Source organism: Mirounga leonina, unplaced genomic scaffold (assembly GCF_011800145.1).
Source record: "Mirounga leonina isolate KUSES-001 unplaced genomic scaffold, KU_Mleo_1.0 Mir_151, whole genome shotgun sequence".
Lineage (NCBI taxonomy): Eukaryota > Metazoa > Chordata > Mammalia > Carnivora > Phocidae > Mirounga > Mirounga leonina.
Window position 1 is genome coordinate 14,601,511 of NW_023270377.1, and position 128,050 is coordinate 14,729,560.

The 128,050-nt window shown below is 41.5% G+C and overlaps 2 protein-coding genes across 7 annotated transcripts; one reads left to right on the forward strand and one right to left on the reverse strand.

The window, feature by feature from the left end:
- Nucleotides 1–36,657: 36,657 nt before the first annotated feature.
- On the reverse strand, nucleotides 36,658–109,820 carry ACSL3 (acyl-CoA synthetase long chain family member 3). Of its 6 annotated transcripts, none has more exons than XM_035007010.1 (16): nucleotides 109,584–109,820; nucleotides 86,952–87,009; nucleotides 65,761–66,175; nucleotides 58,598–58,775; nucleotides 57,306–57,415; nucleotides 56,293–56,431; nucleotides 53,977–54,127; nucleotides 52,654–52,777; nucleotides 52,340–52,411; nucleotides 50,899–51,038; nucleotides 49,533–49,705; nucleotides 47,593–47,667; nucleotides 46,347–46,538; nucleotides 44,883–44,997; nucleotides 43,067–43,224; nucleotides 36,658–39,782 (listed from the first exon to the last, which is right to left on the reverse strand). In XM_035007010.1, exons 3-16 carry the CDS (start codon nucleotides 66,136–66,138, stop codon nucleotides 39,625–39,627), a joined length of 2,163 nt encoding a protein of 720 aa, XP_034862901.1. In that variant the 5' UTR covers nucleotides 66,139–66,175; nucleotides 86,952–87,009; nucleotides 109,584–109,820; the 3' UTR covers nucleotides 36,658–39,624. The 6 variants fall into 6 exon arrangements, with proteins under 6 accessions (XP_034862901.1, XP_034862902.1, XP_034862903.1 ...); XM_035007011.1 differs by lacking the exon at nucleotides 109,584–109,820 and adding an exon at nucleotides 94,179–94,385; XM_035007012.1 differs by lacking the exon at nucleotides 109,584–109,820 and adding an exon at nucleotides 91,062–91,078.
- Nucleotides 109,821–127,383: 17,563 nt separating this feature from the next.
- On the forward strand, nucleotides 127,384–127,991 carry LOC118011736 (60S ribosomal protein L39-like). The gene is made up of 2 exons (XM_035006583.1): nucleotides 127,384–127,525; nucleotides 127,734–127,991. The coding sequence occupies exons 1-2, from the start codon at nucleotides 127,419–127,421 to the stop codon at nucleotides 127,915–127,917; spliced, it is 291 nt and encodes a 96-aa protein (XP_034862474.1). The 5' UTR covers nucleotides 127,384–127,418; the 3' UTR covers nucleotides 127,918–127,991.
- The last annotated feature ends 59 nt before the right edge of the window (nucleotides 127,992–128,050 follow it).

Consider the following 128,050-nt stretch of genomic DNA (forward strand, 5'->3'; position numbering starts at 1 on the left):
CCGTTTACTTTGTGGTATGTGAATTATACATCAAAAAGAGCTTAAAGTCCAATGAGGAAGATAACACCTCCAAAAATTAGTTTAATGCTCATGAGAAAGCCAGTCCCACAAGAGGCAGAGCTAGAACCTGCATAGACGAGTAGTTATGACCATTTTCTCTTGGGTTGCGCACAGCTGTCCGGATTTAAATCTTGTTCGGTGTGACTACAGGCAAGTTATTTTAGTGCTCCAATTTTCTCATCTGCAAAGTGGTCACAATAATAGTAACAATCTAGAGGTTGTTGTGAGAGTCAGATGCATTACCCACTGAAAGCATTTAGGACATTTGGTACATGGGGGGTACACAATAAATGTTTGCTATAGATGCGATATTATTGGACTTCACAGGAGGAGGTTGTGTCCCGCTGAGAGAGCACTGAGAAGCGGCATTTGGGCCGAATTTGAAGAACTGGTTATAAAATGTGGCCATGGGGAGAAAGGAGGACATTTTATGTGTGTGTGCTCATTTGGCCACTCCAATCCAAGAATCCCCTGCAGTGTCACTTCCCCAAGAGAAGAAGTGATCATCATCCCTTTGGCAATGTTACCACCCTCTCTACATACGTTCTTATGCAGCACTTACTATGCTTGCATTTATTTTTTTTAATATTTTATATATTTATTTGAGAGAGACAGGAAGCAAGAGAGGGGCAGGGCAGAGGGAGAACAGACTCCCCGCTAAGCAGGGAGCCTGATGCGGGACTCGATCCCAGGACCCTGGGATCATGACCAAAGCTGAAGGCAGACGCCCAACTGACTGAGCCACCCATGTGCCCTGACACTTGCATTTAATCAAAAAAATCAATTAATATTTAAGGATTTATTTCATATTTATCAGTCTTCTTCAGGAGACTAGAAGCTGCAGGTGGCCAAGATGCTACTTTTATATCCCCAGGTACAGGCACAGAAACTTGCAGGAATTATTAGTAGTAAATGAATGAATAATAAATACATCATTTATTTTATATAAATCAAGTAACAATTTTACTCTATCCAAGTCAATTCAAAGTACGTTTATGGGAGGATCAGGTGAATCCTGGGCAAGTGAGTGAAGTTCCCTATACGCCAGTCTCCTCACATGTGGACTAGGGTAGTAAGAGTTCATCTACGTCGATTTGCTGTTGTTACAAACAAGGGAACGTTTGTAAAGCGTTTTTCACTGTGCTGATCCCATGGTAGATGCTCAAAAAATGGTACTGTCATTATCATTCCCTTTACCCAACCTGGAGAGCTACGTCACTCCACCCAAGATGCCGTTATGCCAAAAACATCAAAATGTATTAAAACACTCCAGACTATATACACATCTTCTATCCTTCTTCTCAAATTCCTCCCCCAAACCCCAACTGGCAGAATGTGGAATAAGGCTGGTATGCTTTGTCTTCATTGTATGTAGCTGGCCCAAGAATATATTGCAAAGATATTTATTCCAATATCAACCATTTGGCTCCTTTTTCTTTTTCCAACCCCAAGATCATATTTTCTTTTTTTTTTCTTTCAAAATTTATTGTTTTATTTTAGAGAGAGAGGAAGTGTGAGTGGGGGGAAGGGCAGAGGGAGAGAATCTTCATGCAGACTTCCCGCTGAGTGCAGAGCCAGACATGGGGCTTGATCTCACAACCCATGAGATCATGACCTGAGCCAAAACCAAGAGTCAGAGGCTTAACCAACTGAGCCACCCAGGGGCCCCAAAATTATATTTTCTACTGCTTTCCAATAGTGAGTTTGTGAGTTTTACTGAAGTATTTAGAATGTATAGAAATCTCACACCTGCTGTATCTCATTCCACACTTCCATCAACCTTATTATAACATCTTTCAAAATGAAGTTAGAAAATGAGAAATTGATGACATAATCTGTCCCTAGCCATACCTAGAACAAAGGTTAGGGCCAGGTTTCCAAATCCAAGTTTTCTGGCTCTGAACCTGACTTTCTTTAGCTTCTGGTCTAGAAGTAAGTTTCTGGAAATTTCTATAGTAGGAGAATAATGACCTTTCTGAGTGTCTTTGGATCTGGGTATGATGAGGCTCGATGCCTGACTTTGTCTGACCCCCAGGTCTAAGCTCTGGGGAAATCAGATTGTACGTGATAAGCACAGCCTGAGGCTTTGAGATTTTAATTAGCCACTGGCCTAGTATGAATTTCCTGGAGTAACAGTTCAGCTGAATAAAGTCCAATCACCAGGCAACAAACATCATTGGAAAAACTTCTGCCTTGAAGAGGTGGTAAAATAGTCCATCGCATTAGTAGAGAAAAATAAAAATCCTAGATGTGACAGCTCCCAGGGTGGACTAGCTCAGATGATCCAACCATCTGCTGGGCTCTGCTTCCATTGTTTGGTTTGGTTTTTGTTTTGTTTTTTTCCTGCATCAAATTATATTCAGCTTTAATGCGATGATGTCATTTCTTTTTTATCCTTTATTAATTATCTGCTTGGGTCACAAAATATAATAGCATGTTTTACATATACACATATTCAAGTGTAATTGTAAGCAGGTTTTTTTTAAGAGATTTTATTTATTTATTTGACAGAGAGAGAGAGAGAGCACAAGCAAGGGGTACAGCAGAGGGAGAGGGAGAAGCAGGCTCTCTGCTGAGCAGGGAGCCTGATGCAGGACTCGATCCCAGGACCCTGGGATCATGACCTGAGCCAAAGGCAGACGCTTAACAACTGAGCCCCCCACGCACCCCATAAGCATTCTTTTTTCCTTAATAAAGATACTAAATTCTTCAGTGAGGAAATCAATGTGAAAGCTAGTACTTTTCAAGCCATGTCTGGGCACCCAATAAATGCTTACTAACCCAGAATCTGCTGAAATTTCTTTCCAGGTGCCTTTCAGGGCTTCACAACATGGCACCAAGGCAAGCTTTCCTCCTAACCCCACCATGGTACTAAATATACCCACAATGCCCGGCTCTTTCGAAGCCCTAGTCCCTTGCCTACCCGATTCTGATGCATCAGAATACCATTAAGTAGAGTTTCAAAGTCAAAATAATCAGACTACTTTTCACCACAAACCCTGGAGAAATAAAACTGCAAACAACTCATTAGAAAGGTTGAGAAAAAGCCATCCTGAGGGCTGTCCAAAATACTATATCACTATTTAACATTTTCTCTGGGATGCTTTCTCTCTAAATATTGCAGGGAAAAAAACTCTTGGTTCTCTAAACATGGATATGCATAGGGCCATAGGCTTGAATTTCACACACGGAAGCACTGACAGGTCCCTCTCGGAAAAGAAGGCCCACCAGGCTGATGCTTCCTCGTTTGCATTTTCTCTCCCCAGCTGCCTGAGTAAATGCCATGATTTTAAAATGAAGTCTGTTTTTTTGCCCAAATCCAAAATGTCTTGATTTGCACTCTGGAAATGCTGAGTGCAATTGCCTTACAAATCCGGGGTGGGGGGGGGGCATCCCAGTTAATTGTAGTTGACAAGATGGTAGCATCTCTAATAATGGTAGGCACAGAGCTTGTTGGCACGGTGTCCATTGCCATAGTTACTTGTAAGGTAAGACAACTGCAACTCTAGAAATTAAAGTGTTACGGAACAGAGAGTGACTGCGTATCACTCAGCTAAATGATCCCACGTGGCACCTTAGTGATTATTCGAGAGGGATGCTATCTTCCTCCAGGTGAAGCTAATAATTGAGCTCAATGGCCTCTGTGAGACCAGTTTTCTCAGGGCTTTTTCTTCTAGATCCCAAAAGACTGGTGAAAAGGATCCCTTGATAATTCTTCAGAGCAATTTTTCAGGCTTTGCTTTTCGAACAGTTTAGAAATGGAATGTCACAATAACTGACCACTTGAATCACTTTAGACTAATACCGGCTGCGACCACCGCCAAAGAGGGAAGAGCCGAGTTCGTAGTGACTCGTCCCACCTGTCCCATAGCAAGCAACCACATCCATGTTTTCCCTTAAATGGCTGGATTCCAAACCAGTTGTGTGGGGAATCAAAGTGTATATGTTCTTACCTAAGTATATATTTTACCAACTTAAACAAATGAGACAAATTGATGAGTTTGTTTAAACCATTTATAAACTGGGGCGCCTGGGTGGCTCAGTCAGTTAGGCGTCTGCCTTCGGCTCAGGTCATGATCCCAGGGTCCTGGGATGGAGCCCCGCATTGGGCTCCCTGCTCGGTGGGGAGCCTGCTTCTCCCTCTCCCTCTGCTGCTCCCCCTGCTTGTGCTCTCTTTCTCTCTCTGACAAATAAATAAAATCTTTAAAAGTAGGTTGAACGAGCTGATGGATATGAGCCACCAGTCCAAGAATCTGTTTAAAATTCAGACATTTAATGGTGACAAATAAAAAATCTTATTTGTGATGTTTAAATAAATAAATAAATAAACAAACAAATAAATAAATAAACCATTTATACATGTACATGTGTCCACAATTTAAGGATTCTTGGTAGTGTTTATGGAGCGTTGATGCTCCCTTCCATCAGAGGAGAAAACGGAGTCAGAAATAATCCATTTAAGGTTGGCCCAGCTAGTTTCAGATGGCTCACAGAGCTGTTCTCAGCTCCTTGAAGGCTTTTGTAAGGCAAATAGGCATAAGAATCCAATCTCTTTAGAGAAGTAATGTTAACTTTATTATAGAGCAAGGAGAGAAGGAGTTAAAGTCTTAATGATAGAAATAATGCTCTCCCTATGTAAGCTGTGTTGTGAAAAAGAAACACACTTTCTGTGGTGGAATATACTAGAAGGCAACGAAACAGACTACAAAGTTGGAGTACAGTATTCAACCAACATGTGCAATGCTACCCTAATCCCACTACATTTCCCAAGAGAAAGGGTCTCTGCAAAAACTAGAATATAAGAATATAGGGCGCCTGGGTGGCTCATTTGGTTAAGCGACTGCCTTCGGCTCAGGTCATGATCCTGGAGTCCCTGGATCGAGTCCCGCATCAGGCTTCCTGCTCGGCGGGGAGTCTGCTTCTCCCTCTCCCACTCCCCGTTTGTGTTCCCTCTCTCGTTGTGTCTTTCTCTGTCAAATAAATAAATAAAATCTTAAAAAAAAAAAAAAGAATATAAAAAAGATGGAAAGCCTAGATTCCCCACAAAATCCTGCCCCCAAAAGGTATGGCGTTTTTGCTTTTTATCCAGAAAAACAAATCTAATGCAAAGGAACTATTATTCTTTCCTATCTGTCTGGTACAAACTTTTGGGGAGAAAAATGCACATCCGCAAGCGTACACACAAATCTACATATGCATGATGTATTCATGAACATTAGCATATCGCTGCGGTTTGGGTCCCAGGATTCAGCAAGTCTAATATTTTTGTTTCTGTCAATATTTCCCAGTCGCCTGGGATAACCTGAAAGTTGCTTGCCTCTTTTCCCTAGTGGTTCCGTGTCAGAGAAGATAAAGGAAAAGGAAATCAAAAGCCCTAATTGCATCAGCTGACGCTGGAAGGGACAGCAGAGGGATCACAGGCGAAGGCTGCCAACCAGCCCCTTTTCTCAGAGGAAAATTCCCAGGGCTCGCTGCAGAGTGGACTAAGAGCAGCCAGCACCTGGTGCTCTCCTCTCACCTGAGAGCAGACGAAGCTCTGTAAACAAGACGCCAGAGGGAAGCCCGGGTTCCACCCGCAGGCCAAGCACACCACCTCCGAGCAGGTGGTCCCCCCCTGGACAGTGGACGGACGGACAGAGGGCATGAAACACTAACGGGCAAAAGCCCCGCAGGTGTTTCCTAAAACAGCTGCAACACTGGAAGTCAGCAGAAAAGCCCTCGTGGCGTGGGTGGGCACCGGCTTGTTCCTAATATGGTTGTGGAAATGGAAGCCCCCAGGAAGCCCCGTGGCTTCTCCAGGCGCCTGGAAGACTTGAGACAGGGTAGAGCCGTGGTCATCCCCGACGCAGCTGTTAGACCCACAGGACTGCCATGACTGAGGATAGAGGAAAAACAAAAGCCAACTGAGATGTTGTGCTGTAGAGATATTAGAGATTTCAATGTTTTCCAATAGCACATTCGTTAGGAGCCTCATGAAGGTAAAGACCCTCTGACTTATCTCCTGCTATATTCCAGCTCTTAGTAGAGAAACTGGCTCATAAGGGTGCTCAAACATTTTATATGAATAAATGAATGAACGAATGAATGAGACATTGCCTACTTTTCCACCATAAAGAAGTTGAATGCAAGGAGCCCCTGGGTGGCTCAGTAGGTTAAGCGTCTGCCTTCCGCTCAGGTCGTGATCTCAGGGTCCTGGTATCAAGTCCCTCAGTCTGCTTCTCCCTCCCCCTCTACCACCCCCCCTGCTTGTGAGGCCTTCTCTCTCTCAAATAAATAAATAAAAATTTAAATTTTTTTTTAAAAAAGCTAAATGCACACACATGTGGGATGCATGGGGGAGGGGGAGAGTTACATCCTGGAGGAAAATATGATCTTTGTCTATATTTCACCAGTTAGACCATGAACATAGAATACAGTCTGGTGAAAATGTTCTACTAACAAAATTTTTTAGTCTATGGCCATACCACCCTGAATGCACCCAATCTCGTCTACTAACTAGAAATTTTTGAGTCTATCAGCTCCGTGGATAGACTACACATTTAAATATTTTACTATTTAATTCTTATCTTCCCTTTGTGGGTAGGAACCTGAGCCACCCCTAGGAAAAGGCAAAAAGGGACAAATGGCACCAAGATTAACACTCGAGGGGATGGAGTCTTAAGGCACAGTGGAATGAGGGAAGCAGGCAACAACCAGTTTGCCCATATTCCAATTTCAGGAATGTCAGGCTCTTCGGATCTAAGGCCCTAAAAGGAGAGAAATTTGTGTGGTTGTTCTGGAACAGAGAAGAGGAAACACTGTACACCTTTACCCCTTCCCAAGCAGAAGCTACTGTGAGTGAGGTAGCTTCTACTTCCAGAGCGAAACCTAGTGGCACAGCTTCTTGGAAAGACCTTTTCCAATGCCTGGGCAGCCAGTTCCATGAGCTTTTGCCTCCACCGCAACCTTCTCTTCTTTACAACAAATCATGTTCCAAGAATACTTTTCCAGACTCTATTCACACATAAAGGGCAAGAAAAGAGACAGCTGGGTGGCTCAGTCTGTTAGGCATCTGCCTTCGGCTCGGGTTATGATCCTGGGGTCCTGGGATCAAGTCCTGCATCGGGCTCCTTCCCCAGCAGGGAGCCTGCTTCTCCCTCTCCCTCTGCCTGCCGCTTCCCCTGCTTGTATTCTCTCTCTCTCTTTGACAAATAAATAAGTAAAATCTTTTTTTAAAAAGGGGGAGGACAAGAAGACACAGCGCTAAAATGTCGCCACCTAACCTCATCCCCCAGTTTAGGCAGATCGACGTGCTAATCCCCCACATGGGTGCTAATTCACCCACGTGCATGGCCACCCAGTCCTTCCACTAGAAAAGCTAGCATATTTCCATATGGCTAATGAGCTCAGCCAAGACACTGGACACTTAGTTCTCAGGCAAAATGAGTCATCCGTGGAAGACAATTAAATTCTAGCTCTAGGATTGGGAGTAATGGAAGGCTGATTGGGCCCCAAAGGCCCTTTGCATTGCCAAGGTTGTGTTTTCCAGCAGTCTTCGGCTAAACAGTCTAAAAGGGAAGGTTCCTAAGTGCTGGGAGGGAGCATGAAAAGGAAAATAAACAGAATGGAGAGACAGCTGGAGTGTGGATGCCCGAGTTCCTTCTGAACTTTGTACAGGGAGACCTCACGTGTTCTCTCTTCCCATGGAAGCAGGGACAGACGGACATTGCCCTGCCACATGGCCAGACTGGGAACTCCACTCGCTCTTTAGAAATCCATGGGAATTTTTCTCTCTGGTCCTGAACCCAATACACGAATATAAAGAGGGATACCCTGTTTTCCCTTCCTTTCAGTTCCCATTATCAGTTTCGACACTTGAATTTCTTCTATTTTCTCCCCCTCTCTGTTGTTCATAGCTCTGCTTAGCTGCTTAGCCCTCTACCCTGTTCGCACCAAAGATGGGAAAAGAATTCTCAGGAGGGAAAAAGTATAACTTTCTCATCACAAAAATAAACTTTTGGAGTTTGTCCTTAGGGCTTATCTTAAATAACATAACACGTTTTTACAAATTTGATAAGTATTAAATATCAACTTCATACCCAGCCCTCTGCAGAGGATATCAAGGTGGACAAAGTACAGATCCTGCTGTCCTTGGAATCCCAGTGTTATAATAATTTGTTTATGTGCCTTAACGTTTTCATACAGATAGGAGCAAGGCATTGTGGGACTACAGTGGAATAAACCCTTAGTTGTCCTTAGAGATATCGAGGAAATCTTCTTGGAAGGGGTGACATTTGAGCTGGCTCTTAAGGGATGAATAGTAATTCTCTATGCAGTCAAAAAAAAGGAAAGAGCTTAGGAGGCTAAAGTAAGATCATCTTAGAGCAAGAGAAGATGAAAAATCACTTTTGTCTTCAGAAGACTGCATTCAACAGCAATCTAAGAGATGAGACTATGAAAGCATGTAGAAGCCAGGGCAAGGAGGGTCTTATGCTCTCTATTTAGAGCCTTGGACCATGTCTCTAGGAAATTAGGGAAATGGAAGGGTTTCAAGTCACCAAGCAACCTGATCAAATTTGCATATTAAAAAGATTTCTCTAGCTGTGGTGATGGGGACAACTTGGTCAGGGCAAGACCAGAGGCAGGGGAACTGGTGAGGAGGTACTGAGAAGTCCAGCCAGAGATGGGGAGCGTCTGTAGGGCAGTGGCGTGAGTTTGGAGAAGAGACCTTCATCTTATTTGTGGTTCAGTTCCCAAGGTAACTTTTTCCCCTAACATTGGGATGTGGAATCAGACAAGAGGATATCTACATCCTAGGGCAAGGATTGTGTGTTTTCTTGGCTTATCTTTATTAAAAATTATCTTGTCCTGAGCCTGAACTAGGCTCTTCCACGCCAAGTGAGTGGTGGTGGTGATGGTTTGTCATTGTTGATGATGATGGTGATGACAGTGATGGTGAAAACCCATGCAGAATATGAGAATAAACTTCAAACTATCCTGAATTGAGATTGCACACCAGTTAGTCTCTCAAAAGGTTTGAGGTTATATCTTCAGAGATAAAGTTACCGTTATTGGTTGAGGCTATTCTTGCCTTCAACTGGAATGTCCCCCAGGTGGAGGAAAGAAGGACAGAGCTATGGGCCTGACATGTACTTGGTAGGGCAAGAATGAGATTTGACAGTGATAACTCTATACCCCTCTCAGATGGCCTGGGAGTTTGCAGACTTGACAGATTTTTATAAATGGAATTCAATCTCCCTCTACTTCCATTCTGACTGCCAGCTAACCTTTCTTGACCATTTACAATGTGTCACAAACTATTTTAAGCTCTTCATATGCACTATCTCCTATAATCTTTTTAATGATCTAGGAGTAGGTTTTATTACTATCCCCATTTTGCAGAGGTGGAAGCTGAGACACAGAAGCATTGACTAACTTGCTCAAGGTCACACAGCTAGTCATCCATGATTCCCTGCAGGCCTGTTGACCCCAGACATTTGGCTCTTTTCCTCAACACCAATACCACTGCTCCTCTGTGGGACAGAGGTAGGAGCAGAATCTTTGTACAATCCACATTCAGATGACGAAGCTGTAGGATGGCCAGCCAAATAAACAACGGTGAAAGTTCAAGGTTGCAGAAAGTCAGCGGCACACATTAGCATCAAAGAGAAGGTCATTGCTCTGTGAAGAGGGGTCTTCCCCTGGCCACACAGAAATGGCTCACACTCTGGCAACTGGAATTCTGTGAAAAGTCTGCTATTTTAAAGCACTTTGCTGAGAGAGGGAAAAGCAAAAAACTCCTCGAATGAGGCATTCAGAGCTACTGGAAATTCCCAAAGAATCATGAGTGAGATGAGTATTTCTCCACCCCTGCTCTTCCCCCTTATGAGGACATGAGGCAAAGTCAAGTTATTAATGGAGCAGGTAGAGGGAGAGGCAAGCGGTGGGGACAGTGACTAATATGAAAGCAGCTGAAAAGATCAGCTGGGAAGACTAGAAGGAGCAGGAGACAGGGGGCAGGCATCCAGAGGAAGTGGTTTTGTTAAGGCTCGCTAAGAGCAACAAAGGTTCTGGGAAAACTAAGGACGCCGTGGGAAGGTGAGTGACCCAGAACTTACAATATGTGCTTCTTGAGATCAGAAGATGTCTACTGGCTGTAACATTTTTCAGATTGGAGCCCTAGCAGATAAACAAGGCTTCAAAATCTCAAAATCTTCACGTTAGTCAAAATAGAGCCTGATTCCCTTGAAGGTGATCTGTCATGGCTTCGAGACTCCTTCACTCGTCTGGACTTCAAAGCACAGATGTCAGGTTTCCAAACAGGCCAGTCTACCTTCGAAGACTAGAAGAAAAAGCAAGAGCAGAAGAGGTGGAAACCACAATTGGTGTCTTGCAAACGGGAATTTTTTGTGTAAGGCATGGGGCTGTTCTCAGTTCTCTGGGTTGCATGTGAAAATCAAAATGATTACACCAAGAGCAAGAGGCTGACTTGTCCTCCACCGGCCAAACAGGTGGCCTCTGGCTTCCCCACTGCCCTCAGCCTCACTGCAGAAACGGAACTTGAAAAGACGAGAGTTTTCTGAAGTCGTTCCATCTTAGCCCCTGGGGTTGAAGTTGTAGCCAGTGGGAGAAAACTAGCTGGCAGTGTCGCTTTCTTTAATCTGAGTTTTTTTACTTTACATTATATGGGAAATTCTCTTTAATCTTACAACATAGAGGTTTATTTTTAATCTTTTGAAAATCCCTTAAATTAATATTTGAGCCATAGGACCAGAAATAGAAACATCCTATGTTCAAGAAATGATGGTAGATTTGTCCTGTATTAGCTTGTCTTGTTTTCTTTTGTTTGTCTGGGTTTTTTGTCCCCCTTCCTTCTGAATCTCTTTCCTTGCAACTTTTATTTGCAATCTGTTTCGTAAAAGATGAAAACAGCCCACTTTTGCAGATGAAGCTGAAAGCAGACTCTTTTCCCCTGGTGCGAGTATGTCCTCACTCCATGAACACTGGCTCAGCAGACCTGAATAGCAAACGGAGGGGGTAACTGATGTCATAATTTACACCTTTTTATATTGTCTATCCATTAGCAAATTTTGAAGTTAGAGACATTCTTAATTCTTTTGCCTTTTAACTTTCACACTAAAATTAAGAGTGATTAACATACAAGCATTACACTAGTACAATATTCTGCATCTGCCTTTATATTTACCTTTATAAAGTGAGTTTTAGGGGCGCCTGGGTGGCTCAGTCGGCTAAGCGTCTACCTTTGGCTCAAGTCATGATCACAGGGTCCTGGGATCAAGCCCCGAAATGGGCTCCCTGCTCAGGGGGATCCTGCTTCTCCCTCTCCCTCTGCCGCTCCCCCTGCTTGTGCTTGTGCTCTCTTTCTCTCTCTGTCATATAAATACATAAAACCTTTAAAAATAAATTAATTAAATAAATAAAGTGAGTTTTACACTTTTGTATGCATATGTCCAAACTCATCACATTGTCTACATGGAATCTGTGCAATTTTTTGTTTATCAATAAAGCTATTAGAAATAATAGTTATCAAAAAAAATAAAAATAAAAAAATAAAAATAAATAAAAAATAAAAAATAAAAATAAAGAAATAATAGTTATGAAAAAAAAAGAGTAGAAAGAGGAGTCTCAGGCCACCTCCTACACCCTTAAGCATATGGAGAGGAAGGGGACAGAAGGTATTAGCACAGGAGAGAGCATGAGCTCACTACCATGGGTGGAGCCCAGCATGCTCTTCAGGGCTGAGTTAGGCAGAGGGGTGAAAACTGGGTTGGAGGTAGTCCCAGAGCCTTGGAACATTTGCAGAAGCCATGTGTGTGGTCACAACATCTCACAAGGACAAGCTTCACAGGTCAGGGAGCAGCAGTGACTTCCAGCAAGGGATACAGCATCCGCAGTGGCTGGAGAACAGTTGTGTTGGGTCAGGCTGCCCCACAGAGGGGGCCGGTGGGCTGCCCCTTTCAAGGCATGAACTGGATGGACTCAAGGCTGCTTGGCAATTACAGGATTGAACTGCCTGGGTACAAATAACACTCCAAATGTCTCAACTCAAATGACTAAAAAGCAGTCACACTATTCTATTTAAAACATAGCATTTACTCCTAAATTCTAACTTCTGCACTATGACAAAATGGTGTCATCTTGTTTTCAATCTGAAGTCTTAAATCATCAGTGGCTTACTGGAGAATGTGGTGTCCAAGTGAAAAAGCCTAATGACAAAGACCCAGACATATAATGGGCTAGGGGTTGGTCCCCAGGAACCACTCTCCACACAGAACTTTAGGGTAAAATCTAGACCTTCCTGGGGGTCATGAGACCTGATGTCCCGGGCAGTTTTTCCACCAGCTGCAACCAGACGTTAATCCAGTCACTGCCTCTCCTGGGAGCACCATCTCCTCATCCAAAGGCACATCTGGAGCCCTAACCATTCTCTAGGTTCAACAAGCTAGGATGTCTTCCAAACTTTTTGGGTAGAAAAGACCATATCTTAATACCAGAAAATGTTCAAAGCCCTTCATTTTTTTTAAAACTATCTAAATGGCAGAAAGCAGTGACTCCATGGTCCTCTTAAGACGTATATTTGCAAATTAGAAGATCATCTACACAGATCAGAAAAGTAGCAGTCAATGCATCTTCCAGATGCAGGATTCATGAGTCTAGTTTCTGGTGCACAGACTGATCCACTGGTCCCTCACAGGGACTGGAAATTCTCGGGGCCATAATGTCCAATCTCTGCTCAAAACCTGCTGTTCTGGTCTAGGCGTCCAACAGCTCAACCACATTACACCAAAGCACCGGGGCGCTGGACACTGTGATGGGGACATTGTCACTCCCCCAGGAAACACTCTCCCCCAAATTTTAAGGTACCGCTAGACTCAAAGGGCCAGCTGGCTGGAAACAGTCCTGGACTATATTTTAACTCCCAAAGACTCATCACTACCTGAAATAGTCTTAAAGTCCTTAAAATACCTTGGAATTCCCATAAGTAAATATGGCGTTATGTATATTTCTAAGTGCCACTGACCATTCTGTGATTTCCCTCTTCCCGTTTGCTGCAGACTTTATGCTTGTGAAACACTGCCTCTTTCCTTGCAACTTTTATTTGCAATCTGTTTTGTAAAAGATTGCTCAAGGTCACACACAGCATGGGTACTATCTGAAGGGGCTTCTGCAATTTTCTATCCACCTATAATGGTTCCTCTCCTCTCTCTCTCTCCTGGCCCTCCTTTCCCCCTGCCCTCCCAGTCTTACTCCAACCACAATACGTTCTTACTCTTCTCACTCCCCCCACTTTGCCATTCTCCAGGCCCTAGATCTTCTAGTAATACCATAGCCACTGCATACTGGAGCTCACATTCGGGATCAAAGAGGCTTCTGAACCATACAAAATTCTAGAGATTTTTCTCCCTGCACAGTTTCCAGCAACAATGCAGGTTTCTTGGTAATAGAGATAAATAACCCAAACTGTGGAAGCAGACAGAGCTGAGCTCAAATATTGCTTTGTTCATGTTATCATGCTTGCATGTTTTCAGAAGTATTTGTTGAGCAATTTCTATATGTCAAGCCCTGTTTTCGGTCAGGAGGACTCATCAGGGAGCAAAACAGATTCTGTCCTAATGCTCTGGAAGTTTCTGGTGGAACTGAGAAGGCAGATTCACCAAAGAATCTTACAAATAATTGCTGAAACTTGCAATAAATAGTATGAAGATGATGTGCAGGTGGGATAAGAACATTTAACAGAAAGATGTCACTTAGTCTCTCTAGAGGGAAGTAAAGTACAAGCTGACACCTCGAGAGTGAGTACAGTTGGCTGGGTAACAAGAGAAGGAAAAACTGGTTGTTTGGGAAAAGAACCTAAATGTCCATCAGTAGTAGAATGAAGCAGAGAGAACAGTGGTGGTAAAGGCCCTGAGGCAGGGAGGAATGTGAAGGAGAGACAGAGGGGTCAGAGAGCAAAGAGAGGGTGAATGGTACAACACCTGGTTGAAGTCACGGGCAGTGCCTGAGAGGCTGATGATTTTGGATTTCATTTAAAAAGCAATAGGACACTCACATCCAAAATACATATTTAAAAAAAAAAAACACAACTCAAAAAGAAATGAACAATTACAAGGCAGGTAAAAGGCATTAACTGACATGCCACAAAGGATGTCAGAATGGCCAACAATTACATGAAAGAGTGCTCAGCATCATTAGTCATGGAAAAATGCAGAGTAAAGCACAATGAAACACTACTACATATCCACCAGAATGGGTACAGTCGAAAATGCGACAGTACTTAGTGTTGGTCAAAATAAGGCAACTGGAATTCTCTTACACTCCAGGTGGGTGTGTAAATTTGCACAATCACTTTGGGAAAATGTGTGGCGATCCTACAAAAGTGACAGGCGTGTGTACCCTATGAGTTACAGCTGGGCACACACCCCAGAAGGCTCGTGTCCACCACAAAGGAACGTTCACAGCCGCTCTGGGTAGAATGGGTCCAAACTGTTAACAGCCTTAAATGGCCATCCACTCTAGAATGAATAGATAAATTGTGAAATATTAGTATAATAGAACACTACACTTAGTGAAAAGAACAAGCTAATGATACACACAACGTCGTTAAAGCTCACAGATGTAATGTTGAGTGAAATCAATTAAACGGGGGGGAGGGGTGCTCAGTCTGGGGGGCTCAGTCGGTTGAGCGTCTGCCTTGGGATCAAGTCATGACCTCAGGATCCTGGGATTGAGTCCCATGCCCGGCTCCCTGCTCACAGGAAGCCTGCTTCTCCCTCTCCTTCTGCCTGCCATTCTCTCTCAAATAAATAAATAAAATCTTTAAAAAAAATTTTTTTTAAACAGAGAGGGGGAAGCAAGCAATACAAGGAGGGATGTGCAGGCCAGCTGAGAGTAAAGACTTTAGATAAAGAAGCATGACGACCGCGTAAGGGGGAAGCGTCTCTGGCCCCACAAGTGGGCATGACCTACACAGAATAGTCATGTTGTCGTCTGGGGTTTAGAAGTTAGGCGGCCGATCTAAAACCAGCTGGAGAAGCACCAAGTGTCCATTCAAGTTGAGCGTGAGTCCCACACAGGCAGCACGCTCAGCATCCGGGGCAAGCTGGGGGCTCATTCTTCCAGGCCCTTCAGAAATAGCCCCCCAAGGGCCTGTTTCCGCCTGGCCATGTTGCCCCCTGATCCAGACAACGGGGTGACCTTCAGGGGCACCCGGGCAAATGCAGAGAAGAGAGGAGCTGAATGGAGGAAAAGGGATACTGACAAATGCCTGAGGTTAAGTGAAATGACTGGATTTTCAACAAACCATCACTCACAGCAGAGAATTCCAATCAGGTCTTCAGGGCCAATGGCGTACTTAGCGCTGGGCTGAGTGGCAGGTTTCGGGAATGCATCTGAGGGACATGGCTTCTGTGGGTATACATTCTCCTCCTCTTGATTTCTGTAGCACTTTAGCGAAAAGCTTCCTGAGATATCCATTCATTCTTCCTTGTTTGGTGTTTACTGGTACACTTTTGCTCCCCGTTGGCGTGCAAGCTTCCCGAGGGCAGACCCCAGGCCGGTTCATGTTGTTTCTGCTCTCACGGCCGGTGGCTGTGCCCACCCAGACCCCCCGAGCCGCGGAGGGGTTAAGAAGCTTAATTGAGGCTGGTGAGGGGCAAAGTGAGACGAGTGGCTGCGGGACAGGGGAGTCCACCTTGCAGACACCCAGTCACACTGAGTCCCATCATCTGGAGCCTGGGGCATCACTGTTTCTCTGAGACAGGTAAAAATAAAGTGTTTAAAATTCAAGAAGACATCTCAGCGAAGCAGGGACTCCGTGAAGACAGCCCTTGTGGCCGTATCAACAGCAGAGAGCAAAGGATGGAGACGGAGCACCAGAGAAGAGAGGCAAGGTCGCCTTGCCCTTGGGTCTCATTAGTGGAAATAAAACTTGCAGGAAAGTCACATCGTTTAAAGTTGTTTGGAAGTTTCCTGGGTGATCATGAAAGTGCTGGTGGCAGCGTGAGGTTTTCAGAATATACAGAGCCTGCCCTGAGAGCAACTGGATTGGCAATTAGGACAATGTGAGGTCAGGAGCTCTCTTCACTTCTTTAGCTGCTAATTAAGAAATCAGCTACATGTCAGGGGCTTGATGCTACCTAATGGGCTAAAGCCGTCCATGGTGATGACTAATAACATTGGATTGTTCTGGAGTTAATCTTGAACTGGATTTCCTGTGGGGATGAGATTAGATCATGTTATTCCTTGACAGAGCCTCTCTATGGGTATACGGAGGACACAGCTGAACAAGAGGAATAAAGGTTTTACCCTCTTGCATTCTCCCTCCGTTCCCCCCCTCCCCATCAGCCCAACAGCCACCATGTACCATCAGCCGTCTTCACCTGCACATGGGTGTTCTTGGTACAATGTGTAGGAATCACAGGGCCGGGCTGCCTGTGGACCCACGACCTTCACTGTCATGATCATGTCAAAAGCTCAGAAAGGGCAGCGTCGCAAAGATGTTTTGCGAATACAAATTGAGAAGTCCAGCAGATGTGGTTTGACGTCTCACTTTGCCCCTCACCAGCCTCAATTAAGCTTCTTAACCCCTCCAAGCCTCAGTTGTATTCATCTGTAAAATGGGAGTAATGGTAGTGCCTAGCTCATGAGTGTTTGGAGAATTAAATGAGATAAAGCATGTATCAGGTTTAGTGTAGTATCTAGTTCCGATAAGTGCAAATGGAACTATTTTTATTATTCCCTGAAAATGTCTCTTTATTTAACCTTCTTTCTTTTACAGAGTATAAACCATTTTGCAGTCATTCCACCACCCAGGGAGAGAAGGGATCTCGGCTTATGGAGGAAACCACAAATAAGATGGTCATATGTACAGATTTCTACCTTCAAGCTTAGAAGACAGCACTTTGATGGAGGCTAGTTAGGATCTCACAGGAGACTCTGAGGCCCTATATAGGACACACTCCTTTAAATATCACATACCATTGGGGTGCCTGGGTGGCTCAGCCGGTGAAGCATCTGCCTTGGACTCAGGTCATGATCCCAAGGTCCTGGGATCAAGCCCCAGGTCAGTCTCCCTGCTCAGCCCTCGTGCTCTCTCTCTTGTTATCTCTTTTTCTCTCAAATAAATAAATAAAATCTTTAAAAAATATATCACACACCATTATGTGTTTACAGTTCCAAAGTAAACCAAGATCTTTGAAGAGTGCTTTTCCATCAGTCTTGTTCTTTCTACTGCTAATGGAGAAGGATCTCTCAGATTGGTGCCAGCATGTTGCCTTAAAAACAGACAAGGCAGATACAAAGCAGTCAAGGAATATCCTCCAAGCTGAGTGGGGTTTTACAAAGTTTGCATAATCGTTAATGAAAAAGGGATGGAGTGGCAGTGACCATAACTCTTGGCTTTATCCATCCCTGATGAATGGAGTTATCCATCCTTACCAAGGATCCAAGGATGCTCTGAATGGTATGATATGAGAGATGGGCATTTCTTTGGGGCTGATCAACCTCAAAAGAGAGAAGACATGAAGTCACCTCACTGTAGGTAAAGGACGGATGCACATCAATATGTATAAGCCTCTTTGGTTAGCAGAGTCCCAGTGACTGGTTCTGACCTAGGCCCCAGGGTCATTTGACACAAAGTCATGGACCAAAGCACAAATAGTGCTGGATGCCTGTGTTCACGGCCAAGACAAAGTGGAAGAATAAAAAAGAGGAAAGCAGAAGTTTGCCACATGCTCAACAGAAGTCATCTTAAAACAAAGAACCAAAAAATCATTGTTCTCAGCTGTACATCTGCTCTCATCTTGTCATCTTCATTTAGATATCAATTTGATTTTAAAAAATGGAAAGTCATGGTCACCAAGTTCCAGAACCTCATCTTTGTCTAAGACCTAGAACTCCTTCATTTCTATGAAAATTGGGCAAATAACTCCCAAAAGCCAATATGGAGTCCAGGGCTGGTCAGAATTACCTGGGGAATATTTACAAATTACAGATGCTATGAGGTTACCTCATATGGACTGACCTAGAAGTATAAGGGTAGGCCCATTGATTTAAGCACCCCTGGTGATTGTGATGGGGGACCAACTTTGAGAACCCCTGGAATGGGCCATTTCCATGCCTAGCTTTACAGAATTTGCACCTGAATGCCATCTCCTCATTAATGGTCCTCCTTATAATTCACCACTGGGAAGCTTGCCCAGCAAGTTCCAAGAAGATAACGTGACACCAATAGCCAGTTTCTTCTACTACTTATCCAGGGGTTTTCCTGCCCCTCTGCTGCAAAAAGTCCATTCCAACGATCGACAAAACTAAAAAGCAATTTACAGAATGGGAGAAGATATTTCCAAATGACATATCTGATAAAGGGTTAATATGCAAAATCTATAAAGAACTTACAAAACTCAACACCCAAAAAACAAATAATCTAATTAAAAATGGGCAAAAGACATGAATAGACATTTTCCCAAAGAAAACAAACAGATGGTCAACAGACACGTGAAAAAATGCTCAACATCCCTCATCATCAGGGAAATGCAAATCAAAATTACAATGAGATATCACCTCATACCTGTCAGAATGGCTAAAATCAACAACACAAGAAACAATAGGTGTTGGCAAGGATGTGGAGAAAAAGGAACCCTCGTGCACTGTTGGCGGGAATGCAAACTGGTGCAGCCACTCTGGAAAACAATATGAAGGGTCCTCACAAAATTAAAAATAGAATAAACCTACCACCCAACAATTCCACTACTAGGTATTTACCCAAAAAATACAGAAATACTAATTCAAAAGGATACATGCATCCCAATGTTTAAAGCAGCATTATCTACAATAATCAAATTATGGAAACAGCCCAAGTGTCCATCGACTGATGAATGAATTAGGAAGATGTGGGGTGTGTGTGTGTGTGTGTGTATATATATATATATATATATATATATATATACACATATATATAATGGCATATTACTCAGCCATAAAAAAAAAAGAATGAAATCTTGCCATTTGCAAAAACATGGATGGAACTACAGAGTATTATTATGCTAAGTGAAATAAGTCAGTCAGAGAAAGACAAATACCATATAATTTCACTCATATGTGGAATTTAAGAAGACAGACAAGCAAAGGGGGAAAAAAGAGAGAGGCAAACCAAGAAACAGACTCTTACTATAGAGAACAAACAGATGGTTACCAGAGGGGAAGTGGGTTGGGGGATGGGGAAAATAGGTGATGGGGATTAAGGAGTGCACTTGTCAGGAGGAGTACTGGGTGATGTAGGGAAGTGTTGAGTCACTGTGTTGTACACTTGAAACTAATATTATACTCTATTTAACTAACCAGAATTTCAATAAAAACTTTTTTAAAAGTCCCTTCCAAAGTCCTAACACCTTCCACTTAAACTGGCCTTTACCTTCATCTGTATCTGGACTCCCCCCTTTCAGAATGGAATCCAATGACCTATTCTCTTTTTTTTTTCTTTTTTTAAGATTTTATTTATTTTTTAGAGAGCGAGCGAGAGAGAAACAGCATGAGAGGGGAGAGGGTCAGAGGGAGAGGCAGGCTCCCCGCCAAGCCAGGAGCCTGATGTGGGACTCGATCCAGGGACTCCAGGATCATGACCTGAGCCGAAGGCAGACGCCCAACCATCTGAGCCACCCAGGTGCCCCCAATGACCTATTCTCATGCTGAACACTTTTCCTGTTGAGAATCTTGTAAATGCAACGTGAGTTTGTCCCTGAACGTAGTGGTTAAATGTCCAGAAAAGAATCACTCCCATAGGTGCTCAGAGAAATTCCTAATGAGCCTGTGGAGTACTACTTAAAAAAGAGAGAGAGAGAGAACTATATTTCAACTCTGAGTGTGTGTGTGTGTGTGTGTGTGTATTGTAGGAGAGGAGAGATTTTGAGTCAGATTTAAGCAAAGCAATAAGTTAATCTTTTATTCCAACAGGGGAAAATAAACGATCTGACCTTGTATCTGGAAGCTGGGGAAAAGACAAGCTTCTCTTTTATCATTTTGGAAAGACTCTGGGGTGGGGAGGGGGAGAGGTGAGGAGGGCGGAGGAGTAGTTTTTCTTTTTTAATCACAGTTTTTAAAATGGTATACCATGTCTTGTCAGGCCTAAACCACCCTAAACCGTCTTTCAGAGGAAAAACTCCTGTAATCTCCCGTCTTCCTCTGTGGGGAAGAAAGATGTCATGGAAACCATGCCTCTGCCTAAAACAAGAGATGGTGACAGTGATAACGTAACTGTTTCCATGACTCCAAAAGGAGATGCTTGTCTCTACATGGAGGCGTTTTATCAAGCATCAGGCACTTTCCCCAGGCTGAGACGCCTGTGCCCACCCTGCCCCAGTTACTCTCTGTCAGTAGTCTATCCAAGCTTTAAAGTCAAATTCTCCAGAAGCTTTTTCTTCTCCCCTTGGTTGGAAGAGATCCTGCTTGCCCTGAATGTGAGCTCTTCAGACCTTGAGCAGTGGTTCTCATCAGAAGGGTAGGACTGTCTGGAGACATTTTGGTTGGCGCAACTGGGAAGGAAGCATCTAGTGGTGGAGGCCAGGGGCGCTGCTAAGCATCCTACAATGCACAGGAGGACCCCCACAAAAAAAGGATTGTCGACCCCAAACCTCTGCAGCACTGAGGTTGAGAAACCATGTTGGGCAGTGATCTGTGTGCTGGCCCAGCAGCAGGACCTGACACAGCCCATGTCCCTCCCCCTTGGTTTCTAGGACACTACACTCTCCAGGTTTCCTCCAATCTCACGGATCTGTCCTCCAATCACTTCCCATCTCCCCGACTTCTAAACGGAGGGGCGTGCCTGTGCTCCATCCTTGGATTCATTCTCACTCCAGTCCATGCTCTTAAATATCCACAGACCCACCGGCCGCCTCCCCTGAACTGCACTTGGACATCTCCACTTGGCCGTCACCAGTGCATCCCTAACTCGGCATATCAAAAACATGAGTTCTTGTTTCTCCTCAAAACACCTGCTCCCCCAAGGCATCTCTGCTAATGGTCATTCGCTCTGCCTAGTTGCTCAGGGGAATAACCTTGCAATTGTCCTTGATGCCTCTCTTCCTCTCAAACACTCAGCCAATCTACCATCAAATCCTGTTGACTCACAATCTATCCAAACACGCCCACCGCTGGCACCACTGATGCCTCAGCTACCGCCTTCTCTCGCCTAGACCATCACACTGGTCTCCTTGCGGGTCTCCCTGCTTGCATCTCTAGCCCCTTCTCGGTACAGGAGCCAGAGTGATCCTTTCGAAATGTAAGCCAGGTCATGTCACTTCTCTATTTGGAATCCCCCAAAGGCTCCTTCCTATCAATCCCAGGGCGGAAGCCAAAGTTCTTACAGTGTCTTGACAAGGTTTTATATAATCCATCTGCTTCAAAATCCCCTAATCTACCCCAACAGTGCATCTGCGACTCATAGCCTACCACTCTCCCCCTCTCTCTGCATCCACACTGGCCTCCTTACTCTTCCTTGAATCTGCCAGACACAATCGCACCTCAGGACCCTTGTCTTTGCTGTGCCCTCTGCCTAGAATGAGCTTCCCCTCAAATTCCCATAACTGCCCCATTGATCCTTCAGGTCTTACTGAAATGTCACCTTCTCAGAGAGGCCTCTCGTGGCCACACAATTTACAATTGTAGCCACGCCCCCATCCCCACTTACTGGTTTTAATATTTTTTCCATAGTGTGTATCACCATCTGGCATGCCACGTATTTTACTTAGCTAATTTGTTATCTGATCCTCCCAACAGGATGCAAGCTGTCTAAGGGCTGGGATTTATTTTTCATTGCTGTTCCCACAGCACACAGGTAAGTGCTGTCCACAGTAAATGCCCAAAGTGATGAATGAGCAAATCCCCGGTTCAGCATCGAGATTGTCTAGGAACAGGGGGTGCCTTGTTGCATCCCCTGCACGGGGTCGTGCGCACCCCTCCTTTTGCTTCTCTCTGACACTGATCCCTTGCCTAGACCAGGCACTGGACGCGGAGCTTTTGTACAAATTAAATGAAATGGCTAATTTCATTTAATTTATTAGGAACTCAATCTAGTTTTAATCACATTTGCAGTCTGAATGCGTAAAATGTCAAAAAGCATCTTTGCCTCAGTGAAGGCTTCCTCCTGCCTTCCTAACCGGTTTATCAATCCACCAGGACTCTGGCAGAGGCTGCAAATCACGCCTGAGGACAGGCTGTGAGCAGACTTTCTGCACCATCTTGTGGTCAGTCTGCAAACGACACCTCCTGGCAGCGATCTGGGTCCCCGCATGCGTGAGAGGCGTCTGTTGACTGGTCTCCTCCCAGCCCCAGAGCCAGTCTGTTTCTCTTCTCCTTCCCATTCCTCCACTTCCCAGACTGTCCTTACCTGGGAGTGCTTTAGCTTGGTGAGTCTCACTCTTTATCGGGAAAAAATGAATTTCCTCCTGGCCCCACAAGGAGAGCACTGAAGGTTACTTGCACTCTTAACTACTCCCACATTGCTCCTGAATCAGCAGCTTCACCCGATTCAAGTCCCCGTGTCCTGAAACACCGTGGGTAACGGTCTCTAATAGCCATGTCCTGAGATGCAGGAGTTCAGTGGCATTGCGAGAAGCTGTCCCACCTTCATCTCCCAAAACTCAACCGTTGGGAGTTTCTTTTTTTTTTTTTTTGGTAAGATTTTATTTATTTATTTGACAGAGAGAGACAGCAAGAGAGGGAACACAGCAGGGGAGTGGGAGAGGGAGAAGCAGGCTTCCCGCTGAGCAGGGAGCCCGATGCGGGGCTAGATCCCAGGACCCGGGGAACATGACCTGAGCCGAAGGCAGACACTTAACCACTGAGGCACCCAGGCGCCCCTCTGTTGGGAGTTTCTGATATGTGCTCTTTATTCAACACTCCCAGAACTCAGGCTGTAGGTATAAATACTCCTGGGAGAGGTAACAGCTTCATTTCCAATCATACCAACCTACAGACAGGTGTTGAAGGGTAAGGGCAGAGGAGAAAGGCCTAGGAGAAAGGTCTAAAGGTGGACACCCTAGGGGCAAGGCCTGTGACAAAGAAAGGCAACAGGGCCTCTAAATTCGACTTTACACATCTTCACTTTGCCTCCTGTTCAGCCCACCTGTGTCCAGCAGGATCTCACTACTTCTGTTCCGTGTATTTGGGATTAGGGAGGGGAGAGGGGGCAGATCAGTCTTCACTGGTGAAAATTCTACATGATCTATAAAGCAGCTCTATTACTCTCAAGAACCCCCAAACAATATTAACTACAGCCACCAAAGTCTGCTTGGGAAAAGATTATAGACCAAGAACAATGACTTGAAATGAGCACATGAATTGTTAGAAAGGAGCTTGCACTTCCGAGGTATGAGAAGTTTCCTGAATCACTTTGGCCAAGAGATTGTTTTTGTGATATCGATAAAGAAATGAAAGAAAGAGTGTGGAATTTTAAGTAAATTTAGACTTTAGGCGCCAGTACCCGAATTACCATCAGGAGGAGAAGGGAAGAGACTAACATTATTAAGAGCCTATTTACGGGAAGCACTATTGAGGAACATTACATAACTTTTCATCTAAATTAACAACTCTCTTCTGAGGCCAGCTCTGTGACCTTGGGCTAGTAACTTAACCTCTCTGAGCCTAAGACTTCTCCTCCATAAAAGGAAGCTGATGCTGTGAAAAACGGTTTGATGGTTCCTCAAAAAGTGAAATATGGAATTATCATATGATCCAGCAAGTCCACTGCTGGGAATGCACCCAAAAGAATTAAAAGCCGGAACTCAAACAGATATTTGTTTTTTGTTTTGTTTTGTTTTGTTTTAAAGATTTTATTTATTTATTTGAGAGAGAGAGAATGAGAGAGAGCACATGAGAGTGGGGAGGGTCAGAGGGAGAAGCAGGCTCCTCGCTGAGCAGGGATCCCGATGCGGGACTCGATCCAGGGACTCCAGGATCATGACCTGAGCCGAAGGCAGTCGCTTAACCAACTGAGCCACCCAGGCGCCCCTCAAACAGATATTTGTACACCAATGTGCAAAGCAGCATTATTCGCCAACAAAAAGGGAGAAACAACCGAAATACTCATCAAGAGATGACTCCATGAACAAAATGTGCTATAAACATACAAAAGATCATTGTTCATCCTTAAAAGGGAATGGAATTTTTTTTAAGATTTTATTTATTTATTTGTCAGAGAGCACAAGCAGGGGGAGCGGCAGGCAGAGGTTGAAGCAGGCTCCCCACTGAGCAGGGAGACTGATGCAGGACTCGATCCCAGGACCCTGAGATCAGGACATGAGCCAAAGGCAGACGCTTAACTGACTGAGCCACCCAGCCGTTATAGAATAGAATAGAATTCTGATGCAAGCTACAACATGGGTGAACCTTGAAGACATGATGCTACGTGAAATAAGACAGACACAAAAGGATAAATACGTACCATCCCACTTACATGAGGTACTGAGAACGGGCAAATTCAACTCAAAGAGAGAAAAAGTAGAATAGACGTTAGTTACTAGGAGCTGAGGGAGGGAAAATGGGGAGTTAGTGTTCAGTAGGGACAGAGTTTAGTTGGGGAAAATGCAAAAGTTCTATATATGGATAGTGGTGGCAGTGGCTCGTTGTGAATGTGCTTAATGCCACTGAATGGTACACTTAAAAATGGTTAAAATGGGGCGCCTGGGTGGCTCAGATGGTTAAGCGTCTGCCTTCGGCTCGGGTCATGATCTCAGGGTCCTGGGATCGAGTCCCGCATCGGGCTCCCTGCTCCTTGGGAGCCTGCTTCTCCCTCTGCCTCTGTCTGTCTCTAATGAATAAATAAATAAAATCTTAAAAAAAAAAAAAAGGTTAAAATGGTAAGTTTGATGTTATACGTATTTTACCACAATAATAGATAGAAAAGGGTGCTGAGTGGGGGGGGAGGATGTGTTAGCCTGGTGGTGGGTATTGAGGAGGGCACATTCTGCATGGAGCACTGGGTGTTATGCACAAACAACGAATCATGGAACACTTCATCTAAAACTAATGATGTAATGTAGGGGATTAACATAAGAATAAAAAAAAAAAAAGAAAAGGGTGCTGAGTTACCATTCAAAACCCAGTCTTTCTTAGACCACCAAATCAATGTCCTTTCTACAGGATCCTCTCGTGCCAAATGTGTTGAATTGTGGTCTTGTTAAGTATTACTTGGCAAAAAGTGTGAGTAGATGTTGTAAATTAATTGGGTAGTTTTATTGGCCCCTGAAGCACAAAAAGGAAAAAATATTGCAATGAATTTTTCCAAATATGAAATATTACTTCCGGCTTTCCTCCTGAGCTGATTCCATTCTGGACCAGTTGTCTCCCTTGGGGGTGGAGAGGGGGGAGGGGAGGGCAGGCAATTTCTCTTCTTCTATAGTCTTGATGAGAAAAGTCTCCACAATGTACTTTTTTTTTTCTATTAACAATGTAAAAGGATGACTTTTTTCCTCCAATTTTAATTGAGATGGAACATTCCAAGACCAAGAAAATGTCATGCATTGGATGATGAGTAAGCTGGACATCATGGGAATGATAGTTGCAGGACACAGCTATTTGCCAAAAATGTGACCTATGGGATTTAAGGACCATGTCACGCTGCTCTGCTTGGATGGTTCTTATTTGGATGAGATTAAACCACCAATTTAGCTTTCTTTTGAGAGGAAAAATGTCCAGAGCAAACCAGGGTATGGAGAGGGGGGATGTACACAGCCATGCGGAAGGAGGGAAAGGTGTCCCCTAACTCAGAGAACTCTGGGACTTACAGAGGAAATAACCTAGTCTCCCTAGTGAACACAAAAAGAAGAGATAAAGGGATAGTTCGACACCCACGTTATGCTTTGACCTGGAAGGAAAGTAAGCCAAGAAGACTATAACTTTGAAGATAAGTTACAGAATATGAATCTCTCCACATGGGGCACTCACTCTATTTTCTTATGACTTTCAAATCCTGCCAAAGAGCACAGTCAAGACTAAAAATATAAAAAGCCATAAAAGGGAGGCCCAAATGGCTCTCCAGATGTGTGTGTGCGTCCATTCTATGAGAAATCACACTAGCAAAGACAGATAAAAATGTGATGGGCTTCCATGCTAAAGCTGACTCGACTGATAAACATATATTGAGCACCTACCACATAAAAGGTTATTGGGCCAGGCTCCATGAAATACAGAATCAAACCTGATCCCATCCCCATGCTAGATTATAATCTAGCTTTACATTTTTAGGAATTTAGTCCCATCAACAGAAAACTATCCTGATAGTTAATTAAATAACTAGTAGAGAAAGTAGGAATTCTGGTCTCGATGGAGAGTTGAATATGTGCGTTTAACGCCTCCTCCTCCTGGGTCCTTGTTAAAATGGTAGCAAGAAAATGTCGAAGGACATAAGCCCCACCACAGTAAAGAAAATAAAAGAAGGGCTATTGTTGAGGGGAAGTCAACAAAGTTCTGGAAGACAGAGGCTGGATGGAGGGATGTTAAAATGAAGATCAAAGGAAATCATGACCTAGAGTCTGCGTGGAAGGGAATACATTCCAGAAAAGAGCCAAACCCCCTGAGGAGGTTCAGGACTCAGACACAGCAGGAATGTCGAGGTAGTGAAATGAAGGCGTGTACACGAAGGTGAGCTGCTCTGCCCACCGCACTCACTTGAAACATCTCCCCCATGCCCCCTGCCATGCTCCAGTCTAATCATTAGAGAGTGCTCCTCCACACAAATCATATGGTACCACTGGAAACATCGCTGCCTTCTGGCATTTAGGATGCCCTCCATCTTGCAGAGGCAAACCCCTCCAATGGACAGGTCCTGCCCACAGGATCTACATACAGGCTCTTTTTATTGCCTCACACTCCAATCTGAATGGACACAAGGATGACGTTTCAGGATAAAGATTGTTTTTAATAGTCATTTTTTTAATGACTCCCGCCAATATAAAGAAAAACTGGGTTATAGACAGGAACTCAAAAAAACAAAAACTCTCATTAGCAATTGTACCCATAAAACGAAAATAGGATGCTATATAAAGAAAATCATAGACCAAAACAAGAGCGATTGAAAAAAATTTTAAATTATTGCAAACAGAAAATTCATTACAAGGGCTGGGAAAATAAAATCTACATGACTTCCCCCCAAAATCAGGTCCCAAACTCAAGAGATAAAAAAGATGATAGAAAAAATAAGAGACCTATAAGCCTAATCCATGGATCCAGTATTAGCTAATAGGAAATTAGCTAAATTGTCAAAGAAATAATACAAGACCGTGAGAAGTCAGAGGTGGGAATGAGGGTTCAGGGAGTGAGGAAAAATGTCACAATGAAGTAGAGTTTTTAGCTCAGCCTTGAAAAATGTATGGGATTCTGACCAATGGGGAGAAGCAAGGATCTCAGTACAGAGCCTAGCAAGCAGAGTCCAGACCGGAAGAGAGCATGGTTTGGCCCATGAAACTGCATAGATTCAGGTCCAAATACCATTTCCCCAGTCTGGGCATCTCCAGACACTGATCCATGTGGTATCTGATGGAATCCTCATAGACAGGCCGGGGGTAGGGGGGGCGGTAATCCCTCTGGGACTACAGTGGGGGTCCGTGTTGCCATAGGAGTCTCCATATTGGAGGCTGTGGTGAAGTTGTCAGGGAGAAGCTGCAGGTGTCTGAGGTTCCCCACGGAGGCGCCAGCATCAGAAGCCACCCTGCTTAAGAGAACCTGCGTTAGCCTGGGTGGCTCAGTCGTTAAGCGTCTGCCTTCGGCTCGGGTCATGATCTCGAAGTCCTGGGATCAAGCCCCGCATCAGGCTCCCTGCTCGGCAGGGAGCCTGCTTCTCCCTCTTCCACTCCCCCTGCTTGTGTTCCCTCTCTCGTTGTGTCTCTCTCTGTCAAATAAATAAATCTTAAAAAAAAAAAAAAGAGAGAGAACCTGTGTTAGATACCCCAGCTGGAGCTAACAGAGGAGGAAGGCCTGGGGAGTCCACAGTGCAAGTTCTGCCCCCCTCCCCAGGAGAAATGGTGTAAAAGCCAGAACAGGGGGCAGAAGGGGGCAAAAGAAACCCCAGAGTGACTAAATAGGCATGAGGCACCTTTTGGGGGTCAGGGAAATGTTCTAGAACCAGATTGTGGTGATGGTGGCCCAACTCTATAAATTCACTACAAATCACTGAATAACACACTTAAAATAAGTGAATGTTATGGTATATCAACTATACCTCCATAAAGCTGTTTTTTTAAAAAAAAAAGAGAAAGGAGGGCACCTGGGTGGCTCAGATGGTTAAGCGTCTGCCTTCAGCTCAGGTCATGATCCCAGGGTCCTGGGATGGAGGCCCACATCGGGCTCCTGGCTCAGTGGGGACCCTGCTTCTCCCTCTCCCTCTGCCTCTCTCCCTGCTCATGCTCTCTCTCTCTCTCTCTGTATCTCTGTGTCTCAAATGAATAAAATTTTTTTAAAAAATAAGTAAAAATAAAAGAGAAAGGAAACCGTTGCATGGAAAGACATGGTCATAATGTTCATGGGTAAACAGAAATTAGTGGAATGACTTAGGCGTCAGGAGCAGGATAACTAGGTGGCCTACTCTGCGCCAAAGTTAGCAAAACTCCCTTCGTGGCATATTGCAATCTTCCTGCTTGCACATATCCCATGTGTTCATTTCTACACGGTCACGTATAAAGCACCGGGCACAGTGCCAGGCACACAGCAAGCCCAGGGCAGGTGGGCAGTGCCATGCTTGGCCTCCAGGGCAAGCCCACAGCGGAAAGGTGCTGGAGCAGGTGGGCAGAAGACTGTGAGCATCAGGGGTCAGCAAGGCAGGGATGGGGCAGGGACGAGAGGCTGGGGTTATTACTGCCAGTCAGGACCAGCGGGACGGCTCCGAACCAAGAGAGTCTGGAGTGGAGGAGGTCGGAATCCCCCCAACTCGTTTGCAATGTGCTTCAGACTGCCTGGGTTGGGTTCCTCTGGCACCTAACTCATTGAACGGGTGCAAGCTTCAGCTTCCTCCTCGGTAAAGCAGGGTGAATAAGGACACCCATTTCTACAGCACTATCACAGGGATTAACGGAGGTAACACGCATGACATCCTTGGCAAATTCTCAGTGTTAACTATTATAATTATTATTCCGAAACTCCCAAGCATGAGAATTTTTAGTGTCTCACAGTGCCTGGTTTCTCAAGAGGTTTTTCTAATAAAACTGCCATCATTTTTCTGTATCTTCAAAGCAAAAGAAAGAACAGGAAGGATTTGGGAAGAAGAAGGGGAGACCCAGCATAAAATTCAAAAAGCAATTCTTGTTCCTCATACTGCAATCCAAAAACCATCTTTTTCTTCCCCTATCCATAGTCCGTTTTGACATCAAGGGCGTGTTGGTGACCAGGGATCGTGGGTGTCTTGCTGTGGTGAGTCTGCGTCTGTCACCTCCCCTACCTGGGAAAATAGCCTGTCCTACTTCACCAGGTTCCCATGATTCTGCAGGAGAAAGGCTCTGGGTCTGTACCACTTTGCGAAGACAGGAAGCTGCGGAGCTGACGAACGTCAGCATGCACGGTGGACAGCATCACAGGGCTGGTGATTCACAGGAGGGGAATGGGTGGCAGTCGCTGAAACATCCATTGTCCCCACACGGCCCCTGCTGCTTCCTCTAAATGCTGCAGAGGAGGGAGGCAAGATCCACAAAGGCAAGGCTGACTTCGGGGTCCCCACCGAACGCCCACGTGTCTCTGTTTGATTAATGGCACTGAATACATTTTTATTTCCCTCAGTTATCAGTGTATTCCTGGGAAGGGGTAGGACAAACAAATGTCACAAGAGACTCAAAGGCATATGAAATTATTCTCTCTCATCAGGGAGGAACGGGAGGGAGGGAGGGAAGGAATATGTGACAAAAAACCTAACAGGTCACATTGCACACCAGCTTTCTCCTTGTTGCCTGCCTTTTAGCCTGGGTAAAAGCTAACTGGTGAAAATAATACTATAGCAAACACTCAGAATCTCTTAGAAGAAAGACATATTACGCTAGACTTGAGGAATAAAATGAATAGCTAAAGCCCCCGTGTCTTCGGGAATTTAAATGTGTCCCGGGAGTCAGGATATATACATTCAAAACAAAATAACAATTGGATAGCTTGCAAAACTTCTAAGGTTTGATCTAGCCGGTCCACTATTCGGGAACTGTCCTATACATGAGTTTCCACTTATGCCCAAAATGATAGTAAGGGCTCTTTGCTGTCACACTGATTCTAGTGGTGAACTTTAGAATAACACAAATGCCCAGTAATGAAAGAATGATTAAATACGTTATAATACGGGACACCTGGGTGGCTCAGTCGATGAAGCATCTGCCTTCAGCTCAGGTCATGATCCCAGGGTCCTGAAAGCAAGTCCCACATCAGGCTCCCTGCTCAGTGGGGAGTCTGCTTCTCCCTCTACTCCCCCCCCCATCCCCGCTCGTGATCTCTCTCTCTCTCAAGCTCTCTCTCACAAATAATCTTTTTTAAAAAAATAAAATAAATATGCATAAAAATTTTTAAAAGCTGTATGGGGGCAAAAGTTCCACATAAACAGGAAAATTCCAATTGAGTGTTGAGGCAGTCAACAAGAGAACTGATAACATGAAAATAAAGATACACAGAAAAGGGAAGGAAACACAAGAGAAAAAAAATGTTTAATGCAAGAAGACAGGAATAGATACTCAAATATCACATTATAAAGATAGAATAAACAGAACAAAATTGATAAGCAAAGAGTATAATTGGAAGAACGCTTTAAAAAAAAATGGGTTATGCGTTGAAGGGCATCCCCCAAGAGAGATATATTGAAGTCCTAACTCCTAGTACCTCAGAATGGGACCTTACTTGGAGGTAAGGTTATTGCTGATGACCAGGTTAATAGGAGGTCACTAGGGTGGGCCCTAATCTGACTGTGTCCTTACGAAAAGGGGAAATTTGGACACACAGATGCACACAGAGGGAAGATGATTATGAAGACACAGGGAAAAGCCATGTGACGGATTGGAGAGATGAATCTACAGGTCAAAGACTGCCACAGATCATGGCAAGCCACCAGCAGCTGGAAGGAAGCAAGAAAGAATTCTCTGGTAGGTTTCAGAAGGAACATGGCCAAGCCAACACACCTTGATTTCAGACTTCTAGCCTCCAGAACAGTGAGAGAACTGATTTCTCTTGTTTTAAGTCACCCGGTTTGTGGTATTCTGTGACAGGAGCCCTAGGAAACTAACACACTAATATAAATACAATGAGATTAGAAAATAACAAGTTTCTGGTTTTTACCAAAACATGAGGCAATTTCAAGGTATTTTTTTCTTAAAAATTATTAATTTGGGGGCACCTGGGTGGCTCAGTCGTTAAGCGTCTGCCTTCGGCTCAGGTCGTGATCCCAGGGTCCTGGGATCGAGCCCCGCATCGGGCTCCCTGCTCCGCGGGAAGCCTGCTTCTCCCTCTCCCACTCCCCCTGCTTGTGTTCCTGCTCTCACTGTCTCTCTCTCTGTCAAATAAATAAAAATCTTTAAAAAATATATTAATTTTGCCAGGATAAGAAAAATAAAGTCTATTCTCCTAAATTTGATTTGGATTTTTAGGATAGCAGTAATGCCATTGTAAAATAATAATAATAATAATAAAGAAAAGCATGAAGAGAAAAATAAGTTAACCACAATTTCACAACCACCACCATGTTGGCACATTTCCTTCCAGGCTTTTCTCTATGCAATATATGTGCACCCCCTACACACACACACTTTGACCTGAAGTGCCTCTAAATTTTGATTCCAACTTTCTTCCCCCAAATAATTCATAATATGAAATAATCCTCATGATATAAGAAGTTGTGTAAATGCTTCTGTTGCCTGTATGATCAATCGAATGGGTGTTATATGACATTTAGCTCTTTAGGTATTAGGGTGCATAGGGTGTTTCTAATCTATGGTTACTATAAAAAACTTCACAGTGAAGGTCTTTGTTCAACCCGGCCTGAGCGCCCCCCTCCTGACCCCCACCCGGCCTCCCATTAAAACCATCCTGATCCCATTCTGACCTTCAGTCTTCCTCCCATTTCAGACACGGAGTCCTTCTGAGGCTGGACAGTGTCTAGTACAGGGCCATGAGGGTAGACAAAGTGTAAGGGCATTGGAACTATAGGCTTTACAAATAGAATTTGGAAAGCTGGGGTGTCACATTGTTTGGGCAACAGAGTGGTGGGTTTTTCATTCCTATTTTGATGAAGACTGTGGAACTCTGCAGTATCACAGAGCAAAAATTTCACAACTGTGATGTTTTTCCCCCAGTGGGAAGCTGGGACTCAGGGATGGGAGAAGGTACATACATACACCCCTCCCTATGGACCCCTACTCATGCCTCTCATTTAAAAATGTTTATCTTAACATGACTATGGTGATTAAGGAAAACCAAAGCAAATGATTTTAAAACTGTATACATTTCCTGGTAAAGCACAAACACTTGTGAAAAAACTCTATGATTTAAAAATATTGAGATGTAAGCCACATAAATCAAAGCTTTCTAGGGTCCTCTAATTTTGTCAGTAATTTGTTTCAGATTGTAAAGAAGTCTTGAGTTCAGAAAGTTAGAGAACTGCCTTAACATGTGGAAAATCATACAGGTATGAAATCCTCTGGTTGTAAAAAACTGATGAAGTCTTTAGGGACTGCCCCTCCCTTATCCAACATGTGAGAGTTCATGCAGGTTAAAGAACAAAATGAATGTGAAGAAAGTGGGGAAATCTTTAGCTATAATGTATCTTGTAGTCAACGTCAAGGACTTCATAAAACTCCGCAAATGTGGTCATTATAGGAAAATCTTCACTTATAGCTTGCCTTTGATTAAACAAGAAAGCTCGCACTGAGATTTCTATGAAGAAACCCTGTAAATGCAGACAGTGGGGGAAAGCTGCAGGTCATCCCTCTCTTACCATGAGAGGGCATTTTCTTCTTTTTTTTTTTTTTTAAAGATTTTATTTATTTGACAGAGAGAGATACAGCGAGAGAGGGAACACAAGCAGCGGGAGTGGGAGAGGGAGAAGCAAGCTCCCCGTTGAGCAGGGAGCCCAACGCGGGGCTCGATCCCAGCACCCTGGGATCATGACCCGAGCCGAAGGCAGACGCTTAACGACTGAGCCACCCAGGTGCCCCGAGAGAGCATTTTCTAAAGAGAAAATCTACCACCAGCATTTCTCACAGAGCTGGAGCAATTCTAAAATTTGTAAGGAACCAGAAAATACCTTGAAGAACCAAAGGAATGCTGAAAAGAAAACCAAAGCTGGAGGCTTCACAATTCCGGACTTCAAGCTCTGTTACAAAGCTGTCATCATCAAGACAGTATGGTACTGGCACAGAAACAGACACATAGATCGGTGCAAACAGAAGAGAGAGCCCAGAAATGGACCCTCAACTCTATGGTCAACTAATCTTCGACAAAGCAGGACAGAATGTCCAATGGAAAAAAGACAGTCTCTTCAACAAATGGTGTTGGGAAAATTGGACAGCCACATGCAGAAGAATGAAACTGGACCACTTTCTTACACCATACACAAAAATAAATTCAAAGTGGATGAAAGATCTAAATGTTGAGACAGAAATCCATCAAAATCCTAGAGGAGAACACAGGCAGCACCCTCTCTGACCTCAGCCACAGCTACTTACTAGACTCGTCTCCAAAGGCAAGGGAAACAAAAGCAAAAATGAACTATTGGTACTTCATCAGGATAAAAAGCTTTTGCACAGCAAAGGAAACAATCAACAGAAGTAAAAGGCAACCTACAGAATGGGAGAAGATACTCACAAATGACCGATCAGATAGAGGGCTTGTATCCAAAATCTATAAAGAATTTATCAAACTCAACACCCAAAAAACAAAAAGTCCAGTCAAGAAATGGGCAGAAGACATGAACAGACACTTCTCCAAAGACGACATACAAATGGCCAACACATGAAAAAATGTTCAACATCACTTGGCATCAGATCAAAACCACAATGAGATACCACCTCTCACCAGTTAGAATGGCTAAAATTAACAAGTCAGGAAATGACAGATGTTGGTGAGGATGTGGAGAAAGGGGAACCCTCCTACATTGTTGGTGGGAATGCAGGCTGGTGCAGCCACTCTGGAAAACAGTATGGAGGTTCCTCAAAAGGTTACAAATAGAACTACCCTAGGCCCAGCAATTGCACTACTAGGTATTTATCCAGAGAACACAAAAATGCTAATTCAAAGGGGCACATGCATTCCAATGTTTATGGCAACATTAACAATAGCCTACATATATATATAGGCTAACAATGTGTATATATATCGTGTGTGTACACACACACACACACACACACACACACACAGAGGAATATTACTCAGCCATCAAAAAGAATGAAATCTTGCCGTTTGCAAAGACGTAGATAGAACTAGAGGGTATTATAAGCGAAATAAGTCAGAGAAAGACAAATACCAGGGAAATGATTTCACTCATGTGGAATTTAAGAAACAAAACAGATGAATATAGGGGAAGGGAAAGAAAAATGAAATAAAAACAGGGAGGCAAACCCTAAGAGACTCTAAACTCTAGGAAACAAATTGATGGTTGCTGAAGGGGAGGTGGGTGGGGGATGGGGTAACTGGGTGATGGGTATTAAGGAGGGCACGTAATGTGATGAGCACTGGGTGTTATATGCAAGTGATGAATACATTATATGTTAACTAAATTGAATTTAAATTTTAAAAAAATCGAGAAAATCTGTAAATGCAGAAAAACTTTCAGCATCAAAAAACTCATACTGGAGCCTGGTGATGGGTATTAAAAGAGGGCACTTTCTGCATGGAGCACTGGGTGTTATACGCAAACAACAAATCATGGAACACTACATCAAAAACTAATGATGTAATGTATGGTGATTAACATAATAATTATTTAAAAAAACCATACTGGAAGGGCGCCTGGGTGGCTCAGTTGTTAAGCATCTGCTTTCGGCTCAGGTCATGATCCCTGGGTCCTGGGATCGAGCCCCACATCGGACTCCCTGCTCTGCGGGAAGCCTGCTCCGCCCTCTCCCACTCCCCCTGCTTGTGTTCCCTGTCTGTCTGTCAAAAAAATAAAAATCTTAAAAAAAAAAAAAACTCATACTGGAGAGAAACCCTATTTTTTTTTTAAGATTTTATTTATTTGCGAGAGAGAGAATGAGAGACAGAGAACATGAGAGGGAGGAGGGTCAGAGGGAGAAGCAGACTCCCCGCTGAGCAGGGAGCCCGACATGGGACTCGATCCCAGGACTCCAGGATCATGACCTGAGCCGAAGGCAGTCGCTTAACCAACTGAGCCACCCAGGTGCCCAACCCTATTTCTACAAAGTAATCCATGCAGAAAAAACTTCAGAGACTCCATCTTATTGCATAACATATAACTCACACAAAAGAATTTCTCTTCATAAGAACTGGGATTAACTTAACAAGGAATCACCAAATGGAGAAGTTGCTTCTGAATGAATCCCACGAAGTCACCACTATTCAAAAGTATCAGTAAATAAGGATGCTAATGGGGAAAGATTTGAAAAAGCCTGAGCTAGAAAAATGCATGTAATATTAGACACACATATGCCGCCTTGTGGTTGTAATTTTGTTAACATTTTAATCAGAAAAGTTACTGAATGCCCACTCAGAGGACCATGGACCATTACTAAGGCACTGGGGCTAGAGGGGATTTCCAAACAGATGTGCCCCTGGAGTCTACATACTTGCAAGAAGACAGATTAGAATCAGAGATAAGTTTGGTTTTGTTTTTTGGGGAGAGGGTCAGATTGATGACAACACATTACTTAAATCAGGCTATATATAACATATAAAACATAGCATGTTTTTCTATCTTTCCATGACAATACAGACCTGCCTCATCCTAAAATTACAGGTGTTACTGTGGTAGAAATATTAAGCTACCAAAGTTTAAAATAATCTGAGCAAGGTTAGTGAGAGAGAAATGAGGCACAATTATATCTAAGTTGATGCACAACACAAGAAGCTGCTAGATGCCTTTTGTTACAGTTGCCAGGATTCCATACAGTGACCTGCTTTTATAAAAGTGTTCTTAGTACAAAAGTACATATACCTGGTTTTGTCATAAACAAACATCAAGTGGTCTTGAAAGCAGGGATAGGTTGTTTCTGAGATATCATGGCAGGATACAATTCTTCCACAATTAAAGGATTAAATGTAGGCATAAAACCTAGATTTATGGCTGCCACATTGCTTTGAATTACTCCCACGAATTTTATGTTCTCTAATTCATGCTATGTGACCATTTTAAGCGTAGAAAACCATCTTAATCAGCACTGATTTTTAAATGCTGACAGCAGAGAATCTGTGTAGTCAAAATCAAAATAGAAAGGAGGCATCAGGAAGGGTTAGAGAAAGGGAGAACAGAATGCTGTCGGAAATAAAGTAGATTAAGAACAGAATTTTTAAAGTAAAAAATTCCCCTTCAAGTGGATTGGCTAGGCCAAGAAAATTCCCCGAACTCCTTTTTCAAAACAAGTATTTCAGGAATGTCAATTCAAGTTTGACTTTATTTATAGAGATTTTTTTAAAAAACAAAATAGTAGAGTTTTAATATCAGAAACTTTTTACATCTTTATTCTTCAAATTCGATGTCAAGTTACAAATAAATAGTCCATACCATGTGGCTATGTTGCTTCTTTATGATGTACACTTCAGGCAGAAAACAGCAATAACCAAGAATACATCAAAAATGAACTCGCAGTGAATAACCAATTGTTAAGTGTAGAGAAAAGACGCATTACATTTCAGTGTGGTCCAGTATGTACACTGTTTTAAGTGGATCCCCTTTAAAACATCACAGATGCATGTAATTCTCTTACAAAATAAAGAACTCACACATCAGGATTTCAAGTTTTAAAGTATCACAGGGAATAATTGCTTTAAAAACTGTAAATAATCTTGTGTATTTTAGCAGCAAAAAAAAATATTCCAGGGTAATCTTTAAATATTGCTGAAAAAATTGCAAGCTTTAGAGAAATTGCAAGCTTTAGAGAACACCATGGGTATCAGATTCATTACTTAAAAAACAAAGTAGTACTTATAAAGAAGAGACCACTTTAGGTTTTGTTCTGCTGTTAGTAAAATAAAGTTGAAGCTAAAAAATCCCAGCCCAGGGTGGGGGGAAGCCTGCCAGAGAGAAGAGCGGAGGTAGCCGCCAGTCAGGCTCTAGACTTACTGTCACGGGAAAAGGCCGAGAAGTCTTATGTAACTTATTTCCACAGAACAAGTTCTTAGGAATTCTTTTGAGGATCTATAGTCTATTTTCAGATGTATTAGATTTAGCAACTGACCGACATTCTTCTAAGTTTTCCTCCCCAAGCGTCTTCTGGCTAAACCAGTATTTTAATAAAATCATCGTTGTTGGGTGGTGTTTTGGTTTTGGTTGTTAAACCAACTGTTTCTTCTGAAAGATTAATAGGAAAAGATACCATTTTTCAAGTCACTAAAGATGGCCTGGGTCAGAGAGTAATTTGTTTGAAAGGGGATGATACTTTATGTAATAGTTTCATACTCTGCATGACATCTGACACGTGACATCTAAGATTTTAAGACTGAAAGGAATTCTAAAAAATGAGAAAAATGGAATTAGACGCAAATTACATCAGCCTTATTGGATGCTTCTGAAAAGAAACAACTTGTATCCACAATCAGTGGTAAACTGTCACTGTTTCAAGTCACCATTATATTGTTCTCTCTCCTTTGAACACTAAACCTTCTTTTTCTAAATATAACTTCTCAAAAATCATTTGAAAGCAAACGATTATTCTAAAGAGAAAGCATCAGAAACAAATTCTCCACCCACCCTGACTTAATCTTTACATCACAACATCCTGACAGAGAAGCGGTTTACTTTCTTTGTTTTACTTCTTGGCAGTTTTCCCAAACTTTATGAAAATTTAAACTATGACAAGGAGAAACACATTAAAAACATAATGCAAATATACAGAAATACAAGAAATACTCAAAACCGAACACCATATTGTGGTATCTCCAAATATGGTCTGTGCACAAATGACCAAAAGCTACAGGGCCCTGGGTCTCAGCACTCCCACTATCCTGCACAGATCTACATTCTTAACTTTGTTTTTGCCTTTTGATGCCTAAACCAACTAAGAATCAAGAAAATAACGGACAGGACATTAAGAAAACATGGTATCTACGATTTTTTTAAAGTCTTGATTTGAACACATCTTCATTGGAGTGCAATATTACTCTTGATAATGCTCAAATAACAAGACAAGCAACACGTATGAAAAGACTTACTATGTACCATACAAGCAGTGTGTTTAGAATCATAAATAACTTCCACAGTAACATAAAAACCTACAAATTAAATCTTAACTACTTCAGTATAAAGTTAAATTCTCATTATCTTAGTAAGAATGCCAGTATCAGAAGCATTCTCCATGTTTCTGTATTCTAGCGTAGAAAGGTTCTGTTTAGAAAGGATAAGGTGCTTTTTTAAATAAGTTGCCAACACACACACACACACACACACAACCAGTGCAAACTATCAAGAGAAAAAATCCTCATTTTGAAATGCGATAGATTACACATCTAGACTAAAAGCATCGGAGTGGATAGAATATCTTTCCATGACTGAGGTGCTGTAAATATAAACATTAATAAAGAACAGCTTTCTATCCTTTGCTTCTTAAATCCCACCCTAACTTTTAGAACTGCTTCCAACTTTAAAAAAAAGTTTGGACATTTTCATAGTTCAAAGCTAACGAGAAGACCCTGAATACCCTGAGGGTAAGCTACTGGAGACTACCCACTGGTGCTACATTTGCTGTGTTTTCTTGTTTACTATTGAACATAACCCTCTAGTGCTATCTTGTTTCATGCAGCACCAACCAAACTTCCATTTTTTCCCTAATAAAAAATAAATATATATAGAAGACGCTGTCAGGCATATATTCACAAGGTCTCAATTTCTTAAAACATAAGTACGGGTATATTTATTTCTCTCAAATGCATACAAGACAATAATTACACAGCAACAAATCTTTTGTTCAACAATGATTTGATTCATAAGCGTTTGAATTTACATAATTTCACATCCATACCCTTGCATTTTTAAATACTGTAAGTACAAAAGCCCCCCAAATAACCAATTCTTATATTTCCTATTTATCCCTCTATACATCCGAACTTTAAAAAGTTACAAACTGAACATTATACAGAACATATAAATCATGTTTAAAAACTTGAGGTTTTAAAATCACTGTTCCCCAAAATGATTCAGAAAGTCCTCATGCTGACAAGTGCAGTCCTAGGTGGTAAGGTAAGTTGGAAAGGGGGAGAGAAAGAAGAGACAGACACCAGTTTGCTGTCTTAATGTTTTACTAATCCTGTCAGTAAAAACGGCGACGTCATGAGAAGTAACAGTTTAGGTTTACTATGAGGAACGGGGTTTGCCTCACAGTTGGAGACATGCACTTCAAGTATTTTCCTATTTGATCTGAGCTCCCTGTAGCAAACGATGCTGAAAGAGAAGAACTATTTTCTTCCATACATTCGCTCAATGTCCGCCTGGTAATGTGTTTTAAGCTCTTTACGTTTCAGCTTGAAGGCATCTGTCACCAAACCAGTTTCAGGGGTCCACGGTTCTGGGCTCAAACGAATTTTTACTGGAATTTCGAATTTTTCTAGACTCGCTGAGACAGGGGAAGGAAAAAAAATGTAAATGCAGAGGCATGAAAAATGTACAATTAAAATTCTTAGCAAATAGTAAACTTTTCTAGTCTTAGAGCACCCATCAAAATGCACAAACATCCCATGAATCTCACTTCTAAATAATCCATCCCTCAAAAATGCTACAAGTAAAAATATATAGAGATATGTATGAGAATTGTAATAGCAAAAAAACGGTTTTAAAAAATCTACATGGCCATCAATAGAATGGGTTAGATTCAGTTATGATGTAGGCATAAAATGGAATATAATTCAGTCATTAAAAATAAGATCTATGGGGCGCCTGGGTGGCTCAGACGGTTAAGTGTCTGCCTTCGGCTCAGGTCACGGTCCCGGGGTCCTGGGATCGAGTCCCACTTCAGGCTCCCTGCTTATCTCCCTCCGCCTGCTGCTTCCCCTGCTTGTGCTCTGTCAAAAATAAATAAAATCTTTGGGGGAAAAAAAAAAAAATAAGATCTACATGGTACGGTGTGTGAAGATATTTGCAATATATATTATTAGGCTTTTAAAAAAAAAAAAGGGTTTTTTTAAATACCAGATAAATTATACGCATCTAGATGTGTAGGACAAGTATACACCAAACTATAAGCTGTTTACCTCTAGGAGCTAAGATCCACGATTAAGGAAAAGCAAATGCCACACACCTATTTGTTTTCAGTTTATTTTAAGGAGATTACTTTAGAAACTAAAAAATAATAAAGTTTAAAAAGAATCTTGTCATTGAACCAGAATATTCAGCATAAGCTTTGAGGACAGAATGTCGGCTCACTATCGTGTTCCTATACACTGCTGGGTACCAGCAGATTCTCAATAGCAGAGGGTTGGAGACGGGGAGAGGGATGGAGACAGGGAGAAAAGGGAGAGGTTTTTCCAGCATTCATTCAACAAATATTTATTGAAAAAAATTAGTGTGTGATGTGCTGTACTAAACATTCTTAAACACTCTTTAAAAAACACAAGAATAGTTTCTGTTCTCAAGTGGAATAAAATCTAACAATGACAAACAGGTAACCATGTAGCCATGATCACACACACACGCACACGCACACGCACACTTGCTCACTCAACTGAAGGTGTCAGTACCTTGGGAGCAAAAGGGGTATATTAACTCTAACTTATAAACATAGCCACAACAAGGTTTTCTCTCCAAAGACTGAAGCTATTTCAGGAGTGCTCCCCTAGAGGGAAAACCACTGTGAGCAAAAGCAGCAAGGCCTGGACCTCAGGACTTATGGAATAGTTCCTTTTTGTTCTGTTGTGTTTATATGTTAGAGCAAGTATTTTTTTCTTCCCTTTTATTCTCTTATCTATAATAATAGGTATTAATAAGCTAACTGCATACAGAATAAGAGCCAAAATCGCTCAAGAGCTCTGCATCCTCTTCTGCAAAAAAGGTCACTGCATTTTCAGCTGTGTGCTAGGCAGCTTTACTGCATTAGGCAGGAGCCTTTGTTACTGTCCTTACTTAAAAATCAACTATGTTCTCAGGAGATGTACATGGGTGCCAAGCGGACAAGCGATGATGGACTGGGAAGTCAGTTTTGTGTATCAGCTGGGCTAGGCTGGAGTTCCCAGGTACTCAAACACTAATGCAGGTGTTGCTCTGAGGATATTTTGTAGACAGAGGATTATGTCTATAACCAGTTTACTTTATGTGAGGAAAACTGGCCTAGATCATCTTAGTGGGCCTGGTTTGGCCAACTGAAAGGCTGTAGGAGCAGAGCTGAGGTGCCCCCAAACAAAAAGCAATTCTGCCTGTGGTCGGCTGCTGCCAGCAGGCTGCCCTCCCGATTTCCAGCTTTGCCTAAGGCAGCCCCCAAAATCACATAAACCAATTCTTCACACTGAGTCTCTCTATATACTACTAATTCTGTTTCTCAGGTGTAAACCTAATACAGATTTTGCCTAAGAATGAAGTTGGATCCCTTCTTCACATCATATGAAAATGAACTCAAATGGACCAAGGAGCTTTTAAATATAACAGCTGAAACTGTAAAATTCTTAGAATAAAAAATAGGGTGTATCTTTGTGATAGATTAGGAATGGTTTCTCAGATAGGATACCAAAAGCACAAGCAACAAAAGAAAAAAAAAAACCTACCTTTTGTAATTCAAAGGATACCATCAAAAAAGTAAAAACACAGCCCACAGAATGGGAGAAAATATTTACAAATTGCCTATCTGGTAAGAGCCTTGTGTCTAGAATATATAAAGAACTTGCACAATTCATTAATAAAAAGGCAACCCCATTTAAAAAATGGGCAAAGGGGCACCTGGGTGGCTCAGTCATTAAGCATCTGCCTTCGGCTCAGGTCATGGGATCGAGCCCCACATCGGGCTCTCTGCTCGGCGGGAAGCCTGCTTCTCCCTCTCCCACTCCCCCTGCTTGTGTTCCCTCTCTCGCTCTGTCTCTGTCAAATAAATCTTTTAAAAAATAAATAAATAAAAATTAAAAAATGGGCAAAGGATCTGAATAGACATTTCTCTAGAGAAGACATACAATGGCTAATAAATACAAGAAAGGATGCCAAGCATCATTAGCCACCAGAAAAATGTAAATCAAAACGAGATACTCTACTTCATACCCATTAGGATGAGTAGAATCCAAAGGATGAACAGTAACAAGTATTTCGAGGACGTGGGGAAACTGGAAACCAACACTGGTGGGGATGATAAAATGATGCTACCATTTTAGAAAATAGTTTGGAAAATTTGGGGAAAAATATTCTGGAAAATAATCTGGTACTTTTGTCTCAAAAGATTTAACATAAAGTTGACACAGGCCTAGCAGTTCCACTCTGAAGTACCTACCCGGGAGAAATGAGTACGTCCACACAAACCCTTGCACGTGAGTGCAACCAAAAGCAGAGCAACCCACTGCAGCCCCCCCAACACACACGCAAAAAGGTGGATAGGACATATCCGGTGTAGAAAATGCAGAGAAGAGTCTTGGACAGTTCCGGGTGGGCCGGGGTGGCCAGGACCCAGCTGAGTAAAGAGAGAAAGGGCGACCCGGAAGACAGAAGCTGCAGGGACAAGGACATTCTGACCGGTGCCCGCCGCCACGGGAGCCCGTGACGGGCGAGTCCTGGGGAGGAGCCTGGATGCGGGCCTGAGAAGCGTGTTCTTCTATCCAACGGCAGGAGACACAGTTGGTTTCCGAGCAGGAAATGATGTCCCCTAAGCCTTGTGACAGCAGAGCAAGTAAACGTGAGCCTCGGTCCTCAGTCTGCTTCACAGCCACTCACCTGAAATAGCAGCTTCAGAGAGCACTTTGAGGACCTCGTTTTCCATTTCACAGCTGTTACACAGCTCCTCCCAAGTCCCATGAAGTCCTTTCTTTCGAGCGAGTTCTGTTAGTTCCTTTTGATTTGGCACAACAAACCCAATGACGTAAGAATGATAACTGAAATACATAAAGGACAAGCGGGCTAAGGGTCTAAATGGCACAGCGTGGGAGTGGGTGTCGGCGATACGCTGACGCCGTCAATTCATGACCACTTGAAAGAACATCCGTGACGCGCATCTGGTACAGAGCACTTACCTCACGGAACAGCCACTTCTACCGTATGATTCATAGTATGTTCAACGCTCAACAGAGTCCACTGCTAAATAAACCTTCATCTGATATTTAATGGCAAATTTCAACTAGGTGTTAACTGTTACAAATACTTCCATGTATACATTTTTTAAAAGAAAATTACAAGTATCAGAAAATTCAACTTCGGAAAAAAATCAGTAATTCACATTAACAGGTTAAGACAAAAATAAAAATTCATGTAAATAGAAATTGTATCTGGGTGGCTCAGTCGGTGAAGCATCTGACTCTTGATTTCCGCTCAGGTGATGATCTCAGCGTTGTGAGATCGAACCCCGTGTCAGGCTCCACACTCAGTGCTGAGTCTCCCTGGGATTCTCGCTCTCCCTCTGCTCCCCCTGCCCTTGCTCATGCACTCTGTTGCTCTCGAATGAATAAATAAAACCTTTTAAAAATATATTTGAAAATTTAAAAAAAAAGAAATTGTATCTAAAGAAAATTGGCAGCAAATCAAAGTAATGTGGTTGCATTTATTTTCTTCTTTTGTTATCACGAGAACTGCGAATGAAAGAGCTTTAGGTACGCCTGCCAATGGCAGTAAGAAATAGCCAACAGCATCAGGAAGAGAAGGGCAGTCTGGTTAATATCACACAAGTAAAAGCCAGAATTGTAGCAGCACTAAAGAAAATATCTCATAGCTAATTAAAGGGCTGAATGAGTTATGGTTCAATGTAGTAAATCTTTAAAGTCTGTTTCTAAATTGGTTCTTCTGATACCAGATTTTAAATTTCACAATAACTATTTTATGTCAACTGCTGCAGTAAGGTTCCTAGGCTGGCCACCAAGTATCTGATCGTTAACACTGGAGAATAATTAATACATATAAAACTCTTAGGGGAAAATGTCATCAGAGTGCCGATCTAAATTTCCAACACATTTCCCAGGACTACATTTCTGGGATTTTTAACTTTAAACTCTCCTTCCCTCCTTTCCCAGCTGCCTCTATATCATTATGGACTAGAGATACTAGGAGTTCAGCCACAGCTTAACATAGCTTAAGGCAGAGCTCCCAGCCCTGGCCAGGGTCTGAAGTAGGTTCGAGTCTAGAGCGGGGTAGCTAAGTGCTGAGCAGGGTTCAGCTTGATGACTCCCATCCTCAACTTCCTTCTTTACTCCCCTTTGCTCTGGACTGGTTCTGGGATGCTTCCCTGTGCAGCGGGGTGGGTCACTGGGGGTACCGAGGCAGCAGGAGGGAGGACTTGACTTTCTTCCCCTCCCTACCACACAGGACACCGCAGTGAGATGTAAAGCAGAAAACAGGGACACAGAGGAGGACGAGGAGGGGAGGCATCACAAGGACAGAATCAGTTACTGGTTTTTCCTGAGAAGAGGACTCTCCCAGAGACAACGGATAAGAAGGAAGAAGAGTTCTTAGTATAGTTTTACAAAGAAGATTCATCTAGGAAGGAAATGCCAAAACCACACAAAATGTTTGAAGTAAAAGTAACAGAATTCTACTTTCTTACCTGTTTGCATATGCGCAAATGTTATCTATAAGGGAGAGGTTCTTCAGAGCTGCCTCTACTTTCCCAAGAGAAACATATTCTCCCGCCTGCAGTTTCACAAGGTCCTTCTTACGATCTGTGCAGAACAAAGGCCGGGAGGGGCCACATGGGAGCATAGAAATACCTTGAATACACATGAATATTGCCCATTCCCTAAGTAATTTGCTATCAGTTAAGTCTATTATTAATAGTTACACCAAAACTAAAAGTACACAGTATATTAGGCCCTAATTTTTGTACCATTAAATAAATTCTTTCAAAAAAAGAAAATCAGCTTCTGGTCAAGAGCCCCCACCATCAGGGCTTCGGTCATGTTCCGCTGAACAAGTGTGTTCCTGCAACCCATTAACACCAGGAAGCTGAGGAGTTCTCAGGGACACGTGAAAGCTCACATTCTATCTGGAGAGAAGCACATCCCCTCCATACAGAACAGTAAGGGTAAAGGTCAAGCCTGCCCAACCTGCTGATCTGGAAAGAATTCCTGTAAGTGAGGCCTGGGCTGAGTCTTGAGGGAAGACGGGCGCTGACCAAGTGCAGCAGCCGTGGAAAACGACAGACCGGTCCGCCTGAATCACCGCAGCATGGTGCGGGAGGGAACGGCCGGAGGCGGAGAGGTGGGGCTGGGCTACAGGACAGAGGCGCAAGGAACCAAGCCCTTAGCTGCCACTGGAGTTTTCTAGCAGCAAAGGGGCCCAGTGAGATCAGTGCTGAGGACTCACATGGCCTTTGAGTGTGTGTGTTTAAGGGGGGACAAGTATATCCCAGGGAGGAATTTCTTGCAATAGGGTGACGGAAGGTGCAGGCCTGACCTATGGTCATGGTGGGGCAGAGAGAAAGAAGAGAGTATCTTGAGGCATGTTTCACATGATAAATCAGTAGAAAATGGGTAAGACATGGGGAGTGCACTAAACAATCTCATCTCCCCCAGGTTTCTAGGTAGCATGACTAGGACAGAAATTCTATTAACCGAGAAAAAAAATGTAAGAAGGAAGGCAGGGAGCTATTTTTTGCCCCCCTGGGTCCTAGTACTCCAACTGCCAGGCTTCCTTATTCTCACAGGCAAGGCCAGGACATGGTTCCAACAGGAGAGAGCCTGTCCAATAACCTCTAGATAGCAAAGAGCACACAAAAATAAATATTCCCTACTGAGAACTGGATTCTTTCAGGGTTATCTAATAATTAAAAATACCACTCCTGTTGAACAGATTTTGAGATCTCCTAAAATGTCAGGCCTTAAAACTTCTTCACAGTTTATTATAAAATTTTATATTCCAGGGATGATACAACAGACCCTATCAACACTGCAGAGAGATACATTCTTATATTATTAAACAGTTTCCCTAAATATACAGTTATCTCTTTTGTAAAACTATTTCAGAAACATCCACTGTCAGAAAACATATGTATATGTATTAGTTGGCTCACCGATAATCTTTAAACAACCATCGGGGTCAAACTCCCCAATATCTCCAGTACAGAGCCACCTCTGTCCATTTTCATCTTCAAAGAAATCAGCTGTCGTTTTTGCTTCATTTTTGTAGTATCCTATTGTCACATTTTGGCCACCAATAAGAACTTCACCCCTCGGGTGTGGTTTATCGGTATTAAAGTATCCACCTAATAAACACAAAATAATTAACAGTTAATTCAAAATTTTTATCCCTATATACAGTTGTGTGAAAATGTGAAACTATTAGTTTCTAAATAGGGACATCTGAATTTAATCCAATTAGTTTCCCAAAGGAAATGAGGCAGACAGTATGAATGAACAAAAACTCATTAATGTAAAACTAGGTGCAAAATATCAGTTGCTTACCCATAAGCACTGATGCTTTTAAACTACTACTCCAAGCAAAAATTACACTTAAAAATCCAACATCTGTGGTATAAAATAATCATGTGTACTACATAGGTAAACTCCTTTAAGGAATCTGTAGAGATTCCTATATATCTGATAAAAGTATTAAATCACGTAATTCAATAAAACATATCTCCAAAATCAAATTACACAATGTTTACAAGATTTATGACTGGCAGATAAGTTCAGAATGACTCCAAGTTTAAATTTGTGAAACATTTTCACTAATTATGCTAAAAGGTAAATGAAAAATGGCAGCGAACCCTCAGAATCTTTACTCTGTATAAAAGAAGAATTTAGCCAACCAATCACTGATAATGTATACGCAGAAAGAATCAAATAAAATTTTTAGAAAGTGATTAGTATTTAAATGGCACAACAGATTTGTATGAAATTATAGTAAAAATTTCCTTCTGATGATTCTAGATTGAAGCCATCAGGGAAAAGAAAGAAAAAAAGAAAAATCCTCAGTTTCATATATTATGTTTTATGATTTTGCTGCTACAAAATAAACTTATGATCATTCCTAATTTACTGACATCATTCATTTAGATTTCTCAAGTTTTTGCCGTAATTCTTACTTGCATTCATGTAATAAAATAAGCAAAATAAAAACAATTTTAATTCTTCAGAATCATTCTTGAAATAAGCAAAATAAATGCATTCGTATAGCTCTAGATAAAATAGTTCTATTAGACAAAAAAAGCACTTGTGGGTGATTTTATATTCTAAAGTAAGAAAATGAAGCACAATTCTAATTTTAAGGTTTAATATTATACAAATTAATGGTCTGTGGTTAAAATAGGTTATTACCTTCCTCCCAGTTCTTTAATTTGATTTCACAGCAAACTAATGGTGCTCCCACTCTGCCAGTATTGTAGTCCCATACTAAGATGCAAATGAAAAAAAGTATTTGATTACAGTGGTGAATAAACAGCTTGATTTTTCTAAATTACCAAAAATGATGATTTATCCCAAAGCTTTGACATCCCCAGAGAATCTTTAAAAGCTGGAGTCACAAACTGGTGAACCACAAGCTGTGTGGCCCACACAGAGTTCTGGTTTTTGATTCTGAATTGGTTATTGACACTTAAAAATCAAGACAATTTCCCCAGAAGTGTGGCATCTCCAGGACCAACAGGGCTGGCATTTCCAGCACAGCAACAAGTGTAGGCCCCATTAGATGGGGCGTGCCTGCTCCAGCTCCCCCCGATTCCTGCCTTACACCCACCGCGGATCTTCGTACCTCAAGGCTCACTTCACTCACTGAAGTAGCTGCCTGGCTCATGTGTCTGGAGCCCCTATCCTTTTTATTTTATTTTATTTTTTTTTTTTTAAAGATTTTATTTATTTATTTGAGACAGAGAGAATGAGAGAGAGAGAGCACACGAGAGGGAGGAGGGTCAGAGGGAGAAGCAGACTCCCCGCCGAGCAGGGAGCCCGATGCGGGACTCGATCCAGGGACTCCAGGATCATGACCTGAGCCGAAGGCAGTCGCCCAACCAACTGAGCCACCCAGGCGCCCCTGGAGCCCCTATCTTAAAGGATGATGGATCACAATGGCTTCCCCCCATTCCGCTTTCTTATTAGACCGGACGGCTCTGCAGTACAAAGAGCCTCTCCAATCTTCTCCCATCTATCACTATTACAAAGTGAGACCTCTAAAGCCTCCCCGACATCAGCTGGTGCTATCACCCTATTTAAACTCATACACAGGAGTTCAGAAGACCAGGCTGGAGATTAACTTTCGAGGATCTGGGAAAAACACACACCACTATTGTGAATTACTACTGCATTATGTTTCCTCTTCAAAGATCATTCAAGTATCAGAAAAGGCTGATATTTAAAATTCACAGAATGTTTTGTTTACAACATGAGCTGTAACTGATGAATCACATTCAATGCAAATCTTAAAAACAGAAGCTATAAGGATCATCAGAAGAAAGGAAACATAGATGCACATATTGAAGATTGCTTTTTTATTTCCTGCAAAACAAGACTTAGAAGTAGCTTCCAAAATACAGAAAACTGGAAACAGGAAAATACAGAAGAAATGTAAGTTAAACCTGACATAAGAATGGTACACAGCAACACTGAAGGTAAAGAGGGGAAAATGATCAGTTAAGAGGTTTAGTACCTGTCAGTATCTAGAAAATACAAAGTAGCTTCTCCTAGTACTGAGAAGCAAAATAACTTTCCTCCATAAAAGGGACACATGAGGCACTTTGGGATTCATCCAGGAACCACTTGGGTAGTGGATCACCTCCTCAATCATGTCACCATGATAAACACTAGAAGTTACATTCTATAAAACTGAATCTGGTTTCTCTCTCATTACACAGACCACCCCCATAAACCACTTCCGAGTTTGAGCTTTAATACACATACCTAAACAACTGTACAAAACACGTTAATGTTTTTCACAAAAAGACATTTAATAACTGATAAAAGAAAATAAATGTATGTAATACAGCCAATGCTTGTTACTAAAACTTCTTTTCCAGACGCTAAGTAGCTTTTAATATGATGTATCATAATCTAACATGAAAGACTCCTTTAATTGGCTATTAGATGTACCCAATACTTAAAAACTTTATCAATAATCATAGTACTTAGAATTTACCATTATTCTGCTACACAAATACCTTAACCACTTTTATCCTTCGTACTGCAGAAAACAACCCATGACCAAAGAATACAGGGAGTCACACCCCAGGCTCTGTTGGACACACCACCCTGTGGAGAGCACCAACCTTCTGTAATTGTTCCTGCACCACAAGATTCAGTCAGTCCGTATCCCTGACCGACGGGGCAGCAGAAGCAGATGTTCATGAATCGCTGTGTGGTTGCAGAAAGCGGAGCGCCTCCACACAACAGAAGCCGGATACTTCCACCGAGCAAGCCTCGAACTTTTCGGAAAATAAACCTAAAAAAGAGAGAGAGAGAGAGAATCAGAGGATTTGAAGCTGAATGGGATTTTCCAGATCATTCAGACTAATCTCCCAATTCTGATATGTGAGATTTTGAGAGTCACGCTCGCCCAAAGCCACACAACCAGGTCAAGAGATTCTCTCACTTACTATTTAAATCTTAATTTTTTATAGTTCGACCAAGTCAAGAACGTATGATTTTCTCTTAAGAACTTTTCAAGTTAATATCTGAAATCAAAACGGTCAGGTTTAAAATTTTGTACAGTAATGGCAAACCCATGTTTATGGCCACAGAGCAATTAGTTTTATATTATGTAATACACATATTAATACTGAATAATCCCATTGTATCTTTATAAAATTTAGCATTAAAAGCAAATTTTTTTTTTTTTTTTGCTTTTGTTTACTTCATTAGAAATATGCACATACTTGGGGCACCTGGGTGGCTCAGTCAGTTAAGCGTCTGAATCTTGGTTTTGGCTCAGGTCATGATCTCAGAGTCATGGGGTCGTGGAATCGGCCCTGCGTCGGGGTCCATGCTCAATGTGGAGTCTGCTTAAGATTCTCATTCTCCCTCCCACTCTACCCCTACCCCTGCATGCACACACACACTCTCTCTCTCTCAAAGTGTTTTTTAAAAAAAGAAATGTGTACATATTTGTACAATCTCTTTTTAAAATAAGGCAGAAAAAATATAGTTTCAAATAATGTGGAGCATCTGGAAACTCTATTAATATTCCCATAAAACAAATTAAATGCCATACATTGTTTTCTAATTTCTAAATTATAATTAAATCTACTTACCCAGCACTACAAAAACAAAAGTATCAGGTCTGTGGTTAAAACCTATCATTTAACACTTTAAACACTCATATTTAGTTGCCATTTTATATTCATATTGAAATAAATTTAAAAGCAAAGAAAAATTATTTCTAAAAATAACTAAAATCACATACGTGTCCACAGAAAATGAAAGCAAACTATTAAATACAGTAAAACTGTAAGTGAAATGTTTTTTCAAATAACACTGCAATCTTTTTTAATTGCTCATACTCTTATGCAAGGTGGATTTTTAGAGTCCCTTTGACTTTTTAAAACCAATTCATTTCTTGTAACTATCTCAATTACCTGGGCTAGTGATATGAACAAAATGACTAAGTCACCAAAGAAGAGGGGGGAGTCATCTGACCTGTCACACAGTGGAGTGCCACGGCCTTTGGAAAGCTGTTCCATTTTGTAATTATAGGCCAGAATAAACAGATTGCGTTGGAAACTACTCATTTCGTTCACTTTATTCATAACGTTTTTGTAGATTCGATCCATGATTTCCTAGATATATAAAAATGAGTTAATACCGTCAATAATGCTATCAGCTGCCTTCCATATTATACCTGAACACCAGATAAATATTTCTATCAGTGTTGAGGCATTTTAGAAGATATAGTCTATCAGGAATAAACTTTTAAAATAGAGCCACAGCTAGTTTAAAAATGAGGTTTCTGTAAAAATAATTTTTCGTAACACAAATATACCTAGATGCTCATGAGTGGGGGGAGAAAGAAAGAAAAAAATAAAAGCCTTAGGGCAGTAACAGAATCAGTATTGATTCTTTACATGGCTTGCTTGTCTTATTTATTTTGGAAAAACTAAGCTCACTACATAAATAACAACTGTATGAAATGGTTTTTAAAATTCTCATAACCTTATCTTATAAAAATACAGAGAGTCACATTCTTTGCTCACAAAAGGACTGAAGGGTTATTTTGGTTGGTTGGTTGTCTTTTAATGCTGCACTCAGGAAATTTTCCTTCTCTGCACTACATTTAGCTTGCTAGGACCATTACTATGAAGTATATATACTTCAATGACTTGAAATGGTTTTCCCTTTACAAGTTTAAATTGTATTTCATTTTACATGAACTGAAGATTACATGAACTAAAAAGTAAAATATTACACTACAGAAACTATGCACCTACAGAAACTACAAAGTAACTATGTAACTTTGCTTGGATGGGGTTACTCAGGGATCTGGTAATGATTCCCAACACTTTCAAACAACATCAGAAGCCACATAAAACTCACACTAAGGAGACAGAAAATCGTTACTCTGCCATTTCCACTCAATTCCCAGGCCCCTGCCCATGCCTGGTACATTAAGATACAGAGTGTTTCTCAGGTAATTCAAAGGTGCACCACTTTTCTGTCACTTTTTTTGGCGACTAGGCCAGACTGTTCCTGGGGACTCAGGAGGTAATTAATTATGCAATTTGCTCAGAGGAGAAGGAAGTGCTATCAAACCTTCCCCCCATCTCCTGCTGGGCTTCAGGTTTCTACTAATAGCAAACATACCATGAAAAGGATCTGAATAAGAAGCGACTTTAGGGAAAGGATGTGATACTATCACAGGGAAACTGAAACTGAGTATTTAGTAAATTTAAAAAATGAATAAATAAAAAAGTTAAAAAAAGGAAGACTGAATCAGTCCCGCAGAGCATAAGGCAATATAACCAGTAAGGAACAAATCGTACATAAACTACCCTGCCAACAGTTAACTCTTCCACTAGCGTTCAGGCTCTGTGGCCGGTGACCCTTCTCTAGTACGCAACATTAACTAACGGTCGATTCTTACCGGAACAGCTGCCATCAATGTTGGTTTCAACATGGTTGTATCCCCTTTGCTTCCTTTTTTTATTTTTGAAGACTAGAGAGAGAAAAGGTGATCTGTATAAACTGATCCTTATTTTAGAAATCCGGTGAAATTCTTAGACCAAAAAGTGTATTATAAATTCATCATTTTAATTTACTTATTGTAAAAACTTAAAAACTTAAAAGTAATTATTTTTAAATGATTAACTGCCACCTTACATTGTCATGCTGATACAGAAAAATGTGTTAAAAAATTACAATTTTTTAGTATCTGAAGTCACAAGACATCTAACTTACCTGATCTGCTAAAGTCTGTGGTGAAGAGTAGCCAATGCGGCATCCGTGAGAAAGACAAACAAGCTCAGCACTTAATTCTAAAACATGGGCCAGAGGCAGATAGCCAATGTAAACATCTTCCTCTCTAAAAGAAAAGGATATAAAAGCATCTGTCAGGTGTCATCTCTGCTGGAAGAGACTGCAAAGCGAGCCCGCCCACATGGGGAGAAAGGGAGACAGACACAGAGAGAGTGCACACGCATGCCTGTGTGCACGCATGGGGGGGGGGGGGTAGTAAGAAGGCTACAGCTCAACCTAAAGCCCAGAGGCTGTCTCCAGTGCTACATGAAGGCACTCACAGATTAAGAGTGCTACAGGAACAATGTGCTAAGAAGAAACGGGGGCTGAGGGGCCAAAACAAGAAGGGGTCTTCTGTAGGACAGCAGAAATCATCCAAAGAGGAATGGTCTTTAAAGCTCGTGGGCTCCCAAACAGAAAGTTCCAACTGAATCCACAACTGCTGGCCAGGAATTTTACAAAAAAGATTCCTGTTTTGAAAGTTACTTAGAAATAATAAATTATACTGTACGTAAGAAAATGTGTACGTATGTGTGTGTATGTACTTCAAGAACTGCCCCCACCCCAAAAAAATATGAAGGGCAAAGACTAACCCAGGAAACTACTGCTCTTAATTTTTTCTGAAAAGTTATCCATTCATTCATAAGAGAAATCTCTCTCTCCATCCCTAAATTCAGTTCCATAGTAACCTGTGTGTGAGTGTAATTTCTGTGCATAAGGGCATCAAAAATACCCAAGCACTACCACGGCCCCTCATCAGTCATCAAGTACTGACTCCTCTACCACCCTCCTGGTCCCATCTGGCTTCCCCCGCCGGTCAGTCTCTTCCCCGCAGTATGCCCACCCTGGCCCTGTGGCTGCTGGAATTGGTCTTAAAAAGAAAAATCAGAGACTGAATAAAGCTCAATAAATATTGGAACAGATGAAGCTATTTGTTCACCTGAATTTTAACATGTTTAGGTATAAAAAGGACTATAGCAGCAATACTATCAACTGATTAAATTAAGGGATTTAAGTCAGATAAAATTTACACTTTTCAAGTAAAAGGTAAATATTAACAATGATATATATGAAACTGTATTTTAAACCTTACAACTAAAACTATTTAATTTTAAAGTTCCTCTTATTTTTTTGAAAGAACTGCCTACTGTAAACAGACTCTGAAAGACTAATTTAGCCACATACCACTAAATGGCACAAACAACGTTAACGTAACAACCAGCATCAACAAGGGACTACTTCATATGCATTGACCATGTGACATACCCCAGTCCTGGAATCCGTTCCGCCATCCCAGTTATACCAGCAATAATGTTACTGTGGGAGATCATGACTCCCTTCGGAAGTCCTGTGGATCCACTTGTATACATGATTACTGCAATATCTAAGGGCCCTGGTTTGCTAAGAGGTTTGTTTTCTGCATTGGAGAAAAAAAAAAAACACACACACACACACCATTTCTGAGAAATGTAGTCATATCACCCTTTTTTTTCATCATCATGTTTGATAACTCAATTCAACGACGGTGAATTGTATTCACTCAGAGGTCAACAAAACAGATCACGTCCCCGCACATACAGGACACATGTTCTACTGAGATCAACAAGCCATGAATCTATAATGTAATACGAGCTATGAAGAAAAATAAAGACAAGGTGAGGGCGCCTGGGTGGCTCAGATGGTTAAGCGTCTGCCTTCGGCTCAGGTCATGATCTCAGGGTCCTGGGATCGAGTCCCGCATCGGGCTTCCTGCTCCTTGGGAGCCTGCTTCTCCCTCTGCCTCTCTCTCTCTCTGTCTCTCATGAATAAATAAATAAAATCTTAAAAAAAAGAAAAAAAAGAAAAAGAAAGACAAGGTGAGATGATAGTAGAAGGTATTTAGATGGAAAAGTCAAGAAATGCTTTTCTGGCACGTTGGTATTTTAGTAAAGACCTGGATATACAGTGCAGAAGGGAGCCACTGAAACCCTGGCACTGGGAGAAGATTGTCTCAAGTAAAAAATAAGCGGGAGCAAAGGCCCTGACGCAGCAGCCAGGACCGTATCATGCAAGGCCTTGGAGGCCATGCTAAGGACTTTGGATTGCACCTGGAGCAGAAATTTGAACAGGGGCTTGTTAATCACCAGTGAAGAGGGTCACTTTGGCTGCTACGTGGCTGCCTAACTTAGGGAAGCAAGGCAGTAGGGAGACAAAAGGCTATTCCAGAAATTCCACTGTGAAATAGGGTGGTTGGGCTAGGGTACCTAGACACTTGCTAAAAACTGTTCTCTGCCTCACAGTGGTGAAGTGACCTGGCTACAGTCCGAACCCTGGATTCAAAGACAGTGTCCTCCAGTTGCACAAACCTAAGGGCCACAGCCCACATCCTGGAGGGGACACGGCAGGAAAGCAAAGAGAAGTGGGTCACGGATGGCACCCCCTGAATTAATCCTGGCCCTCCCCTAAGTGTGGACTTCTTAAATGTGGGGGAAACAATTTTAAACATGTTGCTGAGTGAACCCTTCCTTTCCTACATGAGGAGATAAATTCCATGACAACGGTCTTCATTCCAGTCCTTACTTCCTAGCCTTTCGTTCACTCCTCCATCCCAGGGCACCATTCTCCACCACCTCCTAGAAACTGCTCTGAGGTGGGCCTCCTGCAATGCCTGTGGCACCGACTCCTGCAGGGCACCTGCTCTTGCTGCCGACCCCTGCCTCCGGGAGAGGCCCCTTTCACGCGGCCTCCGTGAAGCACACACTGCGTGCCTTCCTCCTGCCTCTGACCCACCCTCAGTTGCTTCTTTAGAAGCACCGCTTTCCATGGGTGACCTCACCTCCTTCCACAGCTATACATAACATCAAACTTCTAGCTTCTAACTCCAAACTTAACTCCAGAGTATACGCCACTCCCCACTAAATATCCACATCTGAATGTCGCACTAGCACTTAAAATTCCGTATGCCCAACATTAATGTCAGCAGAACCCCATTCCCATTCCTGAGCTGAGTGCTTACATCTAGTTAATCACTGAGTTTCCAACTACAAAGGAAATACAGTCCCAGCACCCTAGCAGCTTTCGGGATATTCATCAACACCCGTATACTTTCGAACATTTCCTGACACTTATTTGAGAGCAGGAGTTTTTGGCATCACCATGCCGAAGTGTTCAGGTGGGGGATAAAAAGATGTTCCCTCAGGAAAAAACAGAGTTGGGGCAGGGAGTGAAAGAGGGGATCTAGCTTTAGCCACTCCAGCTATCTGTTTGTACTTATAGATAATCCACACAGGACTAGTTTAATGGCATTATTTAGAAAACTAACTTTGAGCCACTGAGAACTACCACAAAACAGAAACAGGAAGCCTGTATAATGTAAAAGGTATTTGAATAACTACTCCTGTTATTTAGAACAATAAATTAATGTGTGTATTCTCCCTTAAACCCTACTTTAAAAGAGTAGAGGAAAAGTATAGAGTGACCTTACTTCCCAAAGTGATGGTCTAGAACATGATTTGTCCCTGATCTGACTTCAGGGTCTGGAACCACTGCGGAGAACACGGTCACTGCAGAACGACCCTAAGGAACTGGGAAGGTGCGCCGTACCTCTGCTGGCCTTGGCTCCCAGAGCCTGCACTGCAGCCATCGTGTGCACGATGACGCCCTTGGGGAACTCGGACCACGTTGGTGGCTTACCGTCCACAGTGATGATGTGCCGCAGGCGCGGGACTAACGAAACTATATCCTGGAAAAACACAAGCATTCATTACGTTCTTCGTCGCTGTTTCAAAACAGCTTAGCAAACAGTCCCGGACACAAGAAAAGCAGTTTACCATAATCCATGAATTATTAATTTCTTGCCTCCAAAAAAACGGTGAGGGGGTGGGCACTGGTATGAATACTACTCCTTTCAGATGGAGAAATACGGCCTGAAATTTAAATTGCTATTTTATAGCACTAGATTTACTGTGTGTGCCCATTCTTTGGTAAAATCCTAATCAGCGATGTCACTTCCTCACAAAATAGGCATATAAACACAGGCTGCCTGAACTACAGAATAGCCACAAGTCCTGTATGTTTTTAAGAGGCTCATAAAGATACGGGGGGAGGGAGAGGGAACTCACTTATAAATTTGGGTATAAAAAAACCCAGCAGACATTACTGGTTTCACTGGGAGTCGTCTAGGGACTTTCAAAACCTTTCTCCAACAGTTTATCATAAAGTCTCTTTTTTCCCTTTAAAAAATTCTAGAAACTCATAATGACTCAATGCTTCAGAAATAATATAAAGGAATTACTATTTCAGAAACCCTTATAATTTATAAATTTACTGAAAATAGACTAGAAAACAAATGAACACAATAAAGAAAAAAGGTAATCCCTTTACCTTAGACACGGGCATACCATGTTAATGATCTGTAACCCTCTGCACTACTCATTACACAAATATGTATGAAATCTACTTTTTCTTTTCTAAAGGAAAGGAAGAACGTATGATATTCCTAAAAGTTTACAAAGATATTCAGGATTTTAAAGATCGTAAAAGTATCAATATTAGAGCTCATGACACTGATAGTTCTGGAAGTTCTGGACAGTTATAAAAATAACCACAGTCCTCACCTTCAACTTTGTTTGCAAGAGTTCTTTACTAGTAATGATGTTGGTCACCTCTGTTTCATTCAATCCATGAACAATAGCTGGACCTCCTAGAGTAGCATACAACGTAACAACTACAGAGAAAAGAAGGGCAAGTCAAATATTCCACATTTCATGGAAGTACTAAATGTAACTGAAGTCTCTGAAAGTGGTCATGAATCCTAATGGTATAAAGAACCCTAAATCGTCAGATCCATAGTTTATTATGTAACTGTTCTATGATTATCTAAATTATTTTAATATACTAATAAACATTATGCCCACTCACTCACCCGCTCCTAATTTCCCCAAAGATTTCTAATATTTTAAAACGAAATTTTTAAGTTTTATTTCACCTTCAGATATTACTCTGGGATGCCACAATGGAAGGAATTATTTCTGACTCCTAAAATATCAGACCCTTAGTTGTTAAATACTTGGTACTAAAATATGAAAAAGAGTATGTACCAGTAAGATAATGCACTGAGTATCAGGTTGAAGGTGTCATATATGTTAAGGAAACAACATGAATAGGTGGCAGTACTGCTTTTTCTAGTAGAAGACTCAAGAAAAACATTCTTAGCCATGTTGAAATTTAACAATCATCATCTTGTGGACTTTTATTTGCTTGCTGCCTAACTCACAGAAGTCAGACTTAAAGTGACTTTAAGAGATAATTATCTCGAAGCTTCCCAAAAGAAGCAAACTATAAGCCCACACCCATGAAAACAAAAAGATACGACAGTTCTAAAAACCAGTGGAGCATTTACAGCAAGATATCTGGTAAAAGTATCTCTTCTGCTCCATCTGAAAGGTAAGAGAATGTCCATACTTAACATCCCATTTTGGCACCAAGATCTATGAACTAAGCTTCCAGAACTACCTCACAGTCTGGGGCATCCAGATTGCCACTTAAATAACAGTATAAATATTCCCTGTCCTTTCACCTGGCTCGTGGCTCCGAGTAGTGCAGTTTTAGATGTCAACTGCTGCTACCAACAGAAGTGGGGACGAAGTGACACTAACTTCACAAGAAGATTCCTGAGAGAACCAGCAGCAGAGTCCGCGAGGCCCCAAGGCCCCTATTAACAGGTTCCAGTCCCCTTACTACACTGACTACACAATTTGTTCCAAAGCAGACCTCTAACTCGAAGTTGTAACAGAGCGGTCCCCTGATTAGATTCAAGGTAGCAATTAACTTCAGAATTTTAAAGAGTGAAATATTTATAATAAACAGCATCCTATCTCCCACACAGAAGATCAGAAGGCCCACATACGCTGAAAATTATACATAAAGCACGCCTGCGCAGCAATCATCCATTCGGCTCTGGTTTCACAGAAGATGGCGATATTGGTCTTTGGTTTCTGACCCAACATCTGTAAACCATTTCCAAAATTAAAAGCTCTAACGAAGACATCTTCATAGGAGAGCCAATTATAGTTTCCAAGAATAACCTGATAAAATAAAAAACATACAAATACCTTTTAATATAACCAAAATATTATTTTCCAGAAAGAAGCCAAGATTCCAAATTTTATGACAAACCAGTTATGTTTGCACATATGTAAGTATTTTTTCCTAACAAAAAGCCAGAAAGTGAATTTCAAGTGAAAAAAATCTATTTTGAAAATTAGCTATTTTGCGATAACTTCTATGACAAATCTTATGCTACATCTTCAATTGTAATGGGGAGTTTTTTAAAAATCTTCAGGGTTTGACAGGATCTTAAAGGTCAGCTTTTTTGTCAAAAGCTCATATACTGGTAATTCATTTATACATCATTTACTTAAACAATTTAGATGTTAGCTTAAAATTTAGCCTAGTATCAAGTACTAATGATACCAAAAATTAACTTTCCCTCTACTTATGAATTCCCAGATTTCACTATCAAATGGTAATATGATTTACAAACAGAAACTGGCTAGATCCAAGGTAAAAGACATACTTATGGCTGTTTAATTTGAATTGCCCCCTCCCATACTGAACTCTAAACAAGTCTATTTACGCAACCAGGACTAGTTTTATTATTCATCAAAGCCTTTCCGTTGAAGCCTTAAATAACCACTGGCACCACTGGGCTTTCAACATTTCATTTGTGCTTACCATAAGTACAGGTTACATTAAGTCTTCATTGGTAATAATCATGTTTTTAAACTGGCTAACTTATTTTTCTTTAGGAACTTTCTCCAACTTAGATTAGACCATAAATCCCCAATTACATACAGACTGGATAAAAAGCTCCTCGCACTCCAAATACATACATATTTTCCAACCGTGGCTGTTTCACTCACGTCTCATACACCTTAAAACTAACCACATTCATTTCCAAAAATGCATCCAACATTTCCGGGAGCTCTTGAAATAAGAGACTGGGTGAAGATAGAAATGGGGAGGGGGGGAAAAAAAAAAAGAATAAATACTGCCCTCTAGTGTCCTATTCCATAATGGACTTAGGGAATAAAGTCTTACTTTGATGGTTAAGGCAACTGGATTTAAAATATTTATTTAACTTCACTGGTCCCAAACTCTCACCTTGCTCTGCACCCCCATGAAATGCTCAGCACGGGGAGCTCCAATGACTTCAAAAGGAGCTCTGTGGGGGTGAGAAGACAGATGAGAACTTGGCCAAAACGTGCACGAACTGGATTACAATTAAGAATTTTACACTCCAAAGATTAGCATGAGCTACCTCTTAGATTCTAGAATCTAAATGATGAGTTTTGTTAAGTTTCAGAGAATGTATATATTCCGAAAGGTATTATTATCTACATAATCCAGATCTTTAAACCCATGTGATACGGCCACCATGTGGCAAAAGAAATCAAATCATGAGCTTAATTCAAGTGTAACTAAACTGAATTTCACTTAATTCTCTAAACCACTGAATCTCCTAGTAGTGATCTTTCCCATAAAGATTACATTTCAAGGCCCCTATCTACCCCATAATTTTGACTTTTGCTGGAAAAAATTCCCAATTCTAACTCTGTCCCCATGGTTAGCTTAAACCTGAAATTAAACTCGTTTACTTATTCCCTGTCCATACTGCTGAAGAATACCCAAACTCATTCTCTATCCAGGATCACAGATCTCAATACCCAGCAATCCTATAAGGACTCCCTGGGTCTATTCATTTTCTCACCCTCTGAAATGGCTACTTCTCTCTACTCAAATATCCTCCAACCCTCCCTCCCTCCATCCCTTATCCCTGTCCAGGTGATAAGGTGATAATACTGTATCATACATTACTGAGAAATTAGAAATTCATCGGAAATGCCCTTATCTTCTTAGCACCAAGTTTAATAACCTACATACATCTGTACTCATATTCTTCGCAGTTCCCCTCATGGTATTACAATGGTTGAAGTGTCCCTAACAATAGCCAAACTTACAAGGACTTTACTTCGAAGCACTTCCCAAATTTCTATCTCCAGCCACCTCTACTTGCACATCCAAGTTCAAATACCTTACGCTGGCCTACAAAGCCCTAAGGGACCTAGCCATGCCAGTGTCTCTGTGCTCCTATCCAACCTTCTTCTCCAGACTCACCTCCCCTAACTCATTACTTCCTGTAAATACAACTTTGTCCTTTCTGTCCTTCAAACAGGTTGCGCCAGGGCAGGAACTAGGATGAAGCAAGACAGGTGCCAAGGGCACAAGATTTAGAGAGTTACTCACTCTCAGCATTTGAATACCTTCTTCAACTTTATACCCCAAGTGCCTCACCCAACTGGGCTCATTCCAGTTTTAGAGCCAGTGGGCACACACCCTATCCCACTGCACAGAAGGTTCATTACCCAGATCTTTGCAAAGTTGGCTCCTCTCTTGTTCAGGCCTCCACTTAGCCATAATCTACCAAGAGAGGCTATCCCTGATCTCCAATCAGCTTTATGTCTTCGTAGTAGTTATTAATCTGTTTACTTATTATTGTCTCTCTTCCTCCCATACAAATATAAGACCCATGAGACGAGTAACCTGTGTGTCCTGTTCATGACTGTCTCCCTAGCACCTGGCATACAGTCGGCACTCAGCAATTATTTGCTATACATGTGGAATGAACAGTGTAATTAACACAATTTCCATTCACTTTGGACCTTGAGTCTTCTGACCCCTTTCTGCTCCAGGAGCCTCATTTTTTTTTAAGACTGTTTGAAAAAAAAAAAAAAAAAAAATCCACATCCGCCTAATCATTTAACCTCTAGAGCTACTTTTCTTCTGTCTCCATTCCAGTGCACACATCCTTTGCCTACCACCTCTTAAATATTCTCACCCATGACCCATGAGACACAAGTATGTTCAATTTTCCCGACTCTGAGTCACGCAAGGGAATGACTAGTGTGGCTACGGAAATGACGACTGTGAAGCCTTTGAGCAGCTTCCTCATTTGCAGAGGTAGCGGGAGAGTTAAGACTGGCCCTATGGTTGCTTTCATGTCTCACATTTAATTGGCTGTATTGTTATTCTGGAACAGGTGTGACAAACACATGGGTAAACATCAACGTTATCACTCAGACCACCACTGCTCAGAACAGAGGAACTTAATCATTTACTTTGTTCAGGAACAGATGAAATTAGATGCTTTGATGATGCTAAGGATGAGGGCCTCTTATCTCAGAAGATAAGCTATAAAAATAAAACGGAGATAACATACAGAACATTCTGTAAAATAAAAGCACACAAATACTCCACCATTCAGGACCCTGAAGAAAGAGACAATCGAGTAAAAATCAAGTTTTCAGGTAGCTGAAGTTAACCAGTGCAAGTCCAGGACTTTTCTTTTCCTTTAGCCACTCAGAAGAGAAATATTTCCAATTACACACTTCCCTGCCTTCTTCAACAAAGTACACCCGGCTTCACAGAACCTTTCTCTCTGCGAATGAAGATTATTAGAATGTACTGTGAGGGAGCCAGGGAGTGAAAATCTTCAACAGGTCTGGATGGCTGGTGGTGATCTTGAGGAGGAGGGCGGCTAAGCTTTGCCAAGTTCACTCTGTGCTAAGCACGCTGCAGCAGTAGCTTATGAGACTCTCTCGTAACTCTAGACAGAGTTACTCTTAGTACCCCTACTGTACAAATGAGAATACTGAGGCATCGAGAGAGTCAGCAGAACGTGCTCAAAAATCACACTGCGTAAGTAAGAGACAGGACTAGAATATGAATCCGGGCAGACTCATTCTGGAATCGAAGCACTGAATCACAAGGCTCCAACCGCACCACAGAAAGGAGACGGGGTGTTACTGGGCAGGTGAGGAAGGTGGCCCGAAGGTCTGGGTATCTTTGATTCAACCATTATCAGATACCTTCTGGGGTTAATCCCTAAGCTTAGCCCCCAAAACAGGAAGGAAGGAAACTTGTAGATGCTGCTATACCATTAGCTGGCTTTTTCAGTTCAAGGTTATTTTCAAATATGGAAACCACTAGTGACAATACATTCATGGGAAACACGTGTGCACACCAGTTGGTAAGCGCCCAGCGGAAGCCACACCAGTCCAGGCAACTCCACTCTTACCTAAGCACGAGTTGTGCAATGTCCCCTTTTTACTCTCGAATCAGGGCAGATGCTGCTTCTGCCGCAATACAGTGGGTGTAAACAAGAAACCAAGGGGGGGCGAAGCCTACTTGTTTATAACACCCAGCTGAGGTACCCACCGTCCAGTGTGCAAACCACCGCTACCACTGCAACACAGACCAACAGAAACTCAAGTCACGCTCTTCTTGGGTAAGGCTGACGGAAAACACGTGCTTCATGTACTATACAGGAAACCTAAAAATTTCACTTTCCCAATAAGCCTAATTTCAAATAGGAAGAATCTAATATTTTCTGTATCAGAATATAACCTATTCTATAAAGACTTCCCCCAAAAGTCTGACGAATCACAAATGCCAATTTGAAGGCAAATGTCAACAGTAGAAAGACTGAGTGAGATCCTGTAGACAGAAAAGGCTAAGGAGTTTTTTCACCTTCTAACTTTCCTATTTGAGTTCACATATTTCCTTGTTGAATAAACAATGACTACAACAAAGCCACCATGGGCAGGACAGGAAGGAAAAGGCCATATATGCAAACACACAACAGGGAAAACCCCTTTCCTTGTGTACACTGTGTTATCTGGCCACATTTAAGGAACAACTGTGAAAGCTCTAGGATTTTGTCCTAATTACACTGATAAACTGAATTAAGAAGGAATTTCATATTGACCATACTGATCTCCTTTTTACATACTTGGAAGCTACTCTGTTGCTCTAAGTACTGAATGAGGACTGAGAAATAGTGCCAGTCCCATAAAAAGCCTGTTAACATGCAATTCTGGAGAAAAACCTCCTGCTAACAGAGGACTTCTGTTATATATGCTGAGATTAAAAACAAGGGAACCCAATCTTTGAATTCAAATAGCATTAGACCAAGAAACAAAAATGAATGTTTTTAAGAGGAGGCATACGAGTGGAAAACTTTAGCCCTCAAAAACTGTAGTGTTTTGGTATCTTTTGTAACTACCAGATCTCTCAAAGACGAAATCAAGGATGGTATACCCTAAAAAGTAGCAACTAACTATAACAAAAACTCAGACACCATTATTTTTTTTTTTTAGACACCATTATGATATAATGTTTTGCAAGTTATAATCTATAGGTTAGGGAAGAGTAAACAAACATGCTTAACTACATGACTTCAATTTCAATAAATGTGCTATTAACTCTCCAGATAGACCTAAAGTTAACAGAAAAAATTCACTTAAGTGAGGCAAAACTAAGTCAACAAAAGAAATAGAGAATATGCCTTAAAAGTCAAAGGACTGTATGATTTCCCCAAGCCACTTCTGAGACTGTAAGGAGGCACTGTTAATGTGACAGGCAAAGCGAGATAAACAAGGACAGTTTCAGGCAGAACAAGATACAACATCACTCTATATAAAGTGGATGGACACTTACAGATTTTTGTCATCTACAATTAGAACAATGTGTTTTTAATTTCTAGGAGTTACTGGCGTTAACTTGCTTGCCATCTCCTTTACGTTTGAAAGAAAATGACTCTGGAATTTGTGTGTATGAGTGCCAAAATTAATGGGCCATTAAGTTAAATAACACCTTCTCCTGCAGTCACAGGAGAAGCTCTGAGTATTTCATTCCATGGTGTGATTATTTGAACATTCCTCTGAGACCTGAGAGTTCCTTCATGACTAAAAGGAAAAAGGTGGCTGTAGTCAGGATGCAGCTGGAAAAAGGAAAGAGAAAAACAACTTTGCCTACACACGTAATAAACTATAACCTGACCAAATTATCAAAGATGATTACTGATCATCTTACTGCCTCTAAAAAATTTTATCTTCAATTTTTACCTACTGGAGCTTAGAAAACGGCTTCTAAGAGAGTCATGAATCCAAGTTCAAAAACAGCATTTTCGTGCCATTTCTATACTCACTATCCTTCAAAGCGTTGCACTACCCCCATGTCTTTGTAGTCACTCATATAATTTTGCCCACCCAATTCCCAAGACAACGATACTATAAAAACTAGAGCATTTACACTAGACACCACAGCTGTTCTATGGGGGGGGGGGGGGGGGGGGGGGGGGAATGTGTGTGTTTGTGTACGGAGCAAGACAACCTAGGGTCTAGTCCTGGCTTTACTTCTTCTAGCTGGAACGTCCTTGCCTAAGTTAACCTATCTGGTGCCTCTGGGCCGTTATCTGCAAAATAACAACGATAACACGAATTCATAGCGCTTTTTAAGTCTTAAGTAAGTTGGTACATGTAAAGAACTTAAACAGCCTGGCTCATAAGAAATGCTAATGTAAATATCAGCAGTAATCATTATCTTCGTATTACAGATAAAGAAACTGAGGCAAATTTGTTAAATTACTTTTCCAAAGTCACACAGCTAGCTAGTAGGTAGCAAAGCTGAGATCTAAACCTGTAGTCTGGATCTGGAATCCAGGTTCTTAACCACTATTTTATACCACCTCTAAGGATGTCTTATCCCCTATTTCAAATCAACAATGGCAGCTGATATATAATGGTGAAAAGAAATTCTTAAAAACTATGCAACTGCCACTACCAAAATACCAAGACATTAAGCACCCAACCTATGATAAAATCAGAAACAGCAGGCCTCCCATCTCAAAACCCAGAACCATCTCAAGCACACATAGGTGTTTGTGGGACCACCAGGGAATACAGTTTCAGACCCAAAACTGCGCTAGACATTTTATTCCAAGCCGTGGCAGACACTCGGGCTCAGGGGGCATTCTGGCCGGTCTGTGACAATTCAGAACAAATCCTTACAGGAGAGTACAGGAGATCAGAGCATGGTCCCTTGCCCATCCTGCTTCTCCTGCCACACCAGCCACATCCAGAGGCAGCAGGCTGTCCTTGTCCCCTGCTGCCATTTCTGAGAGAACATTTTACTCAGAACAAAGACAACGGCAATTAAAGATCACCTTACCTTTTTAAAAATTTTTCCATTTGGCTGTACTTCATCTTCCTCATTTAAAATTTCACGTGTTCCCAACAGTCTTTTGTCCTTAAATTTGTTTTTTGCATACATAAAAACTTTATCTAGTGTATCACATGCAGGGTATAATACTGAAGCCAAACCATCCAAACTGTTAATAGATCTGTATGCAGACTCGGGTTTTGAATCTACAGGCTTTGCTTTAATTTTGTTTGCTTTTTCTTGTCTTGTCTCAAACAAAAAATAATATGGAATGTACGTTAAAACGGTATAAAGTGATATTAGAAAATGTATGAAATACAAAAGAATGGGATTGATGGTCTGTTTTAGCTTCATGGTAGATGTTTTTGAAGACATGTGGTTATTCATAAGTGCTCAAAGAGTGGAATTAACGGATTTCCAGAATCTAGAAGGGGAAAAAAAGAAGATATTAGTTCAAAGTCATTTTAAAATAACTGTAAAGAAAAAATCTTATTAGATAGGCAAATGAGGATTTTTTTTTTTTCCCAATCAAGCAGCACCTGGTACTGGCCTCCAGCGATGTCCAGTCCACTCCGATATGGTCGAGTGCATCTCTTATAACTATTAGCAATGGAAATCACCACAGAGAAGTTTCTACACCATTCTGTGAACAGGTGGCTTTTCCAACCTAACCCCAAGTGCCCACAAACACTTCCCGGTGGTGAGGAGAGAGCAAGCCAGAAGACCGACATCAGAATCAAGGCCAAAAATATACCAATTTCCTGTTCATCCCTCAGGGATGGCAAGTGCTTTGCAAATACACCATTCTCCTCCCTCGTGGCCGGCAGCCTGTTCCAATAATCACTGCATTCTTTCCCAGTGGACTCCATTCTCTCACTCTAGGGAGTAACAAGGACCTGGTTGTTGGTAAACAACATAGAATTCCCTTCCTATAGTGGTATTTTTCAGTTTGGCAGGTTAGGTTGTGAAGCAAGAAGGCAGTAAATTCTGGCCATTTCTACTTTGCATTCATTAGATTTATTGACCATCTCCTATGTGTTAGATCCTGTTCTAAGTACAGGAACTACAACAGTGAACAACAGTCTCTGTTCCTTCTCTCAGGGAGCCTACACCTTCACTGGGAGAAGGTGATGAACAAATATACATATGCATGCCAGGTGATGGCAAATCCTCTGAGGAAAAATGAACCCAGGAAAGGGAAACACAAAGTGAAAGGGCGAGGCCGGAGAGACACTCTAGTACAAGAATGGTCCACAGGAGTCTCTGGCCAGGCATATCTGAGCAGAGACTTACAAGGAAGAGGCAGAGTGGGCCATGTGCCTATCTGGGGGAAACTGAGCACTCCAGGCAGAGGAAACAGCCTTTGTGTGGTGGTAGTACGTAAATAATATTGGCGGGGGGGAGCTGAAGCAAACTACTAATTATTCCAATCAGCTCCAAATCCAGGGTTTTGATTTCTAGCATTCTCATCTCCTACCCCCACCCTCCATATTGGAGAAATTCTATTCCAGGCACATGCGGCCAAGAAATGTGAGGAAACTCTACTGTAGGCACAGCAGGCCAAGAGTACTTGGCCAGTCTGTCCTTGCCTCGGCTTGCTCATAACGTAACTGCAGAGGGAGGGAAGCTCCAGAGAAGAGCAGAGGCGACAGCCGCAGGCCGGGACCCCGCTCACAGAACAGAGGACAAGCTGCCGTCCCTGCCCCCGGCTCGGCAGCAATGGCTCGCAGGTTCTGTATGGTCCAAGGCAGGCTGCAAGAACAGACACCCCTCAGCAATCCCTCAGTGGACTGACTTTAGTTGGAACAGAGAACAGGGAAGCTCGAGCCGCGTGGCACTATGGAAAACAATGGAGACTTTGGCGATGAGCAATTAAGATGAGGCTGGCAGTTCCATGATAGCAACAAGGAAAAGAGTAGACCGAACAGAAGTTTAACAGAATCAGGGAAAAGAGAAAAGAATAAGAGCCCTTCCAGAGTCAGGGCAGCTCAAAGACTGGCCTCAAAAAACTCCTACAAAGGCCATCTAATTTAACTGAATCACACTGTGGGGCAATTTATGGCCCAGGGCTCTAATACAATAACGCAATCAGCTAGCTATCAGTGGAGAATAATTGCTGGGTGTGAACCAACAGAGGCTGACTTAGCAGTTTAACAAGGAGATCAGAGAAAGAAATGGTCAAACAGTCCTACTAAAACCATGCTGTCATCCCCTAAAGAGGGCACTTCAAGGGAACTCTGTTCCCAAGGCTGTGCCCACTGAGGAGCAACATCAAAGGATGCACACTGGGGCGCTGGGGGGCTCGGTTGGTTAGGCGACTGCCTTCGGCTCAGGTCATGATCCTGGAGCCCCGGGATCGAGTCCCGCATCGGGCTCCCTGCTCGGCAGGGAGCCTGCTTCTCCCTCTGACCTTCCCCCCTCTCATGTGGTCTCTCTCTCTCATTCTCTCTGTCTCAAATAAATAAATAAAATCTTAAAAAAAAAAAAAAAAAAAAGGATGCACACTGGTTGGGGGGGGTGTGTAATGTGTGTGTAAAATGCACTGAAATAGGCCAACCAAGTCACTAAACAAATAGACAAGCAAGTAACACAAGAAGCCAGGGAAATGGGGAGGGGGGAATCAGCACTAAGAAATGCTATAAAAGATCTTAAATGTGCAGGTTAAACAAAAAATTATGAGACATGCAGATAAACGAAAGACCCAAACACAGGAGGAGAAAGCAGGAAAAAGAAATCGTCCTTGAGAGGGCCCAAATGTCAGACTCAGACAAGACAGCAAAGCAGCTATTATAAACATGTTCAAAGAACAAGAAAATATGCTTAAAAAATTAAAAGTCCAGGGACACCTGGGTGGCTCAGTCAGTGAAGCATCTGCTCAGTCATGATCCCAGGGTCCTGGGATCAAGCCCCGTATCAGGCTCCTTGCTCAGCAGCGAGCGAGCCTGCTTCTCCCTCTCCCTCTGTTCCCCCTGCTTGTGCGTTCTTTCTCTCCCTGACAAATAAGTATTTTTAAAAAATTAAAAAAGATTAACATTAAAAAACAACAACAACAACACTAAAAGTCCAGGGGCTCCTGGCTGGCTCTGTCAGTAGAGCATATGACTCTTGTTCTCAGAGTTGTGGGTTCAAGCCCCACGATGGGTGTAGAGATTACTTAAAAATAAAATCTTTAAAAAAAATTGTTTTAAGTCCACTGTTGCAATTTAACAAGATAAGATTACCTCCAAATTTGCCCATCCACAGCTGGTGAGAAGTCAGGACTCCCAACTAATCCCCGGGTTCTGTTCACCATTCCATGCTGTTTTCTTTGACAATGTATTATGCAGTAATTTGGAAAAACAGTCCAGGGACTCTAGATTTGTGCCATTAAGGGGATGGGGAGCCATTGAAGGTTTCTATATAGGAAAATGACACCATGAAAACAAATGATCCTACTACTTCCAAGACATCAGAGCTGCAGGGAAATAGATGTATTTTAATAACTCAGGAGAATGATGTAATCTCATGTAGTAATCTCCCTGAAATTTAATTTCATGTATCTGTGTTTTGAATTTAAAAATAATGTAATAAAAAGACTTTTATCTGCAGGTAATGATTGTATAAGATGATGACTGTATAGAAAATCCCAAAGAATCCACTAAAAAAAAAAGAACAGTTCAGCAGAAGTTGCAGGATGGAAGACAAATATATAAAAAAATCAACTGTATTTCTATACACTAGCAATAAAACAATTATATTTACAACACTATCAGAAATAATACTTAGGCAACCCTCTCAGGTCCCTCCTCCAAAGGAGCTTTGTACTATCACTTTGCTATTACTCAGTAAGTGTTGCTTTGCTGCCCACCACTCTGTCTGGTCTACCGTTTAAAAAAAAAAAAAAAAAAAAAAAGAATACATAGGATGAGATAACAATAAGTGTAAAATTTGTACTATGAAAACCATAAAACATTATTTAAAGGTATTAAAGATCTAAATAAGTAGAAAAACATCCCATTTATGGATTGTAAGACTTAATACCATTAAAAATGACAAAGTTCTCCAAACTGATGTACAGATTCAGCACAATCCTTACCAAAATCTCTACTGGTTTTTATACAGAATTTTGTAAGCTGATCCTGAAATTTACATGGAAATTCAAAGTAGCCAAGAACAGCCAAAACAATCTTGAAAAAGAACCAAGTTGGAGGGCTCATACATCTCAATTCCAAAACTTAATACAAAGTAATAGTAATCAAGACAGGGTAGTACTAGCAAAAGGTTGGGGGAGGTGGGGGCCGGGAGAAGGGAAATTCTGAATAGTTGACACCACATCATTTGAACAAGCACCCAAAGCAGCAGGTGTTCATCAGGGAACCATCAACCACTAGTAGAGCAGGGTGGGGGTGAGGAGAGGAGAGTAGGGCATTGAAGTCAAATTGCTGGTGAAGAAACTTCATTTGCATTTCAATGCACACCGCATCCCAGTGTTTTAGAAAATAGCATTACGCTAAAAACAGCAGGAACTGGAGGGGAGGCAATCAGATAAGAGAAAGTGGAGAGACTCCTTCACTCCTAGGAGTAAGGTGGCTAAGGTGTGGGGCCCAAGCCAGCAGCTAGGATTTCCAGCTCCCGACTGCCCAGAGGGTGGCAGCAGCAGCTACTCCTCCAGTCCTCCCCAGCAGCCGAAATCTGTCTTAATACAGCGCAGTGGCTTCGGCATCCGAGTCCTGGAGAATAAAGGCACGCATCAGAGCAGCTGCAGTGAAAGAAGGTCAAACAGTCTGGGTGCCTTCAACCGAGACAGAAATGTAAGCAGTAGCTGGTCAGCAGTAGCAGTGGGACGGCTGGGGAAAGGAGATGAATACAAGTCTTGAAAATGAGTATGAGATGCCTGTGAGTCATCCATATATATAAGCTGCGAAGGGTAAGAGGGATCAGAGCTAGAAGCACACATTTTAGAGCCATAATCAGAGGAAGGATGAAAAGGTAGGAAATCTCCAAAATCAAGTTCAAGGACAGAAAACTATGGAGGGAAACCAAAGCCCAGACTGAGCAGGAAAATCCCACTGGCAAGACCAATAATAGCAGAACCCCGAGAAGGCAGTGCTGCGAGGCCAAGGGCTGGGAGAGCCAAGGAGAAGTGTTCAGTAGCATCAAATGCAGCCTACATGTACCAGCCACATGCAATTACGACATTTCATTGTTCTAAAAGCCTTCTAAAAAGCTCTACGCGCTTCTAAAACTGGGTAAAGTACAAACCTCTGGCCAACTGCATTTGCTGAAGGGGCTGTGGAAAATCTAGAGAACCAGTAAAGTCACGGTGCTCTATTATGTTGCCTCATCTTACAGTGAGCATCACCTTTCAGAAAGCAAACCTGAACAACTGAATCTGTTCATCATTTCCTTCATGACTTCTAGGTTTCCAGTCCATGTTGAGAAGGCCTCATCCATACCAGGGTTAAACTAATGGGCTCCAATATTTTTTCTAGTATTTGCATAATTTTTACATCTAGAACTTTAATCAATATGGAGTTTATTTTTCTATACTGTGTAAGGAAGAAAGCTAACTTTTGCTTTCGGATGTACTACCTGAACTGCTTATTATATAAACCACCCTTTTCTCAATTAACCACAATGTCATCTTCAATAGTAAGTCCTCGTTCACAACTGGATCTGTTTCTAGACATGATTCTATTCCTTGGATCGGTCTACTGCTTTGCCATGCCTCCACACACAGTAGATTTACAGCAGTGCTGCTCAACTGTGATCCATAGACCAATCATATCCAGAATTACCATGGAGAGTATTTAAACAGAAGACTCTTCAGACATGCCATCCCCCCCTTCCTTACCTCCCCAATATCTATAAATTGAAAACTCTTAATAGCAGATCATTTTTTAAACAGCAACTACGTAATCTTATGTACAGTGTTTGAGAAGTACTCCACTATGCATGTTTCTCAAATTTTTCTTATCAATTCTTTTTTAAAGAGTTAACATTTGGGGGTGCCTGGGTGGCTCAGTCGTTAAGCGTCTGCCTTCGGCTCAGGTCATGATCCCAGCGTCCTGGGATCGAGCCCCACATCGGGCTCTCTGCTCTGCGGGAAGCCTGCTTCTCCCTCTCCCACTCCCCCTGCTTGTGTTCCCTCTCTGGCTGTGTCTCTCTCTGTCAAATAAATAAATAAAATCTTTAAAAAAAAAAAAAGAGTTAACATTTGTCTGGTGAAACAATTTGAAAATCAAAAGGAAAACAAGACTCAGGGAAAAAATAATACATGACAAAATATACAAAGAGCTCTTATAAATTAAAAAAAAAAAATCAGCAACACATAGGAAAAAAGAGTTTGTACAGAGAAGCTATAAAAGAGAAAAAAAAACACAGATCGTTTATCCAAATAGACAGTATGTTCTCCTTAAACTTAGGATTAAAATTAAAATGAAGCCTTGACGATTTTCATCCAATAGTTCCACTACTAATGACTTAAAGACTGTAATATCCAGAGTCCATTAAGCCATCTTGCAGTACTTAAAACCCACATACAAACCCACACTTGGAACTCTATTCTACAGAAAAGCAAGTGCATATTAAGTACATATGAATAAGGACTCAATCATTCGTTTATTTCTCAATCATTTATTGAACAAAGAATTAACACCAATTACTCTTGTGGATTACTTGAGTCACAGTCATGAACAAAACACAAAACAGACCATGAACAAGTAACTAAATACCATCAGGATGGAACAGCTACAGAGACACATAGGCAGGCTAAACGAAATGAACAACACTGGTGGGGGGGCGGGGGTGGAGAAGGCTGTTGCTTTAGGAAGGTAAAAAAAAATAATGAAAAACCACTCAGCTACATCACTAACTAAGGAAGGGAAGACTGCAGGAGGAACAGGTTTCATTGAAGGCAACTCAGAACAGTGACAGTATCTTCGGCCATGAGACTGGCTGGCATGCCCAAGGGAGTGAGAAGTGCAAAGAGCAGATCCTGGGCAGATCAAAATTGAGAGTCCTGGGGCATGACAGAAGGAGTCAGTGTTAGCTAAGGAAAATCGGAAGGGTAGAGTCACAGGAGGACACTGATCAGCTCTACATATTACCTACAAGTCAACAAAGATGAGGCCTGAAATGTGAATCGAAGCCTCAGTGAGAAGAGACTGCACACTCATCAGGATGGCTACTAGCAAAAAAAATAAATAACAGTCCTGGCAAGGATGGCAAGGATGTGGAAGTGGAGACACTGGAACCCTTAAGCTTTGCTGGTGGGAATGTGGAATGGTGCAGCAGCTACTGAAAACAGTATGGCAGTTCATCAAAAAATTAAACACAGAATTACCAGATGATCCAGCAACTGTACTTCTGGGTATATTTTCAAAGGAACTAAAAGCAGGGGCTCAAACAGGTATTTGTACATCAAGCTTCATAGCAAAGTTATTCACAATAGCCAAAAGGTGGAAGCAACCCAAAATGTCCACTGGCGGGTGAATAAATAAACAAAATGTTGATAGAGCCACACAATGGAATATTACTCAACCTTAAAAAGGAATGAAGTTCTGACAGTTCTGATATATACTACAATGTCTATGAATCTTGAAAACATGACACTAAATAAGGCAGACACAAAAGGACAAATACCTAATTCCACTTATATGAGATGCATAGACACAGCCAGACTGGTGACTGCCAGGGGCTGAGGGCAAGGAGGGTTGGCAAGATGTGTTTAATGGGTATAGAGTTTGGAATGGCAGGAAAGTTCTGCAGATGGATGATGGAGACAGTTGCACAACAATGTGAAATCTCCTTACTGCCAATGAACTGGACACTTAAAGATGGTTATGCTGGTAAATTTTGTTCCGCATATTTTACTACAATAAAAAAAAGTGTGAAGGTCATTGTTGACCTGGAAAATAGCTATGATAAGGATTAAAGCCCAACTGCAAAGTGCTTAGGAAAGAACAGTGGGAGCACTCTAAAGAGGAAGAGAGAAATGGATACTGGGACAGGACAAAGCATTCTTTTGTTTTCAAAGAGATAGTTATAGCTTGTCTGCATACTGATAGCTAGGAACCCAGTGGAGGAAAGGAAAAGATTATACAGAAGAGAGAGTGTGACACAGCATCCAAGTGAAGAGGTTGGCCGTACATAGGAACAGGGACACAGATGCATGTGGGTGGTACCAGGAGCTAGTAGAAAATTCTGAGTGCTTTTATTTTCTCAGGGTAATAGGAAGAAAAATCACTGACTGAGAGAGGAGGAAAGGAAGGTATTAGAAAATTAAGTAGAAAGAAAGTATCAAACAGTCATCTGAGAGAACAGGAAAATAGGAGACAGGAGAATCACCTGATAGCTGATGAGGTCCACCCAAAGTCTGATTCCTGGATGTAAAGGGAGACCCATCGAGCTGGTTGTGTGCTTCCCAGCCAAGTTCAACTGGTGGAGCAGAAATGGGAACCGGCAGAGAGCTGAATTAACTAAGGAAAGGGTTTTACCAGGCAAGTACCAGAACAAAACATGGGAGGGGGCAGAAAGACAAGGGAATGAAGACTACTTCCATGACTGATCAGGGAGATTTAAGTTGAGGAAAGAAGGATGGCCCATAAGAAGGGAAAGGGTTTGTGATAAGGAGATAGGATCAATGCATTCAGATCCTGTGTGGTGACAGACTGTTGGGTTAAGGTACTAAGAGAGTAAAATGGAACCACAGGAGGTGATGGTCTGAGTAGAATGCTTGAAGCTGATATGTAGAAGGCATACAGCTATTGTTCATGGAGAAACAGGTAGCAAAGGCAGACTGGGGTATGACAGCGTGTAAGGACAGGAGGTCAAGAAATACAAAGACCATAGTATTGGAAAGATATTAAAACCACTAAGAATCATGACAAGACAGAAGCAGTCACAGAAAACTTGATGTTCAAGTATTTCAGGAACAGGGAGACAGACGACTGCACCAAGAAGGAATAGTAAGCAGTACAATCTTAAGGCAAAGCTTGGAGGACATGCCAGTATTGTTTCAGAGGCAAAAAACTTAAAGTAACCAGATTAGGCCCAAGATGGAGTGACTCATGCTAAGACCCAAGTCAACAAACCAAAACTTAAGTTTCCATGGTTACCTGGCAGAGAAAAGGAAGACCCAGGTCAACCAATCACCGCTTGCCCACTAAGCATATGCTCCATCTAAGGAATTTAACCCTGCTTTCACCAATCAGCAAGTGTCCAGTGTAACTTCCTTGTTCCTGCTCACTTTGATCTATAAAAACCTCACCTTTGGAGTTCCTTTCTATTTACCAGATTGGATGCTGCCTGATTAATGAATTGCTGAATAAACCCTACTATATCAGTAAACTGTCCATGGAAAACATTCTTTCAACAACTGAAAACAAAATGATCTAAATCAACCCAAGAATAGCTGAAGAACATACACATCCACAGTATGGACAATAATGCAAACATTAAAAACTAGTTATATGTACTTGCAATTGACCTGAAAGGACTTCCATGTACCTTGCTAATTCTTAAAAGGAAAAAAAAAAAATGTATATACAGGCCTGCATGGTTTTATGTCTGACAACAGTATGGACAAGTCAAGGTTTTTAAGCAATTATTTCTAAATATTTATATGAGGCTACAATGGGTCAAATACATTAATTTTCCACCATAAAAAATATAAAAATTTCCAGAACACCTGGGTGGCTGAATCAGTTAAGTGTCTGCCTTCAGCTCAGGTCATGATCTCAGGGCCCTGGGTCAGGCTCCCTGCTCAGCAGGTAGCCTGCTTCTCCCTCTCCTTCTGCCACTCCCCCTGCTTGTGCACACACACACATCCTCTCTCTCAAATAAATAAAATCCTTTTTTTTTTTTTAATATTTGAGAGAGAGAGAGAGCGCGCGCAAGCGGGGGGGGGGGGAAGGGACAGAGGGAGTAGGACAAGACTCCCCACGTGGAGCCAGATGTGGAGCTTGATCCAGGAACCTGAGATCATGACCGGAACCAAAGGCAGACGCCTCACTGACTGAGCCACCCAGGCACCCCTCAAATAAATAAAATTTAAAAAAGAATATAAAAATCTCCATCTTTACCATACTCTCAGAATTGCTAATTAAAATAATAAGTTAAGTTTAACAACATTAAAAGAAAATGACCCATCATTATTTACACAATGATAGATGAGCAAGTATCTCAAAATGTGAAATTGTGTGATTATGACTAGCTAGACTCAAACACATGTAAATGGTCCATTGTGTTAGGTCAAAAGAAATTATTTACATCTTGCATCTTTTAATTAGCAAGTAGTTTTAAATCATAATGATCAAGTTTAAGGAAAATCCTTCCCTGAGTGGCCTCTACTACTTTAAAAGAAGAACACAGGACACCTGGGGCGTAAGAGAAGGAGGTGGTGGAGGAGGAAGGGCAGATAAAATTTTGCATAATTGTCAGAAAGCTAAGGGCAGGAATTGAAATAACTCTGCGCAAAGTAATACAGATTAACGTCCACCTACAAATCTCTCTCAAATAATACACTTAGGGGACATATGAAATTCTCATGTTAGGATAAACTTTTAGTTTTTAAATAGTTACTGAAGGAATATTATTATCATAGTCATACAACCTATGTTAACTCCCACTTTCTTTAAATGCGGGGGTGGGGGGGGCTGCAAATCATATGAAAATCTTCCACAGACAACATATATTTTAGTAACAGGAAACTGTAAATGCCTGTACTGTGGGGGAGGGGGAAACCAGTAGGTTGCCACAGGGACCATGTTCATACTAAGATATTAAAAGGTTTTACCTGCTTAGATCTGGTTGCAGCTACCTAAACAGAGAAACTTCAAGAACCTCACAGGCACAGGAGAGACACAACACAGTAGTATCTCAATCCATTAACCTCCCCGAGCTGGAGGACTGAACAAGGGAAATGGGAGTCTGGCTCAGAACTGGAGACTTCTGTGATGTCTATAGGAGGGAAGAGGCCAGTAACACCAGTACATTACTATGCTAGGACAGTAGGTCTTTCTGCCCCCCCTCCCACTCCCAGCCAAAATACCACCTGAAAAGCTCCACTTCCAGAGCAGGGCAGAAACCCAAAACTTGAATTCTTCTACAGATCCACTAGGAGCAGAGAGAATACCCAGGAAAGAGAGGAGGCAATGAGAAAATGCTCCAGAGGGATATCTGGATTCTCCCCAATTTATTTATTAACTTGCCCATTACCCATTCATATTTCCTCCTGTGTTTTTCTTGTAGCCTACAACACCCAAACATGCATCAGCACTATGTAACTTCGTATCTGGGGGAAAAAAATACAGTTTAGCATGTTACCTCTAATGAAGTACAAATAAGTGGATTGCACAGAGATGGATATCAAGAAATCTGTGAGATGTGCCTAGAATTTTTCACCAAGCTTGCAATAAATGGGAAGCAATTCTGAGTACCAATAATGCAAGCACTGTGTAGGGAGCTTTTAATCACCTCTATAAAAAAAAAAAAACAACCTAATTTCAAACAGATCATGCTCAAAGGTACTTAGAACTAACAAATGAGGTGGAATTTTAACCTATGTGTTTGACTCCCACCCAAGCTTTTTAATTTCTCCACAGTCCCTAAACTCTAGGGTTAATATTTTATTGTTAAAAAGAAAAAAACTGAAGAGTCCTTCACAACTTTAGAGACAGACACTCCTTTCCACAAAAGTCACATTCTACACAAACCAAAAGAGTCCCTGAAAAATTATCTAAATTACTTGTTTTGAAATAAGAAACTGAGTCAAGAAGGGCAAAAAGAAAGATGTCTTTCCCAGACTGGGGTCTAATGAGTTGTAATGAGAAATGCAACTAGCAACTATGATTTGCTATCAGGAAAGTTTCTTTAGAGGCAAGTCCCTGGCTCTGATGAACATGCTCACTTCTAGGCTTCCCAAGACTAAAACCATAATAGAAAGATGAATACGTATCTGGCTCAGGAGAATGGTTTAAAACATTCACTCTATTACGCACTGCTCCCCGCCCCAAAAAAAAAAAAAAAAAGAAAAAGAAAAAGTAAAATATTTTAAAAAGGCAGACTCCACCATAGGAGCTTTTCCTAATTCTTACAAATATCAACATAAAGCTAATTTATTAGGTTGCCTCAGTACTGCATAATATGGTGGTTCTCACTCTTCCTTTACTGGAGGAAACACAAAGGATTTGTCCTTTCTAAAACTCCAAATATTAACACAGTGCTTAATAACTCTGAAAATTTCAAGTCTGACCCCCACAGTTGTTACTGCTCTATGACTTTATTAGAGTGTATGGCTGAAAATTGATGCCATTTATCCATGTAAGTACTTCCTTAATACAACAAATAAAGAGGTTAAGAAATTCTGTACCAGAAAGTCTACTAAAAGCATTGTTAGAGGCTTGAGTCATATTATCATCTGAATTAGATTAACTTCCAAATTCACAACTAGGAAATTTTATGAGGAAATAATAGTTATGTCCTTTTCTTTTCAAGAAAACTACCAGGCTTGTTTGTTCTAACCAGAGGAAATGAAATTTTGGCCCCGAAGACCTATTTGAAGGGAGGGAGGGAGGAAGGGGAAAAGGGGAGAAAGAGGAAGGGAGGAAAATTCAGCAAGTCTTTACCATAAACGTATTTACATTAAAAATTGAAAAGCAGGGGCGCCTGGGTGGCTCAGTTGGTTAAGCGACTGCCTTCGGCTCAGGTCATGATCCTGGAGTCCCGGGATCGAGTCCCACATCGGGCTCCCTGCTCGGCGGGGAGTCTGCTTCTCCCTCTGACCCTCCTCCCTCTCATGCTCTCTCTCATTCTCTCTCTCGCAAAATAAAAAAAAATTAAATTAAATTAAAAAATTAAAAAAAATTGAAAAGCAGCTGACAGAGCCAACTCACTTTACATAATTTCAGTTATTCACTGTAATTTTTAAACTTTTTCAATCCTTTTATTATAATAGTTGAAATAACAATAGGACTGGAATATTCTCTTTGAACCACAAATACACTCCCCTGACTTCCCTAACCCTGACTGAGACATATTCTTTAAAAATCTACTTTCAACCCACCTTCCTTTTCTACAAGCCAGATGTTCTTTTTAAGAAGTGTTGAGGGGTGCCTGGGTGGCTCAGTCAGTTAAGTGTCTGCCTTTGGCTCAGGTAATGATCCCGGGGTCCTGGGATCAAGTCCCACAATGGGCTCCCTGCTCCACAAGGAGTCGGCTTCTCCCTCTCCCTCTGCCTGCCGCTCCCCCTGCTCCTTTCTTTCTCTCTCTGACAAATAAATAAATCTAAAAAAAAAATGTTTAAAAAAAATGAAAACAAAAAAATTAAAAAGTATTGTCTTGAATGAAATCAAATAGGAAACAGAATTTAAGCAAGGGAATTTATATGTTTCTCAGCTTAATACAGAACAGGGTTTTGGGGGAGGTGGCTGAATTTGTTGTTCTTGTTGTTACCATACAGTGCATTATTGGTTTCTGGAGTAGAATTCAGTGATTCATCACTTACATACAATACCCAGTGCTCATCACAACAAATGCCCTCCTAAATGCCCATCACCCATCTAGCCCATCCCCCACCCACCTCCCTCCATCAACCCTTAGTTTGTTCTCTATCTTCAAGAGTCACTTATGGCTTGTTTCCCTCTCTCCTCTTTCAGAAAAGGGGTTTTAAAAATGCATACACAAAAACACATGCATAAAAATACATATATACTAGTCTTGGCTCTGCCACCAGTTACTATGAGACCTTGTCTAAGTCAATAAATTGTCATTTTCTCATCATTAACGATGATGGAATTCACGTGAATCTATTGTAAGACTAAACTGTATTGATGCCAAGCGCTCCCAAATCAATTCTGGAGTACTGACAACCACCAAACATTGAAGAAGTAAATGACCAGAGGAACCCATTTCTATCCCTGTCTTCTATACAAGACACTCTTCCCCCTTGGTGGAGGGTGGGCGGTGGGTAGAGCAAGAGTTCCCATGCTTTAAAAAAAAAAAGAAAGAAAGAAAGAAAGAAAGAAACTCAACAGGAAGACTTCTAAGGTCCATTTCTAAAATTCTAACGTTTTCCGATCAGATCAGACTGTCTCCATAGTGGGCAAATGAACAGGTCCAAGAAGGGAGTAAGGAAAACCTTTACTTCCTTTTCAGTTTGAATCATGTGAGTCCACTATTTTAACAACAGCAAAAATACTTTTTTAACATATAGTCGAAAGACAGTATGGATGGTCTGTGCGAATGTGCCAGTGTTTGACAGACCGATCCAACAAAGATAGAATGGGCTCATCTCTGGGTTAAATTTCCTGCCAAGTACAAAACTGCTTCAAACCAACCAACACACACACACACACATACATACATACACACACACACATGCACACGCGTGCACCCACATGCACACACCAGTTTTAATGCACTGAGTGGCAGATTTGATTGATTTCATATATTCATCCTGACCTCTTGCATCTCTACCCACGTAACTAAAAGAACAAGAGTCAAGTACTGCTAGATGGTACATTTATTTAAGCAGATAAATGTATAAAGCCTAAGGTCTACATAAAAAAGCAGCTAAGTGATCTTTTTACACATCAGAATGTCCCTTCACTCTTGGGACAGTCAGGCTTAACAAATAAAAACAGAAGATAGCCAATTAAAGTTGAATTTCAGATAAACAATGAACAAATTTTAGTGTACATATGTCCCATACATATATATGGAACATGCAATAAAAAAATTATTCAATGTTTATCTGAAATTCAGATTTAATTGAGTGCCTTATGTTTTATATGGCAACCCTAATCCCATCCCCAGGCCCCCACCAAGTGTACAATTATTAGGAATGACCAACCACTCTGGGTTGCCTCAGACTTTGGGGTTTCCCAAGACACAGGACTTTCAGTACTAAAACCAGGAAAGTTTTAGGCAAACCTGTCACCCTACAATTAACCATCTCATGGAATAAGCGAATTGTAGCCTGGATTCTACCACTAGTTAATTTTGATCTTTTGTTTATGAAACAACTTTTCTGTGCCTTATTTTCTCATGTCTGTCATCGTCTGTCATCATTTATCTAACGCACAAAATTTAAAGTGAGGATAAAATGGAATGCAGCAGGTAATAAAGGACTCTGGAAAAATGCAAAGGCACTATAAATGCTAGTTATTAGTATAGTTGGTTTGGGTACAAAGTTCTGTTTATGCAAAATTTCAAAGCAGTTTTACTTAGTTTTATTTACACACTTTAAATAATCTAATGAAGGTACTATTACTTGCAACACTAGTTTGACTGCATATAAAAATGTCCAATAGACTTGCTCCTTTTAGAACTATGGCAATAAGCTCTTGGTGTGATGCTGGCCTCCCCCCTTACTCACTGTGTAACAGGGGACAATTCCCTTAACATTCCAGAGCTTCAAGTTCACTATACAACTGGGGTGGTAATAATAAATGCCTCACAAAACTCCCTTTGGGAACAAAGAAATCAGGTGAACATGCTCTACATAAACCACAATATGCAATGCACGTGTTCGTAGCATTTTAAATTCATTCATGCCAAACTATGTATACCAATGCCAATACTTTTCTTTCATCGTGATTATTTATTTATACCCCCACTGACTTTGAAGATACTGAAGTCAAATGTATGCTTACCGAGAAGCGAGGCCAAGGAGCCAAACAGACAGAGTCCGACATTTAGTTCTACTACTTACTAAATGTCACCTTAGGTCAACTAATTTCCTAAGCCTCAATGTCCTCACCCGTAAAATGTGAAGAGGAGTAGTATGTGTATCAAAGAGCGTTAAGAGGACTCAGCAGCCAGCACGCACCAAGGGTGGTATGTCTGCCTCACAAGAAGCACTCCGGCCTCAGCCGCAGGTTATCATCATTTCAGGTTTCAGGCATTTAAGATTCTAAAGGTTAGAAGCAGTTGAAATCATAGATCCATCCATAAAATTCCTTATAGAATAATAATAAGAGAATAAGGATACTTAACACATCTTGTATTTGGAATTGGTACTATTCCATTTAGCATTTCTAGTTCACTAGTCAATTTTGGGGATTTCTCTCCATGAGCTTCAGTTAGGTGATGACAAATTTATCTTTAAGAAAATACATATATGAAGAATATTTTTTTCTCATGGCTACTACTCCATGCTCAAGTTTAAATATCCTTGGAGTTTATGACACAGAACTATCGGATCCCACCCTGTGGGTCCCACTCCTGTCCCAAAGGTAAAGAACGCAAATGCAATATAATTCGGGACCAACTCTTTTTAACCAACTCAACTTACTGGGCCTCCATACGTCTAAAAAAGTTGATCCGCAAAAAACTTCCCTAACTCTCAGGGTTTTTATAGTATTACGCCTACGGCTAATAACTTCATGCCAAGACCCAGCAACACACAGGGGAGTCCTCAGAGGCGGTTCTGTTGTCCATTCATCAATCCTGTCATGTGGTAGACCCCCATCACCCCCCACCCAGACAACTCACACATCTACATGCGCTCAGGGTTCTGAATCATGTTGCTTCACCTTCCTCATCTAAGGGAAAACCTATTCCTCCTCTGCTTTCTACTCACCTTCCAAGCCACATATCTCCCCTTATTGTCATATCCAAAAGAAGTGATATGAAATTCTCTATATACAAGTGCAGCTTTTTATCCTAGAATTTTGTTTACAGTTCATCCATAGAAAGGAAATGGGGGGAATGGCATGTTCAGTCATCATTATATTATCCAAATGGTAGGGCAGAGAAACTAAACCTTAGGAGCCCTACTTCACAGCACTGTTTTGACAAATTCATCAGTGTGTCCTAACCAGCCAAGAATTAAATGCCCTGACTGTATTATAACAATACTGAATAGGACTACTTACCCCACCCCACCCCCCGCCCGGCCGTTAGTACTAATTCCTTACTTATTCCAATTATCTCCAAAATGGTTAATGAGAGCCACCTATATAAATATTTCAGGAGAACATGATTAGATTATATAATGACATCAGCCTGGATGGTTGGTACTTGAGGGTCTTAGTAACTTCAACTCAATCCAGGTAAGTACTTTATTTAGTATTACATGAACCTAAACCTAAGAGAGTGGATTGGTTGGTAGTTCAATTAACAATTTCACTTTTGAACTTAACTATTTTCTTCCCTACAGCAAAAACAGAAAATGAAATTAAAGAAAATTCAAAGGCCAGAGGCTAAATAGTTGCAAACATATGAAATATGTCAACAAAAGTAATGTGCTTAAAATAAGCAAAATAAAGTACACGTTTGAGAAGATAGTTCAGGTAAATTTAGCCTTTGAGAATGTAAAGAGATTAACTTGTCAAAATTAAGATTTTCAAGATAATTTTAGTCTACACCATCTAAATCTACCCAATCTAAATCTATACCTTTTAATTTTAAGAATTTATAAACTGGGGCGCCTGGGTAGCTCAGTTGGTTAAGCGACTGCCTTCGGCTCAGGTCATGATCCTGGAGTCCTGGGATCGAGTCCCGCATCGGGCTCCCTGCTCGGCGAGGAGCCTGCTTCTCCCTCTGACCCTCCCCCCTCTCATGTACTCTCTCTCATTCTTACTCTCTCAAATAAATGAATAAATCTAAAAAAAAAAAAAGAAAGAATTTATAAACTGTTCAGTAAGATTCCTTAGGTATTTCCTTATCTTTTCCTCCATATCCTTCCTCATCCCAAAAGCCCTTTATCTGTATCTCGGCATATCAGTTAAAAACAAACGAAGGTGGGGCCTGGGTGGCTCAGTTGGTTAAGCTTCCACTTCTTGATTTCAGCTCAGGTTATGATCTCAGGGTTGTGAGATCAAGCCCCGGGTCAGGCTCTGCGCTGGGTGTGGAGCTTGCTTAAGATTCTCTCTCCCCCTCTGCCACCAGCCCCCCAGCTCTCTCCCTTTAAAAAAAAAAATTAAGAAAAAGCAAATAATATATATAATAAGAACTGTAAGTATGTTGTAGAAATATGTAACTACAGGATAAATAACCTGCATCACAACCAACATTATATCAAATTCATTATTTGTATTATCTAAACGTTAATTAAGAATAAGGTTTAACGGGCACCTGGGTGGCTCAGTCCTTAAGCATCTGCCTTTGACTCAGGTCATGATCCCAGGGTCCTGGGATCAAGCCCCTCATGGGGCTCCCTGCTCAGCGGGAGGCCCGCTTCTCCCTCTCCCACTCCCCCTGCCTGTGTTCCCTCTCTTGCTGTGTCTCTGTCAAATAAATAAATAAAATAAAAAAATTAAAAAAAGAATAAGGTTTAAACATGCAATACTTCCTTCAGTAAATACTTAAAAGCCTTTTACTGTATTTCACTTTATTCATATAATCTTATTCTATTTTTCCTTAACTTTTTACATAAATTTTCTTCTTCCCATAAACTGTCTATTTTACCATTAATAAAGCTTTTCCTGAAACAAGAGTTTTCAAAATTAAAGCTGTGAAGATATGGTCTTCCCTCTCTTCTCCACCATTCTCCAGTGTGCCCAGCTTTCTGGCCTCTTGCAGCTTTGCCATAAGTGTTCAAAACCTAGACTGTGTTTTAAAACTAGAAGGCACAAGAAAACGGAATCTACCTTCAACAGCTATGAGAAATATCTGGCCCTACTCTAGGAAATTGTTTCGTGATTAGCCAAAAGGACAGCAAACCTGCTGCTGTTCCCATCTCCTTCCAAACTTCAAACCTAGATCACTTTCACATAGGAACGACAATATTCTGAATAATTTCTCTACTGCATGGCTATATGCACAGATAACCTTTTCTGTTACCATCTGAATGTGGAATAATGGATCACCAAGTTGAGTGAAGGCCATCAGAACTTGTCTACTCTAGAAAATACTTAAATGTAAATTACTAGAATCATGGACAGAAAATACTTTAAACCAATATAACTGAACACCAAGGAAAAAAAATAAGAATAATGGACTTGCTGTGCATCTCTAACAGAGTTAAGACACTAGACAATACCTATGGTAATGGGTCTACATTTATTCATGTACAACTCTATTTGTTAATGTTCTTCTACACACCCTTTTTCGATGGACTAACACCAACTGCATTAAAATAAAACTCTGTAATCACAATTTGCTTCTCCAGATTTTTTAAGGAGCTCAAAATACTTCACTCTGACCATCACACAAAGGACAAGTTCACATGCGAATCAGTTCAATTCTTCCATCATTTCAGAAGTCACAGGCCTTCTGAATATGCACAGTTCCCACATGTAACACCATGGGGTTCTAACTTTCACAATACAAGACACCAGGTTCCTCAAACCGTCTGTGACATTCTGTTTACTTCCTAATATACTTAACCGGTATACAGTGACAAATGTCCTTTCCCTTTTTGGGTACCTGATCAAGTCTAGACAAAATAATGAGAGACAAAGTTACTTTTGTCACTTTGCTATAGCACTTTATCCCCAGGCACCACTCACCACTTCCTTGTTCCCTAAGTAGGTGTACTAAAACTCCATAACCATTTCCCTGTCTACCCCAATCCAGCCAACCCTCTATAAAGGCAATACTAACTGCAGTCCTCTATACAAATGCCTTACTATTTAACACCCACTGTTTAATACACAGTAAGTTTTATATATATACATAAAATATATATATATATATATTTTCTAAGTAGGCTCCATGCCCAATGTGGGGCTTGAACTCAGGACCCTGAGATTGAGAGTCACATGTTCTACCAACTAAGCAAGCCAGCTGCCCCTACACAGTTAAGTTACCTTTGCAATTTCAATTTCTTTGTAAATCTAAACTCTGTTGGGCCATTCTTAGCCAGAAATTCAAAGTCTGGAGTTTCCAAAACCCACTAAGCACTAAAAGAAATGTGTAGAGAAACTACTGTGTACTGATGTATTCACTTAGTGACTTCAAAGCACTCCTCATGTGGCCAAGTATACGATCCAAGAAAATGTAGGCACCGAAATATCTAAAATAAAGTGAAGGCACATCAACGGACAAGGAATATTCCTCTTTCCATCACACCTGCTTCATTACAAGACGGTCATCTTGGATATGCACATAAAAGGTCTAGAAGGACACACTACAAATTGGTAAGGGGTAATAATCCCCTTGCAAAAGAATCATGGGAACAGAGAAGTTACCCTTTTACTTACAGACTCCTAAACTGTTTAGTTTTTTATTAATAAATATAATATTTATTTGCATTCTTTTCAAAATCCATAGAAAACAAAGATTAGTAAATCCGACCAATATGGGCAAAGATCTGTGTGGGGGAGTGGGAAGGGAAGCAAAGATTTTGAAATGATCTTCTGAAACAGAAGATAAATGTCAACACTCATGATTCTAATTGATAAAAATGCTTACTGCTTTTATATTCTCAAAGCATTCTTAAAGCATTTTATCAACATGGACTATTCCTTGTAGCAGTTCTAGCCAATTTTACTTGTACTCAGATGCTAGAAAGTTTCAGTTCACTTGACCCTCAAATTCTTGCCCCAAAATTTCAAGAAACTAATTCACTTCAGGAGCCACAGTAAGGAAAGACTACAACTTGCCACATTCTAGCCCACTGCAACTATGAGTAACATGTAGAACTTGCTGCAGGTTAACAAAAAGCCCACTGCTGTTTTCCAGGCCTGCAACCAACAACTTCTGTTAAAATGTCCAGTTAGGAATTTCAAATAACACTAACACAAATTTAAAATGACTAGCACATGCTGAAATGGTAATACCACTCTAATTAGTGCTAAACTTCACAAAATAAAGAGGTTATTGAGTTCACAAACGCTCACGCAAATACTTAAATGAAATTCAATTTGAGAAAAGATCAGTGATATTGGTGAATAACATGGCTTAATGTTCTAATGCATTTGTATTGAATTAAAATTAGTAGGAAAGGGGCGCCTGGGTGGCTCAGCTGGTTAAGCGTCTGCCTTTGGCTAGGGTCATTATCTCAAGTTCCTGAGATCGAGCCCGGCATCGGCAGGCTCATTGTTCAGCAGGGGGCCTGCTTCTCCCTCTCCCTCTCTCTAATAAATGATTAAAATCTTTTAAAAAAATAAACAAAATTAGTAGGAAAGCTACCTTCTCCTTTCGTAATTCTACAATCACAAAATGGGAAGAATTAAAAAAATGTTTTTGACAGTTTGGATACACTTGGTTTTAACTTAATACACTGTATGCTTAACAGAAGTATTTTGTAGTTAACAAAATTAACATTTTACCAGTTGACAATGGTAGGAGGTGCCAGTGCCTTCAAGATCTACGTCTTTGTTTCAATACCTGTCGAAACAAACATAAGACAAACATTACTACTTGTAGTCTAATCAATCAGAGCCAAATATCAGCCTCTTCCTGGAGATATTTTTACTTCCAAAAACTCACAGAAAAATTTCTGCTTTTTTTGAAAACATCATCTATCACACTAGCAAATGACATCTTATCATGTAACCTTTCATCAAAAAAAGCACGTTATGTATCATTACACACCTATTAGAATGGACAAAATCCAAAAATACTGACATCACCAAATGTTGGCAAGAATACGGCGCAAGAGGAACTCATTCGTTTCTGGAGGGAATGCAAACTGCACAGCCACTTTGGAAGACAAGTTTGGCAGTTTCCTAGAAAACTAAACATATTCTTTACAGTATGATCCAGCAACTGAGCCTCCTTGGTATTTACCCAAATGAGCTGAAAGCTTATGACTAATGGAAAAAAAAAAAAAAAAAAAAAACTACATACAAATATTTATAGCGGCTTTATTCATAATTGCCAAAACTTGGAAGTAACCAAGATGTCCTTGAATGCATAAACTGTGGTACATCCAGGCAATGGAATATTATTCAGCACTAAAAAGAAATGAGCTATCAAGCCATGAAAAGACATGGAGGAAACTTAAATGCACATTACTAAATGAATGAAGTCAACCTGAAAAGGCTAAATACACTGTCTGATTCCAACTCTACAGCATTCTGGAAAAGGAAAAGCTACTGAGACAGTAAAAGGTTGCCGAGGGTTAAGGAGGAAAATGGGATGAACAGGCAGAGCACAGAGGATTTGGGGGGGTGGTAGAATCACTCTGTATACTATTACAGTAGATAAACATCATTACATATTTGCCCAAACCCACAGAATGTACAACACCAAGAATGAGCCCTAAAGGTAAAATAAGGACTCTGAGTGATAATGATCTATCAGTGTAGGTTCAGTGACTGCAATAAATGTACCATTCTGGTGTGGGACTATTGATATATAATGAGGTCAGAGGTATATAGGAAATCTCTGAACCTTCTGCTCAATTTTGCTTTCAACCTGAAACTGCTCTAAAAAATAAAGTCTATTAAAATAAAAAGGTACATCCAAAACTTTTAAAAAGGCATATACTGAGTTTATTCTCTCATAATGGTAATGGTCAAGAAGTATAATTACTAAGATTTATAAACAGTATTTCACTGTGTATACAACACTTTTATCCACTATCCCAATGACTTTTTTAAGATTTATTTATTCATTTGACAGAGGGAGAGAGAGAGAGAGCACAAGCAGGGGGAGAGGGGGAGGAAGAAGCAGACTCCCCGCTGAGCTGAGGGCCAGACGTGGGGCTCAATCCCAGGACCCTGGGATCATGACCTGAGCCGAAGGCAAACAGATGCTTAACCATCTGAGCCCACCCAGGCGTCCCTCAATGATTTTTATTTTTTTTTTTTAAAGATTTTATTTCTTTGACAGAGAGAGACACAGCAAGAGAGGGAACACATGCAGGGGGAGCGGGAGAGGGAGAAGCAGGCTTCCCACTGAGCAGGGAGCCCGATGTGGGGCTCGATCCCAGGACCCTGATATCATGACCTGAGCCGAAGGCAGACGCTTAACAACTGAGCCACCCAGGCACCCCCCTCAATGATTTTCTCAAATGCTTGTGAAGCAGGCAGGTTGCGATCATTATAGGCGTTTAAATAAATAATAATAACAATTTAACATGAGCCCAAACACACAGAGCCTGTAAGTGGAACTAACAGTTAAGTATTTTGACAAAATTTAGCATATCACTACTCATTCTCAATTTCCTCATTCCCTGTGAGGCAGCCAGATATACTTTAAAAAAAAAAAAGGACTAGGCCTTAAAACCAGATATCCCCAGGTCCATAGCCCCCACTCTTTCTCATTAGCAATGACTCTAAACAAATTCATTCGTTTATTCATCCATTTATCCATCTGTCCATTTGGGTGGGGGGAAATCTTACAAATTTACCTGCTATTTCTTATGCCAGTTTCCTCATACGTAAATAGGGACGACAACATATACATACAATTCATATCCAGAATATCTGTTGAATTTCTATAAATAAAAGACAACTCAGTAGAAAAAATAGGCTACATATGTCCATGGGAAAAAAACCTAAACGTCCATTAACTATGAAATAGTCAGCCTCACTATCAAAGAAACACAAATGAAAACATTATCATTCCCCCCTATCAAATTTTTTTAATTAGAAAAAACATCACAAGCATTGGCAAGGATAGAGGGAACAAGAGTGCAGCCACTTCAGAGAGCAAGTAATTTGGCAGCATCCAGCAAAAGCTGAAAATGTAAATTCCTATGACCTAGCAAATGCCTCCTTAAAAAATTTGCCCTGGAGAAATTTTGGCACATGTGCATACTTACTTTACCACATTTTGTTTTGTTAATTAAATGGCCCAACATGACAGGTCCTGGTATTTAATTGGCCTTTAATAAATGTTGAATCTCCTCAACAACTAGTTAGTGAATGAATGCCTACTCGGCTCCATACCCAATGCTTCCCATTCTGGAAATGTGCCCACAGGACTCAAAAAGCTCCCGCTCCAGAGATAGAGACCGACAAGACAAACAGTACTGACATGGCCAAAACTACTGGATAAGGAGATGGGCTGTATTAAGGAAAGAGACAGGTAAATGCAGTCCTTGGTCTCAGAGGAGGAAAGAAGGTCAAGGAAGGCTGACTAAGAACTGAGCGGATCCACAGATTTTTGGCAAAGACCGGAGAGAGGAAACCACAGGCTGTAATAATAGCATCTGCAAAAGCACAGAAAGCACTGGAGAACTCTTAAGTACCCAGAAGCAGGCTGATAGATGACCCCAGAGGTATCAGGCCCTAATCCCTGGAACCTGCAAATGTTACCTTACTTGAGAAAAGGGTCTTTGCAGATGTGACTGAATTGAGTGAGGATCAGGGGATGAGAGAGCAGTCGGGATGACCAGCTGGGCCCTAATGCCATCACAAGCGTCCTTAGAAGAAAGGTGGCAGATCTGACACTCCTTTTTAGAAGGCAACGTGAGGACAGAGCAGAGAGGTACCGGTGGCCTGGAAGGCTGGAGCCAGGCCACCGAGTACAGCAGGCACAGCGACTAGAGAGGCGAGAACAGATTCTTCTCTGGAGGGGGCACCGCTATGCCAACGCCTGATTTCAGCCCAGTCAACTTCTGGCCCCTTTTAACTGTGGGATAATTGATCTCTGTTGTGCTAAGCCATCGAATTCGTGGTGTTACAGCAGCTCTAAGAAACAAAGGCAGTATCTCACCGGCACTGCCCTGTAAGCCCTGCAAAGTGCTAAGTGGTTTAGATATTACCCAAATTTCTGAAGAGCCATCCAGATTTGTACGCAGAATAGCCTATCAGATCTCTCATAGTGTTAAATCTCATGCCAATGTGGGAAATTTATAGATACGGTGGGGGGTGGGGGGAGTACACCTAGAAACAGAAAAATAAGAATCAAAAATCCAGAGAGAATATGAAGTTCTGGATCACCAGATATTTAACAAAAACCCATCATGATGGAAGACACAAATGAAAACTGAAAGGGGGGCGGAACTGGATAGAAACAGACGATGCAGAAATAGAGGGAATACTTCAAATACATGTGACTAATCCTTCAAAAAGATATGACACTCTTGTTGATGAAACACGAACGGGGCACCATACAGGACTAAAAAGAAAAAACTTGTTAAAATTAAGAATAGCACCTGATATTAAATTTAAAAATCAACAGATATATTAGAAAAAGGGTTGAGAATATTTTCCCAGAAAGGAAGCAAAATCAAAGAAGTAAAAAACAGAAATCAAAAAGACTTTTAAAAATAAGGTTGTAGCTGGGGGCATAGGGCTATAGAGGCATAGGGGTTCTGGGGTTTCCAAAAGTCCAGGGTCAGCCACTCACCAAAGGCAGAGACACAAGTGGTGGGGAAATGAAAAAGGAAATGTATTTCAGTGAGGCCCACACAGGGAACAGAGTGGACTGATGTTTTAAAGACTGCCTCCAGGGGCACCTGGGTGGCTCAGTCGTTAAGGGTCTACCTTCAGCTCAGGTCATGATCCCAGGGTCCTGGAATCGAGTCCCACGTCCAGCTCCCTGCTTGGCGGAAAGCCTGCTTCTCCCTCTCCCGCTCTCCCTGCTGGTGTTCCTGCTCTCGCTCGCTCTTCTCTGTCAAATAAATAAATAAATAATCTTTAAAAAAAAAAAAAAAAAAAGAGACTGCCTCCAAAGTGCTGAAAATACTTCTAGGTTTATGCAAGGAAATGTGGGACAAGGTCAGTGGGTACATGCAGGTGGGCAGTGAAGTTCAGGTGGATCACTGTCTTGGGATCAACCACACACACAAATCTGGCTGGCTCAGGGCACTCCTGATTGCTTGAGGGGGTAGTTTCGGTTCCCATCACAAGATGTTCTGTGCAGGGTCTTTTGCCTGAGTTAAAGAGATAAGCAGGAAAGAAAAACTTAATTAGAAAGTCTGAGGTCACAATGGAGGTAGTCGAAAGTCCTTTTTCAAGGTGTTGAATTAATCCAAAAGATCAAGTTCCACTAAAAGGAGTTTTAGAAAGAACCAAGAGAATGAAGAGGCAGGAATTACTGAAGCACTCGGCAGTAAAATATCCCAGAGCTGACGGATGCTACTCTTCAGTTTGGAAAAGGCCCCACGGAGTGCTGAGCAGATGAATGGGGGCAAAAATAAGTGACCTCTAGACACAACCTTGTGAATTCTCAGAGTACTAGGTTTAAGACTACCCCAAAAGCTTCCAAAAAAAACCAAACAGTAGGTCACCTACAAATAATTATATAACTGATCAATACAGAAAGTGCTCCAGACAAACCAGGATGTATAGTCACCCTTCCTTTTTTTTTTTTTTTTTTTTTTGAAGATTTATTTATTTGACAGAGAGAGACACAGAGAGAGGGGGAACACAAGCAGGGGGAGGCAGAGAGGGAGAAGCGGGCTTCCCGCCGAGCAGGGAGCCCGATGCGGGGCTCGATTCCAGGGCCCTGAGATCATGACCTGAGCAGAAGGCAGACACTTAACGACTGAGCCACCCAGGCACCCCTATAGTCACCCTTCCTATAAAGGAGAAAGAATCATGCTGGCCTCAGATGTCTTTGCAACCCTGGAAGGCTATCAACAATGCCTTCAAAGTTTTGAGGGAAATGAATTTTAAATTACAACTCTACTCCTGGCTAAATTCCTGATCAATTGCCAGGAAGAATAAAGAAATATTCTGAGATGTAAGGTCTCAGGAAATTTACATTCTGCAAACATACTCTGATAAGAAATTACTTTAAAAATTCCTCCACCATGTGCACACATTGATAGTACTTTTAAAGACAATTTTATTAAAGCTAGAACTGGCCTACAGTTTTGTACTATTTTACAAGAGCTAGATCCCATAGGTTAAGGGCTTAGTCCCGCCAAGACTATTCCCCACTTGCTAGTCACGAGTCACCAGCTGGTTACAAGCCAGGGATTCCCACAATCCCCTCCTCAAGTTCAATAATTTGCTAGAATGGCAACTCAGGAACACCCATTATTTATGTTTACTGGTGTATTATAAAGAATACATCTCCAGAACAGCCAAAGGGAAGGTGTGCATAGGGCAAGGGACAGAGAGTGGAGACACCGCAGAACTTCCAAACCCTCCCCAGGTGTACCACCTTCCCAGCACCTGGCCCAGGTCACCAACACGGAAGCTTGTTCATCGTTCAAGAGTTTGTTATCTCCAGCCCCCTCACTCCTCATAGGAGGTCGATGGGTGGGTCTGAAGTTTAAACTATCACTGGGTCTTTCTGGTGACCAGCCCCATCCTGAGGCTATCTAGAGAAACCCAACCTAAGTTGCTTCATTAGCATAAACTCAGGTGTTCAAAGGGAGTGTTTATGAATAACAAAAGACTCCTATCACTCGGGAAATTCCAAGGGTCTTCAGGAGCTCCATGCCAGAAGTGGGGACAAAGACCAAACATATTTTTATATTATACCCCAGGATTCTGTTATCATTCTCTATATTAGCAGTTTAAATGGGAGGGAAAGGTGTGATCATGTCAGTATATGTATTTAAAAAAAAAAGTACTTAAGGAAAGTAAATATCAATTATCAACTTTAAAAGGAACTTCATATTACAAAGCCTTAGTACAGAAAAAATGTAAAACATCTCACTAATAATTTTTATATTGATTATATGTTGAAATAATACTTTGGATACAAGTATTCCCCCTCCCTTATCCCCGGGGGGGGGGGGGGGACGGAATACATTCCAAGATCCCCAGTGGATGTCTGAAACCACACACAGTACTAAACCCTACAGACACTATGTTTTCTCCTATACATACATACCTATGATAAAGTTTTATTTGTAAATTAGGCAAAGTAAGAGATTAACAATGTTAAAAAGAAAAATACAGGCCTGAAATGGCATCACTTAAGCCAAATCACCATATATGGACTTAATACCTAATCTTGCAGTTTCAACCTCCCCAAGAAATGTAGTCTTAATGGGGTCAGCCAGGAATTTTCTGATCAGCATCAATGAAGTAATATGTCACAGGGACCTTCTCCACACACCCCCAAAAGGAAGATGACTTAATTTGCATCAGACCCCCCTGCCATCCCCATAAGGGAAGATGATCTTGAATGAAACAATCCTTTTTTTTTTTTTTAAAGATTTTATTTATTTATTTGACAGAGAGAGAGACAGCAAGAGAGGAACACAAGCAGGGGGAGTGGGAGAGGGAGAAGCAGGCTTCCCGCTGAGCAGAAAGCCCGATGTGGGGCTCGATCCCAGGGCCCCGGGATCATGACCTGAGCGGAAGGCAGACGCTTAACGACTGAGCCACCCAGGAGCCCCTCAATCCTTTTCTTTTTTAATAACTTTCTCACCCCATCCTCTTCCATTTTCTACAACTCCCTGGAGCTCCCCCGTACTTGCTGATGGGATGCTACCCGAGTCATCAATCATTTAATAAAATCTATTAGGTCTTCAAATTTACTTGAACTTTGTTTTTAAACAGCAATAATAATAAAATAGAACAACTGTAACAATATACTGTAATAAAAGTTAGGTTAACTATACTGGAATTAAAATTAAAAACTTAATATTAAATTATGTGAATGTAGTCTCTTAAAACATTTTATCTTAATGTACTCACCCTTCTTGTGCTAGATGATAAAATGCCTAGGGGATGAGATGAAGAGAGGTGAAGGTGGTGAAGTTGTGGACCAGCCTTAGGTTCCTGCTGACCTTCTGAGGAAAGGTCAGAAAAAGAAGAGCATTTGCTTCCAAGGCCACCGTTGACTTGAGGGTAACTGAAACTACTGACAGAGAAACTGCAGATAAGAGGGTACCTACTGTATGCTGGATTAAATAAAATATATTCAAGTTACCGGTTTCTTTTTACTTTATTTAATATGCCTACTAGAATTTTAAAGTTACATATATGGCTCATATTTGTGGCTCTCATTGCATTTCTTTTAGACAGCACTGCAGTTTAGCCAACGCAATGATGAGAAAAAGAAGTGAGCATGAATACTGGAAAAGGAGAGGAGAAAGGAATCTTCATTGTTTGCGTATGATTGCCCTTCTGACAAGAACATCCAAAAGAATCATTTGAAAGCTATCCAACCAGAGACAGAATTCACCAAGTTATCTGGATACTAGGTAAATAATAAAAATTGATAGTTTCTCTATATACTTGCAGTAACTAGTTAAAAAATGAAAAGAGGGGTGCCTGGCTGGCTCTGTCCATACAGCATGCAACTCTTGATCTTGGGGTCATGAGTTCAAGCCCCACGTTGGGGGTAGTTTACATTAAAAAAAGGGGGTGTGTGGGTGGCTCAGTCAGTTGGGCGTCCAACTCTTGATTTCAGCTCAGGTTATGATCTTGGGGTTGGGAGATGGAGCTTTGCGCGCTGTGCTGGGTATGGAGCCTGCTTTGGATTCTCTCTCTCCCTCTCCCTCTGCCTCTGCCCTTCCCCCCCCCTAAAAAAATGAAAAGAGAGAAGATCTTTTTTTCTTTTTAAAGACTTTATTTATTTGACAGAGAGTGAGTGAGAGTAGGAACACAAGGAGGGGGAGTGGGAGAGGGAGAAGCAGGCTTCCCGTGGAGCAGGGAACCTGATGTGGGCCTCGATCCCAGGGCCCTGGGATCATGACCTGAGCCCAAGGCAGATGCTTAACAACTGAGCCACCCAGGTGCCCCAAAAGAGAGAAATCTTAGTCACAATAGTAAAAGCAACTTTAAAATACTTCATATACACACCATCTTATTTAAACATATGTATGTAGGGACACCTGGCTGGCTCAGTAAAACATGCAACTCTTATGTCTGGGTTATGAGTTTGAGCCCCACGTTGGGTGTAGATTACTTAAAAATAAAATCTTTTAAAAAAAGAAATAAAAATAAACATGTATATAAGTATGTATGTACATATGTATAAAATGCTACTGACAGACACTAAATTAAAAAACAGACTAGTTCCTGGGTATAAAAGATCATTATAATTCTGCCAAAATTAACCTACAAACCAAATACAATCCCAATCAAAATCCTAGTAGGACCTTATTACTTGTTTGTTTTGTGTGATTACCTGATATTAGTTCCAAAGTTTATCTAGAGGAAAACATTTTAAGATTTGCTAATAAAGGTGTTCAATAAATGTTGATTGACCAAAAACTATATATATATATTTGCTAATAAAACTTGAAAACAAGAATACTTAGTGTGTACTTGCCCCATTAGATGTCAAAACTAACAACTAACTGTTCTGGTACAGAATTTTTTTTTTCTTTTTTATTGTTATGTTAATCATTAGTTTTAGATGTAGTGTTCCATGATTCATTGTTTGTGCATAACACCCAGTGCTCCATGCAGAACGTGCCCTCCTCAATACCCATCACCAGGCTAACCCATCCTCTGGTACAGAATTTTAAAGCCAGAAAACAGTCATGGGATTTTTATATTTGACCACAGTGGCATTTCAGATCAGTGGTTAAAAGATTATTCAATAAATTAAGCAGCATTAAAGAAAACTCAGAACTGAGCCAACAGCTGGATTTAAGTCCTAGAAAGATGAGGAGGAGATCCATGAATCAAACAATCATCCTGGCAATACCCCTCTTCCACAGCTGTCATGTCCCAAAAACGATCTGTTCCTAAGTCTTTTTTCTGATTATAAAATAATCTCCAGTGCTAACATGGTAGCCTGCACAGCCCATGTTGCCTGGCCTGCAACTTTCGGAAAGAGAATCACTGGTTCTGTCGAAACTCTGTGATGGGGGCGCCTGAGTGGCTCAGTCGTTAAGCATCTGCCTTCGGCTCAGGTCATGATCCCAGGGTCCTGGGATCGAGCCCCGCATCGGGGCTCCCTGCTCTGCGGGGAGTCTGCTTCTCCCTCTCCCACTCCCCCTGCCTGTGTTCCCTCTCTCGCTGTGTCTCTCTCTGTCAAATAAATAAAATCTTTAAAAAAAAGAAAGAAAGAAAGAAACTCTGTGATGCCACTTGGCTCCCATCTCTACCCCGGTGGACTATGGCAAACGTGACATCCACAGGGGCCCAGAGCTTATGACCTAGGAGGCCTGTCTCAAAAATATGGACGTATTGATTCAATAATATTCTCTCCAGAACTTAGAACTGGCACTGAATTAAAAAAATTTGAGAGAATTCAAAGAAGCTAAAAAGACTGCCAACATAAACGTGTCCTTCGAGATTCAGTTGAAGCTTCTATGGGAGGTCCTCCTCAGTGCCATAGACAGAGCTGAATCAACCCCTCTGTGCCAATACCCCATTCCTGTTTAACACAGAGGCATGAACAAGCACAGAATGAGGAAACTTAAGTAGCTTGGCAGATGCAGCACAGGAAAATAGGAGGGAAGTTAGAAGTGAAAATGAAAAATAGAAACATACAACAGACAGAATGAGACCGCATTTTAAGCAAAGCAATTGACCAAATTTGTTTTTTCATAATGATCACTTGGGTTATCACAGAAAAGAAACCAGAAAGGACTCCAGGTATGTAGTTATTAAAATAGCTCAAGTGAAGGATGAAGAAGTCCAGAGTTTAGGGCAGTAGTCACAGAAAAAGCAGGACCAACCATAGAGACTTTTCTAAGATAAAACCAAAAGAATATGGGGAGATGTGAAGATTAATCTTTGAAAATTACTATCAACGTTTCTAGAATGTTGGGTGACTTGCAACAGATATGAGGAATGTAAGAGAAAGGTAGACACATAGAAGAGTGCATGAGGATAGGGCTGGATATTAAGTCTGTGGGAATGGACAGAAGAGAGATTCAAGATATTGTCAGAATACAGGACCGGGGCTCCCAATAAAGCTATAGATGTAGATTTTAGAGTCATCACTGACCCTATCCCTATTAGAGTCAAAACCATGAAATCCCTCAAATACAGTATATTCACTTACAAAAAAAATAAGGACAAAAAAAAAAAAAAGAATAAGGACAGACACTACAAAAGCCAATTAGAAAGGTAAAGAAACCAAGAACAGTGTCCTAGAAACCAAAGGCAGACAATGTTGAAGAGGACATTGTCAGGAGTGTCAAAGGCTTTTAAGAAGGCAACAAGTAGGGTGCCTGGGTGGTTCAGTCGTTAAGCGTCTGCCTTCGTTAAGGCGTCTGCCTTCGGCTCAGGTCATGATCCCAGGGTCCTGGGATCGAGTCCCACATCGGGCTCCCTGCTCGGCAGGAAGCCTGCTTCTCCCCGCTCTCGCTCTCTCTCTCTGTCAAATAAATAAATAAAATCTTTAAAAAAAAAAAAGGCAACAAGTAGCAGCACCTGGGTGGCTCAGTCAGTTCAGCATCTGCCTTTGGCCCAGGTCTGGGACTGAGCCCCGCGTAAGGGAGTCTGCTTCTCCCTCTCCCTCTGCCCCCCCACCCACTTGTGCACTTCCGCACTCTCTCTCTCTTTCTCGCTCTCTCAAATAAATACCTTTTCGGGGGTGAGGGGAGGAGAGGCAACAAGGAGTTATGATAAGAACTCGGCTTGGCCTGAGACAATCTATCACACTTTTTTTTTATCTTCTTTATAAGGAAATTTCTAAATTGTTATTCAACTAGCTAGCTATTCAAATGCATATTTTATCAACATTAAGTCTACTCTTTCAGAATTCCTGAGCTCCCACTAATAAGCACATACTGGTCATTTTGTATCAGGTTGTTGGCCTTCCAAAACTTTTTGGTGTTGTGTTCAAATATTTCAACTCAATTTAATAAACGCCATCTCGTGTTCTTTACTGTGCAGGGATACGCAGACTGATTCATTCAACAAAACAGGAGTATCTTCTATATGCTGGGCCCTGGGTGTAATCAGTAAATAAAACACAAATATACTTGTCCTCAGAGAGCTCTCTTTTCTCTTGGAGGGATACTTAAATACAGCTACTGTCCCTAAGGAGCCCAAAAGAAACACATCTAACAAGATAACAGACGTATTTATTATCTCATGAAGCCAATTTGAAATTAATAACAAGAAACCCAAAGTTACAATTAATCACCTACAGTTAACATGCCTGGTCTGCCGACATCACACAATATAAATAAACACTATTAACTTAAACATACATACAGTCAAGCTCTCAGTTATCTGTAGGCAAACGACGCATCAAGAGCAATTCCCTAATACGGACTCATGTTTCTGGGTTATATACCATCCAAATTTCTGCCATATAATCTTCTAACACATGACATCGTGTAAAAATACACAGTTTAAGACTTTTACAAACTAACTCAAATCATTATACATGCCAGTTTTACTACGTCCCCCATTTTTCAAATGATCTTGCAGAGACATACTCCCTAAATCCAATACCCTTCCATCCATTTCCCAGAGCCAACTAACCCAAGCTCTTCAAACTCATCCCATACTCAATTCATCTCTAAACCTGCCCCCAAACTAATAAGCCTCCAAGTAGGGCCTAGCTTTTTATCTAGGAGCCCAGTTTCTAAACTTTAAGGATCACAACAAGCCCCTTTTCGTAAAAACTATTGGCATATTCCAAACACATGTAACCTTTAATACTGTGTGTATGTATTATGGTCCTAGCATATTGTAAACACTATGAATCATGCATAAAATGTAGAAATTCTTAGAAAGAAATAAAGTTTCTAACATTTCCTTCCTGCACTCTAAAGATGGGCTACAAACACAGCTGGAGCACAAGTACCCTGCAAGGCAGATTTCACCCTGATCCTAAAGAAACTAAAGCTCAGAGGTTAAGGAATTTGCTGTGGTCACAAAACTAAAATGAGGTAGAACTAAATTTGGGGATCCAAGCAACAGTGTGGTCACAAAGCTCAAGCCCTTCGTCACTCCTCTCTACCATGCCAAACTCCTTCCTTACACCGGGGGTACCATGAGCTCCCTCTCTGACCTCACACCCCATTCCCAGCCAGCTACTACCTCCCACAACCCTCCCACTCAAGATGCTACTGGATAAATAGGTATTCCTTTTATGCCTCAGAAAAGTGACATACAAACTAAACACTGAATTTCTAAGAAGAGTGCTATGCTATCGAAATAAGCATCAGTCTACAAAAGATAGGCCCAGTTTCAGGGTAAATGATGAATACAAATTCTTAAGACTCTCACACTAGCAATATGGAAAGTTACAATACAAAAGGAAAATGACTCGGGAAAATATTCACTATGGATATGTAAAAAAATAATAATAATAATGACCAATGTATGTAATGACCATGTGGTATAATTTCAATTAATGTGAATCCTGCTTACATTAAAATGATGCCATATACAGTTCTGAGATTAATTAATTGTAGTTCACTCTGATCTTCTATGGAACTAAAATAAACTCCGTATTTCAACTTAGAGAGCAAAGATTAAGTCCAGGGATCAAGTCAGTCTCAAATGGGAAGAGAGGAATTTCTGGTTGTGTTAGTGTTACAGTAAAAAATCCAAAGTCAAGATCCAGCATGAGGATTACTGCAGGCCTGATGAAAGTAAAATGAATAAAAATAAACTTCTGTGGTTGAAGGAGAACTTTTTATAATGTTGGCAAAGATGATATTGAGTATTTTACAACCCAGAAACATCAATGCAGAAAAATGAGCTGTTACATATCTACAAAATCAATTTAGAACTAAAATAATATTCAAAAGGTTAAGAACTATCCATTTCAGCAGTTAGTATCTAATAAAAAACCCATGCAAATACCCCAGTGAATTCCAAGTAGGAAACATAAAATGAACAGAGGGAAATGCACAAAGCTAACTAATAAAGTTTCAAAGAAACGTAAGAGAAATATGGCACAGATAACAAAATTCCTGAGGCAAGTAAAAAGAAGTGGAAAGAAAGGTACAAGAAAAAGAACACTGATGGAGAAGCAGATCTAACACTAACTACTGAGCAAGAAAGGTCCACAGACAAGGAAACCAAACTCCAGAAAGGCTAAATGGTGTGGAGAATGCCACAATGCCAGGCACAACACGGGCAGTGCCAACCAACAGTCATGGTGACAGGGTTGGAAACAACTTGGGCCAGATCCCCTAATGGCCACATCCCCAGTAACAACTCAGAACCCAGATGGTTCTCTTCACTTGCTGGCTGCTCAGTCTCCCTTCCCACTCGTAGAACCATCCATGCATTCAACAACTACCTTCTGAATTGAAGGAATCAATAAATAAATGAGTTTATACAAGTTCTTAACTGTTTCTGTTCTCCATGCCTGTTTTTTGTTTGCCCTCTGGGATATGATTTATCCTCACAGCTTCCCTAGACCCCCCTAAACCAGTCGATGCCTCAATTTTATCTGCCAGGCCCGCTCTTCCCCAACTGCCCTGGACATCTCATTTGTGTACCTTCCTCAAACACAACTCTTTCTTCAAATCCAGCTCATATCTCCTTTCGCTCAGCTGACCTTTCCCTGGTTACCCTGGCCAAACATGACCATTCTGTCCTCTGTATTGCTCACTCAACATTAACCACATCCTGTATGTATCTTCCTATAGAGTCAACATTCTTGTCCTTAAGAAATTAGAATTTCTATTCCCCCTTAAATGATGTACACTTTGGGGGTGCCTGGGTGGCTCAGTAGGTTAAGCGTCTGCCTTCAACTCAGGTCATGATCTCAGGGTCAGCCCTGCATTGGGCTCCCTGTTCAGCGGGGAGTCTGCTTCTCCCTCTCCCTCTGGCCCTGCTCACTCGCTCTCTCTCTCTAATAAATAAAATCTTTTTACTTTTAAAGATCTTTGTATTTTCTTTTTTTTTTTTTTTTTAAGATTTTATTTATTTCGGGCGCCTGGGTGGCTCAGTTGGTTAAGCGACTGCCTTTGGCTCAGGTCATGATCCTGGAGTCCCAGGATCGAGCCCCGCATCGGGCTCCCTGTTCGGCAGGGAGTCTGCTTCTCCCTCTGACCCTCCCGACCCTCCCCCCTCTCATGTGCTCTCTCTGTCTCTCTCTAATAAAATCTTAAAAAAAAAAAAAAAGATTTTATTTATTTATTTGACAGAGACACAGTGAGAGAGGGAACACAAGCAGGGGGAGTGGGAGAGGGAGAAGCAGGCTTCCTGCTGAGCATGGAGCCTGATGCAGGACTCAAACCCAGGACCCTGGGACCATGACCTGAGCCAAAGGCAGACACTTAACAACTGAGCCACCCAATAAAATCTTTTTTAAAAAATGATGTACTTTTATCATATGATGGGTTCCCTCACACACTGGATTCAGAATACCTCGTTACTGCTTACCAAAAAAAAAAAAAAACTGCTTCTGAAGGACAGAGAACATAACAAAACAAAAAACAAAGAGGCACAAGGAAACTTCTGGAAGTGATAAACATGTCAATTACCTTGACTGTGGTGATGGTTACACAAGTGTATGCATGTACAAACTTAAATTGTATACATTAAATATGTGCAGATTTTTCAATTAAAGAACAGAGAAAGGAAGAAGAAAGGAAGAACAAAGAAGAAAACTGGGGAAAAAAGAGAGAAGACAGAAGGAGGCAGAGAAATAAGGCAAGCAACCAACACAGGAAGTCACCTATGTACCCTGAACCACCATCTGTTGTCTCCCTCAGTGCTCATAACTTCGTGAGGTGAGAATTAAAATATTTATGTTAAAGAAACTGAAACGAAAGGGTTAGAAAGGTTAAGGAACCATCTCAAATTTACACAGCAAGTTTTTAAATATGGTTGGCAATGATTCCTTCTCCACTCAACAGCAGAGAGTTGATGATACAGGATAATCAGTGTATTTAGAAATGCTATCTGAATCATTATTAAGATCCTATTACAAAAGGTATTTACAACAAGAGGGACACCTGGGTGGCTCAGTTGGTTAAGCATCTGCCTTCAGCTCAGGTCATGATCCCAGGATCCTGGGATCCAGCCCCACATCGCCCGCTTCTCCCTCTGCCTGCCACTCTCTCTCTTTCTCCCTGACAGTTAATAAATAAAGTCTTAACAACAACCAAAAAAAAAAAAAAAAAAAAAAGGTACTCTCAGCAGCACCTTTCTGCCCACAGGTTTTGTCCCATGATTTAATAAAATCACCTTTAAAAAAAAAAAAAGGGCAGAAACTCTTAAGTTACTTCAATGAGAAGTACACCATGTCAACCTTTCAATGTGCTTTATAAACATTTCCAGAAAATGAAAGCACAAGATAAATCCTAAAGTACTGACGTTAAAATATAATGAACTGGTTAATGTCCCTCCATTTTCTACAATTTACAATCTCTTCCCAATCTCCATTAATAAGACCTTACAATACATCAGACATTTCTTTGAAGTATATGTAAAGATATTTGTATATGTAAAAACATTAATGCTGCTTCAGAAGAGAAGGCAATAATAAAAAGTGGACAGACTTAGAAAGAATATATTGCATACTCTAAAATTAGCATTAGTTAATATTTATTGATCGTTGACTAAGGGCAGGCACTAACCACGTATAAGTCCTTATAACAATCTACAGGTAGATTCCATTATGATCTCTATTTTATAGAAGAAACTGAGTCACAGAGATGCTAAACAAACTGCCCAAGGTCACACAGCTATCAAGAAGTAAATCCAGGACTCAAATCCAAGCAATCTTAACTCCAAGTCCATATTCCTACTCACCAAATTACAATGGAAACAGACACATTTTAGAGAAAAATTATTAAATACACACTAAAATACAGAACTGGCTAAATCAGAAATAGACTGACAAAAATTTCCCAAGAGGAAGGACACATGTTAATTATCCCTACAGTCATTTATGGAATTTAAAGTGAGAGGATACTAGGTATGTATCTGCAAAATTGCCTAAGAACAAAAAAAAAAAGAAAAAGTCAAACAAGGTTAATTAAAAGAAAAGTTACTAAAGAGAACTTTAGAAGAAAAGCACCCACTGTGGTTTCGTACAACTATGACAGACAGAAACACCTTAAGTCAAATAATGACAAGATTAGAGGAACCTGAGTTAGGAATGTACAGAACAAAGAAAAAGGAGCGCGGGGAGGACTACAGTGTCAAAAATGGAATTAGACAAGGAATGGTGTTTAAGAATACTTATGCTAATATTCACAATAACAAAAAAAAAGGAAACAACATAAGGGTCTACCAACAGAGCAAAGAGGAAATAAAATGTGGTCTAGTCCTAAAATGTCATATCATGTCACAGCAAAAATAAATGAGCTAAACAGACATGTGAATACCCACTTTATAAAACTCAATTGATGAAACCACAATGATTAAGTGATAACGAGTGAAAAAAACTATGTTGCACAATCATACAATACTACTGAAGTTTAAAAACACATAAAACAACACTATACACTGCCTGGGGATAATAAAACTGTAGAGAAATGACTACAAATAATAAAATTCAGATCACCAAATTCAGATTAGTGGTTAACTGGAGAATTTGGGGGAAGGGAGTGGGTTTAACTGGATTAAATATTATGAAATACTTTTCAGACATACAGAAAGCATGTCTTTTTAAAAGAAGGAAAAGGAAGCAAATGTTATTAGATTATAGCATCCCAAATTGCTTTATACTCCCAATCCAAAAAATTCTAAAAGGGCAATGATAATGATCTCTGAAGGAATGCTAAAGGAGGATATATCCTTAAGTAGTCCCATTCAAGTACAAGTAAACTCAAACTCCCTCAACTTAGGTTGTTACTCTTTATTTATGTACCCCCTGTAAGAAGAGGGCTTTTGGGGGGCAGTAAACAATGTGTAATTAAAACAGATAAACACTGGGATGCCTGGGTGGCTCAGATGATTGAGCGTCTGCCTTTGGCTCAGGTCATGATCCTGGGGTCCTGGAATGGAGCTCAGCATTGGGCTCCCTGCTCAGTGGGGAGCCTGCTTCTTCCTCTCCCTCTGCCTGACAAATAAATAAATAAAATCTTTAAAATAAAAAACCGATAAACATTGTCCCGAAATGTCATCACAGCTCCTTTCCTGATACAACTGTGTTCAGAGGTAAGAACTGCAAGCCTGTCACCCCACAGGAGGTGCAGTGCCCAGGCTAAGAACATGGACTCTGGAACCAAACTACCTGAGATGAGATCCAGCACACACAAAGGCAAGTCACGTTAGATCCCCTGTGCCTCAACTGCCTCATCTGTGAAGTTAAGAATGATTAAAAAAATAAATCTATATCTCCATCTATTAAAAGTGAGAAGAAAGTAGGAGCAGCGCCTGACCAGAGAAGTACTGTAAAGGTGTTGGCTCTTAGCCTTATTCCAAAGACCAATTGTTTTGAAGAAGAAAAACAAGGCTTTGTACCAGAAAAGTGTAATTGTGGTTACTTTCTAAGTCAAGTAGGGGATAGAAAAGCTGACCATGACAATACAGAAAAATGGACAGCTTTTCACCTCTTGGGCAATGTTTAGGATAGCAAGATAAGCTTTTTATTTTCCTAATATTCTTTGATATTATAATATCTCCACTGTGTACATATTTGTAGACATACACACCTGGACCAAATTCAAGATAAAATTTTCTATTCCCTGGCTCCCTGTCAGCCCAATTCATCTTGGAAAACCAGGCCATCCCCTCCACTGCGAAAGTCTCCCCCTCTTCCTCCCCTGCTGTAAGGATTATACCATACTGCAATACAGCTGCCCTCACACCTTCTTTTATAAGGTCCATACCATATAATGTCCATACGACTCCTTCCTTTCATGAACCATGAAGAGCTCTCTGAGAACAGAGACTATCAATCATTTTCAAATTCCCAGTGTCTTGCAAGATAGGCATTAAATATATGAATGAATAAAGCAGTCTCCCTATATATCTTATAACAAATACAAGAAAGGCAAGTAGAAACCTGTAATTGGAGGTGGCTTATCCAAAAGGTTATTTAGGTATCTTCAGTTCTATTTCAGAATTAGCAGATCAGTTGAACCCACTGAATCATCCACCAATTCTTTATCCCTCAGAGTGGGAAATATTAGAAGTATGTAAGTAAAGATATTCCAGTAAAGACAGAAGCTAAACTTTTTTTTTTTTAAGATTTTATTTATTTGTTTATTTGACAAGAGAGAGAGAGCACAAGCAGGGGGACCGGCAGAGGGTGAGGGAGAAGCAGCCCCCCACCCCCAGCAGGGAGCCATATGCAGAGCTTGATCCCAGGACCCTGGAATTATGACCTGTGCCGAAGGCAGACGCTTAACTGACTGAGCCGCCCTGTCACCCCAGAAGCTAAACTTTTAAATAAAAAGAATTAAGTCATTTAAAATGTCAGGAAAACAGAAGTAGTCTAAAAACTGTTTCTTATGAAACTAAAAATAGCATGTAGAAGAAATCACAAGATTTAATGTTTATAAGGTCTCCTTTTTCAGGAGAGAAACAATAATCACAAGCCAGATAAAAGTATATACCCTATTAAGGTGGATGAAATCAAAACTAAATCACATATTAAATCAATTTCACACAATGCTTCTATAGTGAGGTTCTATAAAGACCGTATCAGTCAGCGAAAATTAAGCTAATTTTTTGGAACTTAACAGTTCTTGGCAATTTTTTGAAAAGGGCCAGGGCTCCAGGATCAAATACTGATTAGTGTCCGATCAGTTACAGGGCTGTCTTGGGTTACTACAGAAGAGGTGTCCCTCCTCCCAGCTAAGGTACAGGCCTCACTTGGATCCCACCCCCTTCCATCTTCTCAGAACTTTGCAAAAATAAGCAAACACTTTACTGATCTGTATTCAACCTCTCCCTTTCAACAAACACCTTCCCAACAGCATTTAAACTTAAGTGATAAAAATCAAGACTCATAAAGTTTCCTATTCTTGCTATCTCCATTTTCTTCACCTTCTACTTGCTTCTGCTTCCCACCCCATCAACAGCATCTGCAAAAGGGCACCCATCACCTCGGAGTAGCTAAATCCATAGGACGGTACTCAATTTCCCTCTCAGAGGAGCTCCCCCACTGGCTGCAGGAACACCACTCCAGCTATGGCTCCCACTTGAGCGAGGTTCCCTGGCCACTCCTCCCTCCCATCTCTTTTGCCAAGCTCAGTCCCCTCTACTGAGCTCCACCCCAGGCCTCCACCTGTTCTCATTCTAGTCTCTCCACAGGCAATCTCACCGAAGCCCAGGAGTATCACCTCTATACCAATGGCTCCAAGATGGTAAACTAGTGATCACTGGACATCTTCTCCCAACTATTAATCACCATGTCTGGTAATTTTACCTCCAAATTTCCTTTTTCTCAGTATCTCCGCTGGTGATATAAGGCTCCCAAGAGGATCAAATGGGTTAACATTAGAGTATTTTGAAAAGGGGGGGAGGGGGGCAACTTAAATCTGATTATTAGTATTCATTAAATTTAAATCTCCTTGAAAACCGGGACTTTGTCAAATTCACCTTTTTATTTATTCCACATGGTACACCTAGCAGTGCTTTGCATGCAGATGGCATTCAGTAAATGTATTGCAATGAATTATTTGTATTGGCTTAGTACACATTCAACTGAAATACTCATGTACTTAACAGCTTGTATTTCCCAAACTACATAATCATTTTGTCTCCTAAGAGGTGAGAATTTTAAGTTAAGTCTAACTACCTGGGATACCTTTGATAATTATGATGCTACTTATCTCAAGTTAGGAAAACCTGTCACCTTTTTGGCCTGGCTTTCCTGAAAACATCCAAATCCTATCAAGTCCCAAGCTCACATAAAGATTTTTGGTTCCCAAATGTTCACGTTGAGAGGGGAAAATTTAAGTGTTACAGAACAGTTAGGCTGTAAGGCGGAATGACTGCTTCAGAAAGTTCTTTATCTCATTTTTCCATCTTGTAACGTGAGCTAGAGTGATATTCTGGGTAGGATCAGACACCATGGAATGAAAAGAACATTACTGTTCAAAAGTTCTCAAACTCTTGCATTAGGTATATTTAATTAGACTCAGAATGCAAGATTGTAAAACCTCACCAGATCAATTCAAAAAACTCCCTAATTTCCATCTAAATCACAATCCTCATTATAATCTTCCTTCACACACTTTTCCTTCACTGCGCTTCTCATAATTTGTAATTATGTATTTATCTGTATGATTTGCTTCCTATCTGTTTCCTCCATGAGGGCAAGGATCACATCAATTCTGTTCAATGTATATTTCCAGCACCTTACATGGTACCTAAAATATAACATGAGTTAAAAGGCTCTGGCTGAGCAATTAATTGAATGAGGAATGGAAATAGTCATTTAAGCAGAACCAGACAGCAGGGAAGCACATAAGCAATGAGAAAGATCCCGAGGCTTTAAGATCTGACACCCACCCCCAACCAGACACAGTATGATTTTCCGCTCATAATTTATCCATCCTTCATTTCTTTCAACCCTTTTTCCTTCCTTCTTTCCTTCCTTTCTTTCAAGAAGGACATTTTAAACTCAAAGAATATTTCAGCTTTGGGCGCCTGGGTGGCTCAGTCGTTAAGCGTCTGCCTTCGGCTCAGGTCGTGATCCCAGGGTCCTGGGATCGAGTCCCACATCGGGCTCCTTGCTCAGCAGGAAGCCTGCTTCTCCCTCTCCCGCTCCCCCTGCTTGTGTTCCTGCTCTCGCTATCTCTCTCTGTCAAATAAATAAATAAAAATCTTTAAAAAAAAAAAAAAGAATATTTCAGCTTTAAATCCTGTCCAAATATCTTAACGAATCCAAGTCACCAGGTGACTTGTCACCCTGACCCTTCTTGTAAAAGGTATCTTGGAAAGTCCAAAGAACATGCCACAGTGATTACAGAAGTCTTAGTCATCCCTAAGGGTAAGAATTGCAGAAGATGAAGCCAGAAAACCAAAGAACAAAGTCTATGCAAATGACCACCATCTCTCGACACCTCTTCCCTTCAATAACCTTACACACTTTTGGAACAACTCCGCAACAACCTTCAGCTCCCAGGACTAATCTGGGGAAACAAAAAAGGTTGTGATAATCATGAATGAAGATCATCAAACTACAGCTCTCCTGGCCCACCCCACCCCCCAAAAAAATTCACAGTGGCAACTATTCAGCCAACCACCAAGGAGAGGCAGCATAATATGGTGGTTAGATTCAAGAGCTCTGGGTTTTCAGACAAACGTGTCTGAATCCCGGCTTCTCTTACTTGCTGCGATGCGGGGCACGTTAATGTGTCCAAACTGCAGTTTCTCCAGCTGTAAAATGGGAATAAGCATCACCCCAGAGGGCTGTTAACTGTGTGAAGGTACCATGCATAAGGCACTCAGTACGGTGCCTGGCATGTAATAAAGTCTCAATAAATGTCAACTACTTGTCACTGTATTCGGCTGTGATCGCTTTCACAAGGCCTACATATAATTTTAAAGATGTTGTCCCACCCTTTCTATTTTTGAGGGGTCATATACACCATAGCTTAGAGCACCTTTTCTAAATCCAGACTGGATAAACCAGTTAGAGGCCCGTGTCTCAGGATGCTCACCTAGGAAGCGGGCGTGATGATTCCTCCCCCGCAGGACTGCTGATAGTGAGCACGACCTCAGCGTTACACATTCTATTACTGATGCATGAAAACGCACTTACGGATAAGTAAACCTGCAGCTCCCAACCCCAACCATCGGTCAATCGGACCGTGGCCACAACAAACATCAAGGTCGACCCTGCTCACCCGCCCAGTTTCTCCCCACAGCCGGCAGCAAGACGCCCCCGCCGGTCCCTCCAGCAGCGGTTCCCGGAACCGCAGGGCTGTTTCCTCGCAGGGACCGCGTCAAGGCCCACCCGAAGGAAGATGCCAGCCCCCCACCCCGTCCGCCCCCACAAGCGCCGCGAGGGACCCGGGCACCCTTCCTCCCCTGGAATGCGCGGCCGCCCGGGCTGTCGTTCCCCCGCTCACGTGGGCCCTTCGGCCCAGGCCGCACGTCACCCGCTTCCCGGACCCCACTGCAGCGCCTCCCACCCCGCCCGGGTGTCTCCCCTCAGGCAGCGGGCCGCCACGCGACCCCCGGCGCGCACATGCCCGGGGCCCGGCTCGGCGGCCACATCCGGCCCCCGAGTCGGGCCCAGCCCCGCCGCACGCCGCCGCCGCGCCGCCGACCGACCCCCGCCGCTCCCACAACGGGCACCGCACTCACCGCGACGCCGGAGCCCCGGTTCCTCCAGCCTCGGGCCCACGCAGGCCTGGCCGCGCCCGCAGAGCATTCACGCCCCGTGCCGCCTCCTGGGGACCCTGGCGCAGGCGCCGCGGCCGCACTGCAAGGGGGCGACCGTCTACTGTCCCTGCCGCTGCCGCCGCCGCCTCGTCCCAGCCCCGGCCGCGGAGACAACCGCAGCGACGCAAGCCGGCGCCGGCAGAGCAGCGTCTGTTGAGCCGAACCGCCCGGGACGCGCACCCCCGGCCGGCGCTCGTTGCATATGCAGCGAGGCCGCCGCCCATTGGCCCGCGGGCGGTGGCGCGTGCGGGGCTGGGCCTATCGAATTCCGGCCGGGGAGCGCGGCGCGGTCGGCCAGGGGCGGGACGGGGTTACTACGGGTCATTCGCGGAGCAGCCGCGGCCGGGACCCAGCCGCCGCTGGCGCGGGGTGGGGACCTGGCCGACGGGAGGGATCGGACAGCGGCGGCTGGGGGAGGGGAGGCGGGCTCGGCGGCCGCGACGTGGGCGGAGGGCTGGAGGGTCGTCGGGGGGGGGGGGGGGGGCGGAGGAAGACCGCCCCTCACGCCTACCCAAAAAATAACTAGAAACGCAGTTACTGCTGTAGTGTTTAAATCTTAACATAGATCATGAAATAATACGCGTATTATTTTCATCCTTAAGTGGATCATTTATCCTGCCCTTGCACACATTGTTGTCAAATTCTGTAAAATAAAATGATTTTCGGAAATACCCGAATCGACAGGGGCTCAAAGACTCAAAGCAAATCCCTCTATTATTTCTCTTGCTATGGCTTCACCTAACCCAGCAAATAACCCATCTTCTTTAAATACACGCACTATTCATACAAGATTGATACTTGTTTTCAAAGGCTAAAGTTTACTCCAAACTACTGTTTTTAGACATTCTTCTTTTGAATCTAGAAGTGTTTCTGTATTTGAAAGAGTTTATCTCATTTTAAACACTACAAAAGGAAAAAAGACATGAGTGCAAGGTACACTGCCTCCCCACAAGCAATCAAATGCAAACCATAACACAAATGACTCACAACTGCAGTGCTCTATAAAAAAGACGACTCTCATTACTCTATTGGTAGGAGGGTTGGGCTTTTTTTTTTTTTTTTTTTTTTTAACCCAACGAAATATTTAGTTGGTCTGTGAACAAAGTTACAACATTAAGTCAGATTTGATACCACAGGAAATGAAACTGATTTGGAGAGTTTGGGTTTTCTTTTCTTTTCTTTTTTCTCTCTCCTTTTTTTTTTAAGCAGTGGAGCTAGAAATAGCTACTTGTATAGTAAATCTCCCTGCCATGCAAAACTTTTCTTTAAGTAGGTGAAAGGTGACGTTTCTGAGCCAGCCTCAGGCTAAAAGCAAGGGCACCCTTCCCAAGAGAATTTCTAAAATCAGTGAAGGCGTCTGAACTTGAACTAGGTGGAGTGATGATGCACGGAGCAAAGAAAGCTCACTCACCTTGGGCCCCAGGCCAATTTAGCGACCTAAAGGAATGGATACCTGACTCAGGCAACCTGTTTTTCCACGAGAAAATGTGTTCAGTTGCTGCTAATCTATAGAGATGCTATCAAAGGATAGGCCCTGAAGACTAATGGAATGCAGAATTATCTAAAAAGATCACCATTTTTCTGCATGCAGAGGGAAGTATAGTAGAAGGGGTAGTTCCAAAACCAGGAAAAGCCTCTAGGAAAATAAGTAATTTCCAAGTGAGGAAAGCAAATATAAATATATATGTATATATATATTTTAGGAAAACCAATATTAAACCTTTTTTCCCATCAATAAGCACAAAGCAAACTAATAGAATTCCAGCAACATCTTAACATCTTCATTAGCTCTTTCTATATCATAAAATATGTGCGTATATACATACATATATATGACATTTTTAAAAGAAAATATTCCTTGCAATTAAAATTCTAAATTCTCATCTTGTTAGCTTAGGCTAAACAGAAATATAATTTTTCTAGTCTCTAGAAGTTTTGCTTTTTAAAAAAATAGTACATGCACAGTTGCTTTTCTTTTAGAAAAGTTTTCAGTATATTTTTATTTTTATTTAGAGCGTTTGAGAGTTATGGAATTTGGCTTCACTTTCCCTCTTTTTAGAAAAACTCAGTTCAGAAACTATAACGGCCAACTCAAAAACATCCAACAGTACCTTTTATAGTTTTGTTATTTTACCAAATTACAGGGGAATTCAGGGAGATGTCTTTGTAATTCTCAAGAACACTTAATGATCTGTTTTATGTGAAGGGTCGCAGAAATAGTCTGTGACCGTGTGGCAAACTACTGCTAACATTTTCCATAATCATTATAATGTAAAACCAGGGCCAGCCAGTGTTCAAAAGTTTAACAGAAACCTTTTTGTTCTTTCATTTCTGGGAATTGAGGAGTGGGGGAGCTGAGGTAGCAGAAGTTACTCTATGCTTGAGTCAAAATGGTTCTGACTTCAAAGAGCAAAACACTCAACAGAAAACTATGGCATTTATTTGCCTCACATAAAGATAACTCAAGAGGCAGGGCAAGTCCAAGATGGATCCAGAGACTGCCATGTGACTGAGGATCTGAGCTTTGACCATCTTTCACTCCATCTCAGCATATCGGCTTCATCCTTAAGCCATCTTAGTCACAGATGGCAGTCGTGGTTTCAGGTGTCACATGAAGACACAACAGCATCTGGCCAGAAACTAGGGGCATGTTTCCTAATGCCAGTTCTTTTTTTTTTTTAAGATTTTATTTATTTATTTGAGAGAGAGAGAATGAGAGACAGAGAGCAGGAGAGGGAGGAGGGTCAGAGGGAGAAGCAGACTCCCTGCCGAGCAGGGAGCCCGATGCGGGACTCGATCCCGGGACTCCAGGATCATGACCTGAGCCGAAGGCAGTCGCTTAACCAACTGAGCCACCCAGGTGCCCCGCCAGTTCTTATTAAGGAGGAAATCCTTTCTCAGATGACTGGCTACAGACTGATCCTGAAGTCCTATTGGTCGGAGTTGGGTCACATGTTCACATCCTAGCTGCAAGGGATGCTGGGAAAGTGTTTGCAGTTTTGGCCTACCTCTCTAATGGAAGGCAGGCACCGTCAACACGGAAGCAGTCAGGGGAAGGAATAAATATGAGAAAGAAAGCCTTATCAGCAGTGTCTGCTACAGCTATCACCTGAAAGTACCCATCTCTGACTAAAAGTGCTCAAACAATAAAACCATCTGTTAATCTCTCTTAAAATGCCCAGAGAAAGGCAATTCCAGGGTTGCTTCGAAGGCTCACTGGTGTTATCGTGAGGAACTAGCTCCTTCTGTCTCTTCGCCCAGCCATGCTCAGCGTTTATGTTCTCTCCCTTCGTGGTTACAAGATGGCTGCACGGTTCCGAGCATTATGTTTACACAATACTTCCCAACCCAGAAGGGAACGGCAGCTTCCCCTACGTGTCAGTATGTGTTTCTCCGGGAGCCCCATCTTTCTAAGATGCAGTCAGCCCACTTCCCCTAAACCAGTCACTAACAAATGAAATTGCCCTGATAAACTTAGCTCACTCATACATCGTCTACTAGGGCTGGGAGAGGCTCGTCTAGCAACTGGAAACACAACATTGTTTGTCCTCTCATTCAAACTATATGAAGGGCATTTTGAAGGACAGGGCCCCACTCCAAAAGAGGATCATCCTCAAGCTGGCTCTTAAGCACCGCTGAGACCTTTAAGAGTTTTATCAGGCAGGGGGTACCTGGCTGGCTCAGTGGGTAGAGCATACAACTCTTTTTTTTTTTTTTTTTTTATTCATGAGAGACAGAGGCAGAGGGAGAAGCAGGCTCCCCTCGGAGCAGGGAGCCCGATGCGGGACTGGATCCCAGGACCCTGGGATCATGACCTGAGCCGAAGGCAGACGCTTAACTGACTGAGCCACCCAGGCGTCCGAGCATACAACTCTTGATCTCAGGGTCATGAGTTCAAGACCCACATTTAGTGTAAAGTTTACTTAAAAAAAAAAGAGAGAGTTTGATCAGGCAGTACTTATTGGGAATGAAGTATTATGATAGGACCCATGGATCCTATAGTCACAGGCCCATCATTGCTACTCTGCCATAAAATGAGTCCCTTGATGGCAGAACGATGTTATGCAAGATTCCACGATGGCAAATCAGACACTCTCTGAGCTCTGAGACTGTGGTACTGCCAAGACTCAGTGGGCAAGATTGGCAAATCCATACCCAGATTTTGTATTAGCCCCAGTAAAGACAAATAACTGCCTTACACACTGGTAGGGAGAAAGCCCTGGGGTGGAGATTCACGGTGTCATCAGCATACACTGAACATATGAATATGATATGTGCAGAGCACCAACAGCATCTGCTACAGGTGGGCAATCAATTGTCTGCCATTTATCCTTTTGTTAAAAAAAAAAACTGGAATGTATTTCAAGGAATTTTCCAGTTACTGAATTTTAAGGAAAGAATCAAGAAAATTCTAAAAGGTCCTGTGTGTCCAAATCCTGTGGTCCTGTCTTTCTAGAAGCACTTCTTTGCAACACAGACATCAGATGCAGGAGGAATATGCATGGTAATCATGGGGTGAGGTATCACAGTGGGATACCCTCATACCCACTCTAGCCTGTAAAGATCTCTAGGGATTGAGATTTTTAATGTCTGTGTCCTCAATGACACTGGACTGCATCAACACTATCAGTACATTCTTTCTTCAGTGTAAGCTAATTTAATTTTGTTTCACTTTAGTGATTAAGAACCTACTACTTTCCTTGTAATAACCCTTCATATTCATGAGATACTTTAAAGCCCTCTTTTACTTTTTCTTTTCCAGGCCGAACAATCTTTTTTTTTTCCAAATGCCCTATCTTCTATCCCTTTTACCATTTTTATGGTTTTTCTCCATTCTTCATCTTTTGGGGGACAAAACATAATACCTAAACTTTAATGGGGGCCTGACAATTGTAAAATACACTGAAAGAATCTATTCCCAGCCCTTACTCACCAGAATTCCATTAAAATAGGCTAAAATTAATTAGCTTTTTAAAGTAACAACACATACTTTCTCATTCCTAGCTCATTTTGATTAATGATAATTTCCGGTTAAGGCAGTGAACATTTATTAGCTACACATTTGTATATGTCTAAAAGTCTCTTCAAATACATTGTTGGGCTTGACTGCGCTCTATGTGGATGTCTCTGCATAGATAGTCTTCTATATTATCTTTATTAAACTTTTTCTGTAATTTGTCAATTCTCTTGAATCTCCTTTCCATTTTATAGATGTAAAGAACTCTGAATTCAGGCAGTTATAGTAAACTTTCCAGAACAGTTGGTTTTCTATTATTTTTTAAAGGTATTTTGGAATAGAGACTTGATGTATTTAATTAAAAAGAGATAACTGAGAAATAGCAGTTAGAATTAAGTTTGGCTACATGTAACTGAGAATGCAAAATAATAGTGGCTGAAGCATACAAGGACTTTAATTCCACATAAAAGGAGAATGGCAACTCCATGAAATCATCAGGGACCCAAGATATTTCTCTCTTTCTGCTATTCCTCATGTGTGGCTTTTTCATGTGTGACTTCCATGCTCAAGTTCATAAAATACAAAATAGCTGCTGGAGTTCCAGCCATCACATCTACCTTCTAAGCATCAGGAAGGAAGAAAAGAAGAATGTAAAAGGCACGCAACTCCCAGTAATTCTCTTTAGGCAATTAAAAGAATTGTGAAATTGTTTTTCCCACACATCTCACCTTACATCCCATTGACCAGAAAGACTGGAATATGAAATTTCCTAGAAGCACACATTACCATCTATATGAAATCATGATTCTTTTACTAACCATGAAGGGAAGAACAGTTATTGGGTAAGCAACTTACAGTCAGCCCCCTTGATAGGGGTGGGGCAACTGATGGAAAGCACAATATGGTGAGCACTGAAATACACACCTTTAACCTGATGTTGCTCAAGTTCTTCCTAGGACCAACAAAAGTGCTTCTGTTTGTTTCCACCTTTGATTTAGAAGTTTGTGACAATCAAGAGCAATGGTTCTACATTTTTCTGATAAAGAGCTTTCATACAATTGTGAAATGAATAAATAATCCCTGAGCCTTCTCTTCTTGGGAACCATCTATCTTAATTTTTTTTTGCAGTTCCTTACTGAACTTACTTCTCGTTTCTTTCATCCTTTTGGCTTCTCTTCTCTGGCCCTACTATAGTTTTTTTATATCATTATAAAATATTTGGAAGCAAGGCTGGGATTCAATGCTCTAATTAATTGAACAATTGTTCAACAGATATTTACGTGCCACCAGATGACAGGTACTGTGCCAGATGCTGCAAAGATAGCACTTACCAAGACAGAAAACATCCTGACCTTTAAGGAGCTTATATTCTAAGATAGGATCATTACCATAAATAAATAAAAATAGTAAACAAAATAATTACAGAGTCAAAGGTGCTCTTCAGAGCTTTGCGGGATAACTGGAAGAAAGGAGGAACAGACACTTTTGGATGGAGAGGTCAGGGAAGACAACTCTTGGGAGGTGACACTTAAGCCCTAAGGAGGAAACAGCTGATATTTTTGGCAGGAAAATCGTCTTTCCACTCTAGAGCACTGCTACCAGAGACTAGGAACACATTCTTGTATCCCGTGGACTTGACCTGGCCTTTTTAGAAATTCTGTCCAGTTTGCAGAATCAATAAATATAACAAGGAACACAGTCCTATCATCTAAAGGTTCATTAGATCTTGCTTTGTCATTTAAGGCATTTAACTTAAATGTCAAGTGCTCTGTGAAGCTCCCAAGCGAAATTACTTGTCCCATTTTCTGTGTTTTGTTTGTGCCATTGGTTTGTCGGTTAGGCTTCTTAAGGTTCCGAAGAATAGGAAATGGAAATTAAACTTGCTTAAGCAAATGGAACTCATTGGCTTACAAAATTAAAGGGAGTTTATCTGCCCTCAGGGACAGCTTGATAAGGAGCTATAAAGAAATCAGAAAGAGCAAATTTGACTCTCTCCATTCCACAGGTCGGCTTCTATTGGCGTTGGTGTAGGTGTTTGAGGACCCTGGGGCAGCAAGACGGCTAGAGGCCCTTGCAGGCTCCTGGCTCACTGGAAATTCTATCTCTTCTCAAAAATCTCATTTCCTCCTGAGATACTACATGTCCTTCCCTGCCCAATCTCCGTGCCCAGAACACTCTGCTCTGGCCTGACCTGCCTGACTTGCTCCACCCTGAGATCCTCAAGTGGAGTTCAGGAGTCCACACCTCAAAAGCGCTGAGGAAGTGTGACGGGGAGACAGACGGAGATTCTCCACAGGGAAATCAGAGTGCAGTTACTAGTAAAAATGAAAGGAAACCAAGAACACCACCAGGAGCTTAGCGCCTCTTGGGCCATAGTATGGTCAGTTGTGTCTTCCTCTTTCTCTGACTCCACGATGAGCTGTTTCAGAAGAAGCACATCTTCAGCTTTTCATCCCGAAAATACACACAATGTGTTGGTAGATACACCTGTACCACGTTAGTAAATATTTGTTGAATTCAACTACTGAATACCGTACACATGTGGGTAAGTTTGGAGGGCTCCATACACAAATGCTAGTTTTTATAGTACCTTTAAATTTCTCACAAGACATCAAACTGTTTCTTAGCAGTTTGACAGAAAGGCTGTCTTCACACTACATTTATTTCCATTATTTCGTCTGTGATAGCTTGAGTTTATCTTAATATTCATTCCTTCCATAATGAATTCATACCTACACATTTTCCCCCCACATTTCAATCCACATTTGATTGACCATTTCATAAGCCTTTTAATCCCTTCCAGTCTGCTTCAAAGGATGCTGTGTGCAAAGGTAGCATCACCTGGGAGCTCATAAGAAATGCAGCGTCTCGGGCGCCTGGGTGGCTCAGTTGGTTAAGCGACTGCCTTCGGCTCAGGTCATGATCCTGGAGTCCCGGGATCGAGTCCCGCATCGGGCTCCCTGCTCGGCAGGGAGTCTGCTTCTCCCTCTCCCGCTCCCCCCTCTTGTGCTCTTTCTCTCTCTCACTCTCTCTCTCAAATAAATAAATAAAATCTTAAAAAAAAAAAAAAAGAAATGCAGAACTCAAGCCCCAGCCCTGACCTACTAGAACCAGAGCTGTATTTTAACAAGATTTTTCAGGAGATTCATAGACACATTAAAAATTGGGAGTCACTGGTCTCCTACTCTAACTAGTGCCTTCCATTAGAGATCTAATGGAAGCCACATATGTGATTTTATATTTTCTGGTAACCACACTTAAAAATTACCAAGAAAACAGCCAAATTAATTTTAGTAACATATTTTATATAACTCAATATATCCCACAATATCATTTAACTTATAATCAATATAAAAATTATTAATGAAATACTTTCAGGGGGTGCTCTTTTAAATCAGATGTTCATTTTATACTTAGAGTCTACCTCAATTTGGATTAGCCACCTTTCAGGTGCTCAACAGCCACATATGGTTGGTTAGTGGCTACCGTATTGATCAGCAGAGCCCTGGAGAGTAAGATGCATGAAAACAATACACCATGTCTCTTTCACTCTCCACTGTATCCCAGGGCCTAGCCCGGTGCCAGACAGGTAGGAGATACCCAAGGTTTGTTGAATTAATAAATTGACAGGAGAAATATTTAAAATATTTAATAGCACAGCAAAAGCACTGACCGAACAGTGTAGGTCTCTGGACCAATCAAAAATGAGAAAGACTGTCAGCAATCAGTACTGCTACATTGGTGGGAACTGATATACTATCAGCCAAGATTGTACGTGACCTGGTCCAAACCCTTCCTATCTCAAATGAGAACAGAGTCCAAACAGGTTAAGTGATTTCTGCACAGTCACACATTCTTTATGGCAAAAACTAGGATTAGACAATCAGGTCTCAACTTCCAACCCAGAAAGGCTTCTGTGATATTCATTCATTTGTAAGCACCTACTGTGTGCAAAAGCACCATGTTGGGCCCAGTAGGAGAAGAAGCATAAAAAGAATGATATTCATGTGCTTCCAAGAACACCCAGCCAACTAAGATCATTTTCATCTTCAGGGGGCCAGAAACTTCAAGTCAAGCTTATTTAAATTTAAAAAGGCATTTATTCAGTCCTGTAATTGAAACCCTGAAGGTAGAGTTTCCTTCTGGAAACTCTTAGTGTTTCTATTTTCCTCCTTCTTATCTTGACTTGAAAACATTTATTATTTGTATTTGTCTTACTACTGGGGTCATGACCTGAGCCAAAGGCCAACACTTAACCGACTGAGCCACCCAGGTGTCCCTTACTTATTTATTTGTGAGAGAGAGAGAGAGAAAGAAAGAGAGAGTAGAGGGAGGGGCAGAGGGAGAGAGAGAATCTCAAGCAGACTCCCCACCAAGCGTGGAGCCTGACGCGGGGCTTGATCTCATGACTCTGAAATCATGACCCACGCCAAAATCAAGAGTCGGACGCTTAACCGACTGAGCCACCCAGGTATCCCTCTTTCATTCTCTTAAAGATGGAAACACCAGGCAGACAGAATTGAGAGCTACGGTCAAAATCAAAACAGAGAAGTCATTTTAGTGTTTCTATTTTCCTCCTTCATATCTTGACCTGAAAACCTTTATTATTTGTATTTGTCTTACTATAATAGGGAGTTTTAGTCCAGAAATTTTTCATGAAATAAGACCATGCCATCCATCTGACTTAAAAGAAAAAAAAACAACAACAAAAAACTACAGGTAAAGATTGTTTATTTGCATCTTGCTAGTTTATATTCCTGTTTATACCAGATCTCTAATGATCTTGTATACTTTTCTAGGCTCCATAAACAAATATGAAAACATTTTATATGTTTTATATTTTATCTGTTTTATATACTTTCTATGTAATTTCTAAGCCACAAAACTCTAGTATTGATTATAACATCACACCTTGCTTAAAAGCTTATTTCTTTTTTTTTTTTTTTAAGATTTTATTTATTTATTTGAGAGAGAGAGAACGAGAGACAGAGAGCAGGAGAGGGAGGAGGGTCAGAGGGAAGAGAAGCAGACTCCCCGCCGAGCAGGGAGCCCGATGCGGGACTCGATCCCGGGACTCCAGGACCATGACCTGAGCCGAAGGCAGTCGCTTAACCAACTGAGCCACCCAGGCGCCCCCTAAAAGCTTATTTCTTAATCTAATATAATTTGTGGAAGTATCAAAAGTTAACTGGAAGTATAGTGAGAGTACCTAATTTATTTAGGAAAGCCTACCTGTGACTTTAATACCTTGTTACTTAAAATATGTTTCCATGGACTGGCAACATCAACTTCATCTGGGAGTTTAGTGGAAATGCAGACTCTCCCGTCCCCTCCCAGATCTACTGAATCCAGAATCTGCATTTTAACAAGATCCCTAGGTGATTCCTGTGAGTTTGAGAAACACTGATTCACCATTGGTGTCAGCTCATCCACCACCAGTTGTAGATGTGCTTGTCACTGAGCTGAGAGCCGGGCACCGAAAGAAGAAAACCACTGGCCCAGAGAACAAACAGAGCATCTCCTGATTTCTAGTGCCTTGGCCCACCAAACAGGGACATAACGGAGCTGTCCACAGATGGAGGAAAGCAGGCATAAAGGTAATGGAAGGACAGACCTCAAGTTTATCATGGTTGTTTGCTACTCATCCAAAAAGCAGAAGCTCCCAAACCCCCTGAGCTGCACTAAGAAAAAAAACTGTGTGGGTGTAAATGTTTTAAAGAACCATGTTTCTCCAAAAGTGACCCACAGCTGTCTTAAAGACAGCCTTCCTGATTCCCATGCCGACATGGCCCTGAGTGACCCAAGCAAATACCCACATTGTCCGAACATGCTTCCCCACCTCGTTTTATACCAGTGTTATTAATTCAAGAAACTCAAAGTGATCCACTGCACCTGTGTTTTAACTACAAAAATTACAAATTGGCATTTACCCACTTTTTAATCAGCTACTTCTAGCAAGGGCAGAAAGAAGTAAAGCACCACATGGACAATTAGTGAGAATGTGTTGCTTTTGATGAGCTATCCTGATATAGCCCTTCCTTTTTTTTTTTTTTTTAATAATCTCTATGCCCAATGTGGGGCTTGAACTCGTGACTGCAAGATCAAGAGTCACATGCTCTACTGACTGAGCCAGCCAGGCGCTCCATCCAATGTAGCTCTTACTGCCACTATCAAAGAATCTCTGAAAAAGAGTAGTTTCCCTCAATAGTTTAGGATATGTTTACTAAAGGTAATGATGTGACAAACATACTCTCACAGGGGATAAAGACCTTGATACATAGAATGTCAAAGCTCTATTTTAATCCACACGATCGCAGTAAAATTCTAGCTAGATCATTTATAAAAGATTACCTCTAGCATAAACATTTGTCATATTGTCTTCCCAGCAGCCCTTCCTTTCTATTAAAAGCCATCACTTCCCTTTGGGGAAGGGCCCCGCCTCACTCTGTGTTTCTGGCCACAGGGCTTGTCACCGAACCTTCCCCACACTGGCCTCGCAGGGACTACAAAACCCAACCTGCCAATCAGAACAATGTGTCCCTCAAGCCATAGGTATTGGCTCAAGGCAGTCACGTGATCCGGGACCAATCAGAGTCCATCCCTAGCATTTTTTCCATCTTTATCCAGAGAAAGAGGCTGAATTGGGATGGGTTGAGCCTAGAGTTTACCAAGTCCAAGTCAAGTTTCTCTCAGAAGCCCTCAGGCTAACACAGCTTAGGGAAGAGATGGGAGTGAGAAACCCCAAATCTGGTGGTTCTTGAGGTCAACTCCTGCCCACCACTATTTTGACTGGTAAAATGAGTCAGTGTTTGTGTGTGTGTGTGTTTGCCTAAGCTAGTTTTGGATCATTCACAACCTAAACGTCCTAGTATACAAACAAGAAAATGAAAGGAGGACTTCAAAATGAAATTCATTGAAGCTTAAGAAGGTAGCTTGTTACTACTGTGAAATTGAGGTTATATCTTTTGTCAACAGAATCATTTAGCCTTTACCAGGAGTCTGCATACCTTCTATCTCCCCATCTCTGTAAAGTAGGAATCTTATTTCCAGTGCTCCTTTTCTCCCTGCACTAGGTCAGGCAAGCTCAGGTTTCTGAGTCAACACAGCAAAAAAGAAGTGGAAAGCAATGTTTCCTTTTAGACAGATCTGCCTGAATTGCTCTCTCCTCCTTTATCCTGATTAACTGGATGAATGGTGTGAAATTTCCATTGTCTACTCTTTAAACCAAAATGTTAAGATGGAAAAATCACATTCATGTATTGAATCAGTGTTTTACATACATATTTTGTTAATTATTAAAATAAATACCCCGATGACACTAACACAACCATCCTCCCAGTCACCAGGATTTGAGCAGCAGGGATGGAAAAACCGGGAAGTCAGTGAGGTGTGCTTGTGACGTGGCCCCACTGAGTGCTTTGTCTCACACGTACTTTCAATACCCTGGCAGCCCAACCCTCCCTATTCAGGCTTGTGCACAAAGATTTCCTGCCCATCCTCACCCTTTGAAACTTGCTTATCCTGCATCTCATTACCTGGAGGCATATTCTCTGTTTGTGTCATAACTTAATCCTTTAATCTTATGACCCTGACATGGAAAAGTTTCTAAAATATATTGCTGTTTGGCAAGATACATAATGAAAATGCAGAGAAAAGGACTGGGAATGTATACAACATAATGAAGGGGAGGGAATGGCGAGGGGAGATTGTGGGATGAGGGTGGATTTTCACCTTTTGTTCCTTGTATTTCTGTATTTTTGGAATCTTTTACATGAAGCCCATATTTGTACATTAGATACATAACTTTTAAAAAAAATGAGTGAGGAAAAACATGAGAAAAGCCATAGTTTTGCTCATCCTTTTTTTTTTAAAATGCTGAGTTTTGTGGGGTTTTTTTTTAATTTTATTTATTTGAGAGAGAGAGAGCACAAGAGGGGGTAGGGTCAGAGGGAGAAGCAGACTCCCCGCTGAGCAGGAAGCCCGATGCGGGACTCGATCCCAGGACCCCGGGATCATGACCTGAGCTGAAGGCAGTCACTTAACCAACTGAGCCACCCAGGCACCCTTGCTCATCCTTCTTTTCCCAGGATGCTGTTCAATAGCAACCTTTTTTCTTTTTTTTTTTAAGATTTTATTTATTTATTTGAGAGAGAGAGAACACACACAATTTTGGGGGGGGGTGCGGTGCAGAGGAAGAGGGACAAGTAGACTCTTCACTGAGCAGCAGAGCCTGACTCAGGCTCAGTGTGGGGCTTGATCCCATAGCCATGAGATCATGACCTGAGCCAAAATCAAGAGTCAGATGCTTAACTGGATGAGCCACCCAGATGCCCCATCAATAGTGACCTTTCAGAGAAGATTGCTAAACACATAGAAGGGATTGAAGGAAAGTGCCATTTCAGATATCCCTAGGATTGGGTGACAGAGTGAGAGGAGAGGTGTTTCTGCAGTTGGAACTTTACCTTTAGCATGGATGTGGGCAGACCTTTGTAATCACAGTCACATCATATAGCCACCAAGTAAAACAATCCTTGATGTTCTTCTGCGAGTTCATAGTGAGTTATAGTAAGTGTTTAAAGAATGCAAGCTGAATAAAGGGTAGCCTCTGGAGGGGAATGGTCAAGTAAAGTCAAGGGGACTTTTTGCCTTTTCTATATTTCCATTTTTACATGAAGAATGTATTAGTAATTAAAATTAGTATAAAACAAAGTCCATTGTGAAACATTTTTTGGCAAGTGAGAATGGGATGGGGACTAGATGTGCCCCATCTAAGTGCGCCATAGTTTGAGATCCACCCCTCCCTCTAGGGTACTCTTTCCTCTGCTACATGCCTAGAGGGTCAGTGACCTTAAGCCCAGAGGGTCACTGGGTGAAATGATTTGGATGGAAGGAAACACATCCTTGTCGCAGGACCACAGAACAGGAGGGGCCTGTCTACTCACTTTTCCCCCGCTGGATTTACTAACTACCCTGATTTCAGTACTAATAAAGCCTTTTTGGGTTGCAAGTGACAGACAACCAAATTGAATTACCTTGTTCAAAAAGGAGAATTTATTTTATCATGAGAAACAAAACAAAACAGGTTCGGCTTCATGCAAAGTTGGATTTGGCACATTATCATCAGCAATTTGATTTTCTGCCTTGCAGCTCTTCCTCCTTTTGCCTGGGCTTCATTCTCAAGTCTTTTCCCACATGGAGACCAAGCTGGTAACCAGCCACAGCAGGTTTATAATTCTGCCTTGTATTTGCACCAAGTAACCTCAGTAAATACAGAAAATCTCAGTTTAGCTCCAGAGAAGGTCCTGGTGTTTAGTGTCATTGATCTGAACCAATTGGCGAGGGAAAGGAATGGAATGCTCTGATTGGACAGGCCAAGGGCATGTGTCTACTAATGGTGTGGAAGCCTGGGATCAGCCCCACCTGAACCACAGGGATTGAGTTGGTGGAGAAGGGTTGGTGTCCCAAAGGACATACCAAGATACAAAGGGAAAAACTGTGCTGGAAAGCAAAAACGAGAAATGTCTACCAGTTTCCCTGATATGTAGTCACACAGAGTAATCCAGTTTCATTATCATTACTCTCTTTCTTATGACTCTAATGTCTCTCTAACATGCTCTGATTTTTGGTTCTCAACCAATTCATCTTTTCTTTCCAAACTTGGAGTCTCAAGGAGCTCTCAGGGCATTGTTGTTAATGCCGGGAGGGATTGCTTACCAGTCCCCTATGATCTGGACTGAGAAAGAATAATTTTCCAGGCGAGGAACATTCATTCAACATGTCTTTCATTCCTTCTAGGTATCAAATTGTTTGACCCAGATCCTACCTACAATAAGTAGCCTCGTGATGGTGCTATCCAAGAAAATCAGTATTAAGACAGCATGATAAGCAGTAGAGTTCTGCACCCTACTGATAAGGCTGATAAAGGAACTTTATGAAGGAGAAGCTTCAAAATCAGCCCACGGCCATCAAGACATGCTTCTAAAAGAAGATATGCAAACTATGTCCCTAAGGACCCATAAGCATTCAGCAGAGGGGTGGAAGATGAGGGGGTACATGGACCTTCCGAGTGGAGAGAACAGTACGCGTCAAAGCACAAAAGCAAACTGGGCCATGGTGTATTTTTGGAATTATGAGCTGGCCAGGATAACCACAGCTCAGGGGGTGTGTAGCAAAGTGGTCTGAGACAAGGCGGTAAAAAACACAAATGAACTCGTCACCCATGTCAAGGCTGGATGTTTGAGAGAGATCTTGCAAGCAAGCATTAGCCACTGAAGACTTTAAGGCAGAAGAAAAATATGACTAAATGTGGTTTTGTTTGTCCACTTTCTGGAGAACAGATTGCAGAGGAATAAGCCTGGAGGCAGGAAGACAAATACAGTCTACTTCAGTGGTCCTGGTAGGTTTTGATAAGGAGGAATTAATTAAACAAAGCACAGTGAGATAAAGAAAATGGGGAATGATTAGCAACATGCAGGAGATAGAGTTGACAGGACAGAAAAACTAGGGTGGGGGGGAAGAGAGAGGAGAAAAGGGGAGAGTCCAGGAGGGTTCCCAGGTTTCTAGCTTGGGTGACCGGTTGGTCGATGCTGTCATTCCAGCAGAAATGAAGGTTTCAGAAGAAGATGATGGATACAGTTGGGGACATCCAGGTGGAGAGGTATAATGGGTCTAAGAGCTGTCAGGACTGGAAATGTAGATGTCATCAGGGACTGGGGGTAGCTGAAGCCATGTTTGTGGATGGGTCAGTCAAGGGGATGTATAATATGAAAAGGGAAGTGGGAAGGACAGAACCCCGGGTATCACCAACATTTAAAAGTCCAGTAGATAAAGAGGAGTCAAAAAGAAGACAAAGGGGAAGGGACTAGAGGATGCAATAAGGATGCTGCTCACCAGGAGGGGCAGGTTCTCTTTTTGATAGCCATTTGCAATTCTCTTTAGGAAAACCGCCCCATCTCCTCCCACTCCACCTCTTCACCGCTGAAGCTGCAGATTGGGACTCAGGATAAGGAAAGGCTTTGGGGTACCTGGCTGGCTCAGTCAGTACAGCGTACAGCTCTTGATCTCGGGGTTGTGAGTTCAAGCCCCATGTTAAGTGTAGAGATTACTTAAAAATAAAATCTTAAAAAAATTTTTAAAAGGCTTTGAAGCATATGCAGAAATGCTGCAGCCCCAACACAATAGCCAGCTTGTACTGTGACATCATTTTACTCGTTTCTGTCCTCCCACGTGTTAACAGGTAATTTTTGCTCACTTCTGGATTTTTGACTGTCTTCCAGATGACTGAGGTCGCAAATATATGAAGCATTCCAGTGACACTTTCAAGGCATAACTTATCTTTACCAATAGTCAACTGGACTGGAGAAAACTCTGCTCAGTTTCCCTTCAGAACCAGGAAATTCACCTTTATGGGACCCACAGGCCCTTCTTCCCTACTCACCTGGATCTGTTGTTATAAAGAAAGGATGGATATTGGTGTTTGGGTTATCTTGGTAGATCATAGATAGAGAAATCTATGTATTGTCTACTTAGCTCTGGGGAAGGACTAGGACTTGAATCCCAACCCAGCTCTGTCAGTTAGTAGCTATTGGCCATGAGCACCTCTCTGAGCCTTACTTTCCTTAGTTGTCAAATGGAGAAAATAATTTTTCCCTCATAACACTGTGCAAAGATGAAGACGACATGAGATCATCCAATGGGTGTAGAGCTCCTTGTTTCATGTCCCAGGTTCCGTGTGAAAAGAAGAGAATAATTATAAAATTGATTCTTCTTTCTTTTTATTTTATTGTAGTAAAATATAGATAACGTAAGATCTGCCGCTGTTAGGTGTACAATTCAGTGGTGTTAATTACATGCATAATGTTGTACAACCATCACCACTGTCCATTTCCAGACATTTTCCTTCACCCCAAATAGAAACTCTGTACCCATCAAACAATTAACTCCCATTCTCCTCTACCCTTAGCCCCTGGCAACCTAAAATCTACTTCTTGAGCCTATAAATTTGCCTATTACAGATATTTCATGTAAGTGGAATCATACATGTGTGTCCTTTTGTGTCTGGCTTATTTCAGTTAGTACAATGCTTTCAAGGTTGATCCATGTTGTAACATGTCAGAACTTCATTCCTTTTTATGGCTGACTAATAGTCCACTGTGTGTACATAGAGCATTTTGTTCATCCATTCATCTGTTGATGGACACAGGGGTTGTTTCCACCTTGTGGCTATTGTAAATGATGCTGCTATGAGCATTGGTGCACAATGTTTGAGTCCTTGTTTCCAGTTCTTTGGGGTATATACCTAGGACTGGAATTACTGGGTCTTATAAGAATTTCATGTTAAACTTTTTTGAGGAAACACCGAACTGTTTTTCACAGCATTGTACCTTTACATTTCCACCAGCAATGTACAAGGATTCCAGTTTCTCCGTATCCATACCAACACTTGCCATTTTCCTTTTTTTTTTTTTAATTATAGCCATCCTAGGAAGTGTGAAGTGGTATCTCACTGTGGTTTAATCAGGATTTAATTATCTCTGTCAATGAATGAAAAGAGTTCAAATAATAAAATCAATATAAATAATATTGATTGAATATGAATGAAAAGAGTTCAAATAATAACATCAAACCAATGGTCCAAAGACCATCTATATAAAGTGTTGTAGCACTTGGGTATTATTTGAAAGAGTCTGTGTCACACAAACCAAGGATAATTATCTGGTTTTAAAAATACATTTAAAATAATAAAGCCCCCTTCTCCTTTTCACCGCCATCCTGCTGTGTGTGGCTGACTGCTCCTCGCCATGTCTTCTCACAAGACTTTCAGAATCAAGCAATTCCTGGCCAAGAAACAAAAGCAGAATTGTCCCATTCCCCAATGGATTCAGATGAAAACTGGTAATAAAATCAGGTACAGGGGCGCCTGGGTGGCTCAGTTGTTAAGCGTCTGCCTTTGCCTTGGGTCATGATCCCAGGGTCCTGGGATCGAGCCCCACATCGGGCTCCCTGCTCAGCGGAAAGCCTGCTTCCCCTCTCACACTCCCCTTGCTTGTGTTCCCTCTCTCGCTGTGTCTCTCTCTGTCAAATAAATAAATAAAATCTTAAAAAAAAAAAATCAGGTACAACTCCAAGAGGAGGCACTGGAGAAGAACCAAGCTGGGTCTACAAGGCATCACACATCATGAGATGACACACCTAATTGGCACACATATTCAAGCTGCACAAAGATCATATGTTCCTATCCTGTCACTCTGTAAACATCCCTCCGACCTGGCCAATAGGCATGTTTTATCAGGGAAATGATTTTTCTCTGTTACTATGCTTCTATACCAGTAGGTTGGTTCAATAATAAATGTGAGACCTTCCAGCTGAAAAAATAAATAGAATAGAATAGAATAGAATAGAATAGAATAGAATAGAATAGAATAGAATAGAA

Coding starts and splice junctions, on each gene's coding strand:
- ACSL3 (XM_035007013.1), bottom strand. CDS start 66,138: ATGAATAACCACATGTCTTCAAAAACATCTACCATGAAGCTAAAACAG. Junction 57,416..58,597: donor CTTTATGTATAATTTTCAGC/GTATGTGGGCCT, acceptor TTTTCTCTGTAG/TTGTTACGTTGTATGCTACT. Junction 51,039..52,339: donor CATTGATGGCAGCTGTTCCG/GTAAGAATCGAC, acceptor TTATATATCTAG/GAAATCATGGATCGAATCTA.
- LOC118011736 (XM_035006583.1), top strand. CDS start 127,419: ATGTCTTCTCACAAGACTTTCAGAATCAAGCAATTCCTGGCCAAGAAA. Junction 127,526..127,733: donor AAAACTGGTAATAAAATCAG/GTACAGGGGCGC, acceptor AAAAAAAATCAG/GTACAACTCCAAGAGGAGGC.